The 144,179-nt window shown below is 49.2% G+C and overlaps 1 protein-coding gene across 4 annotated transcripts; it reads right to left on the bottom strand.

Annotated features, from left to right (window-relative positions):
* Nucleotides 1-89,653: 89,653 nt before the first annotated feature.
* LOC140403367 (volume-regulated anion channel subunit LRRC8D-like) lies at nt 89,654-143,758 on the bottom strand. 4 transcript variants are annotated; one of them, XM_072491278.1, is made up of 3 exons: nt 143,120-143,446; nt 139,344-139,432; nt 89,654-93,670 (listed from the first exon to the last, which is right to left on the bottom strand). In XM_072491278.1, exon 3 carries the CDS (start codon nt 93,666-93,668, stop codon nt 91,164-91,166), a length of 2,505 nt encoding a protein of 834 aa, XP_072347379.1. In that variant the 5' UTR covers nt 93,669-93,670; nt 139,344-139,432; nt 143,120-143,446; the 3' UTR covers nt 89,654-91,163. The 4 variants fall into 4 exon arrangements, with proteins under 4 accessions (XP_072347379.1, XP_072347377.1, XP_072347376.1 ...); XM_072491276.1 differs by lacking the exons at nt 139,344-139,432; nt 143,120-143,446 and adding an exon at nt 143,648-143,758; XM_072491275.1 differs by lacking the exon at nt 139,344-139,432 and having other exon boundaries at nt 143,120-143,445.
* Between the last annotated feature and the right edge of the window lie 421 nt (nt 143,759-144,179).

The raw sequence follows: 144,179 nt of genomic DNA, 5'->3' as shown, positions 1-144,179 counted from the left end.
CCACACTCCCTGGAGTATCACTCCCTATAGACTATATACCACACCCCCTGGAGTATCACTCCCTATAGACTATATACCACCACCCCTGGAGGATCACTCCCTATACAATATATACCACACACCCTGGAGTATCACTCCCTACAGACTATATACCACACCCCCTGGAGTATCACTCCCTATAGACTATGTACCACACCCCCTGGAGTATCACTCCCTATAGACTATATACCACACTCCCTGGAGTATCACTCCCTATAGACTATATACCACACCCTCTGGAGGATCACTCCCTATAGACTATATACCACACCCCCTGGAGTATCATTCCCGATAGAATATACACCATACCCTCTGGAGCATCATTCCCTATACAATATATACCACACCCCCGGGAGTATCATTCCAGATAGAACATATGCCACATCCCCTGGAGTATCACTCCCTATACACTATAAACCACACCCCCTGGAGTATCACTCCCTATCGACTATGTACCACACCCCCTGGAGTATCACTCCCTGTAGACTATATACCACCACCCTTGGAATATCACTCCCTATACAATATATACCACACCCCCTGGAGTATCACTCTCTATAGACTATATACCACACCCCCTGGAGTATCACTCCCTATAGACTATATACCACTCTCCCTGGAGTATCACTCCCTTTCGACTATATACCACACCCTCTGGAGGATCACTCCCTATAGTCTATATACCACACCCCCGGAGCATCATTCCCTATAGAATATGCACCACACTCCCTGGAGTATCATTCCCTATAGAATATACACCACGCCCCCTGGAATATAATTCCCTATAGAATGTATACCACCCACCCTGGAGTATCACGCCCTATAGACTATATACCACACTCCCTGGAGTATCACTCCCTATAGTTTATATACCACACCCCCTGGAGTATCATTCCATACAGAATATATACAACATTCCCTGGAGTACCATTCCAGATAGGATATATACCACACCCCTGGAGTATCACTCCCTATAGACTATATACCACACCCCCTGGAGTATCACTCCCTGTACACGATATACCACACCCTCTGGAAGATCACTCCCTGTACACTATATACCACATCCCCTGGAGTATCACTCCCTATGGACTATATACCACACCCGCTGGAGTATCACTCCCTATAGACTATATACCACACACCCCTGGAGTATCACTTCCTATAGACTATATACCACACCCCCTGGAGTATCATTCCCTTTAGAATATATACCACACCCCCTGGAGTACCATTCCCTATAGACTATATACCACCCCCCCTGGAGTATCACTCCATATACAATATATACCACACCCCCTGGAGTATCACTTCCTATAGACTATATACCACACCCCCTGGATTATCATTCCATACAGAATATATACCACACCCCCTGGAGTATCATTCCGTATAGACTATGTACCACACACCCTGGAGTATCACTCCCTATACAATATATACCACACACCCAGGAGTATCACTCCCTATACAATATATACCACACCCCCTGGAGTATCACTCCCTCTAGACTATATACCACACCCCCTGGAGTATCACTCCCTTTTGACTATATACCACACCCCGTGGAGTATCACTCCCTATAGACGATATACGTCACCGCCTGGAGTATCACTTCCTATGGACTAAATACCACACCCCCTGGAGTATCACTCCCTATCGACTATATACCACACCCCCTGGAGTACACTCCCTATAGACTATATACCACACCCCCTGGAGTATCACTCCCTATAGACTATATACCACACCCCCTGGAGTATCACTCCCTGTAGACTATATACCACACCCCCTCGAGAATTACTCCCTATAGACTATATACCACACCCCCTGGAGTATCACTCCCTATAGACTATATACCACACCCCCTGGAGTATCACTCCCTATAGACTATATACCACATCCCCTGGAGTATCACTCCCTATAGACTATATACCACGCCCCCTGGAGTATCACTCCCTATGGACTATATTCCACACTCCCTGGAGTATCACTCCCTATAGACTATATACCACACCCCCTGGAGTATCACTCCCTATACACGAAATACCATCACCCCTGGAGTATCACTCCCTATACAATTTATACCACACACCCTGGAGTATCACTCCCTATAGACTATATACCACACCCCCTGGAGTATCACTCCCTATAGACTATGTACCACACCCCCTGGAGTATCACTCCCTATAGACTATATACCACACTCCCTGGAGTATCACTCCCTATAGACTATATACCACGCCCTCTGGAGGATCACTCCCTATAGACTATATACCACACCCCCTGGAGTATCACTCCCTATAGAATATATACCACACCCCCTGGAGTATCATTCCCTATAGAATATACACCACACCCCCTGGAGTATCATTCCCTATACAATATATACCACACCCCCGGGAGTATCATTCCATATAGAACATATGCCACATCCCCTGGAGTATCACTCCCTATAGACTATAAACCACACACCCTGGAGTATCACTCCCTATCGACTATGTACCACACCCGCTGGAGTATCATTCCCTATAGACTATATACCACACCCCCTGGACTATCATTCCCGATAGAATATATACCACCCCTGGAGTATCATTCCCTATAGACTATATACCACCACCCCTGGAGTATCACTCCCTATACAATATATACCACACCCCCTGGAGTATCACTCTCTATAGACTATATACCAGCCCCCCTGGAGTATCACTCCCTATAGACTATATACCACTCTCCCTGGAGTATCACTCCCTATAGACTATATACCACACCCTCTGGAGGATCACCCCCTATAGTCTATATACCACACCCCCGGAGTATCATTCCCTATAGAATATACACCACACTCCCTGGAGTATCATGCCCTATAGAATATACACCACGCCCCCTGGAGTATAATTCTCTATAGAATATATACCACACAACCTGGAGTATCACTCCCTATAGACTATATACCACACTCCCTGGAGTATCACTCCCTATAGTTTATAAACCACACCCCCTGAAGTATCATTCCATACAGAATATATACTACATCCCCTGGAGTATCATTCCGTATAGACTATGTACCACACCCCTGCATTATCATTCTCTATAGACTATATACCACACCCCCTGGAGTATCACTCCCTATAGACTATATACCACACCCCCGGAGTATCACTCCCCATAGACTATATACCACACCCCCTGAAGTATCACTCCCTGTAGACTATATACCACACCCCCTCGAGTATCACTCCCTATAGAATATATACCACACCCCTGGAGTATCACTCCCTATAGACTATATACCACACACCCTGGAGTACCACTCCCTATAGACTGTACACCACACCCCCTGGAGTATCACTCCCCATGACTATATACCACACCCCCTGGAGTACCACTCCCTATAGTCTATATAACACCACCCCTGCAGTATCACTCCCTATACAATATATACCACACCCCCTGGAGTATCACTCCCTATAGACTATATACCACCCCCCTGGAGTATCGTTCCCTAAAGACTATATACCACACCACCTGGAGTATCATTCCCTGTAGACTATATACCACACCCCCTTGAGTATCACTCACTATAGACTACATAACACACCCTCTGGAGTTTCACTCCCTATTGACTATATACCACACCCCCTGGAGTATCACTCCCTATAGAACATATACCACACCCCCTGGAGTATCATTCCCTATAGAATATACACCACGCTCCCTGGAGTATCATTCCTATAGACTATATACCACACACCCTGGACTATCATTCCCGATAGAATATATACCACCCCTGGAGTATCATTCCCTATAGACTATATACCACCACCCCTGGAGTATCACTCCCTATCCAATATATACCACACCCCCTGGAGTATCACTTCCTATAGACTATATACCACACCCCCTGGAGTATCACTACCTATACAATATATACCACACCCTCTGGAGTATCACTCCCTATAGACTATATACCACACCCCTGGAGTATCACTCGCTATAGACTATATACCACTCTCCCTGGAATATCACTCGCTATAGACTATATACCACACCCTCTGTAGGATCACTCCCTTTAGACTATATACCACACCCCCTGGAGTATCACTCCCTATAGAATATCTACCACACCCCCGAAGTATCATTCCCGATAGAATATACGCCACACTCCCTGGAGTATCATTCCCTATAGAATATACACTACTCCCCCAGGAGTATAATTCCCTATAGAATATAGACCACACAGCCTGGAGTATGACTCCCTATACAATATATACCACACCCCCTGGAGTATCACTCCCTATAGACTATATACCACACCCCCTGGAGTATCACTCCCTATCGACTATATACCACACCCCCTGGAGTACCACTCCCTATAGACTATATACCACACCCCCTGGAGTATCACTCCCTATAGACTATATACCACACCCCCTGGAGTATCACTCCCTGTCGACTATATACCACACCCCCTGGAGTATCACTCCCTATAGACTATATACCACACCCCCTGGAGTATCACTCGTTATAGACTATATACCACAGCCCCTGGAGTATCTTTCCCTATAGACTATATACCACACCCCCTGGAGTATCACTCCCTATAGACTATATACCACACTCCCTGGAGTATCACTCCCTATAGACTATATACCACACCCCCTGGAGTATCACTCCCTATAGACTATATACCACCACCCCTGGAGTATCACTCCCTATACAATATAAACCACACCCCCTGGAGTATCACTCCCTATAGGATATATACCACCACCAGTGGAGTATCATCCCTATACAATATACACCACACCCCCTGGAGTATCACTCCCTATAGACTATATACCACCCCCTGGAGTATCGTTCCCTATACAATATATACCACCCCCCCCCCCGGAGTATCACTCCCTATAGACTATGTACTACACCCCTGGAGTATCACTCCCTATAGACTATATACCACACCCCCTGGTGCATCACTCCCTATAAACTATATACCACACCCTCTGTAGGATCACTCCCTATAGACTATATACCACACCCCCTGGAGTATCACTCCCTATAGAATATCTACCACCCCCCCGAAGTATCATTCCCGATAGAATATACGCCACATTCCCTGGAGTATCATTCCCTATAGAATATACACTACTCCCCCTGGAGTATAATTCCCTATAGAATATAGACCACACACCCTGGAGTATGACTCCCTATACAATATATACCACACCCCCTGGAGTATCACTCCCTATAGACTAATAACCACACCCCCTGGAGTATCACTCCCTATCGACTATATACCACACCCCCTGGAGTATCACTCCCTATAGACTATATACCACACCCCCTGGAGTATCACTCCCTATAGACTATATACCACACCCCCTGGAGTATCACTCCCTGTCGACTATATACCACACCCCCTCGAGTATCTCTCCCTATAGACTATATACCACACCCCCTGGAGTATCACTCATTATAGACTATATACCACAGCCACTGGAGTATCACTCCCTATAGACTATATACCACACCCCCTGGAGTATCACTCCCTATAGACTATATACCACACTCCCTGGAGTATCACTCCCTATAGACTATATACCACACCCCCTGGAGTATCACTCCCTATAGACTATATACCACCACCCCTGGAGTATCACTCCCTATACAATATATACCACACCCCCTGGAGTATCACTCCCTATAGGATATATACCACCACCAGTGGAGTATCATCCCTATACAATATACACCACACCCCCTGGAGTATCACTCCCTATAGACTATATACCACCCCCTGGAGTATCGTTCCCTATACAATATATACCACACCCCCCGGAGTATCACTCCCTATAGAATATATACCACATCCCCTGGAGTATCACTCCCGATAGTCTATATACCACGCCCACCGGAGTATCACTCCCTATAGACTATATACCACACCCCCTGGAGTATCACTCCCTGTAGACTATATACCACACCCGCTGGAGTATTACTCCCTGTAGACTATATACCACACCCCCTGGAGTAGCACTCCCTATAGACTATATACCACACCCCCTGGAGTATCACTCCCGATAGACTATATACCACACCCCCTGGAGTATCACTCCCTATGACTATATACCACACCCCCTGGAGTATCACTCCCTATAGTCTATATACCACCACCAGTGGAGTATCACTCCCTATACAATATACACCACACCCCCTGGAGTATCACTCCCTATAGACTATATACCACCCCCTGGAGTATCGTTCCCTATACAAAATATACCACCACCCCCCGGAGTATCACTCCCTATAGACTATATACCACACCCCTGGAGTATCACTCCCTATAGACTATATACCACACCCCCTGGAGCATCACTCCCTATAGACTATATACCACACCCCCTGGAGTATCACCCCCTATAGACTATATACCACACCCCCTGGAGTATCACTCCCTATACACTATATACCACACCCCCCGGAGTATCACTCCCTATAGACTATATACCACACCCCCTGGAGTAACATTCCCTATAGAATGTATTACCACGCCCCCTGGAGTATCACTCCCTAACGACTATATACCGCACCCCCTAGAGTATCACTCCCTGTAGGATATATACCACAACCCTGGAGTATCATTCCCTATACAATATATACCACACCCCCTGGAATATCACTCCCTATAGACTATATACCACACACTCCGGAGTATCATTCTCTATAGGATATATAACACGCCCCTGGAGTATCATTCCCTATACAATATATACCACACCCCCTGGAGTATCACTCCCTGGACACTATATACCACATCCCCTGGAGTATCACTCCCTGTACACTATATACCACACCCCCTGGAGTATCACTCCCTATAGACTATATACCACACCCCCTGGAGTATCATTCCCTCTAGAATATATACCACACCCCCTGGACTATCATTCCCGATAGAATATATACCACCCCTGGAGTATCATTCCCTATAGACTATATACCACCACCCCTGGAGTATCACTCCCGATACAATATATACCACACCCCCTGGAGTATCACTTCCTATAGACTATATACCACGCCCCCTGGAGTATCACTCCCAATAGACTATATACCACACCCCCTGGAGCATCACTCCCTATAGACTATATACCACACCCCCTGGAGTATCACCCCCTATAGACTATATACCACACCCCCTGGAGTATCACTCCCTATATACTATATACCACACCCCCCGGAGTATCAATCCCTAAAGACTATATACCACACCCCCTGGAGTATCATTCCCTATAGAATGTATACCACGCCCCCTGGAGTATCACTCCCTATCGACTATATACCGCACCCCCGAGAGTATCACTCCCTATAGGATATATACCACAACCCTGGAGTATCATTCCCTATACAATATATACCACACCCCCTGGAATATCACTCCCTATAGACTATATACCACACACCCCGGAGTATCATTCTCTATAGGATATATACCACGCCCCTGGAGTATCATTGCCTATACAATATATACCACACCCACTGGAGTATCACTCCCTGTACACTATATACCACATCCCCTGGAGTATCACTCCCTGTACACTATATACCACACCCCCTGGAGTATCACTCCCTGTACACTATATACCACACCCCCTGGAGTATCACTCCCTATAGACTATATACCAAACCCCCTGGAGTATCATTCCCTCTCGACTATATACCACACCCCCTGGACTATCATTCCCGAAAGAATATATACCACCCCTGGAGTATCATTCCCTATAGACTATATACCACCGCCCCTGGAGTATCACTCCCGATACAATATATACCACACCCCCTGGAGTATCTCTTCCTATAGACTATATACCACACCCCCTGGAGTATCACTACCTATACAATATATACCACACCCCCTGGAGTATCACTCCCTATAGACTATATACCACACCCCCTGGAGTATCACTCCCTATAGACTATATACCACTCTCCCTGGAATATCACTCCCTATAGACTATATACCACACCCTCTGGAGGATCACTCCCTATAGACTATATACCACACCCCCAGGAGTATCACTCCCTATAGAATATCTACCACACCCCCTGGAGTATAATTCCCTATAGAATATAGACCACACACCCTGGAGTATGACTCCCTATACAATATATACCACACCCCCTGGAGTATCACTCCCTATAGACTATATACCACACCCCCTGGAGTATCACTCCCTATCGACTATATACCACACCCCCTGGAGTATCACTCCCGAAAGACTATATACCACACCCCCTGGAGTATCACTCCCTATAGTCTATATACCACACCCCCTGGAGTATCACTCCCTGTCGACTATATACCACACCCCCTCGAGTATCACTCCCTGTAGACTATATACCACACCCCCTGGAGTATGACTCGTTATAGACTATATACCACAGCCCCTGGAGTATCACTCCCTATAGACTATATACCAGATCCCCTGGAGTATCACTCCCTATAGACTATATACCACACCCCCTGGAGTATCACTCCCTATAGACTATATACCACACCCCCTGGAGTATCGCCCCCTATAGACTATATACCACCCCCCCCCCCGGAGTATCACTCCCTATAGACTACATACCACACCCCTGGAGTACCACTCCCTATAGACTATATACCACACCCCCTGGAGCATCACTCCCTATAGACTATATACCACACCCCCTGGAGTATCACCCCCTATAGACTATATACCACACCCCCTGGAGTATCACTCCCTATACACTATATACCACCCCCCCCGGAGTATCACTCCCTATAGACTATATACCACACCCCCTGGAGTATCATTCCCTATAGAATGTATTACCACGCCCCCTGGAGTATCACTCCCTATCGACTATATACCGCACCCCCTAGAGTATCACTCCCTGTAGGATATATACCACAACCCTGGAGTATCATTCCCTATACAATATATACCACACCCCCTGGAATATCACTCCCTATAGACTATATACCACACACCCCGGAGTATCATTCTCTATAGGATATATACCACGCCCCTGGAGTATCATTCCCTATACAATATATACCACACCCCCTGGAGTATCACTCCCTGTACACTATATACCACATCCCCTGGAGCTTCACTCCCTGTACACTATATACCACACCCCCTGGAGTATCACTCCCTATAGACTATATACCACACCCCCTGGAGTATCATTCCCTATAGACTATATACCACACCCCCTGGACTATCATTCCCGATAGAATATATACCACCCCTGGAGTATCATTCCCTATAGACTATATACCACCACCCCTGGAGTATCACTCCCGAAACAATATATACCACACCCCCTGAAGTATCACTTCCTATAGACTATATACCACACCCCCTGGAGTATCACTCCCTATAGACTATATACCACACCCCCTGGAGCATCACTCCCTATAGACTATATACCACACCCCCTGGAGTATCACCCCCTATAGACTATATACCACACCCCCTGGAGTATCACACCCTATACACTATATACCACACCCCCGGAGTATCACTCCCTCTAGACTATATACCACACCCCCTGGAGTATCATTCCCTATAGAATGTATACCACGCCCCCTGGAGTATCACTCCCTATCGACTATATACCGCACCCCCTAGAGTATCACTCCCTATAGGATATATACCACAACCCTGGAGTATCATTCCCTATACAATATATACCACACCCCCTGGAATATCACTCCCTATAGACTATAAACCACACACCCCGGAGTATCATTCTCTATAGGATATATACCACGCCCCTGGAGTATCATTCCCTATACAATATATACCACACCCCCTGGAGTATCACTCCCTGTACACGATATACCACATCCCCTGGAGTATCACTCCCTGTACACTATATACCACACCCCCTGTAGTATCACTCCCTGTACACTATATACCACATCCCCTGGAGTATCACTCCCTGTACACTTTATACCACACCCCCTGGAGTATCACTCCCTATAGACTATATACCACACCCTCTGGAGTATCACTCCCTATAGAATATCTACCACACCCCCTGGAGTATAATTCCCTATAGAATATAGACCACACACCCTGGCGTATGACTCCCTATACAATATATACCACACCCCCTGGAGTATCACTCCCTATAGACTATATACCACACCCCCTGGAGTATCACTCCCTATCGACTATATACCACACCCCCTGGAGTATCACTCCCGAAAGACTATATACCACACCCCCTGGAGTATCACTCCCTATAGTCTATATACCACACCCCCTGGAGTATCACTCCCTGTCGACTATATACCACACCCCCTCGAGTATCACTCCCTGTAGACTATATACCACACCCCCTGGAGTATGACTCGTTATAGACTATATACCACAGCCCCTGGAGTATCACTCCCTATAGACTATATACCAGATCCCCTGGAGTATCACTCCCTATAGACTATATACCACACCCCCTGGAGTATCACTCCCTATAGACTATATACCACACCCCCTGGAGTATCGCCCCCTATAGACTATATACCACCCCCCCCCCCCCGGAGTATCACTCCCTATAGACTACATACCACACCCCTGGAGTACCACTCCCTATAGACTATATACCACACCCCCTGGAGCATCACTCCCTATAGACTATATACCACACCCCCTGGAGTATCACCCCCTATAGACTATATACCACACCCCCTGGAGTATCACTCCCTATACACTATATACCACCCCCCCGGAGTATCACTCCCTATAGACTATATACCACACCCCCTGGAGTATCATTCCCTATAGAATGTATTACCACGCCCCCTGGAGTATCACTCCCTATCGACTATATACCGCACCCCCTAGAGTATCACTCCCTGTAGGATATATACCACAACCCTGGAGTATCATTCCCTATACAATATATACCACACCCCCTGGAATATCACTCCCTATAGACTATATACCACACACCCCGGAGTATCATTCTCTATAGGATATATACCACGCCCCTGGAGTATCATTCCCTATACAATATATACCACACCCCCTGGAGTATCACTCCCTGTACACTATATACCACATCCCCTGGAGCTTCACTCCCTGTACACTATATACCACACCCCCTGGAGTATCACTCCCTATAGACTATATACCACACCCCCTGGAGTATCATTCCCTATAGACTATATACCACACCCCCTGGACTATCATTCCCGATAGAATATATACCACCCCTGGAGTATCATTCCCTATAGACTATATACCACCACCCCTGGAGTATCACTCCCGAAACAATATATACCACACCCCCTGAAGTATCACTTCCTATAGACTATATACCACACCCCCTGGAGTATCACTCCCTATAGACTATATACCACACCCCGTGGAGCATCACTCCCTATAGACTATATACCACACCCCCTGGAGTATCACCCCCTATAGACTATATACCACACCCCCTGGAGTATCACACCCTATACACTATATACCACACCCCCGGAGTATCACTCCCTCTAGACTATATACCACACCCCCTGGAGTATCATTCCCTATAGAATGTATACCACGCCCCCTGGAGTATCACTCCCTATCGACTATATACCGCACCCCCTAGAGTATCACTCCCTATAGGATATATACCACAACCCTGGAGTATCATTCCCTATACAATATATACCACACCCCCTGGAATATCACTCCCTATAGACTATAAACCACACACCCCGGAGTATCATTCTCTATAGGATATATACCACGCCCCTGGAGTATCATTCCCTATACAATATATACCACACCCCCTGGAGTATCACTCCCTGTACACGATATACCACATCCCCTGGAGTATCACTCCCTGTACACTATATACCACACCCCCTGTAGTATCACTCCCTGTACACTATATACCACATCCCCTGGAGTATCACTCCCTGTACACTTTATACCACACCCCCTGGAGTATCACTCCCTATAGACTATATACCACACCCCCTGGAGTATCATTCCCTATAGACTATATACCACACCCCCTGGACTATCATTCCCGATAGAATATATACCACCCCTGGAGTATCATTCCCTATAGACTATATACCACCACCCCTGGAGTATCACTCCCGATACAATATATACCACACCCCCTGGAGTATCACTTCCTATAGACTATATACCACACCCCCTGGAGTATCACTACCTATACAATATATACCACACCCCCTGGAGTATCACTCCCTATAGACTATATACCACACCACTGGAGTATCACTCCCTATAGACTATATACCACTCTCCCTGGAATATCACTCCCTATAGACTATATACCACACCCTCTGGAGGATCACTCCCTATAGACTATATACCACACCCCCTGGAGTATCACTCCCTATAGAATATCTACCACACCCCCGGAGTATCATTCCCGATAGAATATACGCCACACTCCCTGGAGTATCATTCCCTATAGAATATACACCACACCCCCTGGAGTATAATTCCCTATAGAATATAGACCACACACCCTGGAGTATGACTCCCTATACAATATATACCACACCCCCTGGAGTATCACTCCCTATAGACTATATACCACACCCCCTGGAGTATCACTCCCTATCGACTATATACCACACCCCCTGGAGTATCACTCCCTGTAGACTATATACCACACCCCCTGGAGTATCACTCCCTATAGTCTATATACCACACCCCCTGGAGTATCACTCCCTGTCGACTATATACCACACCCCCTCGAGTATCACTCCCTATAGACTATATACCACACCCCCTGGAGTATCACTCGTTATAGACTATATACCACAGCCCCTGGAGTATCACTCCCTATAGACTATATACCAGATCCCCTGGAGTATCACTCCCTATAGACTATATACCACACCCCCTGGAGTATCACTCCCTATAGACTATATACCACACTCCCTGGAGTATCACTCCCTATAGACTATATACCACACCCCCTGGAGTATCACTCCCTCTAGACTATATACCACCACCCCTGGAGTATCACTCCCTATACAATATATACCACACCCCCTGGAGTATCACTCCCTATAGACTATATACCACACCCCCTGGAATATCACTCCCTATAGACTATATACCACACCCCCTGGAGTATCACTCCCTATAGACTATATACCACACTCCCTGGAGTATCACTCCCTATAGACTATATACCGCACCCTCTGGAGGATCGATCCATATAGACTATATACCGCACCCCCTGGAGTATCACTCCCTATGGAATATATACCACACACCCTGGAGTATCATTCCCTATAGAATATACGCCACCCCCCGGAGTATCATTCCCTATACAATATATACCACACCCCCTGGAGTATCATTCCATATAGAATATATACCACATCCCCTGGTGTATCACTCCCGATAGTCTATATACCACGCCCCCGGGAGTATCACTCCCTATAGACTATATACCACACCCCCTGGAGTATCACTCCCTGTAGACTATATACCACAAACCCTGGAGTATCACTCCCTATAGACCATATACCACACCCCCTGGAGTATCACTCCCTGTAGACTATATACCACACCCCCTGGAGTAGCACTCCCGAGAGACTATATACCACACCCCCTGGAGTATCACTCCCTATAGACTATATACCACACCCCCTGGAGTATCATTCCCTATGACTATATACCACACCCCCTGGAGTATCACTCCCGAGAGTCTATATACCACCACCAGTGGAGTATCACTCCCTATACAATATACACCACACCCCCTGGAGTATCACTCCCTATAGACTATATACCACCCCCTGGAGTATCGTTCACTATACAATATATACCACACACCCCGGAGTATCACTCCCAATAGACTATATACCACACCCCTGGAGTATCACTCCCTATAGACTATATACCACACCCCCTGGAGCATCACTCCCTATAGACTATATACCACACCCCCTGGAGTATCACCCCCTATAGACTATATACCACACCCCCTGGAGTATCACTCCCTATACACTATATACCACACCCCCTGGAGTATCACTCCCTATAGACTATATACCACACCCCCTGGAGTATCATTCCCTATAGAATATACACCACACCCCCTGGAGTATCGTTCGCTATACAATATATACCACACCCCCCGGAGTATCACTCCCTATAGACTATATACCACACCCCCGGAGTATCACTCCCTATAGACTATATACCACACCCCCTGGAGTATGATTCCCTATAGAATGTATATCACGCCCCCTGGAGTATCACTCCCTATCGACTATATACCGCACCCCCGAGAGTATCACTCCCTATAGGATATATACCACACCCCTGGAGTATCATTCCCTTTAGAATATATACCACACCCCCTGGAATATCACTCCCTATAGACTATATACCACACACCCCAGAGTATCATTCTCTATAGGATATATACCACACCCCTGGAGTATCATTCCCTATACAATATATACCACACCCCCTGGAGTATCACTCCCTGTACACTATATACCACATCCCCTGGAGTATCACTCCCTGTACACTATATACCACATCCCCTGGAGTATCGCTCCCTATAGACAATACACCACACCCACTGGAGTATCACTCCCTATAGACTATATACCACCCCCCTGGAGTATCACTCCCGATAGACTATATACCACACCCCCTGGAGTATCACTCCCTATAAACTATATGCCAGGCCCCCTGGAGTATCACTCCCTATAGACTATATACCACACGCCCCTGGAGTATCATTCCCCATAGGATATATACCACACCCCTGGAGTATCATTCCCTATACAATATATACCACACCCCCTGGAGTATCACTCCCTATAGACTATATACCACACCCCCTGGAGTATCAATCCATATAGACTATATACCACACTCCCTGGAGTATCACTCCCTATAGACTATATACCACACCCTCTGGAGGATCACTCCCTATAGACTATTTACCACGCACCCCGGATTATCACTCCCTATACAATATATACCACACCCCCCTGGAGTATCATTCCCTATAGAATATACAGCACACCCCCTGGAGTATAATTCCCTATAGAATATACACCACACCCCCTGGAGTATCATTCTGTATACAATATATACCACAGCCCCTGGAGTATCATTCCCTATACAATATATACTACACCCCCGGGAGTATCATTCCATATAGAATATATACCACACCCCCTGGAGTATCACTCCCTATAGACTATATACCACATCCCCTGGAGTATCACTCCCTATAGACTATATACCACACCCCCTGGAGTATCACTCCCTATAGACTATATACCACACCCTCTGGAGTATCACTCCCTATAGACTATATACCACACCCCCTGGAGTATCACTCCCTATAGATTATATACCACACCCCCTGGAGTATCATTCCCTATAGGATATATACCACACCCCTGGAGTATCATTCCCTATACAATATATACCACACCCCCTGGAATATCACTCCATATTGACTATATACCACACACCCCGTAGTATCATTCTCTATAGGATATATACCACACCCCTGGAGTATCATTCCCTGTACAATATATACCACACCCCCTGGAGTATCACTCCCTGTACACTATATACCACATCCCCTGGAGTATCACTCCCTGTACACTATATACCACACCCTCTGGAGGATCACTCCCTATAGACTATATACCACGCACCCCGGAGTATCACTCCCTGTACACTATATATACCATATATACCACACCCCTGGAGTATCATATATACCACACCCCTGGAGTATCATTCCCTGTACAATATATACCACACCCCCTGGAGTATCACTCCCTGTACACTATATACCACATCCCCTGGAGTATCACTCCCTGTACACTATATACCACACCCTCTGGAGGATCACTTCCTATAGACTATATACCACGCACCCCGGAGTATCACAGTCGATTTCGGCGGCGTGAGAGCAGCTGGTGAGTCAGTTTCAGCGGGAGCATTGCGGAAGGAGGTTGCTGGGAGGTAAGTCAACCTTTAAAAGAACTTCTCTTTGCAGGGGCAGGCCAGTCGATTTCGGCGGCGTGAGAGCAGCTGGTGAGTCAGTTTCAGCGGGAGCATTGCGGAAGGAGGTTGCTGGGAGGTAAGTCAACCTTTAAAAGCACTTCTTTTTGCAGGGGCAGGCCAGTCGATTTCGGCGGCGTGAGAGCAGCTGGTGAGTCAGTTTCAGCGGGAGCATTGCGGAAGGAGGTTGCTGGGAGGTAAGTCAACCTTTAAAAGCACTTGTCTTTGCAGGGGCAGGCCAGTCGATTTCGGCGGCGTGAGAGCAGCTGGTGAGTCAATTTCAGCAGGAGCTGAGAATTTTTCTTTTTTTTTTAAATTAGTTTTTTAGGCGGGATCAGGAAGTCGACCCGCGGACGTCTGGGAAGACCCTCACCAATAAATTCTGGTGGAGAGGAAACCCGAGACACTACACGTGTAGTGTCTCCCACCCACCCTCCTCCTCTAACCTAATAATAAAACCCATTGGTCTGAGGTAAGTACCATATTTTATTATATTATTATTATTTTTTATAAAAATTTAATTTAGTTGTTAGCCAGATCTTGGTAGAAAGTTAGAGGAATGGCAGGGAAGGGAGTGCAATGTTCCTCCTGCAGGATGTTTGAGGTGAGGGATGCAGTTAGTGTCCCTGCTGATTTTACCTGCAGGAAGTGCTGCCATCTCCAGCTCCTCCAAGACCGAGTTAGGGAACTGGAGCTGGAGTTGGAAGAACTTCGGATCATTCGGGAGGCAGAAGGGGTCATAGATAGCAGCTTCAGGGAATTAGTTACACCAAAGATTGGAGATAGGTGGGTAACTGTAAGAGGGACTGGGAAAAAACAGTCAGTGCAGGGATCCCCTGCGGTCGTTCCCCTGAGAAACAAGTATACCGCTTTGGATACTTGTGGGGGGGGGGACTTACCAGGGGTAAGCCATGGGGTACGGGCCTCTGGCACGGAGTCTGTCCCTGTTGCTCAGAAGGGAAGTGGGGAGAGGAGCAGAGCATTAGTAATTGGGGACTCTATAGTCAGGGGCACAGATAGGAGATTTTGTGGGAGCGTGAGAGACTCACGTTTGGTATGTTGCCTCCCAGGTGCAAGGGTACGTGATGTCTCGGATCGTGTTTTCCGGGTCCTTAGGGGGGAGGGGGAGCAGCCCCAAGTCGTGGTCCACATTGGCACCAACGACATAGGTAGGAAAGGGGACAAGGATATCAGGCAGGCTTTCAGGGAGCTAGGATGGAAGCTCAGAACTAGAACAAACAGAGTTGTTATCTCTGGGTTGTTGCCCGTGCCACGTGATAGTGAGATGAGGAATAGGGAGAGAGAGCATTTAAACACGTGGCTACAGGGATGGTGCAGGCGGGAGGGTTTCAGATTTTTGGATAACTGGGGCTCTTTCTGGGGAAGGTGGGACCTCTACAGACAGGATGGTCTACATCTGAACCTGAGGGGCACAAATATCCTGGGGGGGAGATTTGTTAGTGCTCTTTGGGGGGGTTTAAACTAATGCAGCAGGGGCATGGGAACCTGGATTGTAGTTTTAGGGTAAGGGAGAATGAGAGTATAGAGGTCAGGAGCACAGATTTGACGTCGCAGGAGGGGGCCAGCGTTCAGGTAGGTGGTTTGAAGTGTGTCTACTTCAATGCCAGGAGTATACGAAACAAGGTAGGGGAACTGGCAGCGTGGGTTGGTACCTGGGACTTCGATGTTGTGGCCATTTCGGAGACATGGATAGAGCAGGGACAGGAATGGATGTTGCAGGTTCCGGGGTTTAGGTGTTTTAGTAAGCTAAGAGAAGGAGGCAAAAGAGGGGGAGGTGTGGCGCTGCTAGTCAAGAGCAGTATTACGGTGGCGGAGAGGATGCTAGATGGGGACTCTTCTTCCGAGGTAGTATTGGCTGAAGTTAGAAACAGGAAAGGAGAGGTCACCCTGTTGGGAGTTTTTTATAGGCCTCCTAATAGTTCTAGGGATGTAGAGGAAAGGATGGCGAAGATGATTCTGGATATGAGCGAAAGTAACAGGGTAGTTATTATGGGAGACTTTAACTTTCCAAATATTGACTGGAAAATATATAGTTCGAGTACAATAGATGGGTCGTTTTTTGTACAGTGTGTGCAGGAGGGTTTCCTGAAACAATATGTTGACAGGCCAACAAGAGGCGAGGCCACGTTGGATTTGGTTTTGGGTAATGAACCAGGCCAGGTGTTGGATTTGGAGGTAGGAGAGCACTTTGGGGACAGTGACCACAATTCGGTGACGTTTACGTTAATGATGGAAAGGGATAAGTATACACCGCAGGGCAAGAGTTATAGCTGGGGGAAGGGCAATTATGATGCCATTAGACGTGACTTGGGGGGGATAAGGTGGAGAAGTAGGCTGCAAGTGTTGGGCACACTGGATAAGTGGGGCTTGTTCAAGGATCAGCTACTGCGTGTTCTTGATAAGTATGTACCGGTCAGACAGGGAGGAAGGCGTCGAGCGAGGGAACCGTGGTTTACCAAGGAAGTGGAATCTCTTGTTAAGAGGAAGAAGGAGGCCTATGTGAAGATGAGGTGTGAAGTTTCAGTTGGGGCGATGGATAGTTACAAGGTAGCGAGGAAGGATCTAAAGAGAGAGCTAAGACGAGAAAGGAGGGGACATGAGAAGTATTTGGCAGGAAGGATCAAGGAAAACCCAAAAGCTTTCTATAGGTATGTCAGGAATAAGCGAATGACTAGGGAAAGAGTAGGACCAGTCAAGGACAGGGATGGGAAATTGTGTGTGGAGTCTGAAGAGATAGGCGAGATACTAAATGAATATTTTTCGTCAGTATTCACTCAGGAAAAAGATAATGTTGTGGAGGAGAATGCTGAGCCCCAGGCTAATAGAATAGATGGCATTGAGGTACGTAGGGAAGAGGTGTTGGCAATTCTGGACAGGCTGAAAATAGATAAGTCCCCGGGACCTGATGGGATTTATCCTAGGATTCTATGGGAGGCCAGGGAAGAGATTGCTGGACCTTTGGCTTTGATTTTTATGTCATCACTGGCTACAGGAATAGTGCCAGAGGACTGGAGGACAGCAAATGTGGTCCCTTTGTTCAAAAAGGGGAGCAGAGACAACCCCGGCAACTATAGACCGGTGAGCCTCACGTCTGTAGTGGGTAAAGTCTTGGAGGGGATTATAAGGGACAAGATTTATAATCATCTAGATAGGAATAATATGATCAGGGATAGTCAGCATGGCTTTGTGAAGGGTAGGTCATGCCTCACAAACCTTATTGAGTTCTTTGAGAAGGTGACTGAACAGGTAGACGAGGGTAGAGCAGTTGATGTGTATATGGATTTCAGCAAAGCGTTTGATAAGGTTCCCCACGGTAGGCTATTGCAAAAAATACGGAGGCTGGGGATTGAGGGTGATTTAGAGATGTGGATCAGAAATTGGCTAGCTGAAAGAAGACAGAGGGTGGTGGTTGATGGGAAATGTTCAGAATGGAGTACAGTCACAAGTGGAGTACCACAAGGATCTGTTCTGGGGCCGTTGCTGTTTGTTATTTTTATTAATGACCTAGAGGAAGGCGCAGAAGGGTGGGTGAGTAAATTTGCAGACGATACTAAAGTCGGTGGTGTTGTCGATAGTGTGGAAGGATGTAGCAGGTTACAGAGGGATATAGATAAGCTGCAGAGCTGGGCTGAGAGGTGGCAAATGGAGTTTAATGTAGAGAAGTGTGAGGTGATTCACTTTGGAAGGAATAACAGGAATGCGGAATATTTGGCTCATGGTAAAGTTCTGGAAAGTGTGGATGAGCAGAGGGATCTAGGTGTCCATGTACATAGATCCCTGAAAGTTGCCACCCAGGTTGATAGGGTTGTGAAGAAGGCCTATGGAGTGTTGGCCTTTATTGGTAGAGGGATTGAGTTCCGGAGTCGGGAGGTCATGTTGCAGCTGTACAGAACTCTGGTCCGGCCGCATTTGGAGTATTGCGTACAGTTCTGGTCACCGCATTATAGGAAGGACGTGGAGGCTTTGGAGCGGGTGCAGAGGAGATTTACCAGGGCCTGTACTGCGCTGTATTGTTCTATGTTCTATGTTCTATGTTCTATATACCACATCCCCTGGAGTATCACCCCCTATAGACTATATACCACACCCCCTGGAGTATCACTCCCTCTAAACTATATGCCAGGCCCCCTGGAGTATCACTCCCTATAGACTATATGCCACACCTCCTGGAGTATCACTCCCTATAGACTATATACCACACACCCCTGGAGTATCATTCCCTATAGGATATATACCACACCCCTGGAGTATCATTCCCTATACAATATATACCACACCCCCTGGAGTATCACTCCCTATAGACTATATACCACATCCCCTGGAGTATCAATCCCGATAGACTATATACCACACTCCCTGGAGTATCACTCCCTATAGACTATATACCTCAGCCCCTGGAGTATCACTCCCTGTAGACTATATACCACACCCCCTGGAGTATCACTCCCTATAGACTATATCCCACACCCCCTGGAGTATCACTCCCTATAGACTATATACCACACCCCCTGGAGTATCACTCCCTATAGACTATATACCACACCCCCTGGAGTATCACTCCCTATAGACTATATGCCACCACCCCTGGAGTATCACTCCCTATACAATACATACCACACCCCCTGGAGGATCACTCCCTATAGACTATATACCCCCTTGGAGTATCGTTCCCTATACAATATATTACACACCCGCTGGAGTATCACTCCCTATAGACTATATACCACACCCCCTGGAGTATCAATCCATATAGACTATATACCACACTGCCTGGAGTATCACTCCCTATAGACTATATACCACACCCTCTGGAGGATCACTCCCTATAGACTATCTACCACGCACCCTGGAGTATCACTCCCTATACAATATATACCACACCCCCTGGAGTATCATTCCCTATAGAATATACACCGCACCCCCTGGAGTATAATTCCCTATAGAATATACACCACACCCCCTGGAGTATGATTCTGTATACAATATATACCACACCCCCTGGAGTATCATTCCCTATACAATATATACTACACCCCCGGGAGTATCATTCCATATAGAATATATACCACACCCCCTGGAGTATCACTCCCTATAGACTATATACCACATCCCCTGGAGTATCACTCCCTATAGACTATATACCACACCCCCTGGAGTATCACTCCCTATAGACTATATACCACACCCCCTGGAGTATCACTCCCTATAGACTATATACCACACACCCCGTAGTATCATTCTCTATAGGATACATACCACACCCCCTGGAGTATCATTCCCTATACAATATATACTACACCCCCGGGAGTATCATTCCATATAGAATATATACCACACCCCCTGGAGTATCACTCCCTATAGACTATATACCACACCACTGGAGTATCACTCCCTATAGACTATATACCACTCTCCCTGGAATATCACTCCCTATAGACTATATACCACACCCTCTGGAGGATCACTCCCTATAGACTATATACCACACCCCCTGGAGTATCACTCCCTATAGAATATCTACCACACCCCCGGAGTATCATTCCCGATAGAATATACGCCACACTCCCTGGAGTATCATTCCCTATAGAATATACACCACACCCCCTGGAGTATAATTCCCTATAGAATATAGACCACACACCCTGGAGTATGACTCCCTATACAATATATACCACACCCCCTGGAGTATCACTCCCTATAGACTATATACCACACCCCCTGGAGTATCACTCCCTATCGACTATATACCACACCCCCTGGAGTATCACTCCCTGTAGACTATATACCACACCCCCTGGAGTATCACTCCCTATAGTCTATATACCACACCCCCTGGAGTATCACTCCCTGTCGACTATATACCACACCCCCTCGAGTATCACTCCCTATAGACTATATACCACACCCCCTGGAGTATCACTCGTTATAGACTATATACCACAGCCCCTGGAGTATCACTCCCTATAGACTATATACCACACCCCCTGGAGTATCACTCCCTATCGACTATATACCACACCCCCTGGAGTATCACTCCCTGTAGACTATATACCACACCCCCTGGAGTATCACTCCCTATAGTCTATATACCACACCCCCTGGAGTATCACTCCCTGTCGACTATATACCACACCCCCTCGAGTATCACTCCCTATAGACTATATACCACACCCCCTGGAGTATCACTCGTTATAGACTATATACCACAGCCCCTGGAGTATCACTCCCTATAGACTATATACCAGATCCCCTGGAGTATCACTCCCTATAGACTATATACCACACCCCCTGGAGTATCACTCCCTATAGACTATATTCCACACTCCATGGAGTATCACTCCCTATAGACTATATACCACACCCCCTGGAGTATCACTCCCTCTAGACTATATACCACCACCCCTGGAGTATCACTCCCTATACAATATATACCACACCCCCTGGAGTATCACTCCCTATAGACTATATACCACACCCCCTGGAATATCACTCCCTATAGACTATATACCACACCCCCTGGAGTATCACTCCCTATAGACTATATACCACACTCCCTGGAGTATCACTCCCTATAGACTATATACCGCACCCTCTGGAGGATCGATCCGTATAGACTATATACCGCACCCCCTGGAGTATCACTCCCTATGGAATATATACCACACACCCTGGAGTATCATTCCCTATAGAATATACGCCACCCCCCCGGAGTATCATTCCCTATACAATATATACCACACCCCCTGGAGTATCATTCCATATAGAATATATACCACATCCCCTGGTGTATCACTCCCGATAGTCTATATACCACGCCCCCGGGAGTATCACTCCCTATAGACTATATACCACACGCCCTGGAGTATCACTCCCTGTAGACTATATACCACAAACCCTGGAGTATCACTCCCTATAGACCATATACCACACCCCCTGGAGTATCACTCCCTGTAGACTATATACCACACCCCCTGGAGTAGCACTCCCGAGAGACTATATACCACACCCCCTGGAGTATCACTCCCTATAGACTATATACCACACCCCCTGGAGTATCATTCCCTATGACTATATACCACACCCCCTGGAGTATCACTCCCGAGAGTCTATATACCACCACCAGTGGAGTATCACTCCCTATACAATATACACCACACCCCCTGGAGTATCACTCCCTATAGACTATATACCACCCCCTGGAGTATCGTTCACTATACAATATATACCACACACCCCGGAGTATCACTCCCAATAGACTATATACCACACCCCTGGAGTATCACTCCCTATAGACTATATACCACACCCCCTGGAGCATCACTCCCTATAGACTATATACCACACCCCCTGGAGTATCACCCCCTATAGACTATATACCACACCCCCTGGAGTATCACTCCCTATACACTATATACCACACCCCCTGGAGTATCACTCCCTATAGACTATATACCACACCCCCTGGAGTATCATTCCCTATAGAATATACACCACTCCCCCTGGAGTATCGTTCGCTATACAATATATACCACACCCCCCGGAGTATCACTCCCTATAGACTATATACCACACCCCCGGAGTATCACTCCCTATAGACTATATACCACACCCCCTGGAGTATGATTCCCTATAGAATGTATATCACGCCCCCTGGAGTATCACTCCCTATCGACTATATACCGCACCCCCGAGAGTATCACTCCCTATAGGATATATACCACACCCCTGGAGTATCATTCCCTTTAGAATATATACCACACCCCCTGGAATATCACTCCCTATAGACTATATACCACACACCCCAGAGTATCATTCTCTATAGGATATATACCACACCCCTGGAGTATCATTCCCTATACAATATATACCACACCCCCTGGAGTATCACTCCCTGTACACTATATACCACATCCCCTGGAGTATCACTCCCTGTACACTATATACCACATCCCCTGGAGTATCGCTCCCTATAGACAATACACCACACCCACTGGAGTATCACTCCCTATAGACTATATACCACCCCCCTGGAGTATCACTCCCGATAGACTATATACCACACCCCCTGGAGTATCACTCCCTATAAACTATATGCCAGGCCCCCTGGAGTATCACTCCCTATAGACTATATGCCACACCCCCTGGAGTATCACTCCCTATAGACTATATACCACACGCCCCTGGAGTATCATTCCCCATAGGATATATACCACACCCCTGGAGTATCATTCCCTATACAATATATACCACACCCCCTGGAGTATCACTCCCTATAGACTATATACCACACCCCCTGGAGTATCAATCCATATAGACTATATACCACACTCCCTGGAGTATCACTCCCTATAGACTATATACCACACCCTCTGGAGGATCACTCCCTATAGACTATTTACCACGCACCCCGGATTATCACTCCCTATACAATATATACCACACCCCCCTGGAGTATCATTCCCTATAGAATATACAGCACACCCCCTGGAGTATAATTCCCTATAGAATATACACCACACCCCCTGGAGTATCATTCTGTATACAATATATACCACAGCCCCTGGAGTATCATTCCCTATACAATATATACTACACCCCCGGGAGTATCATTCCATATAGAATATATACCACACCCCCTGGAGTATCACTCCCTATAGACTATATACCACATCCCCTGGAGTATCACTCCCTATAGACTATATACCACACCCCCTGGAGTATCACTCCCTATAGACTATATACCACACCCTCTGGAGTATCACTCCCTATAGACTATATACCACACCCCCTGGAGTATCACTCCCTATAGATTATATACCACACCCCCTGGAGTATCATTCCCTATAGGATATATACCACACCCCTGGAGTATCATTCCCTATACAATATATACCACACCCCCTGGAATATCACTCCATATTGACTATATACCACACACCCCGTAGTATCATTCTCTATAGGATATATACCACACCCCTGGAGTATCATTCCCTGTACAATATATACCACACCCCCTGGAGTATCACTCCCTGTACACTATATACCACATCCCCTGGAGTATCACTCCCTGTACACTATATACCACACCCTCTGGAGGATCACTCCCTATAGACTATATACCACGCACCCCGGAGTATCACTCCCTGTACACTATATATACCATATATACCACACCCCTGGAGTATCATATATACCACACCCCTGGAGTATCATTCCCTGTACAATATATACCACACCCCCTGGAGTATCACTCCCTGTACACTATATACCACATCCCCTGGAGTATCACTCCCTGTACACTATATACCACACCCTCTGGAGGATCACTTCCTATAGACTATATACCACGCACCCCGGAGTATCACAGTCGATTTCGGCGGCGTGAGAGCAGCTGGTGAGTCAGTTTCAGCGGGAGCATTGCGGAAGGAGGTTGCTGGGAGGTAAGTCAACCTTTAAAAGAACTTCTCTTTGCAGGGGCAGGCCAGTCGATTTCGGCGGCGTGAGAGCAGCTGGTGAGTCAGTTTCAGCGGGAGCATTGCGGAAGGAGGTTGCTGGGAGGTAAGTCAACCTTTAAAAGCACTTCTTTTTGCAGGGGCAGGCCAGTCGATTTCGGCGGCGTGAGAGCAGCTGGTGAGTCAGTTTCAGCGGGAGCATTGCGGAAGGAGGTTGCTGGGAGGTAAGTCAACCTTTAAAAGCACTTGTCTTTGCAGGGGCAGGCCAGTCGATTTCGGCGGCGTGAGAGCAGCTGGTGAGTCAATTTCAGCAGGAGCTGAGAATTTTTCTTTTTTTTTTAAATTAGTTTTTTAGGCGGGATCAGGAAGTCGACCCGCGGACGTCTGGGAAGACCCTCACCAATAAATTCTGGTGGAGAGGAAACCCGAGACACTACACGTGTAGTGTCTCCCACCCACCCTCCTCCTCTAACCTAATAATAAAACCCATTGGTCTGAGGTAAGTACCATATTTTATTATATTATTATTATTTTTTATAAAAATTTAATTTAGTTGTTAGCCAGATCTTGGTAGAAAGTTAGAGGAATGGCAGGGAAGGGAGTGCAATGTTCCTCCTGCAGGATGTTTGAGGTGAGGGATGCAGTTAGTGTCCCTGCTGATTTTACCTGCAGGAAGTGCTGCCATCTCCAGCTCCTCCAAGACCGAGTTAGGGAACTGGAGCTGGAGTTGGAAGAACTTCGGATCATTCGGGAGGCAGAAGGGGTCATAGATAGCAGCTTCAGGGAATTAGTTACACCAAAGATTGGAGATAGGTGGGTAACTGTAAGAGGGACTGGGAAAAAACAGTCAGTGCAGGGATCCCCTGCGGTCGTTCCCCTGAGAAACAAGTATACCGCTTTGGATACTTGTGGGGGGGGGGACTTACCAGGGGTAAGCCATGGGGTACGGGCCTCTGGCACGGAGTCTGTCCCTGTTGCTCAGAAGGGAAGTGGGGAGAGGAGCAGAGCATTAGTAATTGGGGACTCTATAGTCAGGGGCACAGATAGGAGATTTTGTGGGAGCGTGAGAGACTCACGTTTGGTATGTTGCCTCCCAGGTGCAAGGGTACGTGATGTCTCGGATCGTGTTTTCCGGGTCCTTAGGGGGGAGGGGGAGCAGCCCCAAGTCGTGGTCCACATTGGCACCAACGACATAGGTAGGAAAGGGGACAAGGATATCAGGCAGGCTTTCAGGGAGCTAGGATGGAAGCTCAGAACTAGAACAAACAGAGTTGTTATCTCTGGGTTGTTGCCCGTGCCACGTGATAGTGAGATGAGGAATAGGGAGAGAGAGCATTTAAACACGTGGCTACAGGGATGGTGCAGGCGGGAGGGTTTCAGATTTTTGGATAACTGGGGCTCTTTCTGGGGAAGGTGGGACCTCTACAGACAGGATGGTCTACATCTGAACCTGAGGGGCACAAATATCCTGGGGGGGAGATTTGTTAGTGCTCTTTGGGGGGGTTTAAACTAATGCAGCAGGGGCATGGGAACCTGGATTGTAGTTTTAGGGTAAGGGAGAATGAGAGTATAGAGGTCAGGAGCACAGATTTGACGTCGCAGGAGGGGGCCAGCGTTCAGGTAGGTGGTTTGAAGTGTGTCTACTTCAATGCCAGGAGTATACGAAACAAGGTAGGGGAACTGGCAGCGTGGGTTGGTACCTGGGACTTCGATGTTGTGGCCATTTCGGAGACATGGATAGAGCAGGGACAGGAATGGATGTTGCAGGTTCCGGGGTTTAGGTGTTTTAGTAAGCTAAGAGAAGGAGGCAAAAGAGGGGGAGGTGTGGCGCTGCTAGTCAAGAGCAGTATTACGGTGGCGGAGAGGATGCTAGATGGGGACTCTTCTTCCGAGGTAGTATTGGCTGAAGTTAGAAACAGGAAAGGAGAGGTCACCCTGTTGGGAGTTTTTTATAGGCCTCCTAATAGTTCTAGGGATGTAGAGGAAAGGATGGCGAAGATGATTCTGGATATGAGCGAAAGTAACAGGGTAGTTATTATGGGAGACTTTAACTTTCCAAATATTGACTGGAAAATATATAGTTCGAGTACAATAGATGGGTCGTTTTTTGTACAGTGTGTGCAGGAGGGTTTCCTGAAACAATATGTTGACAGGCCAACAAGAGGCGAGGCCACGTTGGATTTGGTTTTGGGTAATGAACCAGGCCAGGTGTTGGATTTGGAGGTAGGAGAGCACTTTGGGGACAGTGACCACAATTCGGTGACGTTTACGTTAATGATGGAAAGGGATAAGTATACACCGCAGGGCAAGAGTTATAGCTGGGGGAAGGGCAATTATGATGCCATTAGACGTGACTTGGGGGGGATAAGGTGGAGAAGTAGGCTGCAAGTGTTGGGCACACTGGATAAGTGGGGCTTGTTCAAGGATCAGCTACTGCGTGTTCTTGATAAGTATGTACCGGTCAGACAGGGAGGAAGGCGTCGAGCGAGGGAACCGTGGTTTACCAAGGAAGTGGAATCTCTTGTTAAGAGGAAGAAGGAGGCCTATGTGAAGATGAGGTGTGAAGTTTCAGTTGGGGCGATGGATAGTTACAAGGTAGCGAGGAAGGATCTAAAGAGAGAGCTAAGACGAGAAAGGAGGGGACATGAGAAGTATTTGGCAGGAAGGATCAAGGAAAACCCAAAAGCTTTCTATAGGTATGTCAGGAATAAGCGAATGACTAGGGAAAGAGTAGGACCAGTCAAGGACAGGGATGGGAAATTGTGTGTGGAGTCTGAAGAGATAGGCGAGATACTAAATGAATATTTTTCGTCAGTATTCACTCAGGAAAAAGATAATGTTGTGGAGGAGAATGCTGAGCCCCAGGCTAATAGAATAGATGGCATTGAGGTACGTAGGGAAGAGGTGTTGGCAATTCTGGACAGGCTGAAAATAGATAAGTCCCCGGGACCTGATGGGATTTATCCTAGGATTCTATGGGAGGCCAGGGAAGAGATTGCTGGACCTTTGGCTTTGATTTTTATGTCATCATTGGCTACAGGAATAGTGCCAGAGGACTGGAGGACAGCAAATGTGGTCCCTTTGTTCAAAAAGGGGAGCAGAGACAACCCCGGCAACTATAGACCGGTGAGCCTCACGTCTGTAGTGGGTAAAGTCTTGGAGGGGATTATAAGGGACAAGATTTATAATCATCTAGATAGGAATAATATGATCAGGGATAGTCAGCATGGCTTTGTGAAGGGTAGGTCATGCCTCACAAACCTTATTGAGTTCTTTGAGAAGGTGACTGAACAGGTAGACGAGGGTAGAGCAGTTGATGTGTATATGGATTTCAGCAAAGCGTTTGATAAGGTTCCCCACGGTAGGCTATTGCAAAAAATACGGAGGCTGGGGATTGAGGGTGATTTAGAGATGTGGATCAGAAATTGGCTAGCTGAAAGAAGACAGAGGGTGGTGGTTGATGGGAAATGTTCAGAATGGAGTACAGTCACAAGTGGAGTACCACAAGGATCTGTTCTGGGGCCGTTGCTGTTTGTCATTTTTATTAATGACCTAGAGGAAGGCGCAGAAGGGTGGGTGAGTAAATTTGCAGACGATACTAAAGTCGGTGGTGTTGTCGATAGTGTGGAAGGATGTAGCAGGTTACAGAGGGATATAGATAAGCTGCAGAGCTGGGCTGAGAGGTGGCAAATGGAGTTTAATGTAGAGAAGTGTGAGGTGATTCACTTTGGAAGGAATAACAGGAATGCGGAATATTTGGCTCATGGTAAAGTTCTGGAAAGTGTGGATGAGCAGAGGGATCTAGGTGTCCATGTACATAGATCCCTGAAAGTTGCCACCCAGGTTGATAGGGTTGTGAAGAAGGCCTATGGAGTGTTGGCCTTTATTGGTAGAGGGATTGAGTTCCGGAGTCGGGAGGTCATGTTGCAGCTGTACAGAACTCTGGTCCGGCCGCATTTGGAGTATTGCGTACAGTTCTGGTCACCGCATTATAGGAAGGACGTGGAGGCTTTGGAGCGGGTGCAGAGGAGATTTACCAGGGCCTGTACTGCGCTGTATTGTTCTATGTTCTATGTTCTATGTTCTATATACCACATCCCCTGGAGTATCACCCCCTATAGACTATATACCACACCCCCTGGAGTATCACTCCCTCTAAACTATATGCCAGGCCCCCTGGAGTATCACTCCCTATAGACTATATGCCACACCTCCTGGAGTATCACTCCCTATAGACTATATACCACACACCCCTGGAGTATCATTCCCTATAGGATATATACCACACCCCTGGAGTATCATTCCCTATACAATATATACCACACCCCCTGGAGTATCACTCCCTATAGACTATATACCACACCCCCTGGAGTATCAATCCCGATAGACTATATACCACACTCCCTGGAGTATCACTCCCTATAGACTATATACCTCAGCCCCTGGAGTATCACTCCCTGTAGACTATATACCACACCCCCTGGAGTATCACTCCCTATAGACTATATCCCACACCCCCTGGAGTATCACTCCCTATAGACTATATACCACACCCCCTGGAGTATCACTCCCTATAGACTATATACCACACCCCCTGGAGTATCACTCCCTATAGACTATATGCCACCACCCCTGGAGTATCACTCCCTATACAATACATACCACACCCCCTGGAGGATCACTCCCTATAGACTATATACCCCCTTGGAGTATCGTTCCCTATACAATATATTACACACCCGCTGGAGTATCACTCCCTATAGACTATATACCACACCCCCTGGAGTATCAATCCATATAGACTATATACCACACTGCCTGGAGTATCACTCCCTATAGACTATATACCACACCCTCTGGAGGATCACTCCCTATAGACTATCTACCACGCACCCTGGAGTATCACTCCCTATACAATATATACCACACCCCCTGGAGTATCATTCCCTATAGAATATACACCGCACCCCCTGGAGTATAATTCCCTATAGAATATACACCACACCCCCTGGAGTATGATTCTGTATACAATATATACCACATCCCCTGGAGTATCATTCCCTATACAATATATACTACACCCCCGGGAGTATCATTCCATATAGAATATATACCACACCCCCTGGAGTATCACTCCCTATAGACTATATACCACATCCCCTGGAGTATCACTCCCTATAGACTATATACCACACCCCCTGGAGTATCACTCCCTATAGACTATATACCACACCCCCTGGAGTATCACTCCCTATAGACTATATACCACACACCCCGTAGTATCATTCTCTATAGGATACATACCACACCCCCTGGAGTATCATTCCCTATACAATATATACTACACCCCCGGGAGTATCATTCCATATAGAATATATACCACACCCCCTGGAGTATCACTCCCTATAGACTATATACCACATCCCCTGGAGTATCACTCCCTATAGACTATATACCACACCCCCTGGAGTATCACTCCCTATTGACTATATACCACACACCCCGTAGTATCATTCTCTATAGGATATATACCACACCCCTGGAGTATCATTCCCAATACAATATATACCACACCCCCTGGAGTATCACTCCCTGTACACTATATACCACATCCCCTGGAGTAGCACTCCCTGTACACTATATACCACATCCCCTGGAGTATCACCCCCTATAGACTATATACCACACCCCCTGGAGTATCACTCCCTATAAACTATATGCCAGGCCCCCTGGAGTATCACTCCCTATAGACTATATGCCACACCCCCTGGATTATCACTCCCTATAGACTATATACCACACACCCCTGGAGTATCATTCACTATAGGATATATACCACACCCCTGGAGTATCATTCCCTATAGAATATATACCACACCCCCTGGAGTATCACTCCCTATAGACTATATACCACACCCCTGGAGTATCAATCCCGATAGACTATATACCACACTCCCTCAAGTATCACTCCCTATAGACTATATACCTCACCCCCTGGAGTATCACTCCCTGTAGACTATATACCACACCCTCTGGAGTATCACTCCCTATAGATTATATCCCACACCCCCTGGAGTATCACTCCCTATAGACTATATATCACACCCCCTGGAGTATCACTCCCTGTACAATATATACCACACCCCCAGGAGTATCACTCCCTATAGACTATATACCACACTCCCTGGACTATCACTCCCAATAGACTATATAACACACCCCCTGGAGTTTCAATCCCTATTGACTATATACCACACCCCCTGGAGTATCACTCCCTATACAATATATACCACACCCCCTGGAGTATCATTCCCTATAGAATATACACCACGCCCCCTGGAGTAGCACTCCCTATCGACTACATACCGCACCCCCTAGAGTATCACTTCCTATAGGATATATACCACACCCCTGGAGTATCATTCCCTATACAATATATACCACACCCCCTGGAATATCACTCCCTATAGACTATATACCACACACCCCGGAGTATCATTCTCTATAGGATATATACCACACCCCTGGAGTATCATTACCTATACAATAGATACCACACCCCCTGGAGTATCACTCCCTGTACACTATATACCACATCCCCTGGAGTATCACTCCCTATAGACAATATACCACACCCCCTGGAGTATCACTCCCTATAGACTATATACCACACCCCCTGGAGTATCACTCCCTATAAACTATATGCCAGGCCCCCTGGAGTATCACTCCCTATAGACTATATGCCACACCCCCTGGAGTATCACTCCCTATAGACTATATACCACACGCCCCTGGAGTCTCATTCCCTATAGGATATATACCACACCCCTGGAGTATCATTCGCTATACAATATATACCACACCCCCTGGAGTATCACTCCCTATAGACTATATACCACACCCCCTGGAGTATCAATCCCTATAGACTATATACCACACTCCCTGGTGTATCACTCCCTATAGACTATATACCACACCCTCTGGAGGATCACTCCCTATAGACTATATACCACGCACCCTGGAGCATCACTCCCTATACAATATATACCACACCCCCTGGAGTATCATTCCCTATAGAATATACACCACACCCCCTGGAGTATCATTCCCTATAGAATATACACCGCACCCCCTGGTTTATAATTCCCTATGGAATATATACCACACCCCCTGGAGTATCATTCTGTATACAATATATACCACACCCCCTGGAGTATTATTCCCTATACAATATATACTACACCCCCGGGAGAATCATTCCATATAGAATATATACCACATCCCCTGGAGTATCAGTCCTTATAGACTATATACCACATCCCCTGGAGTATCACTCCCTATAGACTATATACCACCCCCCCTGGAGTATCATTCCCTATAGGATATATAGCACACCCCTGGAGTATCATTCCCTATACAATATATACCACACCCCCTGGAGTATCAATCCCTATAGACTATATACCACACTCCCTGGAGTATCACTCCCTATAGACTATACACCTCACCCCCTGGAGTATCACTCCCTGTAGACTATATACCACACCCCCTGGAGTATCACTCCCTATAGACTATATCCCACACCCCCTGGAGTATCACTCCCTATAGACTATATACCACACACCCTGGAGTATCACTCCCTGTAGACTATATACCACACCCCCTGGAGTATCACTCCCTATAGACTATATACCACACCCCCTGGAGTATCACTCCCTATAGACTATATACCACACCCCCTGGAGTATCACTCCCTAAAGACGATATACCACACCCCCTGGAGTATCACTCCCTATAGACTATATACCACACCCCCTTGAGTATCACTCCCTATAGACTATATACCACACCCCCTGGAGTGTCACTCCCTATACAATATATACCACACCCCCTGGAATATCACTACCTATGGACTATATATCACACCCCCTGGAGTATCACTCCCTATAGACTATATACCACACTCCCTGGAGTATCACTCCCAATAGACTATATAACACACCCCCTGGAGTTTCAATCCCTATTGACTATATACCACACCCCCTGGAGTATCACTCCGTTTACAATATATACCACACCCCCTGGAGTATCATTCCCTATAGAATATACACCACGCCCCCTGGAGTATCACTCCCTATCGACTATACACCTCACCCCCTGGAGTATCACTCCCTGTAGACTATATACCACACCCCCTGGAGTATCACTCCCTATAGACTATATCCCACACCCCCTGGAGTATCACTCCCTACAGACTATATAGCACACCCCCTGGAGTATCACTCCCTGTAGACTATATACCACACCCCCTGGAGTATCACTCCCTATAGACTATATACCACACCCCCTGGAGTATCACTCCCTATAGAATATATACCACACCCCCTGGAGTATCACTCCCTATAGACGATATACCACACCTCCTGGAGTATCACTCCCTATAGACTATATACCACATCCCCTTGAGTATCACTCCCTATAGACTATATACCACACCCCCTGGAGTATCACTCCCTATACAATATATACCACACCCCCTGGAATATCACTACCTATGGACTATATATCACACCGCCTGGAGTATCACTCCCTGTACAATATATACCACACCCCCTGGAGTATCACTCCCTATAGACTATATACCACACTCCCTGGAGTATCACTCCCAATAGACTATATAACACACCCCCTGGAGTTTCAATCCCTATTGACTATATACCACACCCCCTGGAGTATCACTCCGTATACAATATATACCACACCTTCTGGAGTATCATTCCCTATATAATATACACCACGCCCCCTGGAGTATCACTCCCTATCGACTATATACCGCACCCCCTAGAGTATCACTCCCTATAGGATATATACCACACCCCTGGAGTATCATTCCCTATACAATATACCCACACCCCCTGGAATATCACTCCCTATAGGCTATATACCACACACCCCGGAGTATCATTCTCTATAGGATATACACCACACCCCTGGAGTATCATTCCCTATACAATATATACCACACCCCTTGGAGTATCACTCCCTGTACACTATATACCACATCCCCTGGAGTATCACTCCCTGTACACTATATACCACATCCCCTGGAGTATCACTCCCTATAGACTATACACCACACCCACTGGAGTATCACTCCCTATAGACTATATACCGCACCCCCTGGAGTATCACTCCCTCTCGCCTATATACCACACCCCCTGGAGTATCACTCCCTATAAACTATGCCAGGCCCCCTGGAGTATCACTCCCTATAGACTATATGCCACCCCCCCGGAGTATCACTCCCTATAGACTATATACCACACGCCCCTGGAGTATCATTCCCTATAGGATATATACCACACCCCTGGAGTATCATTCCCTATACAATATATACCACACCCCCTGGAGTATCACTCCCTATAGACTATAAACCACACGCCCCTGGAGTATCATTCCCTATAGGATATATACCACACCCCTGGAGTATCATTCCCTATACAATATATACCACACCCCCTGGAGTATCACTCCCTATAGACTATATACCACACCCCTGGAGTATCACTCCCTATAGACTATATACCACACCCCCTGGAGTATCACTCCCGAAAGACTATATACCACACCCCCTTGAGTATAACTCCCTATAGACTATATACCACACCCCCTGGAGTATCACTCCCTATACAATATATACCACACCCCCTGGAATATCACTACCTATGGACTATATATCACACCCCCTGGAGTATCACTCCCTGTACAATATATACCACACCCCCTGGAGTATCACTCCATATAGACTATATACCACACTCCCTGGAGTATCACTCCCAATAGACTATATAACACACCCCCTGGAGTTTCAATCCCTATTGACTATATACCACACCCCCTGGAGTATCACTCCGTATACAATATATACCACACCCCCTGGAGTATCATTCCCTATAGAATATACACCACGCCCCCTGGAGTATCACTCCCTATCGACTATATACCGCACCCCCTAGAGTATCACTCCCGAGAGGATATATACCACACCCCTGGAGTATCATTCCCTATACAATACATACCACACCCCCTGGAACATCACTCCCTATAGGCTATATACCACACACCCCGGAGTATCATTCTCTATAGGATATACATCACACCCCTGGAGTATCATTCCCTATACAATATATACCACACCCCCTGGAGTATCACTCCCTGTACACTATATACCACATCCCCTGGAGTATCACTCCCTGTACACTATATACCACATCCCCTGGAGTATCACTCCCGATAGACTATACACCACACCCACTGGAGTATCACTCCCTATAGACTATATACCGCACCCCCTGGAGTATCACTCCCTATAGACTATATACCACACCCCCTGGAGTATCACTCCCTATAAACTATATGCCAGGCCCCCTGGAGTATCACTCCCTATAGACTATATGCCACCCCCCGGAGTATCACTCCCTATAGACTATATACCACACGCCCCGGAGTATCATTCCCTATAGGATATACACCACACCCCTGGAGTATCATTCCCTATACAATATATACCACACCCCCTGGAGTATCACTCCCTATAGACTATATACCACACCCCCTGGAGTATCAATCACTATAGACTATATACCACACTCCCTGGAGTATCACTCCCTATAGACTATATACCACACCCTCTGGAGGATCACTCCCTATAGACTATATACCACGCACCCTGGAGTATCACTCCCTATACAATATATACCACACCCCCTGGAGTATCATTCCCTCTAGAATATACACCACACCCCCTGGAGTATCATACCCTATAGAATATACACCACACCCCCTGGGGTATAATTCCCTATAGAATATATACCACCCCCCCTGGAGTATCATTGTGTATACAATATATACCACACCCTCTGGAGTATCATTCCCTATACAATATATACTACACCCCCGGGAGTATAATTCCATATAGAATATATACCACATCCCCTGGAGTATCACTCCCTATAGACTATATACCACATCCCCTGGAGTATCACTCCCTATAGACTATATACGACACCCCCTGGAGTATCACTCCCTATAGACTATATACCACGCCCCCTGGAGTATCACTCCGTATAGACTATATACCACACCCCCTGGAGTATCACTCCCTATAGACTATATACCACACCCCCTGGAGTATCATTCCCTATAGGATATAAACCACACCCCTGGAGCATCATTCCCTATACAATATATACCACACCCCCTGAAATATCACTCCCTATTGACTATATACCACACACCCCGTATTATAATTCTCTATAGGATATATACCACACCCCTGGAGTATCATTTCCTATACAATATATACCACACCCCCTGGAGTATCACTCCCTGTACACTATATACCACATCCCCTGGAGTACCACTCCCTGTACACTATATACCACATCCCCTGGAGTATCACTCCCTATAGACTATATACCACACCCCCTGGAGTATCACTCCCTATAAACTATATGCCAGGCCCCCTGGAGTATCACTCCCTATAGACTATATGCCACCCCCCCTGGAGTATCACTCCCTATAGACTATATACCACACACTCCTGGAGTATCATTCCCTATAGGATATATACCACACCCCTGGAGTATCATTCCATATAGACTATATCCCACACCCCCTGGAGTATCACTCCCTATACAATATACACCACACCCCCTGGAGTATCACTCCCTGTAGACTATATACCACACCCCCTGGAGTATCACTCCCTATAGACTATATACCACACTCCCTGGAGTATCACTCCCTATATACTATATACCTCACCCCCTGGAGTATCACTCCCTGTAGACTATATACCACACCCCCTGGAGTATCACTCCCTATAGACTATATCCCACACCCCCTGGAGTATCACTCCCTATACAATATACACCACACCCCCTGGAGTATCACTCCCTGTAGACTATATACCACACCCCCTGGAGTATCACTCCCTATAGACTATATACCACACTCCCTGGAGTATCACTCCCTGTACAATATATACCACACCCCCTGGAGTATCATTCCCTATACAATATATACCACACCCCCTGGTATATCACTCCCTATAGACTATATACCACGCACCCCGGAGTATCATTCTCTATAGGATATATACCACACCCCTGGAGTATCATTACCTATACAATATATACCACACCCCCTGGAGTATCACTCCCTGTACACTATATACCACATCCCCTGGAGTATCACTCCCTGTACACTATATACCACATCCCCTGGAGTATCACTCCCTATTGACTATACACCACACCCACTGGAGTATCACTCCCTATAGACAATATACCACACCCCCTGGAGTATCACTCCCTATTGACTATATACCACACCCCCTGGAGTATCACTCCCTATAAACTATATGCCAGGCCCCCTGGAGTATCACTCCCTATAGACTATATGCCACACCCCCTGGAGTATCACTCCCTATAGACTATATACCACACGACCCTGGAGTATCATTCCCTATAGGATATATACCACACCCCTGGAGTATCATTCGCTTTACAATATATACCACACCCCCTGGAGTATCACTCCCTATAGACTACATACCACACCCCCTGGAGTATCAATCCCTATAGACTATATACCACACCCTCTGGAGGATCACTCCCTATAGACTATATACCACGCACCCTGGAGCATCACTCCCTATACAATATATACCACACCCCCTGGAGTATCATTCCCTATAGAATATACACCACACCCCCTGGAGTATCATTCCCTATAGAATATACACCACACCCCCTGGAGTATAATTCCCTATAGAATATATACCACACCCCCTGGAGTATCATTCTGTATACAATATATACCACCCCCCCTGGAGTATCATTCCCCATACAATATATACTACACCCCCGGGAGTATCATTCCATATAGAATATATACCACATCCCCTGGAGTATCACTCCCTGTAGACTATATACCACATCCCCTGGAGTATCACTCCCTATAGACTATATACCACCCCCCCTGGAGTATCATTCCCTATAGGATATATACCACACCCCTGGAGTATCATTCCCTATACAATATATACCACACCCCCTGGAGTATCACTCCCTATAGACTATATACCACACGCCCTGGAGTATCAATCCCTAGAGACTATATACCACACTCCCTGCAGTATCACTCCCTATAGACTATACACCTCACCCCCTGGAGTATCACTCCCTGTAGACTATATACCACACCCCCTGGAGTATCACTCCCCATAGACTATATCCCACACCCCCTGGAGTATCACTCCCTATAGACTATATACCACACCCCCTGGAGTATCACTCCCTGTAGACTATATACCACACCCCCTGGAGTTTCACTCCCTATAGACTATATACCACACCCCCTGGAGTATCACACCCTATAGACTATATACCACACCCCCTGGAGTATCACTCCCTATAGACTATATACCACCACCCCTGGAGTATCACTCCCTATACAATACATACCACACCCCCTGGAGGATCACTCCCTATAGACGATATACCACACCCCCTGGAGTATCACTCCCTATAGACAATATACCACACCCCCTTGAGTATAACTCCCTATAGACTATATACCACACCCCCTGGAGTATCACTCCCTATACAATATATACCACACCCCCTGGAATATCACTACCTATAGACTATATATCATACCCCCTGGAGTATCACTCCCTGTGCGATATATACCACACCCCCTGGAGTATCACTCCCTATAGCCTATATACCACACTCCCTGGAGTATCACTCCGTATACAATATATACCACACCCCCTGGAGTATCACTCCCTATCGACTATATACCGCACCCACTAGAGTATCACTCCCTATAGGATATATACCACACCCCTGGAGTATCATTCCCTATACAATATATACCACACCCCCTGGAATATCACTCCCTATAGGCTATATACCACACACCCCGGAGTATCATTCTCTGAAGGATATATACCACACCCCTGGAGTATCATTCCCTGTACACTATATACCACATCCCCTGGAGTATCACTCCCTGTACACTATATACCACATCCCCTGGAGTATCACTCCCTATAGACTATACACCACACCCACTGGAGTATCACTCCCTATAGACTATATACCACACCCCCTGGAGTATCACTCCCTATAGACTATATACCACACCCCCTGGAGTATCACTCCCTATAAACTATATGCCAGGCCCCCTGGAGTATCACTCCCTATAGACTCTATGCCACACCCCATGGAGTATCACTCCCTATAGACTATATACCACACGCCCCTGGAGTATCATTCCCTATAGGATATATACCACACCCCTGGAGTATCATTCCCTATACAATATATACCACACCCCCTGGAGTATCACTCCCTATAGACTATATACCACACCCCCTGGAGTATCAATCCCTATAGACTATATACCACACTCCCTGGAGTATCACTCGCTATAGACTATATACCACACCCTCTGGAGGATCACTCCCTATAGACTATATACCACGCACCCTGGAGTATCACTCCCTATACAATATATACCACACACCCGGGAGTATCATTCCCTATAGAATATACACCACACCCCCTGGAGTATTATTCCCTATAGAATATACACCACATCCCCTGGAGTATAATTCCCTATAGAATATATACCACACCCCCTGGAGTATCACTCCCTGTACACTATATACCACATCCCCTGGAGTATCACTCCCTGTACACTATATACCACATCCCCTGGAGTATCACTCCCTATAGACTATATACCACACCCCCTGGAGTATCACTCCCTATAAACTATATGCCAGGCCCCCTGGAGTATCACTCCCTATAGACTATATGCCGCACCCCCTGGAGTATCACTCCCTATAGACTATATACCACACACTCCTGGAGTATCATTCCCTATAGGATATATACCACACCCCTGGAGTATCATTCCCTGTACAATATATACCACACCCCCTGGAGTATCACTCCCTACAGACTATATACCACACCCCCTGGAGTATCAATCCCTATAGACTATATACCACACTCCCTGGAGTATCACTCCCTATAGACTATATACCACACCCCCTGGAGTATCACTCCCTGTAGACTATGTACCACACCCCCTGGAGTATCACTCCCTATAGACTATATACCACACTCCTTGGAGTATCACTCCCTATAGACTATATACCACACCCTCTGGAGGATCACTCCCTATAGACTATATACCACGCACCCTGGAGTATCACTCCCTATACAATATATACCACACCCCCTGGAGTATCATTCCCTATAGAATATACACCACACCCCCTGGAGTATCATTCCCTATAGAATATACACCACATCCCCTGGAGTATAATTCCCTATAGAATATATACCACACCCCCTGGAGTATCATTCTGTATACAATATATACCACACCCCCTGGAGTATCATTCCCTATACAATATATACTACACCCCCGGGAGTATCATTCCATATAGAATATATACCACATCCCCTGGAGTATCACTCCTTATAGACTATATACCACATCCCCTGGAGTATCACTCCCTATAGACTATATACGACACCCCCTGGAGTATCACTCCCTATAGACTATATACCATGCCCCCTGGAGTATCACTCCCTATAGACTGTATACCACACCCCCTGGAGTATCACTCCCTATAGACTATATACCTCACCCCCTGGAGTATCATTCCCTATAGGATATAAACCACACCCCTGGAGTATCATTCCCTATACAATATATACCACACCCCCTGGAATATCACTCCCTATTGACTATATACCACACACCCGGTAGTATCATTCTCTGAAGGATATATACCACACCCCTGGAGTATCATTCCCTGTACACTATATACCACATCCCCTGGAGTATCACTCCCTGTACACTATATACCACATCCCCTGGAGTATCACTCCCTATAGACTATACACCACACCCACTGGAGTATCACTCCCTATAGACTATATACCACACCCCCTGGAGTATCACTCCCTATAGACTATATACCACACCCCCTGGAGTATCACTCCCTATAAACTATATGCCAGGCCCCCTGGAGTATCACTCCCTATAGACTCTATGCCACACCCCATGGAGTATCACTCCCTATAGACTATATACCACACGCCCCTGGAGTATCATTCCCTATAGGATATATACCACACCCCTGGAGTATCATTCCCTATACAATATATACCACACCCCCCGGAGTATCACTCCCTATAGACTATATACCACACCCCCTGGAGTATCAATCCCTATAGACTATATACCACACTCCCTGGAGTATCACTCGCTATAGACTATATACCACACCCTCTGGAGGATCACTCCCTATAGACGATATACCACGCACCCTGGAGTATCACTCCCTATACAATATATACCACACACCCGGGATTATCATTCCCTATAGAATATACACCACACCCCCTGGAGTATTATTCCCTATAGAATATACACCACATCCCCTGGAGTATAATTCCCTATAGAATATATACCACACCCCCTGGAGTATCACTCCCTGTACACTATATACCACATCCCCTGGAGTATCACTTCCTGTACACTATTTACCACACCCCCTGGAGTATCACTCCCTATAGACTATATACCATGCCCCCTGGAGTATCACTCCCTATAGACTGTATACCACACCCCCTGGAGTATCACTCCCTATAGACTATATACCTCACCCCCTGGAGTATCATTCCCTATAGGATATAAACCACACCCCTGGAGTATCATTCCCTATACAATATATACCACACCCCCTGGAATATCACTCCCTATTGACTATATACCACACACCCGGTAGTATCATTCTCTGAAGGATATATACCACACCCCTGGAGTATCATTCCCTGTACACTATATACCACATCCCCTGGAGTATCACTCCCTGTACACTATATACCACATCCCCTGGAGTATCACTCCCTATAGACTATACACCACACCCACTGGAGTATCACTCCCTATAGACTATATACCACACCCCCTGGAGTATCACTCCCTATAGACTATATACCACACCCCCTGGAGTATCACTCCCTATAAACTATATGCCAGGCCCCCTGGAGTATCACTCCCTATAGACTCTATGCCACACCCCATGGAGTATCACTCCCTATAGACTATATACCACACGCCCCTGGAGTATCATTCCCTATAGGATATATACCACACCCCTGGAGTATCATTCCCTATACAATATATACCACACCCCCTGGAGTATCACTCCCTATAGACTATATACCACACCCCCTGGAGTATCAATCCCTATAGACTATATACCACACTCCCTGGAGTATCACTCGCTATAGACTATATACCACACCCTCTGGAGGATCACTCCCTATAGACGATATACCACGCACCCTGGAGTATCACTCCCTATACAATATATACCACACACCCGGGATTATCATTCCCTATAGAATATACACCACACCCCCTGGAGTATTATTCCCTATAGAATATACACCACATCCCCTGGAGTATAATTCCCTATAGAATATATACCACACCCCCTGGAGTATCACTCCCTGTACACTATATACCACATCCCCTGGAGTATCACTTCCTGTACACTATTTACCACATCCCCTGGAGTATCACTCCCTATGGACTATATACCACACCCCCTGGAGTATCACTCCCTATAAACTATATGCCAGGCCCCCTGGAGTATCACTCCCTATAGACTATATGCCGCACCCCCTGGAGTATCACTCCCTATAGACTATATACCACACACTCCTGGAGTATCATTCCCTATAGGATATATACCACACCCCTGGAGTATCATTCCCTGTACAATATATACCACACCCCCTGGAGTATCACTCCCTACAGACTATATACCACACCCCCTGGAGTATCAATCCCTATAGACTATATACCACACTCCCTGGAGTATCACTCCCTATAGACTATATACCACACCCCCTGGAATATCACTACCTATAGACTATATATCATACCCCCTGGAGTATCACTCCCTGTACGATATATACCACACCCCCTGGAGTATCACTCCCTATAGCCTATATACCACACTCCCTGGAGTATCACTCCGTATACAATATATACCACACCCCCTGGAGTATCACTCCCTATCGACTATATACCGCACCCACTAGAGTATCACTCCCTATAGGATATATACCACACCCCTGGAGTATCATTCCCTATACGATATATACCACACCCCCTGGAATATCACTCCCTATAGGCTATATACCACACACCCCGGAGTATCATTCTCTGTAGGATATATACCACACACCTGGAGTATCATTCCCTGTACACTATATACCACATCCCCTGGAGTATCACTCCCTGTACACTATATACCACATCCCCTGGAGTATCACTCCCTATAGACTATACACCACACCCACTGGAGTATCACTCCCTATAGACTATATACCACACCCCCTGGAGTATCACTCCCTATAGACTATATACCACACCCCCTGGAGTATCACTCCCTATAAACTATATGCCAGGCCCCCTGGAGTATCACTCCCTATAGACTATATGCCACACCCCATGGAGTATCACTCCCTATAGACTATATACCACACGCCCCTGGAGTATCATTCCCTATAGGATATATACCACACCCCTGGAGTATCATTCCCTATACAATATATACCACACCCCCTGGAGTATCACTCCCTATAGACTATATACCACACTCCTTGGAGTATCACTCCCTATAGACTATATACCACACCCTCTGGAGGATCACTCCCTATAGACTATATACCACGCACCCTGGAGTATCACTCCCTATACAATATATACCACACACCCTGGAGTATCATTCCCCATAGAATATACACCACACCCCCTGGAGTATTATTCCCTATAGAATATACACCACATCCCCTGGAGTATAATTCCCTATAGAATATATACCACACCCCTGGAGTATCACTCCCTGTACACTATATACCACATCCCCTGGAGTATCACTCCCTGTACACTATATACCACATCCCCTGGAGTATCACTCCCTATAGACTATATACCACACCCCCTGGAGTATCACTCCCTATAAACTATATGCCAGGCCCCCTGGAGTATCACTCCCTATAGACTATATGCCGCACCCCCTGGAGTATCACTCCCTATAGACTATATACCACACACTCCTGGAGTATCATTCCCTATAGGATATATACCACACCCCTGGAGTATCATTCCCTGTACAATATATACCACACCCCCTGGAGTATCACTCCCTACAGACTATATACCACACCCCCTGGAGTATCAATCCCTATAGACTATATACCACACCCCCTGGAGTATCACTCCCTGTAGACTATGTACCACACCCCCTGGAGTATCACTCCCTATAGACTATATACCACACTCCTTGGAGTATCACTCCCTATAGACTATATACCACACCCTCTGGAGGATCACTCCCTATAGACTATATACCACGCACCCTGGAGTATCACTCCCTATACAATATATACCACACCCCCTGGAGTATCATTCCCTATAGAATATACACCACACCCCCTGGAGTATCATTCCCTATAGAATATACATCACATCCCCTGGAGTATAATTCCCTATAGAATATATACCACACCCCCTGGAGTATCATTCTGTATACAATATATACCACACCCCCTGGAGTATCATTCCCTATACAATATATACTACACCCCCGGGAGTATCATTCCATATAGAATATATACCACATCCCCTGGAGTATCACTCCTTATAGACTATATACCACATCCCCTGGAGTATCACTCCCTATAGACTATATACGACACCCCCTGGAGTATCACTCCCTATAGACTATATACCATGCCCCCTGGAGTATCACTCCCTATAGACTGTATACCACACCCCCTGGAGTATCACTCCCTATAGACTATATACCTCACCCCCTGGAGTATCATTCCCTATAGGATATAAACCACACCCCTGGAGTATCATTCCCTATACAAGATATACCACACCCCCTGGAATATCACTCCCTATTGACTATATACCACACACCCGGTAGTATCATTCTCTATAGGATATATACCACACCCCTGGAGTATAATTTCCTATACAATATATACCACACCCCCTGGAGTATCACTCCCTGTACACTATATACCACATCCCCTGGAGTATCACTCCCTGTACACTATATACCACATCCCCTGGAGTATCACTCCCTATCGACTATATACCACACCCCCTGGAGTATCACTCCCTATAGACTATATGCCGCACCCCCTGGAGTATCACTCCCTATAGACTATATACCACACACTCCTGGAGTATCATTCCCTAAAGGATATATACCACACCCCTGGAGTATCATTCCCTGTACAATATATACCACACCCCCTGGAGTATCACTCCCTACAGACTATATACCACACCCCCTGGAGTATCAATCCCTATAGACTATATACCACACTCCCTGGAGTATCACTCCCTATAGACTATATACCTCACCCCCTGGAGTATCACTCCCTGTAGACTATGTACCACACCCCCTGGAGTATCACTCCCTATAGACTATATCCCACACCCCCTGGAGTATCACTCCCTATACAATATACACCACTGCCCCTGGAGTATCACTCCCTGTAGACTATATACCACACCCCCTGGAGTATCACTCCCTATAGACTATATACCACACTCCCTGGAGTATCACTCCCTATAGACTATATACCACCACCCCTGGAGTATCACTCCCTATACAATACATACCACAACCCCTGGAGGATCACTCCCTATAGACTATATATCACACCCCCTGGAGTATCACTCCCTGTGCAATATATACCACACCCCCTGGAGTATCACTCCCTATAGACTATATACCACACTCCCTGGAGTATCACTCCCAATAGACTATATAACACACCCTCTGGAGTTTCAATCCCTATTGACTATATACCACACCCCCTGGAGTATCACTCCCTATAGAATATATACCACACACCCTGGAGTATCATTCCCTATAGAATATACACCACGCCCCCTGGAGTATCACTCCCTATAGACTGTATACCACACTCCCTGGAGTATCACTCCCTATAGACTATATACCATGCCCCCTGGAGTATCACTACCTATAGAATATATACCACACCCCCTGGAGTATCATTCCCTATAGAATATACACCACACCCCCTGGAGTATCATTCCCTATAGAATATACACCACTCACCCTGGAGTATAATTCCCTGTAGAATATATACCATACCCCCTGGAGTTTCATTCTGTATACAATATATACCACAACCCCTGGAGTATCATTCCCTATACAATATATACCACACCCCCGGGAGTATAATTCCATATAGAATATATATCACATCCCCTGGAGTATCACTCCCTATAAACTATATACCACACCCCCTGGAGTATCACTCCCTGTAGACTATATACCACACCGCCTGGGGTATCACTCCCTATAGACTATATACCACACCCCCTGGAGTATCACTCCCTATAGACTATATACCACGCCACCTGGCGTATCACTCCCTATACAATATATACCACACCCCCTGGAGTATCACTCCCTATAGACTATATACCACACCCCCTGGAGTATCACTCCCTATAGACGATATACCACACCCCCTGGAGTATCACTCCCTATAGACTATATACCACACCCCCTGGAGTATCACTCCCTATAGACTATATACCACACCCCCTGGAGTATCACTCCATATAGACTATATACCACGCCCCCTGGATTATCACTCCCTATAGACTATATGCCACACCCCCTGGAGTGTCACTCCCTATAGACTATATACCACCACCCCTGGAGTATCACTCCCTATACAATACGTACCACACCCCCTGGAGCATCACTCACTATAGACTATATACCCCCTTGGAGTATCGTTCCCTATACAATATATTACACACCCGCTGGAGTATCACTCCCTATCGACTATATACGACACCCCCTGGAGTATCACTCCCTATAGACTATATACCATGCCCCCTGGAGTATCACTCCCTATAGACTGTATACCACACCCCCTGGAGTATCACTCCCTATAGACTATATACCTCACCCCCTGGAGTATCATTCCCTATAGGATATAAACCACACCCCTGGAGTATCATTCCCTAGACAATATATACCACACCCCCTGGAATATCACTCCCTATTGACTATATACCACACACCCGGTAGTATCATTCTCTGAAGGATATATACCACACCCCTGGAGTATCATTCCCTGTACACTATATACCACATCCCCTGGAGTATCACCCCCTGTACACTATATACCACATCCCCTGGAGTATCACTCCCTATAGACTATACACCACACCCACTGGAGTATCACTCCCTATAGACTATATACCACACCCCCTGGAGTATCACTCCCTATAGACTATATACCACACCCCCTGGAGTATCACTCCCTATAAACTATATGCCAGGCCCCCTGGAGTATCACTCCCTATAGACTCTATGCCACACCCCATGGAGTATCACTCCCTATAGACTATATACCACACGCCCCTGGAGTATCATTCCCTATAGGATATATACCACACCCCTGGAGTATCATTCCCTATACAATATATACCACACCCCCTGGAGTATCACTCCCTATAGACTATATACCACACCCCCTGGAGTATCAATCCCTATAGACTATATACCACACTCCCTGGAGTATCACTCGCTATAGACTATATACCACACCCTCTGGAGGATCACTCCCTATAGACTATATACCACGCACCCTGGAGTATCACTCCCTATACAATATATACCACACACCCGGGAGTATCATTCCCTATAGAATATACACCACACCCCCTGGAGTATTATTCCCTATAGAATATACACCACATCCCCTGGAGTATAATTCCCTATAGAATATATACCACACCCCCTGGAGTATCACTCCCTGTACACTATATACCACATCCCCTGGAGTATCACTTCCTGTACACTATTTACCACATCCCCTGGAGTATCACTCCCTATGGACTATATACCACACCCCTGGAGTATCACTCCCTATAAACTATATGCCAGGCCCCCTGGAGTATCACTCCCTATAGACTATATGCCGCACCCCCTGGAGTATCACTCCCTATAGACTATATACCACACACTCCTGGAGTATCATTCCCTATAGGATATATACCACACCCCTGGAGTATCATTCCCTGTACAATATATACCACACCCCCTGGAGTATCACTCCCTACAGACTATATACCACACCCCCTGGAGTATCAATCCCTATAGACTATATACCACACTCCCTGGAGTATCACTCCCTATAGACTATATACCACACCCACTGGAATATCACTACCTATAGACTATATATCATACCCCCTGGAGTATCACTCCCTGTACGATATATACCACACCCCCTGGAGTATCACTCCCTATAGCCTATATACCACACTCCCTGGAGTATCACTCCGTATACAATATATACCACACCCCCTGGAGTATCACTCCCTATCGACTATATACCGCACCCACTAGAGTATCACTCCCTATAGGATATATACCACACCCCTGGAGTATCATTCCCTATACGATATATACCACACCCCCTGGAATATCACTCCCTATAGGCTATATACCACACACCCCGGAGTATCATTCTCTGTAGGATATATACCACACCCCTGGAGTATCATTCCCTGTGCACTATATACCACATCCCCTGGAGTATCACTCCCTGTACACTATATACCACATCCCCTGGAGTATCACTCCCTATAGACTATACACCACACCCACTGGAGTATCACTCCCTATAGACTATATACCACACCCCCTGGAGTATCACTCCCTATAGACTATATACCACACCCCCTGGAGTATCACTCCCTATAAACTATATGCCAGGCCCCCTGGAGTATCACTCCCTATAGACTATATGCCACACCCCATGGAGTATCACTCCCTATAGACTATATACCACACGCCCCTGGAGTATCATTCCCTATAGGATATATACCACACCCCTGGAGTATCATTCCCTATACAATATATACCACACCCCCTGGAGTATCACTCCCTATAGACTATATACCACACCCCCTGGAGTATCAATCCCTATAGACTATATACCACACTCCCTGGAGTATCACTCGCTATAGACTATATACCACGCCCCCTGGAGTATCACTCCCTATAGACTGTATACCACACTCCCTGGAGTATCACTCCCTATAGACTATATACCATGCCCCCTGGAGTATCACTCCCTATAGAATATATACCACACCCCCTGGAGTATCATTCCCTATAGAATATACACCACACCCCCTGGAGTATCATTCCCTATAGAATATACACCACTCACCCTGGAGTATAATTCCCTGTAGAATATATACCATACCCCCTGGAGTTTCATTCTGTATACAATATATACCACAACCCCTGGAGTATCATTCCCTATACAATATATACCACACCCCCGGGAGTATAATTCCATATAGAATATATATCACATCCCCTGGAGTATCACTCCCTATAGTCTATATACCACACACCCTGGAGTATCACTCCCTATAAACTATATACCACACCCCCTGGAGTATCACTCCCTGTAGACTATATACCACACCGCCTGGGGTATCACTCCCTATAGACTATATACCACACCCCCTGGAGTATCACTCCCTATAGACTATATACCACGCCACCTGGCGTATCACTCCCTATACAATATATACCACACCCCCTGGAGTATCACTCCCTATAGACTATATACCACACCCCCTGGAGTATCACTCCCTATAGACGATATACCACACCCCCTGGAGTATCACTCCCTATAGACTATATACCACACCCCCTGGAGTATCACTCCCTATAGACTATATACCACACCCCCTGGAGTATCACTCCATATAGACTATATACCACGCCCCCTGGATTATCACTCCCTATAGACTATATGCCACACCCCCTGGAGTGTCACTCCCTATAGACTATATACCACCACCCCTGGAGTATCACTCCCTATACAATACGTACCACACCCCCTGGAGCATCACTCACTATAGACTATATACCCCCTTGGAGTATCGTTCCCTATACAATATATTACACACCCGCTGGAGTATCACTCCCTATCGACTATATACGACACCCCCTGGAGTATCACTCCCTATAGACTATATACCATGCCCCCTGGAGTATCACTCCCTATAGACTGTATACCACACCCCCTGGAGTATCACTCCCTATAGACTATATACCTCACCCCCTGGAGTATCATTCCCTATAGGATATAAACCACACCCCTGGAGTATCATTCCCTAGACAATATATACCACACCCCCTGGAATATCACTCCCTATTGACTATATACCACACACCCGGTAGTATCATTCTCTGAAGGATATATACCACACCCCTGGAGTATCATTCCCTGTACACTATATACCACATCCCCTGGAGTATCACCCCCTGTACACTATATACCACATCCCCTGGAGTATCACTCCCTATAGACTATACACCACACCCACTGGAGTATCACTCCCTATAGACTATATACCACACCCCCTGGAGTATCACTCCCTATAGACTATATACCACACCCCCTGGAGTATCACTCCCTATAAACTATATGCCAGGCCCCCTGGAGTATCACTCCCTATAGACTCTATGCCACACCCCATGGAGTATCACTCCCTATAGACTATATACCACACGCCCCTGGAGTATCATTCCCTATAGGATATATACCACACCCCTGGAGTATCATTCCCTATACAATATATACCACACCCCCTGGAGTATCACTCCCTATAGACTATATACCACACCCCCTGGAGTATCAATCCCTATAGACTATATACCACACTCCCTGGAGTATCACTCGCTATAGACTATATACCACACCCTCTGGAGGATCACTCCCTATAGACTATATACCACGCACCCTGGAGTATCACTCCCTATACAATATATACCACACACCCGGGAGTATCATTCCCTATAGAATATACACCACACCCCCTGGAGTATTATTCCCTATAGAATATACACCACATCCCCTGGAGTATAATTCCCTATAGAATATATACCACACCCCCTGGAGTATCACTCCCTGTACACTATATACCACATCCCCTGGAGTATCACTTCCTGTACACTATTTACCACATCCCCTGGAGTATCACTCCCTATGGACTATATACCACACCCCCTGGAGTATCACTCCCTATAAACTATATGCCAGGCCCCCTGGAGTATCACTCCCTATAGACTATATGCCGCACCCCCTGGAGTATCACTCCCTATAGACTATATACCACACACTCCTGGAGTATCATTCCCTATAGGATATATACCACACCCCTGGAGTATCATTCCCTGTACAATATATACCACACCCCCTGGAGTATCACTCCCTACAGACTATATACCACACCCCCTGGAGTATCAATCCCTATAGACTATATACCACACTCCCTGGAGTATCACTCCCTATAGACTATATACCACACCCCCTGGAATATCACTACCTATAGACTATATATCATACCCCCTGGAGTATCACTCCCTGTACGATATATACCACACCCCCTGGAGTATCACTCCCTATAGCCTATATACCACACTCCCTGGAGTATCACTCCGTATACAATATATACCACACCCCCTGGAGTATCACTCCCTATCGACTATATACCGCACCCACTAGAGTATCACTCCCTATAGGATATATACCACACCCCTGGAGTATCATTCCCTATACGATATATACCACACCCCCTGGAATATCACTCCCTATAGGCTATATACCACACACCCCGGAGTATCATTCTCTGTAGGATATATACCACACCCCTGGAGTATCATTCCCTGTACACTATATACCACATCCCCTGGAGTATCACTCCCTGTACACTATATACCACATCCCCTGGAGTATCACTCCCTATAGACTATACACCACACCCACTGGAGTATCACTCCCTATAGACTATATACCACACCCCCTGGAGTATCACTCCCTATAGACTATATACCACACCCCCTGGAGTATCACTCCCTATAAACTATATGCCAGGCCCCCTGGAGTATCACTCCCTATAGACTATATGCCACACCCCATGGAGTATCACTCCCTATAGACTATATACCACACGCCCCTGGAGTATCATTCCCTATAGGATATATACCACACCCCTGGAGTATCATTCCCTATACAATATATACCACACCCCCTGGAGTATCACTCCCTATAGACTATATACCACACCCCCTGGAGTATCAATCCCTATAGACTATATACCACACTCCCTGCAGTTTCACTCGCTATAGACTATATACCACACCCTCTGGAGGATCACTCCCTATAGACTATATACCACGCACCCTGGAGTATCACTCCCTATACAATATATACCACACACCCTGGAGTATCATTCCCCATAGAATATACACCACACCCCCTGGAGTATTATTCCCTATAGAATATACACCACATCCCCTGGAGTATAATTCCCTATAGAATATATACCACACCCCTGGAGTATCACTCCCTGTACACTATATACCACATCCCCTGGAGTATCACTCCCTGTACACTATATACCACATCCCCTGGAGTATCACTCCCTATAGACTATATACCACACCCCCTGGAGTATCACTCCCTATAAACTATATGCCAGGCCCCCTGGAGTATCACCCCCTCGACTATATGCCGCACCCCCTGGAGTATCACTCCCTATAGACTATATACCACACACTCCTGGAGTATCATTCCCTATAGGATATATACCACACCCCTGGAGTATCATTCCCTGTACAATATATACCACACCCCCTGGAGTATCACTCCCTACAGACTATATACCACACCCCCTGGAGTATCAATCCCTATAGACTATATACCACACCCCCTGGAGTATCACTCCCTGTAGACTATGTACCACACCCCCTGGAGTATCACTCCCTATAGACTATATACCACACTCCTTGGAGTATCACTCCCTATAGACTATATACCACACCCTCTGTAGGATCACTCCCTATAGACTATATACCACGCACCCTGGAGTATCACTCCCTATACAATATATACCACACCCCCTGGAGTATCATTCCCTATAGAATATACACCACACCCCCTGGAGTATCATTCCCTATAGAATATACACCACATCCCCTGGAGTATAATTCCCTATAGAATATATACCACACCCCCTGGAGTATCATTCTGTATACAATATATACCACACCCCCTGGAGTATCATTCCCTATACAATATATACTACACCCCCGGGAGTATCATTCCATATAGAATATATACCACATCCCCTGGAGTATCACTCCTTATAGACTATATACCACATCCCCTGGAGTATCACTCCCTATAGACTATATACGACACCCCCTGGAGTATCACTCCCTATAGACTATATACCATGCCCCCTGGAGTATCACTCCCTATAGACTGTATACCACACCCCCTGGAGCATCACTCCCTATAGACTATATACCTCACCCCCTGGAGTATCATTCCCTATAGGATATAAACCACACCCCTGGAGTATCATTCCCTATACAATATATACCACACCCCCTGGAATATCACTCCCTATTGACTATATACCACACACCCGGTAGTATCATTCTCTATAGGATATATACCACACCCCTGGAGTATAATTTCCTATACAATATATACCACACCCCCTGGAGTATCACTCCCTGTACACTATATACCACATCCCCTGGAGTATCACTCCCTGTACACTATATACCACATCCCCTGGAGTATCACTCCCTATAGACTATATACCACACCCCCTGGAGTATCACTCCCTATAGACTATATGCCGCACCCCCTGGAGTATCACTCCCTATAGATTATATACCACACACTCCTGGAGTATCATTCCCTAAAGGATATATACCACACCCCTGGAGTATCATTCCCTGTACAATATATACCACACCCCCTGGAGTATCACTCCCTACAGACTATATACCACACCCCCTGGAGTATCAATCCCTATAGACTATATACCACACTCCCTGGAGTATCACTCCCTATAGACTATATACCTCACCCCCTGGAGTATCACTCCCTGTAGACTATGTACCACACCCCCTGGAGTATCACTCCCTATAGACTATATCCCACACCCCCTGGAGTATCACTCCCTATACAATATACACCACTGCCCCTGGAGTATCACTCCCTGTAGACTATATACCACACCCCCTGGAGTATCACTCCCTATAGACTATATACCACACTCCCTGGAGTATCACTCCCTATAGACTATATACCACCACCCCTGGAGTATCACTCCCTATACAATACATACCACAACCCCTGGAGGATCACTCCCTATAGACTATATATCACACACCCTGGAGTATCACTCCCTGTGCAATATATACCACACCCCCTGGAGTATCACTCCCTATAGACTATATACCACACTCCCTGGAGTATCACTCCCAATAGACTATATAACACACCCTCTGGAGTTTCAATCCCTATTGACTATATACCACACCCCCTGGAGTATCACTCCCTATAGAATATAAACCACACACCCTGGAGTATCATTCCCTATAGAATATACACCACGCCCCCTGGAGTATCACTCCCTATAGACTGTATACCACACTCCCTGGAGTATCACTCCCTATAGACTATATACCATGCCCCCTGGAGTATCACTCCCTATAGAATATATACCACACCCCCTGGAGTATCATTCCCTATAGAATATACACCACACCCCCTGGAGTATCATTCCCTATAGAATATACACCACTCACCCTGGAGTATAATTCCCTGTAGAATATATACCATACCCCCTGGAGTTTCATTCTGTATACAATATATACCACAACCCCTGGAGTATCATTCCCTATACAATATATACCACACCCCCGGGAGTATAATTCCATATAGAATATATATCACATCCCCTGGAGTATCACTCCCTATAGTCTATATACCACACACCCTGGAGTATCACTCCCTATAAACTATATACCACACCCCCTGGAGTATCACTCCCTGTAGACTATATACCACACCGCCTGGGGTATCACTCCCTATAGACTATATACCACACCCCCTGGAGTATCACTCCCTATAGACTATATACCACGCCACCTGGCGTATCACTCCCTATACAATATATACCACACCCCCTGGAGTATCACTCCCTATAGACTATATACCACACCCCCTGGAGTATCACTCCCTATAGACGATATACCACACCCCCTGGAGTATCACTCCCTATAGACTATATACCACACCCCCTGGAGTATCACTCCCTATAGACTATACACCACACCCCCTGGAGTATCACTCCATATAGACTATATACCACGCCCCCTGGATTATCACTCCCTATAGACTATATGCCACACCCCCTGGAGTGTCACTCCCTATAGACTATATACCACCACCCCTGGAGTATCACTCCCTATACAATACGTACCACACCCCCTGGAGCATCACTCACTATAGACTATATACCCCCTTGGAGTATCGTTCCCTATACAATATATTACACACCCGCTGGAGTATCACTCCCTATCGACTATATACCACACCCCCTGGAGTATCACTCTCTATAGACGATATACCACACCCCCTGGAGTATCACTCCCTATAGACTATATACCACACCCCCTTGAGTATCACTCCCTATAGACTATATACCACACCCCCAGGAGTATAACTCCCTATACAATATATACCACACCCCCTGGAATATCACTACCTATAGACTATATATCACACCCCCTGGAGTATCACTCCCTGTACAATATATACCACACCCCCTGGAGTATCACTCCCTATAGACTATATACCACACTCCCTGGAGTATCACTCCCTATAGACTATATACCACACCCTCTGGAGGATCACTCCCTATAGACTATATACCACACCCCCTGGAGTATCACTCCCTATAGAATATATACCACACCCCCTGGAGTATCATTCCTATGTAATATACACCACACCCCCTGGAGTATCATTCCCTATAGAATATACACCACTCACCCTGGAGTATAATTCCCTATAGAATATATACCATATCCTCTGGCGTTTCATTCTGTATACAATATATACCACAACCCCTGGAGTATCATTTCCTATACAATGTATACCACACCCCCTGGAGTATCACTCCCTATAGACTATATACCACTCCCCGTGGAGTATCACTCCCTATACAATATATACCACCCCCCTGGAATATCACTCCCTATAGACTATATACCACACCCCCTGGAGTATCACTCCCTATAGAGTATATACCACACTCCCTGGAGTATCACTCCCTATAGACTATAGAACACACCCTCTGGAGTTTCACTCCCTATAGAATATACACCACGCCCCCTGGAGTATCATTCCCTATAGACTATATACCACGCCCCCTGGAGCATCATTCCCGATAGAATATATACCATCCTGGAGTATCATTCGCTATAGAATATATACCACACCCCCGGGAGTATCATTTCATATAGAATAGATACCACAGCCCCTGGAGTATCACTCCCTATAGACTTTATACCACATCCCCTGGAGTATCACTCCCTATATACTATATACCACACCCCCTGGAGTATCACTCCCTGTAGACTATATACCACACCCCCTGGAGTATCACTCCCTATAGAGTATATACCACACTCCCTGGAGTATCACTCCCTATAGACTATATAACACACCCTCTGGAGTTTCACTCCCTATAGAATATACACCACGCCCCCTGGAGTATCATTCCCTATAGACTATATACCACGCCCCCTGGAGCATCATTCCCGATAGAATATATACCATCCTGGAGTATCATTCGCTATAGAATATATACCACACCCCCGGGAGTATCATTTCATATAGAATAGATACCACAGCCCCTGGAGTATCACTCCCTATAGACTTTATACCACATCCCCTGGAGTATCACTCCCTATATACTATATACCACACCCCCTGGAGTATCACTCCCTGTAGACTATATACCATACCCCCTGGAGTATCACTCCCTATAGACTATATCCCACACCACCTGGAGTATCACTCCCTATAGACTATATACCACACCCCCTGGAGTATCACTCCCTATAGACTATATACCACTCCCCCTGGAGTATCACTTCCTATACAATATATACCACACCCCCTGGAATATCACTCCCTATAGACTATATACCACACCCCCTGGAGTATCACTCCCTATACAATATATACCACACCCCTTGGAATATCATTCCCTCTAGAATATACACCACACCTCCTGGAGTTTCATTCTGTATACAATATATACCACACCCCCTGGAGAACCATTCCCTATACAATATATACCACACCCCCTGGAGTATTATTCCATATAGAATATATACCACACCCCCTGGAGCATCACTCCCTATGCAATATATACCACGACCCTGGAGTATCACTCCATTTAGAATATATACCACACCCCCTGGAGTATCATTCCATACAGAATATGTAGCACACCCCCTGGAGTATCATTCCCTATACAATATATACCACACCCCCTGGAGTATAATTCCCTATACACTATATACCACGCCCTCTGGAGTATTATTCCCCATACAATATATACCACACCCCCTGGAGTATCATTCCCTATAGAATATATACCACACCCCCTGGAGTATAATTCCCTATAGAATATATACCACAGCCTTGGAATATCATTCCCTATAAAATATATACCACACACCCTGTAGTATCCATTCCATATACAATATATACCCCCCGGAGTATCATTCCCTATACAATATATACCACATCCCCTGGAGTTTAACTCCCTATAGAATATATACCACGGCCCTTGGAATATCACTCCCGATACAATATGTACCACCCCCCTGGAGTATCATTCCCTATACAATATATACCACACCCCCTGAAGTAGCATTACCTATAGAATATGTATCACACCCCCTGGAGTATAATTCACTATAGAATATATACCACACCCCCTGGAGTATCATTCCCTATACAATATATACCACACCTCCTGGAGTATCATCCCCTATAGAATATATACCACACCCCTGGAGTAGCATCCCCCATAGAATACATGCCACATCCCCGGTGTATAATCCCCTGTAGAATATATACCACAACCCCTGGAGTATCACACACACCCTATAGAATATATAACACATCCCTGGAGTATATCACACACGCCCTAAACAATATATATCACACCCTGGAGTATCATCAGCTTTGGTATCTATACCCCCCTGAAGTATCACTCCCTGTAGAATATATACCACACACCCTAGAGTATCATATCCTATATAATATATGCCACGCTCCCTGGAGTATCACACACATGCACTCCCTATACAATATATACCACATCCCATGGTGTATCACACACACCCTATAGAATATGCACCACACCCATAGAGTGTCACACACACCCTATACAATATATACCACCCCCCCGGTGTAGCGTCCGCTATAGAATATATGCCACACGCCCTGGCATATCACCACCCCATCGAATACACACCACACCCCCTGGAGTATCGCAAACCCTATAGAATACATGCCACATCCGCTGGAGTATCACCCCCCCATGGAATATATACCGCACCCCTGGTGTATCATCCCCTATAGAATATATTCCAAAAACCCTGGAGTAGCATCCCCTATAGAATATATACCACATTGCCCTGGAGTATCACACACACACCCCATTGAATATATACCATACCCCCTGGAGTATCACCCCTATAGAATATACACTACACAGCCTGGAGCATCATCCGCTATAGAATATATACCACATGCCCTGGAGTTTCATCCCCTATAGAATATATAACACCCCCCCTGGAGTATCATCCCCTATAGAATATATACCACACCCCTGGAGTAGCACCCCCCATAGAATACATGCCACATCCCCGGAGTATAATCCCCTGTAGAATATATACCACAACCCCTGGAGTATCACACACACCCTATAGAATATATAACACATCCCTGGAGTATATCACACAAGCCCTAAACAATATATATCACACCCTGGAGTATCTTCAGGTTTGGTATCTATACCCCCCTGAAGTATCACTCCCTGTAGAATATACACCACACACCCTAGAGTATCATATCCTATATAATATATGCCACACTCCCTGGAGTATCACACACATGCACACCCTATACAATATATACCACATCCCATGGTGTATCTTTTTAGCTGTAATGTTACGTACTGGAATGGCCTCTAGAAACCTAGTAGACACACCCATTATAGTAAAAAGATATATATTTTTTTTTTATAAATGTTTTATTGAAATTTTTTTCCCAAACAACAATTTGTCCCCTCTTACAAAGCAAACGCAACAATAACAATACAGAAATTTTAAACAATACACAAGTAACAAAACCCCTTTATCTTTGACCTAAACTAAACCCCCCCTCCCCCCCCCCCTCCCCCTGGGTTGCTGCTGCTGGTCATCTGTCTTCCCTCTAACGTTCCCCTAGGTAGTCGAGAAATGGCTGCCACCGCCTGGTGAACCCTTGAGCCGATCCTCTCAGGGCAAACTTTATCTGCTCCAGTTTAATGAACCCCGCCATATCATTTACCCAGGCCTCCAGTCCGGGGGGTTTCGCCTCCTTCCACATGAGTAGGATCCTGCGCCGGGCTACTAGGGACGCAAAGGCCACAACGTCGGCCTCTTTCGCCTCCTGCACTCCCGGCTCTTCCGCAACTCCAAATAGAGCTAACCACCAGCCTGGTTTGACCCGGGCCTTCACCACCCGCGAAATCACTCCCGTCACTCCCTTCCAATACCCTTCCAGTGCCGGGCACGCCCAAAACATATGTGCGTGGTTTGCCGGGCTCCCGCCACACCTCCCACATTTGTCCTCCACTCCAAAGAACCTGCTCAATCTTGCTCCCGTTATGTGTGCTCTATGTAGCACCTTAAATTGAATCAGGCTAAGCCTGGCGCATGAGGAAGAGGAATTTACCCTGCTTAGGGCATCAGCCAACATACCCTCCTCTATCTCCTCCCCTAGTTCTTCTTCCCACTTTCCTTTTAGTTCGCCCACCGACTCCTCCCCCTCTTCCCTCAACTCTCGGTAAATCTCTGACACCTTGCCCTCTCCGACCCACACCCCTGACAGCATCCTGTCCTGTATCCCCTGTGTCGGGAGCAACGGAAATTCCCTCACCTGTTGTCTAGTAAATGCCCTCACCTGCATATATCTCAAGAAATTTCCCCGGGGCAACTTATACTTTTCCTCCAATGCTCCCAAGCTCGCAAAAGTCCCATCTATAAATAAATCTCCCACCCTCCTAATTCCCAACTGGAACCAGCTCTGAAATCCTCCATCCATTCTTCCTGGGGCGAACCTATGGTTGTTCCTGATTGGGGACCCCACCAGGGCTCCCCGCACCCCTCTCTGTCGCCTCCACTGTCCCCAGATATTCAATGTTGCCGCCACCACCGGGTTCGTGGTAAACTTTTTAGGTGAGATCGGTAGCGGCGCCGTCACCAGCGCCTCTAAACTCGTCCCTTTACAGGACTTTCTCTCCAGTCTTTCCCACGCCGCTCCCTCACCCTCCATCATCCATCTACGTATCATTGCCACATTGGCGGCCCAATAGTAATCACCCAAGTTCGGTAGTGCCAATCCTCCTCTGTCCCTACTACGCTGAAGGAACCCCCTCCTTACTCTCGGAACTTTCCCTGCCCACACGAAGCTCGTGATGCTCCTGTCTATTTTATTAAAAAAGGTCTTAGTGATTAGTATGGGGAGACATTGAAATACAAATAAGAACCTCGGGAGGACCATCATCTTAATTGCTTGCACCCTGCCCGCCAGCGATAGAGGCTGCATGTCCCACCTCTTGAAGTCCTCCTCCATTTGTTCTACCAACCGTGTCAGATTAAGTCTGTGCAAGGTTCCCCAGCTCCTAGCGATCTGAATCCCCAGGTATCGGAAGTTTCTTTCCACTTTCCTTAGAGGCAAGCCTTCTATCTCTCTACTCTGGTCCCCTGGATGTATCACAAATAATTCACTCTTCCCCATGTTTAGCCTATACCCCGAGAAATCCCCGAACCCCCTCAAAATTCGCATAACCTCTATCATTCCCCCCGCTGGGTCCGACACGTATAACAATAGGTCATCCGCATAGAACGAGACTCGGTGTTCTTCTCCCCCTCTAATCACCCCTCTCCATTTCCTGGAGTCTCTCAACGCCATGGCCAGAGGTTCAATTGCCAACGCGAACAACAATGGAGACAGCGGGCATCCCTGTCTTGTTCCCCTATATAGTCGGAAATACTCCGATCTATGTCGACCTGTAACTACGCTTGCCGTTGGAGCCCCATAAAGAAGTCTAACCCAGCTAATAAACCCGTTCCCAAACCCAAACCTCCTTAACACTTCCCATAAATACTCCCACTCCACCCTATCAAATGCCTTCTCTGCGTCCATTGCCGCCATTATCTCTGCCTCCCCCTCCACTGGGGGCATCATTATCACCCCTAATAGTCGTCGCACGTTAACATTCAGTTGTCTCCCTTTTACGAACCCTGTCTGGTCTTCGTGCACCACCCCCGGGACACAGTCCTCTATCCTCGATGCCAGTACCTTTGCCAACAATTTGGCGTCCACGTTCAACAATGAAATGGGTCTATAGGACCCGCACTGCAACGGATCTTTATCCCTCTTCAAAATTAACGATATCGTCGCCTCCGACATCGTCGGGGGTAGAGTCCCCCCTTTCCTGGCCTCATTGAACGTCCTCACCATCAACGGGGCCAACAAGTCCATATATTTTCTGTAATACTCCACCGGGAACCCGTCTGGTCCTGGGGCCTTCCCTGCTTGCATGCTTCCCAGTCCCTTAATAACCTCGTCCACCCCAATCAGTGCCCCCAGGCCTACCACTCCCCGCTCCTCCACTTTCGGGAACCTCAATTGGTCCAGGAACTGCCGCATCCCCTCCTCTCCCTCTGGGGGTTGAGACCTATACAGTTCCTCATAGAAGGTCTTGAACACCTCATTTATCTTTCCTGCCCTTCGCACCGTGTCTCCCCTTTCGTCTCTAATTCCTCCTATCTCCCTCGCTGCTGCCCTCTTTCGCAATTGATGAGCCAACAGGCGACTCGCCTTTTCCCCATATTCATACCTCCTCCCCTGTGCCTTCCTCCACAGTACCTCTGCCTTTCTGGTGGTCAGAAGGTCAAATTCCGTCTGGAGTCGTCTCCTCTCCCTGTACAATTCCTCCTCCGGGGTCTCTGCAAATTCCCTATCCACCCTTAAAATCTCCCCCAGTAATCTTTCCCTTTCCTTGGCCTCTGTTTTCCTTTTGTGGGCCCCAATGGAGATCAGCTCTCCTCTGACCACCGCTTTTAGTGCTTCCCATACCACTCCCACAGGGACCTCGCCGTCGTCATTAACCTCCAGATATCTCTCAATACACCCCCGCACTCTTGCACACACTCCCTCATCCGCCATCAGTCCCACATCTAATCGCCAGAGTGTTCTCTGCTCCCTTTCCTCTCCTAATTCCAGGTCCACCCAATGTGGGGCATGATCCGAAACCGCTATGGCGGAGTACTCAGCTTCTTCCACCCTAGAGATCAACGACCTTCCCAAAACAAAAAAATCTATCCGGGAGTACACTTTATGGACATGGGAGAAGAAGGAAAACTCCCTAGCCCTAGGTCTAAGAAATCGCCATGGATCCACTCCCCCCATTTGGTCCATAAACCCCTTAAGTACCTTGGCCGCTGCCGGCCTTCTTCCGGTCCTTGAGCTGGATCTATCTAGCCCCGGGTCCAGCACCGTATTAAAGTCCCCTCCTAAAATCAAGTTTCCTACCTCCAGGTCCGGTATACGCCCCAGCATCCGTCTCATAAATCCCGCATCGTCCCAGTTTGGGGCATACACGTTAACCAACACGACCTCCATTCCCTCCAGCCTGCCACTCACCATTACATATCTACCTCCGCTATCTGCTACGATGTTCTTTGCTTCAAATGCGACCTGTTTCCCCACCAAAATGGCCACCCCTCTATTCTTTGCGTCCAGTCCTGAGTGGAACACCTGTCCCACCCATCCTTTCCTTAGCCTAACTTGGTCCGCCACCTTTAGGTGCGTCTCTTGGAGCATTACCACGTCTGCCCTTAGTCCTTTCAAATGCGCGAGCACTCTGGCCCTTTTTATCGGTCCGTTCAGGCCTCTCACGTTCCACGTGATCAGCCTCACTAGGGGGCTACCTGCCCCCCTCCCGTGTCGACTAGCCATTACCTTCTCTAGGCCAGTCCCATATCCCGCCTCCGCGCTCCCGCTCGCTCCCCCAGCGTCGCACACCATCCCCGCCCACCCACGCTTTAGCCATTTCCTTTTGGATTTCCGCAGCAGCAACCCAGTTGTCCCCCCCACCCCACCCCCCTCCCCCTCCCTCCCCCCCAGATCTCTTTCTAGCATGATTGCTCCCCCCATATTACTTCCGTAAGTCAGCTGACTTCAACTGACCCCGGCTACTCCTGCTCACTCCTCGACCCCCCCCATGTGGGGAACTCCCATCCGCCTTGCGCCTGTCTTCCCGCCTTATTCTTTCTGGTGCGGGAACATCCCTTTACCTGACCCGCCTCTTATGGCGCAGCTCCCTTTCCCCTCCCCCTCCCCTTCCCCATTCTCCAACTATGTCCCGTCTTTCCCCCCTCACCGGCGCCCACATTTCCCCAATGTCTCCCCCCTTCCCTGTTTACTTCTCAATTAACTTCCACCGTAACATTAACAATAACATTTCCTGCAGCATCAGTCCCTCAGTTCCAATCCAATTTCTCTTCTTTGATGAAGGTCCATGCTTCCTCCGCCGTCTCGAAATAATGGTGTCTCTCCTGATACGTGACCCATAGTCTTGCCGGCTGCAGCATCCCGAACTTCACCTTCCTTTTATGCAACACCTCTTTGGCTCGGTTGAAGCTCGCCCTCCTTCTCGCCACCTCCGCACTCCAATCCTGGTATACCCGTACCACTGCATTCTCCCATCTGCTACTCCGCACCTTTTTAGCCCATCTCAGGACCTCTTCTCTATCCTTAAGGCGGTAAAATCGCACGATTATCGCCCTGGGTGGTTCTCCCGCTTTTGGTCTTCTCGCCGGAATCCGATTTGCCCACTCCACCTCCAAGGGGCCCGTAGGGGCCTCAGCACCCATCAGTGAGCTCAGCATCTTACTCGCGTACGCTCCACAGTCCACTCCTTCCACACCCTCAGGGAGACCCAGTATCCGAAGGTTCTTCCTTCGCGCTCCATTTTCTAGGGCTTCGATCCTTTCAGTACACTTTTTATGAAGTGCCTCGTGCGTCTGTGTCTTAACCGCCAGGCCCAGGATCTCGTCCTCAATATCTGTCACCTTCTGCTCCACCACACGGAGCTCTGTCTCCTGGGTCTTTAATGTCTCCTTGAGCCCCTCAATTGCCTGTAGCAACGGGGTCAGCAACTCCCTCTTCAGCAGCTCCACGCACCGTCTCACAATTTCATGCTCAGGCCCCCATGTCGCCTGCGCTTTCTCCGCCGCCATCTTGTACTTCTCTCTTTCTGACCCTTTGGTCGACGATTCCTCGCGCTGCAGCCGCCGCTGCCGGTTTTTTCCTCCTTCGTTTGGGGGGGACTCCCTTCTCACACGCCCCACACCGGGTTGCGTCGTCGAAAAATTCCCCGTTGGGGCTCTTAAAAGAGCCCGAAGGTCCGTCGGAGCTGGAGCCGCCGAAGCGTGCGGCTAGCTAGGCATCACCACAACCGGAAGTCCCTTCAGTGGCCTTGATGAGGTCTTTTCACAGTTGTTCCCTCTGCTGCTAGAATTCACTTTTGATACAGGCCCTCAGGTCAGCTTGCAGCTTTAAGCTTGCCCTTCCCCCGCCTGCATGCTGGAAGAGGCCCTGTTTATCCTGCAGTTGCAGCCAAATCTTTTACTGTTTCTGCGTGTGTCTGGCAACCAAGAGACATACCCTTCCTGGGGGACACTGTCAGGGGAATGCTGCAGTCTTCTTCCCACACCGGGAAATGTCAAACAAATGCCGTGGGGGCCCTGTAAAAGAGCCCAAAAGTCCGTTCCAAGCAGGAGCTGCCGAATATGCGACCTAGCTCTGCATAGCCGCACCCGGAAGTCCATAGTAAAAAGATATTGATTCCCACTTTTCGTTTTAAGAAGCGGCCCTACGCAATCAATTAAAGACCCTTGTAAACGTTTCCTCAAATTCTGGAAAGGGGATTAAAGGTGCTGGTTTCATCACTGCTTGAAGTTTCCCTATGAAAGAAAACTGCTATTTCTGACAGGTAAAAGGATCATTGATTTCGCCATTTTGTAAGAAATACTAAAGCCCAGTTCAAAAATCATTTTAAAATGGATCCCATCAAAAGACTGCAAATATAATCAAACATATCCTCGGATAGCAAAAACACATAGCTTGCAAAAATAAAAGCATAGAATTTGAAACATTTGCAGTGGAACTAGGAGTAAATGCAACAATTCTACTGAAGGTCAAATTGACATTTATAGTTCATATGAACTCTCCATTGTTCAAATGAACAGAATCGCAGAGTTCAGCACATACCAGTTCAATGATAAGAGCAGAGTTTGCATTCCAATACACATTTAAGAATTCCACATGGAACATTTATATTAACGTTAAAGTTCAACGAGATAATGTTGCATATTGAAGACTGACAGCTTAACCATTGAATCAAATGTATTGGAAACTCACCCAAACCAATCAGCATGTTACAGGGGTAGGGACAGAGTGACTCAGATTGATAACAAATTCCTTAAAAAACAGAGGTCCGAGCAGTCATTTTCATTTTAGAATCACTCTATACTATTTGCCTAGCTGTCTACTATCTTTATTTCGTATTTTCATATTTCCATTCTAACTCTAAGTCTGCGCAAGCTGTTTTGCTTTGAGCAAGAAACCATTACTGTATTTTTGAAGTTCAATTCGTTTGTAAGCTACTAAGTTTAATTATATCTCCTAAAGCCATCTGCAGGGGCTTTCTTGAGAACATTTGATTTGTAACCACAAGAAGATTTTAAACTCTCAATTATAATCAATAGACACCCAATAAAGATTACATTTCACATCCGAGACATGTAGCGCAAATTTCGACTGAGTTAAAGTGTATACGAGACTATACTTAATCAAAGGTAGATTTCAACTATCTATCACTTGACATGTGTGACATGATCGACAAAATTTAACTATATCTTTCTGTAGTCCCGGCCAATAAAAATGTTTTTGGATTTTAGCTTGAGTTTGCCTTATTCCCAAATGACCTCCCACTGGTACCTCATGTGCAACTCGCAACACCTCCTTTCTATACCCCACCGGCAATACCACTTGATGAACATCTGCCCACTTTTCATCTGCCTGCATATGTAAAGGTCTCCATTTTCTCATCAAGACATCATTTTACAGTAATAACACTCTGGTATACTCTCAGATTCCTCTTCCGTGTATGCTTTCTGATACATCCGTTTTATTTCTACATCTTTCTGTTGTAACTCCGCCAATTTTCCTGAACTAAAAATATCCCCCTCATCCTCCACCTGTTCTTGTTCTTTTTCAACCATCTGATCAAAAATTGTTTCTGATAATTGCACTTCAACGTCATCTTCACTCTTTGATTTCTACTCTTGTCTTAACCTGTGACTTTGCGACCTTGTTACTACACAATCCGGAAAAATCCCAGGATATTCGTGCTTCAACACTTCAGTTGTCTGATTTTCCATTGGCTTATCAACCACAGTAGGCATCACTCCCATCTGCGATCCCGCTATATCATTATCCAAGATTAACTGTATTCCTGGACAAGATAGTTTCTCTATCACTCCTACTGCCACTTCACCACTCTTCACTGGACTTTCCAAACTTATCTTATATAATGGTCTTCTCACCCTGAATTCCACATGTTACCACCTTTTCTGGCAATATTCTTCCCAAACTTCATAACTCCTCATCTCTTACCATTAAAGGTTGACTAGCTCCCCTAGCTTCACTTGGGCTTTCATTTACATAAGAACTAGGAGCAGGAGGAGGCCATCTGGCCCCTCGAGCCTGCTCCACCATTCAATGAGATCATGGCTGATCTTTTGTGGACTTAGCTCCACTTTCCAGCCTGAACACCACAACCCTTAATCCCTTTATTCTTCAAAAAACTATCTATCTTTATCTTAAAAACATTTAATGAAGGAGCCTCAACTGCTTCACTGGGCAAGGAATTCCATAGATTCACAACCCTTTGGGTGAAGAAGTTTCTCCTAAACTCAGTCCTAAATGGCAGGAGATCCCAGACCCGTGTTATGCTCCTCGTGCTCAATGTGGGAGTTCAGGGACGCGTTCGATGCCCCTGACTCCTTCATGTGCAGGAAGTGTGTCCAGCTGCAGCTCCTGTTAGACCGCATGACGGCTCTGGAGCTGCGGATGGACTCACTTTGGAGCATCCGCGATGCTGAGGAGGTCGTGGATAGCACTTTGGATTTCGGCGGGAGCGGTGCGCAGGGGCCTTCTTGGAGGTGAGTAGCGACTTTAAAACCACTTACCTTTACAGGAGCAGCCCTTTGGATTTCGGCAGCAGCGGTGCGCAGGGGCCTTCTGGGAGGTGAGTAGTGAATTTAAAACCACTTACCTTTACAGGAGCAGCCCTTTGGATTTCGGCGGCAGCGGTGCGCAGGGGCCTTCTGGGAGGTGAGTAGTTAGTTTAAAAACCTTACCTTTACAGGAGCAGCCCTTTGGATTTCGGCGGCAGCGGTGCGCAGGGGCCTTCTTGGAGGTGAGTAGTGAATTTAAAAAGCCTTGCCTGGTCCCGTGTCTGTTCTTCTTTTCTGTTTTATTTGTTTTTATATAAGGCGGGAACCGGAAGTTCTACCTCTGGCAAGTGCCCCCCCCCCCCCCCCCCCCCCCCCCAACCAATAAATTCTGGTGGAGAGGAAACCCGAGACACTACACGTGTAGTGTCTCCCACCCGCCCTCCTCCTCTAACCTAATAATAAGACCCATTGGTGTGAGGTAAGTGCCATATTATATTATTAGTATATTATATTATTAGCATTGTGCAGGTCAAGGATCGGAGGTGGAGGAGCAGTCTCTGTCAGCGAGAGAACCTGAGAACATCTCAGACACTCAGAAGGCAAGTAAGTGATTTTTACTTTTATACCTTTTTTCAAATTGTGTGTGTCGGGGGGAAACTGAAGCGACATCACAGAAAAGCTGTGACCTGAGTGGCTGGTTGGGATTCTAACCTAAATTTAAAAAAAAAATTTGAGTATTTGGGAACTAATTAAACATAATAACTTAATTATAATTTAGAGGATATCTAAGCCAGAGATCGGAGAGTATTATAGTTAGCTATTGCATTTCTACTAGAAATCTAGTGCGAGGAAACAGATAGTTGACAGTAACTTTGCAATTTAAAAAAAAAAAGTATTTAAAAAAAAAAAGACAAATTTTAATTTTAATTAATTGACGCAATGTCAGTTAGAGGGGTGCTGTGCTCTGACTGTGAGATGTGGCAGGTCCGGGAGGCTTCCAGCGTCCCGGATGGCTTCATCTGCAGAAAGTGCACCCAACTGCAGCTCCTCACAGACCGCATGGTTCGGTTGGAGCAGCAATTGGATGCACTTAGGAGCATGCAGGTGGCGGAAAGCGTCATAGATCGCAGTTATGTAAATGTGGTCACACCCAAGGTGCAGGCAGAGAAATGGGTGACCACCAGAAAGGGCAGGCAGTCAGTGCAGGAATCCCCTGTGGTTGTCCCCCTCTCGAACAGATATACCCCTTTGGATACTGTCGGGCGGGATAGCCTATCAGGGGAAAACAGCAGCAGCCAGAGCAGTGGCACCACGGCTGGCTCTGATGTTCAGAAGGGAGGGTCAAAGCGCAGAAGAGTAATAGTAATAGGGGACTCTATAGTCAGGGGCACAGATAGGCGCTTCTGTGGACGTGAAAGAGACTCCAGGATGGTATGTTGCCTCCCTGGTGCCAGGGTCCAGGATGTCTCCGAACGGGTAGAGGGAATCCTGAAGGGGGAGGGCAAACAGGCAGAGGTCGTTGTACATATTGGTACTAACGACATAGGCAGGAAGGGGCATGAGGTCCTGCAGCAGGAGTTCAGAGAGCTAGGCAGAAAGTTAAAAGACAGGACCTCGAGGGTTGTAATCTCGGGATTACTCCCTGTGCCACGTGCCAGTGAGGCTAGAAATAGGAAGATAGAGCAGACAAACACGTGGCTAAACAGCTGGTGTAGGAGGGAGGGTTTCCGTTTTCTGGACCACTGGGAGCTCTTCTGGGGCAGGTGTGACCTGTATAAGATGGACGGGTTGCATCTAAACCGGAGAGGCATAAATATCCTGGCCGCGAGGTTTGCTAGTGTCACACGGGAGGGTTTAAACTAGTATGGCAGGGGGGTGGGTACGGGAGCAATAGGTCAGAAGGTGAGAGCATTGAGGGAGAACTAGGGAATAGGGACAGTGTGGCTCTGAGGCAGAGCAGACGGGGAAAAGTTGCTGAACACAGCGGGTCTGGTGGCCTGAAGTGCATATGTTTTAATGCAAGGAGCATTACGGGTAAGGCAGATGAACTTAGAGCTTGGATTACTACTTGGAACTATGATGTTATTGCCATTACAGAGACCTGGTTGAGGGAAGGGCAGGATTGGCAGCTAAACGTTCCAGGATTTAGATGTTTCAGGCGGGATAGAGGGGGATGTAAAAGGGGAGGCGGAGTTGCGCTACTTGTTCGGGAGAATATCACAGCTATACTGCGAGAGGACACCTCAGAGGGCAGTGAGGCTATATGGGTAGAGATCAGGAATAAGAAGGGTGCAGTCACAATGTTGGGGGTATACTACAGGCCTCCCAACAGCCAGCGGGAGATAGAGGAGCAGATAGGTAGACAGATTTTGGAAAAGAGTAAAAACAACAGGGTTGTGGTGATGGGAGACTTCAACTTCCCCAATATTGACTGGGACTCACTTAGTGCCAGGGGCTTAGACGGGGCGGAGTTTGTAAGGAGCATCCAGGAGGGCTTCTTAAATCAATATGTAAACAGTCCAACTAGGGAAGGGGCAGTACTGGACCTGGTATTGGGGAATGAGCCCGGCCAGGTGGTAGATGTTTCAGTAGGGGAGCATTTCGGTAACAGTGACCACAATTCAGTAAGTTTTAAAGTACTGGTGGACAAGGATAAGAGTGGTCCGAGGATGAATGTGCTAAATTGGGGGAAGGCTAATTATAACAATATTAGGCGGGAACTGAAGAACATAGATTGGGGGCGGATGTTTGAGGGCAAATCAACATCTGACATGTGGGAGGCTTTCAAGTGTCAGTTGAAAGGAATACAGGACAGGCATGTTCCTGTGAGGAAGAAAGATAAATACGGCAATTTTCGGGAACCTTGGATGACGAGTGATATTGTAGGCCTCGTCAAAAAGAAAAAGGAGGCATTTGTCAGGGCTAAAAGGCTGGGAACAGACGAAGCCTGTGTGGGCATATAAGGAAAGTAGGAAGGAACTTAAGCAAGGAGTCAGGAGGGCTAGAAGGGGTCATGAAAAGTCATTGGCAAATAGGGTTAAGGAAAATCCCAAGGCTTTTTACACGTACATAAAAAGCAAGAGGGTAGCCAGGGAAAGGGCTGGCCCACTGAAGGATAGGCAAGGGAATCTATGCGTGGAGCCAGAGGAAATGGGCGAGGTACTAAATGAATACTTTGCATCAGTATTCACCAAAGAGAAGGAATTGGTAGATGTTGAGTCTGGAGAAGGGGGTGTAGATAGCCTGGGTCACATTGTCATCCAAAAAGACGAGGTGTTGGGTGTCTTAAAAAATATTAAGGTAGATAAGTCCCCAGGGCCTGATGGGATCTACCCCAGAATACTGAAGGAGGCGGGAGAGGAAATTGCTGAGGCCTTGACAGAAATCTTTGGATCCTCGCTGTCTTCAGGGGATGTCCCGGAGGACTGGAGAATAGCCAATGTTGTTCCTCTGTTTAAGAAGGGTAACAAGGATAATCCAGGGAACTACAGGCCGGTGAGCCTTACTTCAGTGGTAGGGAAATTACTGGAGAGAATTCTTCGAGACAGGATCTACTCCCATTTGGAAGCAAATGAACGTATTAGTGAGAGGCAGCACGGTTTTGTGAAGGGAAGGTCGTGTCTCACTAACTTGATAGAGTTTTTCGAGGAGGTCACTAAGATGATTGATGCAGGTAGGGCAGTGGATGTTGTCTATATGGACTTCAGTAAAGCCTTTGACAAGGTCCCTCATGGTAGACTAGTACAAAAGGTGAAGTCACAAGGGATCAGGGGTGAGCTGGCAAGGTGGATACAGAACTGGCTAGGCCATAGAAGGCAGAGAGTAGCAATGGAAGGATGCTTTTCTAATTGGAGGACTGTGACCAGTGGTGTTCCACAGGGATCAGTGCTGGGACCTTTGCTCTTTGTAGTATATATAAATGATTTGGAGGAAACTGTAACTGGTCTGATTAGTAAGTTTGCAGACGACACAAAGGTTGGCGGATAGCGATGAGGACTGTCGGAGGATACAGCAGGATTTAGATTGTTTGGAGACTTGGGCGGAGAGATGGCAAATGGAGTTTAATCCGGACAAATGTGAGGTAATGCATTTTGGAAGGTCTAATGCAGGTAGGGAATATACAGTGAATAACATATGGTAGAACCCTCAAGAGTATTGAAAGTCAAAGAGATCTAGGAGTACAGGTCCACAGGTCATTGAAAGGGACAACACAGGTGGAGAAGGTAGTCAAGAAGGCATACGGCATGCTTGCCTTCATTGCCCGCGGCATTGAGTATAAGAATTGGCAAGTCATGTTGCAGCTGTATAGAACCTTAGTTTGGCCACACTTGGAGTATAGTGTTCAATTCTGGTCGCCACACTACCAGAAGGATGTGGAGGCTTTAGAGAGGGTGCAGAAGAGATTTACCAGAATGTTGCCTGGTATGGAGGGCATTAGCTATGAGGAGCGGTTGAATAAACTCGGTTTGTTCTCACTGGAACGAAGGAGGTTGAGGGGAGACCTGATAGAGGTCTACAAAATTATGAGGGGCATAGACAGAGTGGATAGTCAGAGGCTTTTCCCCAGGGTAGAAGGGTCAATTACTAGGGGGCATAGGTTTAAGGTGAGAGGGGCAAGGTTTAGAGTAGATGTACGAGGCAAGTTTTTTACGCAGAGGGTAGTGGGTGCCTGGAACTCGCTACCGGAGGAGGTGGTGGAAGCAGGGACGATAGGGACATTTAAGGGGCATCTTGACAAATATATGAATAGGATGGGAATAGAGGGATACGGACCCAGGAAGTATAGAAGATTGTAGTTTAGTCGGGCAGCATGGTCGGCACGGGCTTGGAGGGCCGAAGGGCCTGTTCCTGTGCTGTACTTTTCTTTGTTCTTTGTTCTTTGTTGAAACTGATGTCGGAACCAAGCTTTCATTTATGAACTAATTCATAATCATCTGCCATTTCCGCTGCTATCTCACAGTTTTAACCCTCTGTTCCTCCACATGAGTTCTCACTACATCAGGAATTGAATTTTTAAACTCCTCCAAAAGTATAATTTCTCTGAGAGCTTCATACGTTTGGTCTATTTTCAAAGCCCTTATCCACCTATCAAAATTACTCTGTTTGAGCCTTTCAAACTCCATGTATGTTTGACCAAATTCTTTCCTTAAATTTCTAAACCTTTGTAGGCTTCAGGCACTAGTTCATATGCACCTAATATGGATTTTTTCACCTCCTCATTCGTCCAGTTACCTCCTCTGGTAGTGATGCAAACACTTCACCATCCCTACCTACCAGCAACCATCAGCATAATAAAACACCAGCCATCTGCATACGAATGAGCAATCCCCGGGAATAATGAGCAACATTTAGACACATGAAGCCAAACCAGACTCCCCGGCGCCAGCAGAAGCCTACACAATGGGAGGTGAACGACCACCTCAGGACCGCCTATCGATCAGGGAACCGCTCCAGCATTGGAGAAAATCGAACCAAGTGATTGGGACAAAGTCCAATCACTTGGAACCAGGTACAGGGTCCGCCCCGAAAGGCGGGAAGCCCCTGGGGACAGCCCAAGTTCAAGGCGCTCTCTTCAGCTCTTCAACCTCCTCCAGCTCGCTTAACTCTTCAACAGCCGCTCAAAAACTGTAAGTCTTACTTCAACGCTCGCTACGAGATAGGCGCTCCTAGCTACCAATCTGTACCAACTTCGAATCCTGCAGGCTCAGAACCTGAATGAAAGGCCGTTCGATTCCCTGACCTGGTGGGCCAGTTCCAAGTTAAGTATTGGCCTGTTAGCTGTAGAAGTAGCTTAGACGTAGAATTTGTACATGAGTAGTGATTACTGTGTATAATAAATGTGCTTTGATTTAAATCTTACTAATCGGAGGGGTCCCTTGGAGGGTCCTGCACCCAAGGGAACGGGAGTATTCGTTTTTCTCAGCGGTCCATAAGGTATACTCGCGGATCGACTTTTTTGTGGTGGGGAAGGCTTTGCTGGCTGGAATCAAGGGGTCGGAATACTCTGCAATTGCAGTGTCAGATCACGCTCCACATTGGGTGGATATGGTGCTGGAGAAGGGGGCAGTGCAGAGACCGGGGTGGAAACTGGATGTGGGGCTTTTGGGGAACCAAGTATTCTGTGAGAAAATTGAAAAGGTAATTAAGGAATATGTAGGCTTCAATTGTACGGGTGAGGTGTCGAAGGCAGTCGTCTGGGAGGCTCTAAAGGCGGTGGTGAGAGGTGAGGTAATTTTGTTTAAGGCCAGGGTGGATAAGGAGGAGAGGTTGGAGCGGCAGAGGGTAATAGATGAGATGTTGGAGGTAGATAGGAGGTATGCAGAGGATGGGGACCCGGCGAAGCTGGAAAAGAGGAAGGAACTACAGGCGAGCTTCGACCGACTGTCCACCAGGAAGGCGGTGCGCCAACTGAGACGAGCAAGGGGTGCAGTAGAGGATGTGTGTGAGCGTTGCGGGGGGGGGGGGGGCCCGCGAATCACGTTCATATGTTTTGGTCCTGTCCAAAGCTAGGGGAGTACTGGAAGGAGGTGTTTAGGGTAATTTCCAAGGTGGTGCGTGTGAAACTGGACCCGGGTCCCCAGGAGGCCATATTCGGGGTGTCGGACCAGCCAGGGTTGGAAACGGGAGCGGAGGCAGATATCATAGTCTTCTCCTCGTTGATCGCCCGAAGGCGGATCCTGCTGGGATGGAGAGCAGCCTCTCCACCCTGTGCCCTGGCGTGGCGGGGGGACCTGTTGGAATACTTGACCCTTGAGAAGGTTAAGTTCGATCTGAGGGGAAGCTCGGAGGGGTTCTACAAGTCATGGGCACTATTTATTATGCATTTTCAAGAACTGGATAACATCGAACATTAGTTGGGGGGGGGGGGGTGGGGTGGGGGGGAGGGGGGCTGTGTAGATTAAGGGTGACTATGGGTAATCCCTGATTCCTTTTTGTCATTTGTTTGTGTAAACATGTGGGCTGAGGTTTGGGGGTTGGTGGGCGGATGGGATCGTTGTTATTATGGGGACTGACATATCTTGCTGATTATTGTTTATTGTTGATGGGTGTGAATGTGGGAGAAAATGTGAAAAAGGAGGAGAATTTAAAAAAAAAAATTTTTTTTTAAAAACAAACATGATAATGACGCCATCGGAGGAGGGAGAGGCGGAGATAGTGGCAGCTATGGACGCGGAGAAGGCCTTTGACCGAGTGGGAGTACCTCTGGGAGGTGCTGCGTACGTTTGGGTTCGGGGGAGGGTTTATCAATTGGGTTAAGTTCCTTTACAGAGCCCCGTGGGCGAGTGTAGTGACGAACCGGCGGAGGTCGGAGTACTTTCGACTGTACCGAGGGACGAGGCAGGGGTGCCCCCTGTCCCCCCTGTTGTTCGCATTGGCGATCGAACCATTGGCCATGTCATTGAGGGAGTCTAGGAAATGGAGGGGGGGTGGTCCGAGGGGGAGAAGAGCATCGGGTGTCGCTTTATGCGGATGACCTGTTGCTGTACGTGGCGGATCCAATGGAGGGGATGGTGGAGGTCATGCAGACTCTAAGGGAGTTTGGGGAGTTTTCGGGCTATAAGCTCAATGTAGGGAAGAGCGAGCTTTTTGTACTACAGGCAGGGGACCAAGAAAGGGGGATATGGGACCTACCGCTGAGGAGGGCGGAGAGGAGCTTTCGGTACCTGGGGACCCAGATAGCCAGGAGTTGGGGGGCCCCACATAAACTGAATCTGAGGAGGTTGTTGGAGCAAATGGAGGAGGATTTAAAAAGATGGGACATGTTACCGCTCTCGCTGGCGGGTAGAGTGCAGTCGGTCAAAATGGTGGTCCTTCCGAGGTTTCTGTTTGTGTTTCAGTGCCTTCCCATCGTGATCACTAAGGCCTTTTTTAAGAGAGTAGGCAGGAGTATTGTGGGGTTTGTGTGGGCGAATAGGACCCCGAGGGTAAGGAGAGGGTTTCTGGAACGCAGTAGGGACCGAGGAGGGTTGGCGCTGCCAAACCTAGGGAGCTACTACTGGGCAGCAAATGTGGCGAAGATCCGCAAGTGGGTGATGGAGGGAGAGGGGGCGGCATGGAAGAGGGTGGAGATGGAGTCCTGTAAAGGAACGAGCCTGGGGGCATTGGTGACGGCACCGCTGCCGCTCTCGCCGTCAAAGTATACCACGAGCCTGGTGGTGGCAGCAACGCTAAGGATCTGGGGCCAGTGGAGACGGCACCGGGGTGCAATGGGAGCCTCGGTGTGGTCCCTGATCAGGGGTAACCACCGGTTTGTCCCGGGGAGGATGGACGGGGGGTTTCAGAGCTGGCATCGGGCGGGGATTGGAAGAATGGGGGACCTGTTCATTGACGGGACATTTGCGAGCCTAGGGGCACTGGAGGAGAAGTTTGAGATACCCTCGGGAAATGCTTTTCGATATATGCAGGTGAGGGCGTTTGTGAGGCGACAGGTGAGGGAATTCCCGTTGCTCCTGACACAGGAAATTCAAGACAGGGTGATCTCGGGTGTATGGGTCGGGGAGGGCAAGGTGTCGGAAATACACCAGGAGTTGAAAGAAGAGGGGGAAGCGCTGGTAGAAGAGTTGAAGGGTAAATGGGAGGAGGAGCTGAGGGAGGAGATCGAGGAAGGTCTGTGGGCTGATGCCCTGGGTAGGGTTAATTCCTCCTCCTCGTGTGCCAGGCTCAGCCTGATACAATTTAAGGTGGTCCACAGAGCGCACTTGACGGGGGCGAGGTTGAGTAGGTTCTTTGGGGTGGAGGACAGATGTGGAAGGTGCTCAGGGAGTCCGGCGAACCATGTCTATATGTTTTGGTCATGCCCGGCTCTGGAGGGGTTCTGGAGAGGAGTGGCGGGAGCAATATCTCAGGTGGTGAAAGTCCGGGGCAAGCCAAGCTGGGGGCTAGCAATATTTGGAGTAGTGGACGAACCGTGAGTGCAGGAGGCGAAAGAGGCCGGCATTCTGGCCTTTGCGTCCCTAGTAGCCCGGCGAAGGATCTTGCTAATGTGGAAGGAGGCGAAGCCCCCCAGCGTGGAGGCCTGGATAAATGATATGGCAGGATTTATCAAGCTGGAGAGGATAAAGTTTGCCTTGAGAGGGTCTGCGCAGGGGTTCTACAGGCGGTGGCAACCGTTCCTAGACTATCTCGCGGAGCGTTAGAGGAGGGTCGGTCAGCGGCAGCAGCAACCCGGGGGGGGGGGGGGGGGGGGCGTCCTGTGAGGAGTGGGGGGGGGAACGATTTGTGAGGGAGGGAGGGGGGAGGTGGGGGGGGAATGGGGGCTTGACTGGGGGTGGTTGAGCAAGAGAAAACATGAAGGGTTGGGGAAACTGGCATGTGCGGGAGAGAGCCAGTGTACAAAGCTGTGTAACATATCGCTTTACCATGTATATATCTTGCTCTGTGCGATTTCTTGTTATTTTGTTACGAGGGGGGGGGGGGGGGTTATTGTTTGTAAGGGTGAAAAATTGTGTTAAAAAACTTTAATAAATATATTTATTTAAAAAAAGGTATGTGTGGGTTCCGGTGGGTTTGTGTGGGTTCTGGGGGGTATGACTGGGTTCTGGGGGGTATGACTGGGTTCTGGGGGGTATGGCTGGGTTCTGGGGGGTATGGCTGGGTTCTGGGGGGTATGGCTGGGTTCCGGTGGGTATGGCTGGGTTCTGGGGGGTATGGCTGGGTTCTGGGGGGTATGACTGGGTTCTGGGGGGTATGGCTGGGTTCCGGTGGGTATGGCTGGGTTCTGGTGGGTATGGCTGGGTATTGGGGGGTATGGCTGGGTTCTGGTGGGTATGGCTGGGTTCTGGGGGGTATGGCTGGGTTCTGGGGGGTATGGCTGGGTTCCGGTGGGTATGGCTGGGTTCTGGGGGGTATGGCTGGGTTCTGGTGGGTATGGCTGGGTTCCGGTGGGTATGGCTGGGTTCTGGGGGGTATGGCTGGGTTCTGGGGGGTATGGCTGGGTTCTGGGGGGTATGGCTGGGTTCTGGTGGGTATGGCTGGGTTCCGGTGGGTATGGCTGGGTTCCGGTGGGTATGGCTGGGTTCTGGTGGGTATGGCTGGGTTCCGGTGGGTATGGCTGGGTTCTGGGGGGTATGGCTGGGTTCCAGTGGGTATGGCTGGGTTCCGGTGGGTATGGCTGGGTTCCGGTGGGTATGGCTGGGTTCCGGTGGGTATGGCTGGGTTCCGGTGGGTATGGCTGGGTTCCGGTGGGTATGGCTGGGTTCTGGGGGGTATGGCTGGGTTCCAGTGGGTATGGCTGGGTTCCGGTGGGTATGGCTGGGTTCTGGTGGGTATGGCTGGGTTCTGGGGGGTATGGCTGGGTTCTGGGGGGTATGGCTGGGTTCCGGTGGGTATGGCTGGGTTCCGGTGGGTATGGCTGGGTTCCGGTGGGTATGGCTGGGTTCTGGGGGGTATGGCTGGGTTCCAGTGGGTATGGCTGGGTTCCGGTGGGTATGGCTGGGTTCCAGTGGGTATGGCTGGGTTCCGGTGGGTATGGCTGGGTTCCGGTGGGTATGGCTGGGTTCCGGTGGGTATGGCTGGGTTCTGGGGGGTATGGCTGGGTTCTGGGGGGTATGGCTGGGTTCTGGGGGGTATGGCTGGGTTCTGGGGGGTATGGCTGGGTTCTGGGGGGTATGGCTGGGTTCCGGTGGGTATGGCTGGGTTCTGGGGGGTATGGCTGGGTTCTGGGGGGTATGGCTGGGTTCTGGGGGGTATGGCTGGGTTCTGGGGGGTATGGCTGGGTTCTGGGGGGTATGGCTGGGTTCCGGTGGGTATGGCTGGGTTCCGGTGGGTTTGGCTGGGTTCCGGTGGGTATGGCTGGGTTCCGGTGGGTATGGCTGGGTTCCGGTGGGTATGGCTGGGTTCTGGGGGGTATGGCTGGGTTCTGGGGGGTATGGCTGGGTTCCGGTGGGTATGGCTGGGTTCTGGGGGGTATGGCTGGGTTCTGGTGGGTATGGCTGGGTTCTGGGGGGTATGGCTGGGTTCTGGGGGGTATGGCTGGGTTCCGGTGGGTATGGCTGGGTTCCGGTGGGTATGATCCCAGTGCACTGGGATCTTGCAGCCAGCCCTGGACTCGCACAACTGCTGCCCATCTGTGGACTCCTTGACCAGGAGAGGCTGAGGCCCTGGGGCCTTGGGCTGGGACCCAGGAACACTGAGGAAATGGCCGATATTGTCACAAATCATCATCGTCTGCAGAGGAATTGAACGCAGGATGTGGGGTTTAAATGGACACTCACTTGTGTCCATTGGTATAGTCAAAGAGGCTCTCTCTGTGAGGCCCCTCCCTCTATTCTGGAGTGTGTTGCATCCTGCAGACCCCATGCTTTCAGTCTCTTCATGTACTCCCCGGTCACCAGTAATGTTTGTGACCTGGAGGACGTTGTTATATTTTATTCACGGGATTTGGGAGTCGCTGGCTAGGCCCGGCATTTATTACCCATCCCTAGCTGCCCTTCAGTAGGTGGTGGTGAGCTGCTGCCTTCCTGAACCGCTGCAGTCCATGTGGTGTAGGTACACCCACTGTGCTGCTAGGGAGGGAGTTCCAGGATGTTACCCCAGCGACAGTGAAGGAACGGCCGATATATTTCCGTGTCAGGATGGTGTGTTTCATATTGACTGTAAAAATTACAACTCCTGCTCCATTATCTAAAGGGACTGCTTCTCAATCTCTGTCTGCACTTCATGCTTCAGATCTGTGACCACCTTTCCAGGGGCAGGGGCGAGGGGGGTGATGCTGGAATGCATCATCAACCCATGGAATGACATTTTAATATTGGTTCAGTTGCCTTCTATGTTTCAGCTTGTTTGTGTGGTAATGCCCATTAGATGGTACAAAACAGATATAAATAGACAAAAGACTGAAACTAGTCATTGTGTTAGGAGGTATGTGCTTGTGATGTGTAATTCTGCAAATAAATATATGTGTGTAAAGATTAACTCCAGTTATATCCTTCGCCAATTGCCTTCATAAATTGTATCGCGGAGCCATAGAACATAGAACTGTACAGCACAGCACTGGCCCTTCGGCCCACGATGTTGTGCCGAACTAGTCTGAAACTAAGATCAAATCAACCTACTCCCAATCATTCTAGTGCACTCCATATGCCGATCCAATAACCGCTTGAAAGTTCCGAAAGTGTCCGACGCCACCACCATAGCTGGGAGTGCGTTCCACACCATAACCACTCTCTGAGTAAAGAACCTACCTCTGACATCCCTCCTATATCTTCCACCCCGAACCTTATAGTTATGCCCCCTTGTACCAGCTGCATCCACCCGAGGAAAAAGCCGCTGAACGTCCACTCTATCTATCCCCCTCATCATCTTATACACCTCAATTAAGTCACCTCTCATCCTCCTTCGCTCCAATGAGAAAAGCCCTAGCTCCCTCAACCTTTCCTCATAAGACCTACCCTCCAATCCAGGCAGCATCCTGGTAAATCTCCTTTGCACCCTTTCCAATGCTTCCACATCCTTCCTATAATGAGGTGACCAGAACTGCACACAATACTCCAAATGTGGTCTAACCAAGGTCTTGTACAGTTGCAGCATAACCTCACGGCTCTTAAACTCAATCCCCCTGTTAATAAATGCTAACACACTTTCTTCACGGCTCTATCCAATTGGGTGGCAACTTTCAGAGATCTATGGACATGAACTCCGAGATCTCTCTGTCCCTCCACATTCTTCAGAACCCTGCCGTTGACCCTGTAATCCAAATTCATATTTGTCCGACCAAAATGAATCACCTCGCACTTATCTGGGTTAAACTCCATCTGCCATTTTTCGGCCCAGCTCTGCATCCTATCAATGTCTCTTTGCAGCCTACAACAGCCCTCCACCTCATCCACTACTCCACCAATCTTGGTGTCATCAGCAAATTTACTGACCCACCCTTCAGCCCCCTCCTCCAAGTCATTGATAAAAATCACAAATAGCAGAGGACCCAGCACTGATCCCTGTGGTACACCGCTGGTAACTGTCTCCAGTCTGAACATTTACCATCTACCACCACCCTCTGTCTTCTATGTGATAGCCAGTTCCTGATCCAATCGCCAAATTTCCCTCTATGCCACACCGCCTTACTTTCTGCAGGAGCCGACCATGGGGCACCTTATCAAATGCCTTACTAAAATTCTTGTGTACGACATCAACTGCTCGACCTTCATCTAGGTCAGAAACAGGAAAGGAGAGGTCACCCTGCTGGGAGTTTTCTATAGGCCTCTGAAAAGTTCCAGAGATGTAGAGGAAAGGATTGCAAAGATGATTCTGGATAGGAGTGAAAGTAACAGGGTAGTTGTTATGGGGGACTTTAACTTTCCAAATATTGACTGGAAACGTTATAGTTCAAGCACGTTAGATGGGTCCTTTTTTGTCCAATGTGTGCAGGAGGGTTTCCTGGCACAGTATGTGGCAACGAGAGGCGAGGCCATATTGGATTTGGTACTGGGTAATGAACCAGGACAGGTGTTAGATTTGGAGGTAGGTGAGCACTTTGGTGATAGTGACCACAATTCGATTATGTTTACTTTAGCGATGGAAAAGGATAGGTATATACCGCAGGGCAAGAGTTATATCTGGGGCAAAGGCAATTATGATGCAATAAGGCAAGACTTAGGATGCATCGGATGGAGAGGGAACCTGCAGGGGATGGGCACAATGGAAATGTGGAGCTTGTTCAAGGAACAGCTACTGCGTGTCCTTGATAAGTATGTACCTGTCAGGCAGGGAGGAAGTGGTCGAGCAAGGGAACCGTGGTTTACTAAAGCAGTCGAAACACTTGTCAAGAGGAAGAAGGAGGCATATGTAAAGATGAGATATGAAGGTTCAGTTAGGGCACTCGAGAGTTACAAGTTAGCTAGGAAGGACCTAAAGAGAGAGCTAAGAAGAGCCAGGAGGGGACATGAGAAGTCTTTGGCAGGTAGGATCAAGGATAACCCTAAAGCTTTCGATAGATATGTCAGGAATAAAAGAATGACTAGGGTAAGAGTGGGGCCAGTCAAGGACAGTAGTGGGAAGTTGTGCATGGAGTCCGAGGAGATAGGGGAGGTGCTAAATGAATATTTTTCGTCAGTATTCACACAGGAAAAAGACAATGTTGTCGAGGAGACTACTGAGATACAGGCTACTAGACTAGAAGGGCTTGAGGTTCTTAAGGAGGAGGTGTTAGCAATTCTGGAAAGTGTGAAAATAGCTAAGTCCCCTGGGCCGGGTGGGGTTTATCCTTGGATTCTATGGGAAGCTAGGGAGGAGATTGCTGAGCCTTTGGCATTGATCTTTATGTCATCATTGTCTACAGGAATAGTGCCAGAAGACTGGAGGATAGCAAATGTTGTCCCCTTGTTCAAGAAGGGGAGTAGAGACAACCCTGTTAACTATAGACTAGTGAGCCTTACTTCTGTTGTGGGAAAAGTCTTGGAAAGGTTGATAAGAGATAGGATGTACAATCATCTGGAAAGGAATAATTGAATTAGAAATAGTCAACACGGTTTTGTGAAGGGTAGGTCGTGCCTCACAAACCTTATTGAGTTCTTTGAGAAGGTGACCAAACAGGTGGATGAGGGTAAAGCAGTTGATGTGGTGTATACGGATTTCAGTAAAGCGGTTGATATGGTTCCCCACGGTAGGCTATTGCAGAAAATACAAAGGCATGGGATTCAGGGTGATTTAGCAGTTTGGATCAGAAATTGGCTAGCTGGAAGAAGATGGGAAATGTTCAGCCTGAGTCCAGTTACTAGTGGTATACCACAAGGATCTGTTTTGGGGCCACTGCTGTTTGTCATTTTTATAAATGACCTGGAGGATGGCGTAGAAGGATGGGTGAGTAAATTTGCTGATGACACTAAAGTCGGTGGAGTTGTGGTCAATGCGGAAGGATGTTACAAGTTACAGAGGGACGTACATAAGCTGCAGAGCTGGGCTGAGAGGTGGAGTTTAATGCAGAAAAATGTGAGGTAATTCATTTTGGAAGGAATAACAGGAAGACAGAGTACTGGGCAAATGGTAAGATTCTTGGTAGTGTGGATGAGCAGAGAGATCTCGGTGTCCATGTACATAGATCCCTGAAAGTTGCCACTCAGGTTGAGAGGGTTGTTAAGAAGGCGTACGGTGTGTTAGCTTTTATTGGTAGAGGGATTGAGTTTCGGAGCCATGAGGTCATGTTGCAGCTGTACAAAACTCTGGTGCGGCCGCATTTGGAGTATTGCGTGCAGTTCTGGTCGCTGCATTATAGGAAGGATGTGGAAGCATTGGAAAGGGTGCAGAGGAGATTTACCAGAATGTTGCCTGGTCTGGAGGGAAGACCTTATGAGGAAAGGCTGAGGGACTTGAGGCTGTTTTCGTTAGAGAGCAGAAGGTTAAAAGGTGACTTAATTGAGGCATACAAGATGATCAGAGGATTGGATAGGGTGGACATGAGAGCCTTTTTCCTCGGATGGTGATGTCGAGCACGAGGGGACATAGCTTTAAATTGAGGGGAGATAGATATAAGACAGATGTCAGAGGTAGGTTCTTTACTCAGAGAGTAATAAGGGTGTGGAATGCCCTGCCTGCAACAGTAGTGGACTCGCCAACACTAAGGGCATTTCAATGGTCATTGGATAAACATAAGGGAATAGTGTAGATGGGCTTTAGAGTGGTTTCACAGGTCGGCGCAACATCGAGGGCCGAAGGACCTGTACTGCGCTGTAATGTTCTATGTTCTCTGTACTTAGTTACCTCCTCAAAGAATACAATCAAACTTGTGAGGCAAGACTTATCCCTCACAAATCTGTGCTGACTATCAGTTAAGCTGTATCTTTCCAAATGATCATAAATCCTATCCCTCAGGATCGTTTCCAATAATTTACCGAATTTACCAGGCCGAAGTGAGACTAACCGGCCTATAATTCTATAGGTGTTCTCCTACATCTGATATCTGTTGCTCGTGTACTTCCAGGTGGTAGAGATCAGGAATTTGGCAGGTTCTGTTGAAGGAAACATGGTGAGTTGCTACAGTGCATCTTGTAGATGGTAAACATGGACTCAACTGTGCGTTGGAGGGAGTGAATGTTTAAGATGGTGGATGGAGCGGCAATAATAATAATAATAATAATAGCTTATCGTCACAAGTAGGCTTCAATGAAGTTACTGTGAAAAGCCCCTAGTCGCCAGATTCCGGCGCCTGTTCGGGGAGGCCAGTACGGGAATTGAACCCGCGCTGCTGGCCTTGTTCTGCATTACAAGCCAGCTGTTTAGCCCACTGTGCTAAACCAGCCCCAATCAAGCGGCTGCTTTGTCCTGGATGGTGTTGAGCTTCCCGAGTGTTGTTGGAGCTGCACTCATCCAGGCAAGTGGAGAGTGTTCCATCACACTCCTGACTTGTGCCTTGTAGATGGTGGACAGGCTTTAGGGGGTCAGGAGGTGAGTTACAGGTCGTAGGAGTCCTAGCCTTTGACCTGCCCTGGTAGCCACAGTATTAATGTGGCTGGGTCCAGTTCAGGTTCTGATCAATGGTAACCCCCAGGATGTTGATTGTTGTGGATTCAGCGATGGTAATAGAACATACAGTGCAGAAGGAGGCCATTCGGCCCATCGAGTCTGCACCGGCCCACTTAAGCCCTCACTTCCACCCTATCCCCGGAACCCAATCATCCTTCCTAACCTTTTTGGACACTCAGGGCAATTTAGCAAGGCCAATCCACCTAACCTGCACGTCTTTGGGCTGTGGGAGGAAACCGGAGCCCCCGCACTGCACCTGCCAGCTCCCCCCCTCCCCTCCACCCCAGCTCAATACTACGCTTGTGCCCCAGCACAGCCTGGCACCTGCAGGATCTCCATCTGAGGTGCCGGTCCAACCAGGGTGGTCACCCCCTCCCTGCCTTCCCTGAGAACACCTTGGAGGAGAGTCCCGAGGATGCCACCATTGAGCTGTCATCTCCACCCTTCGCCAGCTCAGAGACACACACCTCGGTGGGCGAAAGTGGTGGACAGGCTTCTGGGGGACAATCTGCTGAGCACCAGTTACTGATGCACATGCAACTTGGGTAGGGTGTTCTTTCCAAGAGCCGGTGCAGACTCGATGGGCCGAATGGCCTCCTTCTGCACTGTAAATTCTATGATCTATGATCACATCAGATGGTGATGCCATTGAATGCCAAGGGGGGAGGGTTAGATTCTCTCTTGCAGGAGATGGTCATTGTGTGGCACGAATGTAACTTGAACTTGTCAACCCCAAGCCTGGATATTGTCTAGGTCTTGCTGCAATTGGACATGGACTGATTCAGTAGCCGACTCCAGCAGTGATGTCCTGGAGCTCCAACTCCCACAGGGTAAAGGATGGAATAGAACAGGGCAGAGGAGAGGGAAGCAATGATGGTGTTGCCTCACCAACTCACCCACCAGCCCAGACTCTGGCTGTGCGCTGACCACGGGAAATAATGATCTTTCAGGAACCTCGGGCCAAATCTGTACTTTCAGTTTATTTCCGTGTAAAATCACCATGTGTGACAACCAGTGCAAAAAACTCAAACCGTCCGATATGCCTGGCCACGAGTGGTTAGCTGGTTAGTGTCCCCAGGTTACGGGCGATTCACTAGTTAATCAGTTCCTTTGTTTGTTTTGTAAATGGCTGAAGATTAATCATTTAAACCTTCAGCCTAAGTGTTAAAAGCACCAAGGTTTGAAAATCACAACATCCACATTAATTAGATTTTTCTTCCGCGCTGAAACAGATTTGGTCTTCTTTGTGTCATCTCTTCCTGGTAACCTTGTCTTTTGTCATTTGCTCTTTATCCAGGCGACATCCATTTAAAGGATTTGATAATAAACAATGGAAGCTCGCCAAATAGCCTCCATAGCTGGCCTATGGGACTCAGACACATCATTCACGGTTCATTACTCAGCCTAACGTTCAAGGTCAGCATCTCAACTGACCGTCTGTTCATTGGCTGTTCAGGAGGCCCGAGGTTCGGACGAGCGTATCTCCAATCCACTGTCATAACTCACATCATTCAGCATCCAAGCCCTCCACCCAGCAGTGACTCCTCCCAACCCCCACCCCACGCCTGCCCACAAATCTCCCCCCGGAGTGATGCACCCCTCACCACACCCGCCTGCAGTGACACACACTCCCCCCCCCCCCCCCCCCCCCCCCCCCCCCCCCCCCAACATCAGCCCCTCCCTTCCACACCTGAGGAAGGAGCAGCGCTCCGAAAGCTAGTGACATCGAAACAAACCTGTTGGACTTTAACCTGGTGTTGTAAGACTTCGTACTGTGCTCCCTTCCACAAACACAGAGCTCAATGGGAGATTCTGAAGGTTAGGGAGTCGATTGCAAATGGAAACATTGCCAGTTCAGACTGTGCGTTACTCTCTTCGCACTTGCTCAATTTCTTCATGTTTGTTACCGTTATCACCCCCCTCGCCCCCCCCAACCCCTCCCCCCACCAAATTGTTCACTTGTTCATTCTCGTGCTGGGACCTTCCAACCAGTTCCTAATCTTAATGTTTTAACTTTGATGTGGTGTTTCCACAAGTTTAAGAGAGAGAATGCAGCAGGCTCGGAGAGGGGGACAGACAGAGGGAGGGCAGAGTGAGGGAGGGCAGAGTGAGGGAGGGCAGAGTGAGGGAGGGCAGAGTGAGGGAGGGCAGAGTGAGGGAGGGAGCAGAGTGAGGGAGGGCAGAGTGAGGGAGGGCAGAGTGAGGGAGGGCAGAGTGAGGGAGGGCAGAGTGAGGGAGGGCAGAGTAAGGGAGGGCAGAGTGAGGGAGGGAGCAGAGTGAGGGAGGGAGCAGAGTGAGGGAGGGCGCAGAGTGAGGGAGGGCGCAGAGTGAGGGAGGGCAGAGTGAGGGAGGGAGCAGAGTGAGGGAGGGAGCAGAGTGAGGGAGGGCAGAGTGAGGGAGGGCAGAGTGAGGGAGGGTAGAGTGAGGGAGGGAGCAGAGTGAGGGAGGGAGCAGAGTGAGGGAGGGCGCAGAGTGAGGGAGGGCAGAGTGAGGGAGGGCAGAGTGAGGGAGGGCAGAGTGAGGGAGGGAGCAGAGTGAGGGAGGGAGCAGAGTGAGGGAGGGCAGAGTGAGGGAGGGAGCAGAGTGAGGGAGGGAGCAGAGTGAGGGAGGGCAGAGTGAGGGAGGGCAGAGTGAGGGAGGGAGCAGAGTGAGGGAGGGAGCAGAGTGAGGGAGGGCAGAGTGAGGGAGGGCAGATTGAGGGAGGGCAGAGTGAGGGAGGGAGCAGAGTGAGGGAGGGCAGAGTGAGGAAGGGAGCAGAGTGAGGGAGGGCAGAGTGAGGGAGGGAGCAGAGTGAGGGAGGGAGCAGAGTGAGGGAGGGAGCAAAGTGAGGGAGGGCAGAGTGAGGGAGGGCAGAGTGAGGGAGGGCAGAGTGAGGGAGGGAGCAGAGTGAGGGAGGGAGCAGAGTGAGGGAGGGCAGAGTGAGGGAGGGAGCAGAGTGAGGGAGGGAGCAGAGTGAGGGAGGGCAGAGTGAGGAAGGGCAGAGTGAGGGAGGGCAGAGTGAGGGAGGGAGCAGAGTGAGGGAGGGAGCAGAGTGAGGGAGGGAGCAGAGTGAGGGAGGGCAGAGTGAGGGAGGGAGCAGAGTGAGGGAGGGAGCAGGGTGAGGGAGGGAGCAGAGTGAGGGAGGGCAGAGTGAGGGAGGGCAGAGTGAGGGAGGGCAGAGTGAGGGAGGGAGCAGAGAGAGGGAGGGCAGAGTGATGGGGGAGCAGAGTGAGGGAGGGCAGAGTGAGGGAGGGCAGAGTGAGGGAGGGCAGAGTGAGGGAGGGCAGAGTGAGGGAGGGCAGAGTGAGGGGGGGCAGAGTGAGGGAGGGAGCAGAGTGAGGGAGGGAGCAGAGTGAGGGAGGGAGCAGAGTGAGGGAGGGAGCAGAGTGAGGGAGGGAGCAGAGTGAGGGAGGGAGCAGAGTGAGGGAGGGGGCAGAGTGAGGGAGGGCAGAGTGAGGGAGGGCAGAGTGAGGGAGGGCAGAGTGAGGGAGGGCAGAGTGAGGGAGGGAGCAGAGTGAGCGAGGGAGCAGAGTGAGCGAGGGAGCAGAGTGAGGGAGGGAGGGAGCAGGGTGAGGGAGGGAGGGCAGAGTGAGGGAGGGAGGGCAGAGTGAGGGAGGGAGGGCAGAGTGAGGGAGGGAGCAGACTGAGCGAGGGAGCAGGGTGAGGGAGGGAGCAGAGTGAGGGAGGGAGCAGAGTGAGGGAGGGCAGAGTGAGGGAGGGAGCAGAGTGAGGGAGGGAGCAGAGTGAGGGAGGGAGCAGAGTGAGCGAGGGAGCAGAGTGAGCGAGGGAGCAGAGTGAGGGAGGGAGCAGAGTGAGGGAGGGAGGGCAGAGTGAGGGAGGGAGCAGAGTGAGGGAGGGAGCAGAGTGAGGGAGGGCAGAGTGAGGGAGGGAGCAGAGTGAGGGAGGGAGCAGAGTGAGGGAGGGAGCAGAGTGAGGGAGGGAGCAGAGTGAGCGAGGGAGCAGAGTGAGGGAGGGAGCAGAGTGAGGGAGGGCAGAGTGAGGGAGGGAGCAGAGTGAGGGAGGGCAGAGTGAGGGAGGGAGCAGAGTGAGGGAGGGCAGAGTGAGGGAGGGAGCAGGGTGAGGGAGGGAGCAGAGTGAGGGAGGGCAGAGTGAGGGAGGGAGCAGAGTGAGGGAGGGAGGACAGAGTGAGGGAGGGCAGAGTGAGGGAGGGAGCAGGGTGAGGGAGGGAGCAGAGTGAGGGAGGGAGCAGAGTGAGGGAGGGAGCAGAGTGAGGGAGGGAGCAGAGTGAGGGAGGGAGGGCGGAGTGAGGGAGGGAGCAGAGTGAGGGAGGGAGCAGAGTGAGGGAGGGAGCAGAGTGAGGGGGGGAGCAGAGTGAGCGAGGGAGCAGAGTGAGCGAGGGAGCAGAGTGAGGGAGGGAGGGCAGAGTGAGGGAGGGAGCAGAGTGAGGGAGGGAGCAGAGTGAGGGAGGGAGCAGAGTGAGCGAGGGAGCAGAGTGAGGGAGGGAGCAGAGTGAGCGAGGGAGCAGAGTGAGCGAGGGAGCAGAGTGAGGGAGGGAGCAGTGTGAGGGAGGGCAGAGTGAGGGAGGGAGCAGAGTGAGGGAGGGAGCAGGGTGAGGGAGGGAGCAGTGTGAGGGAGGGCAGAGTGAGGGAGGGAGGGCAGAGTGAGGGAGGGAGCCGAGTGAGGGAGGGAGCAGAGTGAGGGAGGGAGCAGAGTGAGGGAGGGAGCAGAGTGAGGGAGGGAGCAGAGTGAGGGAGGGAGCAGGGTGAGGGAGGGAGCAGTGTGAGGGAGGGCAGAGTGAGGGAGGGACGGCAGAGTGAGGGAGGGAGCAGAGTGAGGGAGGGAGCAGAGTGAGGGAGGGAGCAGAGTGAGGGAGGGAGCAGAGTGAGGGAGGGGGTGTAATCCCGTAGGGTTGTGAGGGAAGAGCGAGTTTAAGAGACGAGCTGTATTGTTCTCCGGAGAGTCTCTCTCTCTCGCAGGGTCAGACTTAAAACTTCCCTCAGAGTGAGGATTGGCTGTTGCACTAATACACAGAGGCCGATACGAGAAATCGACCTCTGAATAACACCTCTGTGTACACGTTGGGTGATAACACCCAGAGTCTAGCTCCACCTGACCCAATGAGAGAGAGTATACTGTCCAACTCTGGGTGAACATCCCAATGAGAGAGAGTATACTGTCCAACTCTAGGTGTACACCCCAATGAGAGAGAGTATACTGTCCAACTCTCGGTGTACACCCCAATGAGAGAGAGTATACTGTCCAACTCTGGGTGTACATCCCAATGAGAGAGAGTATACTGTCCAACTCTGGGTCTACATCCCAATGAGAGAGAGTATACTGTCCAACTCTGGGTGTACATCCCAATGAGAGAGAATATACTCTCCAACTCTGGGTGTACATCTCAATGAGAGAGAGTATACTGTCCAACTCTGGGTCTACATCCCAATGAGAGAGAGTATACTCTCCAACTCTGGGTGTACATCCCACTGAGAGAGAGTATACTGTCCAACTCTGGGTGTACATCCCAATGAGAGAGAGTATACTGTCCAACTCTAGGTGTACATCCCAATGAGAGCGAGTATACTGTCCAACTCTGGGTGTACATCCCAATGAGAGAGAATATACTCTCCAACTCTGGGTGTACATCCCAATGAGAGAGAGTATACTGTCCAACTCTGGGTCTACATCCCAATGAGAGAGAGTATACTCTCCAACTCTGGGTGTACATCCCACTGAGAGAGAGTATACTGTCCAACTCTGGGTGTACATCCCAATGAGAGAGAGTATACTGTCCAACTCTAGGTGTACATCCCAATGAGAGCGAGTATACTGTCCAACTCTGGGTGTACATCCCAATGAGAGAGAGTATACTGTCCAACCCTGGGTAAACATCCCAATGAGAGAGAGTATACTGTCCAACTCTGGGTCTACATCCCAATGAGAGAGAGTATACTGTCCAACTCTGGGTCTACATCCCAATGAGAGACAGTATACTGTCCAACTCTGGGTATACATCCCAATGAGAGACAATATACTGTCCAACACTGGGTCTACATCCCAATGAAAGAGAGTATACTGTCCAACTCTGGGTATACATCCCTCTGAGAGAGAGTATACTGTCCAACTCTGGGTGTACATCCCAATGAGAGAGAGTATACTGTCCAACTCTGGGTCTACATCCCAATGAGAGAGAGTATACTGTCCAACTCTGGGTGTGCATCCCAATGAGAGAGAGTATACTGTCCAAATCTGGGTGTACATCCCAATGAGAGAGAGTATACTGTCCAACTCTGGGTATACATCCCAATGAGAGAGAGTACTGTCCAACTCTAGGTCTACATCCCAATGAGAGAGAGTATACTGTCCAACTCTGGGTGTACATCCCAATGAGAGAGAGTATACTGTCCAACTCTGGGTGTACATCCCAATGAGAGAGAGTATACTGTCCAACTCTGGGTGTACATCCCAATGAGAGAGAGTATACTATCCAGTGATGACTCTAGATACAAACTAAACAATAGAATTAAAGTCTTGTTCTGTGAGATTATCTTTGACGTCAGTTGGAAGGTGATCAAAGAGAAGGTCTTCAATGATGAGATTGTTCCTCTTCAGTAAGACACAATTGCCAATTTCAGGCGGAATTCTCTCTAAATGATTTCCTTTCAGCTCGAGGTAAGTGAGTTGCGTCAGCTGTCCGATTTCAGGGGGCATGTGACTGATGCAGTTCTGCCCCAGGTGTAAAGTCTTCAATTTGACACAGTGGAACATCTGCAGGCACAAAGCCTCCACCTTGTTCTTGGTGATGGAGAAGTGCTGGAGGTTCTCGAGCAGGTGGATCTCTGGCGGGACGGCAGTGAGCAGGTTGTGGCTGAGGTCGAGGTGCCGCAGCTTCCTCAGGGTGAAGAGGGCGGAGGGCAAGGACTCCAGCTTGTTGCTGGAGAGGTAAAGCTGCTCGAGGTTCTTGATGAGGCTGATGGTGGTGGGGATGGAAACGATGGAGTTGTGCCAGAGTCGGAGACAGGACAACCTCTTGAGGTGCTGGAAGCTGATGATCTCCTCGATGGTCTGAATGTTGTTGGATTTCAAGTCTAGTTTCTGCAGGCTGGCCAGGCTGAAGACGGCGTGGGGAATCCTCTCCAGCTCACAGTTCTGCAGCTCCAGCTCAGAGAGGTTGATCAGCTTCTTTAGGTTGTTAAGGACCAGCAATTTGGTGCCGTCATTCTGAATGACCAGCTTGGACAAGTGTGCGGCGAGCTCCATAACGTTCGAAGGGATCTTGGAGAGGTTGCTCTTCATGATGAGAATCTTGAGATGCCTCAACTCCTTCAGGGATTCCAGGCCAATGGCCTTGTTGGACTCCGAGTTCAGGTTGCCCGAGAGGTGCAGCTCTGCCAGGTTTTTCAGGGAATACGCCCAGAGTGGGATCTCCCCAATGTCGGTGAACTTGATGTGCAGGATGTGGAGGTGGTCCCGCAGGAAGTTGAAGGCGATCTGGTCAACCTTGGCCGGGCAGTGGTAAAGGTAGAGCTCCCTCAGAGCCAACATCTGGGAGATCTTGGCCGGCAGTCGCACATCGGGGATTAGCTCCAGTTTCAGCACCTCCAGGTCGCTCATGTCAAAGACGGCTTTGGGAATGCCGGAGAGCATGAAGAGCTGCAGCTCTAGCTTACCCTGCATGTTCTTTGAGACGTGCTGCCTCAGCTTCTCATAGGTCCACTCGTGGTTGAGGTTCATCTGCAGCAGTTTGCTTTCGCACCCTTCGGACAGGAAGATGGCGAACCTCTTTGAGTAGAGCTGATCGTATTGGTCCACCATGTGGAGGAGGAAGGCAAAGTCGTTCTTCACGTCGGGGATGTCACTGAAATTACTCTCCTCGCGTACCTTCTCAAAGGAGTATTCCTTCAACGAGCCCCGGAAGAGCCAGAACAAGGTGTAGAGGCACACCATTCCATACAGAGCGATCAGAATAATGTAGCTAATCAGGAGCTTCTTCAGCATGTAGGCCATGCTGTGTGTACAGAAGAAGACGGAGTAGCCAGTGACGTTTTTGATCTTGGGCTCACAGATGTGTTCAAACGTAATCGAGTTGACAAAGGTGAAGGTGTAGCACAGGATGACGAGGAACTTGAGCGCCTTTACCACTGTCTGACCCACGTAGAACTTGTAGATCAGGTCCCCGTCCTCGGTGTGGGCCCGGAACCGGCGCACCTTCTCGAAGAGAGCCTTGGCCTGCTCGCCGTCCTGCTTGTCCAGGATGTTCATCGATGGCGAGCCGCTGACCGGGGGTTCAAAGGTCACCTCGGGGCAGGAGGTCAGCGAAGAGCTGGTGTCGGAGTTCTCACTGGGCTCCAGCGTCACTGACTGGAACATTTTGGTCCGGTTCTGGCTGTTCTCCGAGTCCTCGTTGGCAGTCTCCGACACCGCTTTGGTAGTCCAGGGAGACTCGAAACACTTGCCCAGTATGGAGACAAAGTGCTCCACTTTGGAGGAGGTCTTGGGGAACTTAAACCAGAAGTTGCCACTGACCAGAAGGATGATGGTGTGGACGAGGGCTATGTAAGGGAAGTACTTTGAGTACCAGGGCAGGGCCTTCTGGTAACACACTTGGCTGATGTAGACATACTGCTGATAATCCAGGTTTGTCTTGTAACCTCTGACCTTTGGCAACCTGGTTGGAGGTGACGATTTGGTTTCCGTGGGGCCTGAGGGTTTTCTCCCTGTCCCCAAAGACCTTGCTCTCGCTCCATTCTCAGGGCTTAGAGCAGGAGGTCTGGCCTGGTGAGACCGAGGTACAGTCACAGGCGGTACAGGCGGCGAGCTTCTGTTCAGGCCTTGCACGTGGTCGCAGGGCAGACACACGACCTTATCCTTCGTGATGAGCAGAGTTGCGGACAGGAGCGACACCATCAACATGATGACCACCAGATAGTCCATCAGAACATCCCACCAGGGTTTGAGGAGGCGGTGAGTGGGCTGACTATCTGAGAGAGTTGCGAGTTCCGTCAGAGTGATCATATCTGCGGGAAAGAACGGGAATGTTAACAGTAAGAATTTTTAAAAACTCTTCGCCACCTCTCCCCACATCCCGAGGAACACTCACTATCTCCTCTCCACCGCGCTTAACCCTGTGAAACACTCACCATTACACCTCCCTCTTCCCTGGGAGGGTCCTTACCAATCCCCCCCCACCACCACGCCAGTGCCCTGTGGGTCTCGCTCCACTCCCTGGAGCACTCTAACACTGGGTCACCTACCAACTACCCCATGGGACTGGGCCACACCTTCTGGTGCACAATTTGTTATGGGCCAGGGTTCAGAGAGCCCCAAAGTGTAGCGTGGAGTTCACCTGACCCACAACGTTTACTAGATTGTGGTCTGGGAGCACACGGCCCACTCTACAGGTGTGGGACAGCAGAAATGGAAAAGTATTTTTTAAAGCAAAACAATGTTTATTCTATGAACTCAAGTTAACCTTTTTAAAACATACAGTGAACACCTTAGCAACCATTAATTCAAATACAACCCCCAAAGAATACAACACTAAGTAATCCTTAATAACTTCCCAAACAACATCCAGAAGACAAAAGAAACACCTTTTAACAGAAGCACATCAGGTTCACATTCACTACTGAGAACATTTATAATTCTGAATTCACCAAATGAGACAAGTCTTTTCATGGCAGAGATATCAACAGTACACCTGCTTTGTCTGGCTTCAGCTCCAACACTGAAAATGAAACCAAGAAAACACAAACACACCCAAGCTTTCTCAAAGTGAAACTAAAAAGCAGAGCCAGAGCTCAGCTCCACCCACACTCTGACATCACTGCAGTAACATGAGCAGTCACTCATTTCTAAAAGTGCCATTCTCATAACAAATAGGACTGGACACCCTCTCCTCCCGCCCTTTAATGTGGGCCTGGGCCCTCACCCCACCCCCTGTCCCCCCTCCCCTGGTGCCCTGTGGACTGGGACCTCTCCCCACCACCCACCCACCCCCCTCGGTGCCCTGTGGACTGGGCCCTCTCCCTCCCCCCCCCCCCCCCAGGTGCCCTGTGGAATGGGCCCTCTCACCACTCCCTGGTGCCCTATGGACTGGGCCTTCACCCCACCCCCTCCCCCGGTGCCCTGTGGACTGGGCCCACGCCCCTGCTGCCCTGTGGACTGGGCCCCCTCCCCAACCCTTGCCCCCCCCTCCCCTGCTGCCCTGTGGACTGGACCCTCTTCCCACCCCCTGCCCCCCCTCCCCTGGTGCCCTGTGGACTGGACCCTCTTCCCACCTCCTGCCCCCCCTCCCCTGCTGCCCTGTGGACTGGACCCTCTTCCCACCCCCTGCCCCCCCTCTCCCGGTGCCCCGTGGACTGGGCCCTCTCCCCACCCCCTGCCCCCCTCCCTGGTGCCCTGTGGACTGGACCCTCTTCCCACCCCCTGCCCCCCTCCCTGGTGCCCTGTGGACTGGACCCTCTTCCCACCCCCTGCCCCCCTCCCTGGTGCCCTGTGGACTGGGCCCTCTCCCCACCCCTTGCCCCCCCCCTACGCCGGTGCCCTGTGGACTGGGCTTTCTCCCCACCCCCTGCCCCCCCTCTCCCGGTGCCCTGTGGACTGGACCCTCTTCCCACCCCCTGCCCCCCCTCTCCCGGTGCCCTGTGGACTGGACCCTCTTCCCACCCCCTGCCCCCCTCCCTGGTGCCCTGTGGACTGGGCCCTCTTCCCACCCCCTGCCCCCCCTCTCCCGGTGCCCTGTGGACTGGACCCTCTTCCCACCCCCTGCCCCCCTCCCTGGTGCCCTGTGGACTGGGCCCTCTTCCCACCCCCTGCCCCCCCTCTCCCGGTGCCCTGTGGACTGGGCCCTCTCCCCAACCCCTGCCCCCCTCCCTGGTGCCCTGTGGACTGGGCCCTCTTCCCACCCCCTGCCCCCCCTCTCCCGGTGCCCTGTGGACTGGACCCTCTTCCCACCCCCTGCCCCCCCTCTCCTGGTGCCCTGTGGACTGGGCCCTCTTCCCACCCCCTGCCCCCCCTCTCCCGATGCCCTGTGGACTGGACCCTCTTCCCACCCCCTGCCCCCCTCCCTGGAGCCCTGTGGACTGGGCCCTCTCCCCACCCCCTACCCCCCTCCCTGGTGCCCTGTGGACTGGACCCTCTTCCCACCCCCTGCCCCCCTCCCTGGTGCCCTGTGGACTGGACCCTCTTCCCACCCCCTGCCCCCCTCCCTGGAGCCCTGTGGACTGGATCCTCTTCCCACCCCCTGCCCCCCTCTCCCGGTGCCCTGTGGACTGGGCCCTCTCCCCACCCCCTACCCCCCTCCCTGGTGCCCTGTGGACTGGACCCTCTTCCCACCCCCTGCCCCCCTCCCTGGTGCCCTGTGGACTGGACCCTCTTCCCACCCCCTGCCCCCCTCCCTGGAGCCCTGTGGACTGGATCCTCTCCCCACCCCCTGCCCCCCTCTCCCGGTGCCCTGTGGACTGGACCCTCTTCCCACCCCCTGCCCCCCTCCCTGGTGCCCTGTGGACTGGACCCTCTTCCCACCCCCTGCCCCCCTCCCTGGAGCCCTGTGGACTGGGCCCTCTCCCCACCCCCTGCCCCCCCTCTCCCGGTGCCCTGTGGACTGGACCCTCTCCCCACCCCCTGCCCCCCCTCTCCCGGTGCCCTGTGGACTGGGCCCTCTCCCCAACCCCTGCCCCCCTCCCTGGTACTGATATTAATCACAATGCCATGCGAGGCCTGTGAGACACTGGTCCGGCCCAATATAGTCCAAAGCGTTGGCCACCTAATTTTACCACGGAGACAGCCTCTAAATCATTCTAATTTATAACAAATCAAACAAAATGACATGTATTTTGTTTAAAGGCAGTTTCCCGGAATTGTGGTCCCTGTGTGAAAGCCAGGGGCATTTACTACAGCAGCACTGTGTGAGGAAACCGGAGCACCCGGAGGAAACCCACGCAGACACGGGGAGAACGTGCAGACTCCGCACAGACAGTGACCCAAGCCGGGAATCGAAACTGGGAGCCTGGAACTGTGAAGCCACAGTGCTAACCACTGTGCCAGCGTGCTGCCTATGGGCCAGGTGCTGGAAAAAGGGATTAGAACAGTTTGGGGGTTGTTTTTGACTAGCGCAGACGCGATGGGCCGAGAGGCCTTGTCTTTGCTATAGATCTCTGTGACTATACAAATGTGCGGCCTGTCCTCATCAATAAGCCTCAAGTGAATCCGTGCCTGAACCTACTTTGATAACGATATATCCTTCCTGAGGTCAGATGCTCAGGACGGAATGAATTTCCCAGATATTGTAGGTTGTTTTCGCTGGAGGAGAGAAGACTGAGGGGCGACCTGATCGAGGTGGACAAGATTCTGAGGGGCATGGACAGGGTGGAGAGGGAGCAGCTCTTCCCCTGAGTTGAAGGGTCGGTTCCGAGGGGGACACAAGCTCAAGGTGAGGGACGGGAGGTTTAGGGGGGATTTGAGGGAAAAGCTTTTTCCCCAGAGGGTGGTGAGGGTCTGGAACGCACGGCCTGGGAGGGGGGGAGAGGCGGGTCGCCTCACATCCTTTAAAAAGTACCTGGATCAGCAGTTAACGCGTCCCAACATTCCAGGCCCGGGGCCAAGTGCTGGGAATGGGAATGGGTCGGCAGGTCGGGCGTTTCTCGTGTCGGTGCAGACTCGATGGGCCGAAGGGCCCTCTGTGCTGCATTAGAAACATAGAGAATAGGAGCAACAGTAGGCCATTCGGCCCCTCGAGCCTGCTCCACCATTCAATATGATCATGGCAAATTCCGTATCCCACTCCCGCTCTCCCATCCCCCTCGATCCCTTTATCCACAAGGGCCGGGTCCACAAGGAACACGTCCACAAGGGCCATGTCCAGCTCCCTCTTGAATATATCCAACAAACTGGTCCCAGCAGCTTTCTGTGGGAGAGAATCCCACACGGTCACAACTCTGAGAGAAGAAGCTCTTCCTCATCTCAGTCCTGAATGGCTGACCCCTTATTCTCATCGTGTGACCCCTAGTTCTGGACGTCCCCAACATTGGGAACATTCTTCCCGCATCCAGCCTGTCCAGTCCCATCAGGAATTTAGATGTTTCTATGAGATCCCCTCTCATTCTTCTAAACTCCAGTGAGTACAAGCCCAGTCCATCCAGTCTTTCTTCACCGGTCAGTCCTGCCATCCCGGGAATTAGTCTGGTGAACCTTCGCTGGACACCCTCAACAGCAAGAATGTCCTTCCTCAAACTAGGAGACCAAAACTGCACACAATACTCAGTACTGACCCTCTGACAGTGCGGCATTCCCTCAGTACTGACCCTCTGACAGTGCGGCATTCCCTCAGTACTGACCCTCTGACAGTGCAGCACTCCCTCAGTACTGACCCTCTGACAGTGCGGCATTCCCTCAGTACTGACCCTCTGACAGTGCAGCACTCCCTCAGTACTGACCCTCTGACAGTGCGGCATTCCCTCAGTACTGACCCTCTGACAGTGCGGCGCTCCCTCAGTACTGACCCTCTGACAGTGCAGCACTCCCTCAGTACTGACCCTCTGACAGTGCGGCATTCCCTCAGTACTGACCCTCTGACAGTGCAGCATTCCCTCAGTACTGACTCTCTGACAGTGCGGCACTCCCTCAGTACTGACCCTCTGACCATGCAGCACTCCCTCAGTACTGACCCTCTGACAGTGCTGCACTCCCTTAGTACTGACCCTCTGACAGTGCAGCACTCCCTCAGTACTGACCCTCTGACAGTGCGGCACTCCCTCAGTACTGACCCGCTGACAGTGCAGCACTCCCTCAGTACTGACCCTCTGACAGTGCGGCGCTCCCTCAGTACTGACCCGCTGACAGTGCGGCACTCCCTCAGTACTGACCCTCTGACAGTGCGGCATTCCCTTAGTACTGACCCTCTGACAGTGCGGCACTCCCTCAGTACTGACCCTCTGACAGTGCAGCACTCCCTCAGTACTGACCCGCTGACAGTGCGGCACTCCCTCAGTACTGACCCTCCGACAGTGCGGCACTCCCTCAGTACTGACCCTCTGACAGTGCAGCACTCCCTCAGTACTGACCCTCTGACAGTGCGGCACTCCCTCAGTACTGACCCGCTGACAGTGCGGCACTCCCTCAGTACCGACCCTCTGACAGTGCGGCATTCCCTTAGTACTGACCCTCTGACAGTGCGGCACTCCCTCAGTACTGACCCTCTGACAGTGCAGCACTCCCTCAGTACTGACCCGCTGACAGTGCGGCACTCCCTCAGTACTGACCCTCCGACAGTGCGGCTCCCTCAGTACTGACCCTCCGACAGTGCGGCACTCCCTCAGTACTGACCCTCTGACAGTGCGGCACTCCCTCAGTACTGACCCTCTGACAGTGCGGCACTCCCTCAGTACTGACCCTCTGACAGTGCAGCACTCCCTCAGTACTGATCCTCTGACAGTGCGGCACTCCCTCAGTACTGACCCTCCGACAGTGCGGCACTCCCTCAGTACTGACCCTCTGACTGTGCGGCACTCCCACAGTACTGACCCTCTGTCAGTGCGGCACTCCCTCAGTACTGATCCTCTGACAGTGCGGCACTCCCTCAGTACTGACCCTCCGACAGTGCGGCACTCCCTCAGTACTGACCCTCTGACTGTGCAGCACTCCCTCAGTATGACCCTCTGACTGTGCGGCGCTCCCTCTGCACTGACCCTTTCTGAACATGTCCATTTCTGAAAGAGGGGTGATGCGGTAGATTAAGTGGCTGCTGACTTGAGTCACAAGCAAAACAATCTGTGTTTCCAGGCGCCTCCTTCACACAGTGTGTGACTGGGACAGTGCGGTCTGTCAGTGTGTGTGGGCACAGCTCCATTTGGCTGCACGCTGCCCCTCAGAGAGGGCACTGTGCCTACCACCAACATTCACCACTGGCTCTGCTGCTATACCTGTTCCTGGCCTGTCCTCCGCCTTGCACCTTGGGAGATCAGGAAACCATTGTTCAAAGTGACAGGAGGCAAACCCTTGTGGTACTGGCTTTATATTAAGCCCTGCACATGCTCAGCCACGGAGAGGGGAGTGGCCATGGGAGGGGGACATGGTGATCTAGGAGATAGCCAGATGATGGGGGTGGGGGGAAGAGGGACAAACATCCTGGTTCAATGGAAGGCCATTGCAGTTTGCCGTAAACACTTCAAAGTCATGCATGGGGGCCACACGAGGGCTGCTGACCTGCGTGAGTGAGGAGATTCTCCAGTTACAGGATTCAGACACACATCAAACAAACAGATCCAATATCGAGAGTGACGGCTTTGGGAGCAGTGCAGGGTCCTCACCCATCCCAGTGGAAACACAGACCCTGCACCATCCTGTCCAATAGAAACACAGGACCCTGCACCTTCCTGTCCAATAGAAACACAGGACCCTGCACCTTCCTGTCCAATAGAAACACAGGACCCTGCACCTTCCTGTCCAATAGAAACACAGGACCCTGCACCTTCCTGTCTAATAGAAACACAGGACCCTGCACCTTCCTGTCCAATAGAAACACAGGACCCTGCACCATTCTGTCCAATAGAAACACAGGACCCTGCACCTTCCTGTCCAATAGAAACACAGGACCCTGCACCATCCTGTCCAATAGAAACACAGGACCCTGCACCTTCCTGTCCAATAGAAACACAGGACCCTGCACCTTCCTGTCCAATAGAAACACAGGACCCTGCACCTTCCTGTCCAATAGAAACACAGGACCCTGCAACTTCCTGTCCAATAGAAACACAGGACCCTGCACCATCCTGTCCAATAGAAACACAGGACCCTGCACCTTCCTGTCCAATAGAAACACAGGACCCTGCACCTTCCTGTCCAATAGAAACACAGGACCCTGCACCATTCTGTCCAATAGAAACACAGGACCCTGCACCTTCCTGTCCAATAGAAACACAGGACCCTGCACCTTCCTGTCCAATAGAAACACAGGACCCTGCACCTTCCTGTCCAATAGAAACACAGGACCCTGCAACTTCCTGTCCAATAGAAACACAGGACCCTGCACCATCCTGTCCAATAGAAACACAGGACCCTGCACCATCATGTCCAATAGAAACACAGACCCTGCTCCATACTGCCCAATAGAAACACAGGACCCTGCACCATTCTGTCCAATAGAAACACAGGACCCTGCACCTTCCTGTCCAATAGAAACACAGGACCCTGCACCTTCCTGTCCAATAGAAACACAGGACCCTGCACCTTCCTGTCCAATAGAAACACAGACCCTGCACCTTCCTGTCCAATAGAAACACAGGACCCTGCACCATCATGTCCAATAGAAACACAGGACCCTGCACCATCCTGTCCAATAGAAACACAGGACCCTGCACCTTCCTGTCCAATAGAAACACAGGACCCTGCACCTTCCTGTCCAATAGAAACACAGACCCTGCACCTTCCTGTCCAATAGAAACACAGGACCCTGCACCATCATGTCCAATAGAAACACAGGACCCTGCACCTTCCTGTCCAACAGGAACACAGGACCCTGCACCATCCTGTCCAATAGAAACACAGGACCCTGCACCTTCCTGTCCAATAGAAACACAGGACCCTGCTCCATCCTGTCTAATAGAAACACAGGACCCTGCACCTTCCTGTCCAATAGAAACACAGGACCCTGCACCATCCTGTCCAACAGGAACACAGGACCCTGCACCATCCTGTCCAACAGGAACACAGGACCCTGCACCTTCCTGTCCAATAGAAACACAGGACCCTGCACCATCCTGTCCAATAGAGGACCCTGCACCTTCCTGTCCAATAGAAACACAGGACCCTGCACCATTCTGTCCAATAGAAACACAGGACCCTGCACCTTCCTGTCCAATAGAAACACAGGACCCTGCACCATCCTGTCCAATAGAAACACAGGACCCTGCACCTTCCTGTCCAATAGAAACACAGGACCCTGCACCTTCCTGTCCAATAGAAACACAGGACCCTGCACCTTCCTGGCCAATAGAAACACAGGACCCTGCAACTTCCTGTCCAATAGAAACACAGGACCCTGCACCATCCTGTCCAATAGAAACACAGGACCCTGCACCTTCCTGTCCAATAGAAACACAGGACCCTGCACCTTCCTGTCCAATAGAAACACAGGACCCTGCACCATTCTGTCCAATAGAAACACAGGACCCTGCACCTTCCTGTCCAATAGAAACACAGGACCCTGCACCTTCCTGTCCAATAGAAACACAGGACCCTGCACCTTCCTGTCCAATAGAAACACAGGACCCTGCAACTTCCTGTCCAATAGAAACACAGGACCCTGCACCATCCTGTCCAATAGAAACACAGGACCCTGCACCATCATGTCCAATAGAAACACAGACCCTGCTCCATACTGCCCAATAGAAACACAGGACCCTGCACCATTCTGTCCAATAGAAACACAGGACCCTGCACCTTCCTGTCCAATAGAAACACAGGACCCTGCACCTTCCTGTCCAATAGAAACACAGGACCCTGCACCTTCCTGTCCAATAGAAACACAGACCCTGCACCTTCCTGTCCAATAGAAACACAGGACCCTGCACCATCATGTCCAATAGAAACACAGGACCCTGCACCATCCTGTCCAATAGAAACACAGGACCCTGCACCTTCCTGTCCAATAGAAACACAGGACCCTGCACCTTCCTGTCCAATAGAAACACAGACCCTGCACCTTCCTGTCCAATAGAAACACAGGACCCTGCACCATCATGTCCAATAGAAACACAGGACCCTGCACCTTCCTGTCCAACAGGAACACAGGACCCTGCACCATCCTGTCCAATAGAAACACAGGACCCTGCACCTTCCTGTCCAATAGAAACACAGGACCCTGCACCATCCTGTCCAACAGGAACACAGGACCCTGCACCATCCTGTCCAATAGAAACACAGGACCCTGCACCTTCCTGTCCAATAGAAACACAGGACCCTGCACCATCCTGTCTAATAGAAACACAGGACCCTGCACCTTCCTGTCCAATAGAGGACCCTGCACCTTCCTGTCCAATAGAAACACAGGACCCTGCACCATCATGTCCAATAGAAACACAGACCCTGCTCCATACTGCCCAATAGAAACACCGACCCTACACAATCCTGTCCAATAGAAACACAGGACCCTGCACCTTCCTGTCCAATAGAAACACAGGACCCTGCACCTTCCTGTCCAATAGAAACACAGGACCCTGCACCATCCTGTCTAATAGAAACACAGGACCCTGCACCTTCCTGTCCAATAGAAACACAGGACCCTGCACCATCCTGTCCAACAGGAACACAGGACCCTGCACCATCCTGTCCAATAGAAACACAGGACCCTGCACCTTCCTGTCCAATAGAAACACAGGACCCTGCACCATCCTGTCTAATAGAAACACAGACCCTGCACCTTCCTGTCCAATAGAAACACAGGACCCTGCACCTTCCTGTCCAATAGAGGACCCTGCACCATCCTGTCCAATAGAGGACCCTGCACCATCCTGTCCAATAGAAACACAGACCCTGCTCCATACTGCCCAATAGAAACACCGACCCTACACAATCCTGTCCAATAGAAACACAGGACCCTGCACCTTCCTGTCCAATAGAAACACAGGACCCTGCACCTTCCTGTCCAATAGAAACACAGGACCCTGCACCTTCCTGTCCAATAGAAACACAGGACCCTGCACCATTCTGTCCAACAGGAACACAGGACCCTGCACCTTCCTGTCCAACAGGAACACAGGACCCTGCACCTTCCTGTCCAATAGAAACACAGGACCCTGCACCTTCCTGTCCAATAGAAACACAGGACCCTGCACCTTCCTGTCCAATAGAAACACAGGACCCTGTACCTTCCTGTCCAATAGAAACACAGGACCCTGCACCTTCCTGTCCAATAGAAACACAGGACCCTGCACCATCCTGTCTAATAGAAACACAGGACCCTGCACCTTCCTGTCCAATAGAAACACAGGACCCTGCACCTTCCTGTCCAATAGAAACACAGGACCCTGCACCTTCCTGTCCAATAGAAACACAGGACCCTGCACCATCCTGTCTAATAGAAACACAGGACCCTGCACCTTCCTGTCCAATAGAAACACAGGACCCTGCACCATCCTGTCCAACAGGAACACAGGACCCTGCACCATCCTGTCCAACAGGAACACAGGACCCTGCACCTTCCTGTCCAATAGAAACACAGGACCCTGCACCATCCTGTCTAATAGAAACACAGGACCCTGCACCTTCCTGTCCAATAGAGGACCCTGCACCATCCTGTCCAATAGAAACACAGACCCTGCTCCATACTGCCCAATAGAAACACCGACCCTACACAATCCTGTCCAATAGAAACACAGGACCCTGCACCTTCCTGTCCAATAGAAACACAGACCCTGCTCCATACTGCCCAATAGAAACACCGACCCTACACAATCCTGTCCAATAGAAACACAGGACCCTGCACATTCCTGTCCAATAGAAACACAGGACCCTGCACCTTCCTGTCCAATAGAAACACAGGACCCTGCACCTTCCTGTCCAATAGAAACACAGGACCCTGCACCATTCTGTCCAACAGGAACACAGGACCCTGCACCTTCCTGTCCAATAGAAACACAGACCCTGCTCCATACTGCCCAATAGAAACACCGACCCTACACAATCCTGTCCAATAGAAACACAGGACCATGCAACATCATGTCCAATAGAAACACAGACCCTGCACCTTCCTGTCCAATAGAAACACAGACCCTGCTCCATACTGCCCAATAGAAACACCGACCCTACACAATCCTGTCCAATAGAAACACAGGACCATGCAACATCATGTCCAATAGAAACACAGACCCTGCACCTTCCTGTCCAATAGAAACACAGGACCCTGCACCATCCTGTCCAATAGAAACACAGAACCCTGCACCGTTCTGTCCGCACACATGAGTGCGGCCTCAACCGGGACCTGGGATTCATGTTGCATTACATTCATCCCCCACCATCTGGCCTGCGAAATCCTACCAACTGTCCTGGCTTGGTACAATTCACACCTCTTTAACCTGGGGTTACCCCATCTCTGGATCTGTAAAGATTTAATCACCTGCTAATGCTCGTATTCCAAGCATTGTCTGGCATCTTTGAATCAGTCTATATATATGTTTCTGGAACCTCTTCATTCACCTGAGGAAGGAGCAGCGCTCCGAAAGCTAGTGACATCGAAACAAACCTGTTGGACTTTAACCTGGTGTTGTAAAACTTCTTATTGTATAATAGAAACACAGGACCCTGCACAAACTTGTCCTGCGTGTTAACTGCGTTGAATGTGTTTTATTCTTCACTCGTGGGATATTAGTAAAATTGTCAGATGGTGACATATTGAAGAATGATATTCATTATTATTTGTCACAACAACTTGCAGTTATTTAGCCTATTTGACATCAAACATCCCAAACTGCTTCACTGGAGTTTATCAACATTTGGTAGCTAGACACGTTCGTAGATGCTTGGGATGGGCGACTCCACCTCTCGGTCAGAGGTGGGTTCTAAGCTGCGTCATAGTGAAGGGAGGTGGGTTCTAAGGTGCGTCATAGTGAAGGGAGGTGGTATCTAACGTGCGTCATAGTGAAGGGAGGTGGGTTCTAAGGTGCGTCATAGTGAAGGGAGATGGGTTCTAACGTGCGTCATAGTGAAGGGAGGTGGGTTCTAAGCTGCGTCATAGTGAAGGGAGGTGGGTTCTAAGCTGCATCATAGTGAAGGGAGGTGGGTTCTAAGGTGCGTCATAGTGAAGGGAGGTGGTTTCTAACGTGCGTCATAGTGAAGGGAGGTGGGTTCTAACGTGCGTCATAGTGAAGGGAGGTGGTTTCTAACGTGCGTCATAGTGAAGGGAGATGGGTTCTAAGGTGCGTCATAGTGAAGGGAGGTGGGTTCTAACGTGCGTCATAGTGAAGGGAGGTGGGTTCTAAGCTGCGTCATAGTGAAGGGAGGTGGTTTCTAAGCTGCGTCATAGTGAAGGGAGGTGGGTTCTAAGGTGCGTCATAGTGAAGGGAGGTGGGTTCTAAGGTGCGTCATAGTGAAGGGAGGTGGTTTCTAAGCTGCGTCATAGTGAAGGGAGATGGGTTCTAACGTGCGTCATAGTGAAGGGAGGTGGGTTCTAAGGTGCGTCATAGTGAAGGGAGGTGGTTTCTAACGTGCGTCATAGTGAAGGGAGGTGGGTTCTAAGCTGCGTCATAGTGAAGGGAGGTGGGTTCTAAGCTGCATCATAGTGAAGGGAGGTGGGTTCTAAGGTGCGTCATAGTGAAGGGAGGTGGTTTCTAACGTGCGTCATAGTGAAGGGAGGTGGGTTCTAACGTGCGTCATAGTGAAGGGAGGTGGTTTCTAACGTGCGTCATAGTGAAGGGAGATGGGTTCTAAGGTGCGTCATAGTGAAGGGAGGTGGGTTCTAACGTGCGTCATAGTGAAGGGAGGTGGGTTCTAAGCTGCGTCATAGTGAAGGGAGGTGGTTTCTAAGCTGCGTCATAGTGAAGGGAGGTGGGTTCTAAGGTGCGTCATAGTGAAGGGAGGTGGGTTCTAAGCTGCGTCATAGTGAAGGGAGGTGGGTTCTAAGCTGCGTCATAGTGAAGGGAGGTGGGTTCTAACGTGCGTCATAGTGAAGGGAGATGGGTTCTTAGGTGCGTCATAGTGAAGGGAGGTGGGTTCTAAGCTGCGTCATAGTGAAGGGAGATGGGTTCTAAGGTGCGTCATAGTGAAGGGAGGTGGGTTCTAACGTGCGTCATACTGAAGGGAGATGGGTTCTAAGGTGCGGCATAGTGAAGGGAGGTGGGTTCTAACGTGCGTCATAGTGAAGGGAGATGGGTTCTAACGTGCGTCATAGTGAAGGGAGGTGGGTTCTAAGCTGCGTCATAGTGAAGGGAGGTGGGTTCTAACGTGCGTCATAGTGAAGGGAGGTGGGTTCTAACGTGCGTCATACTGAAGGGAGATGGGTTCTAAGCTGCGTCATAGTGAAGGGAGGTGGGTTCTAACGTGCGTCATAGTGAAGGGAGATGGGTTCTAACGTGCGTCATAGTGAAGGGAGGTGGGTTCTAAGCTGCGTCATAGTGAAGGGAGGTGGGTTCTAACGTGCGTCATAGTGAAGGGAGATGGGTTCTAACGTGCGTCATAGTGAAGGGAGGTGGTTTCTAAGCTGCGTCATAGTGAAGGGAGGTGGGTTCTAACGTGCGTCATAGTGAAGGGAGATGGGTTCTAACGTGCGTCATAGTGAAGGGAGGTGGTTTCTAAGCTGCGTCATAGTGAAAGGAGGTGGGTTCTAACGTGCGTCATAGTGAAGGGAGGTGGGTTCTAACGTGCGTCATAGTGAAGGGAGGTGGGTTCTAAGGTGCGTCATAGTGAAGGGAGGTGGGTTCTAAGCTGCATCATAGTGAAGGGAGGTGGGTTCTAACGTGCGTCATAGTGAAGGGAGGTGGGTTCTAAGCTGCATCATAGTGAAGGGAGGTGGGTTCTAACGTGCGTCATAGTGAAGGGAGATGGGTTCTAACGTGCGTCATAGTGAAGGGAGGTGGGTTCTAAGCTGCGTCATAGTGAAGGGAGGTGGGTTCTAAGCTGCATCATAGTGAAGGGAGGTGGGTTCTAACGTGCGTCATAGTGAAGGGAGGTGGGTTCTAAGGTGCGTCATAGTGAAGGGAGGTGGGTTCTAAGCTGCGTCATAGTGAAGGGAGGTGGGTTCTAAGCTGCATCATAGTGAAGGGAGATGGGTTCTAACGTGCGTCATAGTGAAGGGAGGTGGGTTCTAAGGTGCGTCATAGTGAAGGGAGGTGGGTTCTAAGCTGCGTCATAGTGAAGGGAGGTGGGTTCTAAGCTGCATCATAGTGAAGGGAGATGGGTTCTAACGTGCGTCATAGTGAAGGGAGATGGGTTCTAACGTGCGTCATAGTGAAGGGAGATGGGTTCTAACGTGCGTCATAGTGAAGGGAGGTGGGTTCTAAGCTGCGTCATAGTGAAGGGAGATGGGTTCTAACGTGCGTCATAGTGAAGGGAGGTGGGTTCTAAGCTGCGTCATAGTGAAGGGAGATGGGTTCTAACGTGCGTCATAGTGAAGGGAGATGGGTTCTAACGTGCGTCATAGTGAAGGAAGATGGGTTCTAACGTGCGTCATAGTGAAGGGAGGTGGGTTCTAAGCTGCGTCATAGTGAAGGGAGATGGGTTCTAACGTGCGTCATAGTGAAGGGAGGTGGGTTCTAAGGTGCGTCATAGTGAAGGGAGGTGGGTTCTAAGCTGCGACATAGTGAAGGGAGATGGGTTCTAACGTGCGTCATAGTGAAGGGAGGTGGGTTCTAACGTGCGTCATAGTGAAGGGAGGTGGGTTCTAACGTGCGTCATAGTGAAGGGAGGTGGTTTCTAAGCTGCGTCATAGTGAAGGGAGGTGGTTTCTAAGCTGCGTCATAGTGAAGGGAGGTGGGTTCTAACGTGCGTCATAGTGAAGGGAGGTGGTTTCTAAGCTGCGTCATAGTGAAGGGAGGTGGGTTCTAACGTGCGTCATAGTGAAGGGAGGTGGTTTCTAAGCTGCGTCATAGTGAAGGGAGGTGGGTTCTAACGTGCGTCATAGTGAAGGGAGGTGGGTTCTAAGGTGCGTCATAGTGAAGGGAGGTGGTTTCTAAGCTGCGTCATAGTGAAGGGAGGTGGGTTCTAACGTGCGTCATAGTGAAGGGAGGTGGGTTCTAACGTGCGTCATAGTGAAGGGAGGTGGGTTCTAAGGTGCGTCATAGTGAAGGGAGGTGGGTTCTAAGCTGCGTCATAGTGAAGGGAGGTGGGTTCTAACGTGCGTCATAGTGAAGGGAGGTGGGTTCTAAGGTGCGTCATAGTGAAGGGAGGTGGGTTCTAACGTGCGTCATAGTGAAGGGAGGTGGGTTCTAACGTGCGTCATAGTGAAGGGAGGTGGGTTCTAAGGTGCGTCATAGTGAAGGGAGATGATTTCTAAGCTGCGTCATAGTGAAGGGAGGTGGGTTCTAAGGTGCGTCATAGTGAAGGGAGGTGGGTTCTAACGTGCGTCATAATGAAGGGAGGTGGGTTCTAACGTGCGTCATAGTGAAGGGAGATGGGTTCTAACGTGCGTCATAGTGAAGGGAGGTGGGTTCTAACGTGCGTCATAGTGAAGGGAGGTGGGTTCTAAGGTGCGTCATAGTGAAGGGAGGTGGGTTCTAACGTGCGTCATAGTGAAGGGAGATGGGTTCTAACGTGCGTCATAGTGAAGGGAGGTGGGTTCTAACGTGCGTCATAGTGAAGGGAGGTGGGTTCTAAGGTGCGTCATAGTGAAGGGAGGTGGGTTCTAACGTGCGTCATAGTGAAGGGAGGTGAGTTCTAACGTGCGTCATAGTGAAGGGGGATGGGTTCTAACGTGCGTCATAGTGAAGGGAGGTGAGTTCTAACGTGCGTCATAGTGAAGGGAGATGGGTTCTAACGTGCGTCATAGTGAAGGGAGGTGAGTTCTAAGGTGCGTCATAGTGAAGGGAGGTGGGTTCTAAGGTGCGTCATAGTGAAGGGAGGTGGGTTCTAACGTGCGTCATAGTGAAGGGAGATGGGTTCTAACGTGCGTCATAGTGAAGGGAGGTGGGTTCTAAGCTGCGTCATAGTGAAGGGAGGTGGGTTCTAAGCTGCGTCATAGTGAAGGGAGGTAGGTTCTAAGGTACGTCATAGTGAAGGGAGATAGGTTCTAACGTGCGTCATAGTGAAGGGAGGTGGGTTCTAACGTGCGTCATAGTGAAGGGAGGTGGTTTCTAAGCCGCGTCATAGTGAAGGGAGGTGGGTTCTAAGCTGCGTCATAGTGAAGGGAGGTGGGTTCTAAGGTGCGTCATAGTGAAGGGAGGTGGGTTCTAAGGAGCGTCATAGTGAAGGGAGGTGGGTTCTAAGCTGCGTCATAGTGAAGGGAGATGGGTTCTAAGGTACGTCATAGTGAAGGGAGGTGGGTTCTAAGCTGCGTCATAGTGAAGGGAGGTGGGTTCTAAGGTGCGTCATAGTGAAGGGAGGTGGGTTCTAAGGAGCGTCAGAGTGAAGGGAGGTGGGTTCTAAGGTGCGTCATAGTGAAGGGAGGTGGGTTCTAAGCTGCGTCATAGTGAAGGGAGATGGGTTCTAACGTGCGTCATAGTGAAGGGAGGTGGGTTCTAAGGTACGTCATAGTGAAGGGAGGTGGGTTCTAACGTGCGTCATAGTGAAGGGAGGTGGGTTCTAACGTGCGTCATAGTGAAGGGAGATGGGTTCTAACGTGCGTCATAGTGAAGGGAGATGGGTTCTAAGGTACGTCATAGTGAAGGGAGGTGGGTTCTAACGTGCGTCATAGTGAAGGGAGGTGGGTTCTAACGTGCGTCATAGTGAAGGGAGGTGGGTTCTAAGCTGCGTCATAGTGAAGGGAGGTGGGTTCTAACGTGCGTCATAGTGAAGGGAGGTGGGTTCTAAGGTACGTCATAGTGAAGGGAGGTGGGTTCTAAGCTGCGTCATAGTGAAGGGAGGTGGGTTCTAATCTGCATCATAGTGAAGGGAGGTGGGTTCTAAGGTGCGTCATAGTGAAGGGAGGTGGGTTCTAAGGTGCGTCATAGTGAAGGGAGGTGGGTTCTAAAGAGCGTCATAGTGAAGGGAGGTGGGTTCTAAGGTGCGTCATAGTGAAGGGAGGTGGTTTCTAAGGAGCGTCAGAGTGAAGGGAGGTGAGTTCTAACGTGCGTCATAGTGAAGGGAGGTGTGTTCTAACGTGCGTCATAGTGAAGGGAGGTGGGTTCTAAGGAGCGTCATAGTGAAGGGAGGTGGGTTCTAACGTGCGTCATAGTGAAGGGAGGTGGGTTCTAACGTGCGTCATAGTGAAGGGAGATGGGTTCTAAAGAGCGTCATAGTGAAGGGAGGTGGGTTCTAACGTGCGTCATAGTGAAGGGAGGTGGGTTCTAACGTGCGTCATAGTGAAGGGAGGTGGGTTCTAACGTGCGTCATAGTGAAGGGAGGTGGGTTCTAACGTGCGTCATAGTGAAGGGAGGTGAGTTCTAACGTGCGTCATAGTGAAGGGAGGTGGGTTCTAAGGTGCGTCATAGTGAAGGGAGGTGGGTTCTAAAGAGCGTCATAGTGAAGGGAGGTGGGTTCTAAAGAGCGTCATAGTGAAGGGAGGTGGGTTCTAAGCTGCATCATAGTGAAGGGAGGTGGGTTCTAAGGTGCGTCATAGTGAAGGGAGGTGGGTTCTAAGGTGCGTCATAGTGAAGGGAGGTGGGTTCTAAAGAGCGTCATAGTGAAGGGAGGTGGGTTCTAAGGTGCGTCATAGTGAAGGGAGGTGAGTTCTAACGTGCGTCATAGTGAAGGGAGGTGTGTTCTAACGTGCGTCATAGTGAAGGGAGGTGGGTTCTAAGGAGCGTCATAGTGAAGGGAGGTGGGTTCTAAGGTGCGTCATAGTGAAGGGAGGTGGGTTCTAAAGAGCGTCATAGTGAAGGGAGGTGGGTTCTAACGTGCGTCATAGTGAAGGGAGGTGTGTTCTAAGGAGCGTCATAGTGAAGGGAGGTGAGTTCTAACGTGCGTCATAGTGAAGGGAGGTGGGTTCTAAGGAGCGTCATAGTGAAAGGAGGTGGGTTCTAACTTGCGTCATAGTGAAGGGAGGTGGGTTCTAACGTGCGTCATAGTGAAGGGAGGTGGGTTCTAAGGTGCGTCATAGTGAAGGGAGGTGGGTTCTAAGCTGCATCATAGTGAAGGGAGGTGGGTTCTAACGTGCGTCATAGTGAAGGGAGGTGGGTTCTAAGCTGCATCATAGTGAAGGGAGGTGGGTTCTAACGTGCGTCATAGTGAAGGGAGATGGGTTCTAACGTGCGTCATAGTGAAGGGAGGTGGGTTCTAAGCTGCGTCATAGTGAAGGGAGGTGGGTTCTAAGCTGCATCATAGTGAAGGGAGGTGGGTTCTAACGTGCGTCATAGTGAAGGGAGGTGGGTTCTAAGGTGCGTCATAGTGAAGGGAGGTGGGTTCTAAGCTGCGTCATAGTGAAGGGAGGTGGGTTCTAAGCTGCATCATAGTGAAGGGAGATGGGTTCTAACGTGCGTCATAGTGAAGGGAGGTGGGTTCGAAGGTGCGTCATAGTGAAGGGAGGTGGGTTCTAAGCTGCGTCATAGTGAAGGGAGGTGGGTTCTAAGCTGCATCATAGTGAAGGGAGATGGGTTCTAACGTGCGTCATAGTGAAGGGAGATGGGTTCTAACGTGCGTCATAGTGAAGGGAGATGGGTTCTAACGTGCGTCATAGTGAAGGGAGGTGGGTTCTAAGCTGCGTCATAGTGAAGGGAGATGGGTTCTAACGTGCGTCATAGTGAAGGGAGGTGGGTTCTAAGCTGCGTCATAGTGAAGGGAGATGGGTTCTAACGTGCGTCATAGTGAAGGGAGATGGGTTCTAACGTGCGTCATAGTGAAGGAAGATGGGTTCTAACGTGCGTCATAGTGAAGGGAGGTGGGTTCTAAGCTGCGTCATAGTGAAGGGAGATGGGTTCTAACGTGCGTCATAGTGAAGGGAGGTGGGTTCTAAGGTGCGTCATAGTGAAGGGAGGTGGGTTCTAAGCTGCGACATAGTGAAGGGAGATGGGTTCTAACGTGCGTCATAGTGAAGGGAGGTGGGTTCTAACGTGCGTCATAGTGAAGGGAGGTGGGTTCTAACGTGCGTCATAGTGAAGGGAGGTGGTTTCTAAGCTGCGTCATAGTGAAGGGAGGTGGTTTCTAAGCTGCGTCATAGTGAAGGGAGGTGGGTTCTAACGTGCGTCATAGTGAAGGGAGGTGGTTTCTAAGCTGCGTCATAGTGAAGGGAGGTGGGTTCTAACGTGCGTCATAGTGAAGGGAGGTGGTTTCTAAGCTGCGTCATAGTGAAGGGAGGTGGGTTCTAACGTGCGTCATAGTGAAGGGAGGTGGGTTCTAAGGTGCGTCATAGTGAAGGGAGGTGGTTTCTAAGCTGCGTCATAGTGAAGGGAGGTGGGTTCTAACGTGCGTCATAGTGAAGGGAGGTGGGTTCTAACGTGCGTCATAGTGAAGGGAGGTGGGTTCTAAGGTGCGTCATAGTGAAGGGAGGTGGGTTCTAAGCTGCGTCATAGTGAAGGGAGGTGGGTTCTAACGTGCGTCATAGTGAAGGGAGGTGGGTTCTAAGGTGCGTCATAGTGAAGGGAGGTGGGTTCTAACGTGCGTCATAGTGAAGGGAGGTGGGTTCTAACGTGCGTCATAGTGAAGGGAGGTGGGTTCTAAGGTGCGTCATAGTGAAGGGAGATGATTTCTAAGCTGCGTCATAGTGAAGGGAGGTGGGTTCTAAGGTGCGTCATAGTGAAGGGAGGTGGGTTCTAACGTGCGTCATAGTGAAGGGAGGTGGGTTCTAACGTGCGTCATAGTGAAGGGAGATGGGTTCTAACGTGCGTCATAGTGAAGGGAGGTGGGTTCTAACGTGCGTCATAGTGAAGGGAGGTGGGTTCTAAGGTGCGTCATAGTGAAGGGAGGTGGGTTCTAACGTGCGTCATAGTGAAGGGAGATGGGTTCTAACGTGCGTCATAGTGAAGGGAGGTGGGTTCTAACGTGCGTCATAGTGAAGGGAGGTGGGTTCTAAGGTGCGTCATAGTGAAGGGAGGTGGGTTCTAACGTGCGTCATAGTGAAGGGAGGTGAGTTCTAACGTGCGTCATAGTGAAGGGGGATGGGTTCTAACGTGCGTCATAGTGAAGGGAGGTGAGTTCTAACGTGCGTCATAGTGAAGGGAGATGGGTTCTAACGTGCGTCATAGTGAAGGGAGGTGAGTTCTAAGGTGCGTCATAGTGAAGGGAGGTGGGTTCTAAGGTGCGTCATAGTGAAGGGAGGTGGGTTCTAACGTGCGTCATAGTGAAGGGAGATGGGTTCTAACGTGCGTCATAGTGAAGGGAGGTGGGTTCTAAGCTGCGTCATAGTGAAGGGAGGTGGGTTCTAAGCTGCGTCATAGTGAAGGGAGGTGGGTTCTAAGGTACGTCATAGTGAAGGGAGATGGGTTCTAACGTGCGTCATAGTGAAGGGAGGTGGGTTCTAACGTGCGTCATAGTGAAGGGAGGTGGTTTCTAAGCCGCGTCATAGTGAAGGGAGGTGGGTTCTAAGCTGCGTCATAGTGAAGGGAGGTGGGTTCTAAGGTGCGTCATAGTGAAGGGAGGTGGGTTCTAAGGAGCGTCATAGTGAAGGGAGGTGGGTTCTAAGCTGCGTCATAGTGAAGGGAGATGGGTTCTAAGGTACGTCATAGTGAAGGGAGGTGGGTTCTAAGCTGCGTCATAGTGAAGGGAGGTGGGTTCTAAGGTGCGTCATAGTGAAGGGAGGTGGGTTCTAAGGAGCGTCAGAGTGAAGGGAGGTGGGTTCTAAGGTGCGTCATAGTGAAGGGAGGTGGGTTCTAAGCTGCGTCATAGTGAAGGGAGATGGGTTCTAACGTGCGTCATAGTGAAGGGAGGTGGGTTCTAAGGTACGTCATAGTGAAGGGAGGTGGGTTCTAACGTGCGTCATAGTGAAGGGAGGTGGGTTCTAACGTGCGTCATAGTGAAGGGAGATGGGTTCTAACGTGCGTCATAGTGAAGGGAGATGGGTTCTAAGGTACGTCATAGTGAAGGGAGGTGGGTTCTAACGTGCGTCATAGTTAAGGGAGGTGGGTTCTAACGTGCGTCATAGTGAAGGGAGGTGGGTTCTAAGCTGCGTCATAGTGAAGGGAGGTGGGTTCTAACGTGCGTCATAGTGAAGGGAGGTGGGTTCTAAGGTACGTCATAGTGAAGGGAGGTGGGTTCTAAGCTGCGTCATAGTGAAGGGAGGTGGTTTCTAAGCTGCATCATAGTGAAGGGAGGTGGGTTCTAAGGTGCGTCATAGTGAAGGGAGGTGGGTTCTAAGGTGCGTCATAGTGAAGGGAGGTGGGTTCTAAAGAGCGTCATAGTGAAGGGAGGTGGGTTCTAAGGTGCGTCATAGTGAAGGGAGGTGGTTTCTAAGGAGCGTCATAGTGAAGGGAGGTGAGTTCTAACGTGCGTCATAGTGAAGGGAGGTGTGTTCTAACGTGCGTCATAGTGAAGGGAGGTGGGTTCTAAGGAGCGTCATAGTGAAGGGAGGTGGGTTCTAACGTGCGTCATAGTGAAGGGAGGTGGGTTCTAACGTGCGTCATAGTGAAGGGAGATGGGTTCTAAAGAGCGTCATAGTGAAGGGAGGTGGGTTCTAACGTGCGTCATAGTGAAGGGAGGTGGGTTCTAACGTGCGTCATAGTGAAGGGAGGTGGGTTCTAACGTGCGTCATAGTGAAGGGAGGTGGGTTCTAACGTGCGTCATAGTGAAGGGAGGTGAGTTCTAACGTGCGTCATAGTGAAGGGAGGTGGGTTCTAAGGTGCGTCATAGTGAAGGGAGGTGGGTTCTAAAGAGCGTCATAGTGAAGGGAGGTGGGTTCTAAAGAGCGTCATAGTGAAGGGAGGTGGGTTCTAAGCTGCATCATAGTGAAGGGAGGTGGGTTCTAAGGTGCGTCATAGTGAAGGGAGGTGGGTTCTAAGGTGCGTCATAGTGAAGGGAGGTGGGTTCTAAAGAGCGTCATAGTGAAGGGAGGTGGGTTCTAAGGTGCGTCATAGTGAAGGGAGGTGAGTTCTAACGTGCGTCATAGTGAAGGGAGGTGTGTTCTAACGTGCGTCATAGTGAAGGGAGGTGGGTTCTAAGGAGCGTCATAGTGAAGGGAGGTGGGTTCTAAGGTGCGTCATAGTGAAGGGAGGTGGGTTCTAAAGAGCGTCATAGTGAAGGGAGGTGGGTTCTAACGTGCGTCATAGTGAAGGGAGGTGTGTTCTAAGGAGCGTCATAGTGAAGGGAGGTGAGTTCTAACGTGCGTCATAGTGAAGGGAGGTGGGTTCTAAGGAGCGTCATAGTGAAGGGAGGTGAGTTCTAAGGTGCGTCATAGTGAAGGGAGGTGGGTTCTAAAGAGCGTCATAGTGAAGGGAGGTGCGTTCTAACGTGCGTCATAGTGAAGGGAGGTGGGTTCTAAAGAGCGTCATAGTGAAGGGAGGTGGGTTCTAAGGTGCGTCATAGTGAAGGGAGGTGAGTTCTAACGTGCGTCATAGTGAAGGGAGGTGTGTTCTAACGTGCGTCATAGTGAAGGGAGGTGGGTTCTAAGGAGCGTCATAGTGAAGGGAGGTGGGTTCTAAGGTGCGTCATAGTGAAGGGAGGTGGGTTCTAAGGAGCGTCATAGTGAAGGGAGGTGGGTTCTAAGCTGCGTCATAGTGAAGGGAGGTGGGTTCTAACGTGCGTCATAGTGAAGGGAGGTGGGTTCTAAGGTGCGTCATAGTGAAGGGAGGTGGGTTCTAACGTGCGTCATAGTGAAGGGAGGTGAGTTCTAACGTGCGTCATAGTGAAGGGAGGTGTGTTCTAACGTGCGTCATAGTGAAGGGAGGTGTGTTCTAAGGTGCGTCATAGTGAAGGGAGATGGGTTCTAACGTGCGTCATAGTGAAGGGAGGTGGGTTCTAAGGTGCGTCATAGTGAAGGGAGATGGGTTCTAACGTGCGTCATAGTGAAGGGAGGTGGGTTCTAACGTGCGTCATAGTGAAGGGAGGTGAGTTCTAACGTGCGTCATAGTGAAGGGAGGTGGGTTCTAACGTGCGTCATAGTGAAGGGAGGTGGGTTCTAAGGAGCGTCATAGTGAAGGGAGGTGGGTTCTAAGGTACGTCATAGTGAAGGGAGGTGGGTTCTAACGTGCGTCATAGTGAAGGGAGGTGGTTTCTAAGCTGCGTCATAGTGAAGGGAGATGGGTTCTAAGGTGCGTCATAGTGAAGGGAGGTGGGTTCTAAGGTACGTCATAGTGAAGGGAGGTGGGTTCTAAGCTGCATCATAGTGAAGGGAGGTGGGTTCTAAGCTGCGTCATAGTGAAGGGAGGTGGGTTCTAAGCTGCGTCATAGTGAAGGGAGGTGGGTTCTAAGGTGCGTCATAGTGAAGGGAGGTGGGTTCTAAGCTGCGTCATAGTGAAGGGAGGTGGGTTCTAAGCTGCGTCATAGTGAAGGGAGGTGGGTTCTAAGGTGCGTCATAGTGAAGGGAGGTGGGTTCTAACGTGCGTCATAGTGAAGGGAGGTGAGTTCTAACGTGCGTCATAGTGAAGGGAGGTGTGTTCTAACGTGCGTCATAGTGAAGGGAGGTGTGTTCTAAGGTGCGTCATAGTGAAGGGAGATGGGTTCTAACGTGCGTCATAGTGAAGGGAGGTGGGTTCTAAGGTGCGTCATAGTGAAGGAAGATGGGTTCTAACGTGCGTCATAGTGAAGGGAGGTGGGTTCTAACGTGCGTCATAGTGAAGGGAGGTGAGTTCTAACGTGCGTCATAGTGAAGGGAGGTGGGTTCTAACGTGCGTCATAGTGAAGGGAGGTGGGTTCTAAGGAGCGTCATAGTGAAGGGAGGTGGGTTCTAAGGTACGTCATAGTGAAGGGAGGTGGGTTCTAACGTGCGTCATAGTGAAGGGAGGTGGTTTCTAAGCTGCGTCATAGTGAAGGGAGATGGGTTCTAAGGTGCGTCATAGTGAAGGGAGGTGGGTTCTAACGTGCGTCATAGTGAAGGGAGGTGGTTTCTAAGCTGCGTCATAGTGAAGGGAGGTGGTTTCTAAGCTGCGTCATAGTGAAGGGAGATGGGTTCTAAGGTGCGTCATAGTGAAGGGAGGTGGGTTCTAAGGTGCGTCATAGTGAAGGGAGGTGGGTTCTAAGGAGCGTCATAGTGAAGGGAGGTGGGTTCTAACGTGCGTCATAGTGAAGGGAGATGGGTTCTAACGTGCGTCATAGTGAAGGGAGGTGGGTTCTTAGGTGCGTCATAGTGAAGGGAGGTGGGTTCTAAGGTGCGTCATAGTGAAGGGAGATGGGTTCTAACGTGCGTCATAGTGAAGGGAGGTGGGTTCTAACGTGCGTCATAGTGAAGGGAGGTGGTTTCTAAGCTGCGTCATAGTGAAGGGAGATGGGTTCTACGGTGCGTCATAGTGAAGGGAGGTGGGTTCTAAGGTGCGTCATAGTGAAGGGAGGTGGGTTCTAAGGAGCGTCATAGTGAAGGGAGGTGGGTTCTAACGTGCGTCATAGTGAAGGGAGGTGGGTTCTAACGTGCGTCATAGTGAAGGGAGGTGGGTTCTTAGGTGCGTCATAGTGAAGGGAGGTGGGTTCTAAGGTGCGTCATAGTGAAGGGAGATGGGTTCTAACGTGCGTCATAGTGAAGGGAGGTGGGTTCTAACGTGCGTCATAGTGAAGGGAGGTGGGTTCTAAGGTGCGTCATAGTGAAGGGAGGTGGGTTCTTAGGTGCGTCATAGTGAAGGGAGGTGTGTTCTAAGGTGCGTCATAGTGAAGGGAGATGGGTTCTAACGTGCGTCATAGTGAAGGGAGGTGGGTTCTTAGGTGCGTCATAGTGAAGGGAGGTGGGTTCTAACGTGCGTCATAGTGAAGGGAGGTGGGTTCTTAGGTGCGACATAGTGAAGGGAGATGGGTTCTAACGTGCGTCATAGTGAAGGGAGGTGGGTTCTTAGGTGCGTCATAGTGAAGGGAGATGGGTTCTAACGTGCGTCATAGTGAAGGGAGATGGGTTCTAACGTGCGTCATAGTGAAGAGAGATGGGTTCTAACGTGCGTCATAGTGAAGGGAGGTGGGTTCTAACGTGCGTCATAGTGAAGGGAGGTGGGTTCTAACGTGCGTCATAGTGAAGGGAGATGGGTTCTTAGGTGCGTCATAGTGAAGGGAGATGGGTTCTAAGGTGCGTCATAGTGAAGGGAGGTGGGTTCTAAGCTGCGTCATAGTGAAGGGAGGTGGGTTCTAACGTGCGTCATAGTGAAGGGAGGTGGGTTCTAACGTGCGTCATAGTGAAGGGAGGTGGGTTCTAACGTGCGTCATAGTGAAGGGAGGTGGGTTCTTAGGTGCGTCATAGTGAAGGGAGATGGGTTCTAACGTGCGTCATAGTGAAGGGAGATGGGTTCTTAGGTGCGTCATAGTGAAGGGAGGTGGGTTCTAAGGTGCGTCATAGTGAAGGGAGATGGGTTCTAACGTGCGTCATAGTGAAGGGAGGTGGGTTCTTAGGTGCGTCATAGTGAAGGGAGGTGGGTTCTAAGCTGCGTCATAGTGAAGGGAGGTGGGTTCTAAGGTACGTCATAGTGAAGGGAGATGGGTTCTAACGTGCGTCATAGTGAAGGGAGGTGGGTTCTAACGTGCGTCATAGTGAAGGGAGGTGGGTTCTAACGTGCGTCATAGTGAAGGGAGATGGGTTCTTAGGTGCGTCATAGTGAAGGGAGATGGGTTCTAAGGTGCGTCATAGTGAAGGGAGATGGGTTCTAAGGTGCGTCATAGTGAAGGGAGATGGGTTCTTAGGTGCGTCATAGTGAAGGGAGGTGGGTTCTAAGGTGCGTCATAGTGAAGGGAGGTGGGTTCTAAGCTGCGTCTTAGTGAAGGGAGATGGGTTCTAAGGTGCGTCATAGTGAAGGGAGATGGGTTCTAAGGTGCGTCATAGTGAAGGGAGATGGGTTCTAAGGTGCGTCATAGTGAAGGGAGGTGGGTTCTAAGGTGCGTCATAGTGAAGGGAGGTGGGTTCTAAGCTGCGTCATAGTGAAGGGAGATGGGTTCTAAGGTGCGTCATAGTGAAGGGAGATGGGTTCTAAGGTGCGTCATAGTGAAGGGAGATGGGTTCTAAGCTGCGTCATAGTGAAGGGAGATGGGTTCTAAGGTGCGTCATAGTGAAGGGAGATGGGTTCTAAGCTGCGTCATAGTGAAGGTTGGTTGGTTCTAAGGTGCGTCATAGTGAAGGGAGGTGGGTTCTAAGGTACGTCATAGTGAAGGGAGATGGGTTCTAACGTGCGTCATAGTGAAGGGAGGTGGGTTCTAACGTGCGTCATAGTGAAGGGAGGTGGTTTCTAAGCCGCGTCATAGTGAAGGGAGGTGGGTTCTAAGCTGCGTCATAGTGAAGGGAGGTGGGTTCTAAGGTGCGTCATAGTGAAGGGAGGTGGGTTCTAAGGAGCGTCATAGTGAAGGGAGGTGGGTTCTAAGCTGCGTCATAGTGAAGGGAGATGGGTTCTAAGGTACGTCATAGTGAAGGGAGGTGGGTTCTAAGCTGCGTCATAGTGAAGGGAGGTGGGTTCTAAGGTGCGTCATAGTGAAGGGAGGTGGGTTCTAAGGAGCGTCAGAGTGAAGGGAGGTGGGTTCTAAGGTGCGTCATAGTGAAGGGAGGTGGGTTCTAAGCTGCGTCATAGTGAAGGGAGATGGGTTCTAACGTGCGTCATAGTGAAGGGAGGTGGGTTCTAAGGTACGTCATAGTGAAGGGAGGTGGGTTCTAACGTGCGTCATAGTGAAGGGAGGTGGGTTCTAACGTGCGTCATAGTGAAGGGAGATGGGTTCTAACGTGCGTCATAGTGAAGGGAGATGGGTTCTAAGGTACGTCATAGTGAAGGGAGGTGGGTTCTAACGTGCGTCATAGTTAAGGGAGGTGGGTTCTAACGTGCGTCATAGTGAAGGGAGGTGGGTTCTAAGCTGCGTCATAGTGAAGGGAGGTGGGTTCTAACGTGCGTCATAGTGAAGGGAGGTGGGTTCTAAGGTACGTCATAGTGAAGGGAGGTGGGTTCTAAGCTGCGTCATAGTGAAGGGAGGTGGTTTCTAAGCTGCATCATAGTGAAGGGAGGTGGGTTCTAAGGTGCGTCATAGTGAAGGGAGGTGGGTTCTAAGGTGCGTCATAGTGAAGGGAGGTGGGTTCTAAAGAGCGTCATAGTGAAGGGAGGTGGGTTCTAAGGTGCGTCATAGTGAAGGGAGGTGGTTTCTAAGGAGCGTCATAGTGAAGGGAGGTGAGTTCTAACGTGCGTCATAGTGAAGGGAGGTGTGTTCTAACGTGCGTCATAGTGAAGGGAGGTGGGTTCTAAGGAGCGTCATAGTGAAGGGAGGTGGGTTCTAACGTGCGTCATAGTGAAGGGAGGTGGGTTCTAACGTGCGTCATAGTGAAGGGAGATGGGTTCTAAAGAGCGTCATAGTGAAGGGAGGTGGGTTCTAACGTGCGTCATAGTGAAGGGAGGTGGGTTCTAACGTGCGTCATAGTGAAGGGAGGTGGGTTCTAACGTGCGTCATAGTGAAGGGAGGTGGGTTCTAACGTGCGTCATAGTGAAGGGAGGTGAGTTCTAACGTGCGTCATAGTGAAGGGAGGTGGGTTCTAAGGTGCGTCATAGTGAAGGGAGGTGGGTTCTAAAGAGCGTCATAGTGAAGGGAGGTGGGTTCTAAAGAGCGTCATAGTGAAGGGAGGTGGGTTCTAAGCTGCATCATAGTGAAGGGAGGTGGGTTCTAAGGTGCGTCATAGTGAAGGGAGGTGGGTTCTAAGGTGCGTCATAGTGAAGGGAGGTGGGTTCTAAAGAGCGTCATAGTGAAGGGAGGTGGGTTCTAAGGTGCGTCATAGTGAAGGGAGGTGAGTTCTAACGTGCGTCATAGTGAAGGGAGGTGTGTTCTAACGTGCGTCATAGTGAAGGGAGGTGGGTTCTAAGGAGCGTCATAGTGAAGGGAGGTGGGTTCTAAGGTGCGTCATAGTGAAGGGAGGTGGGTTCTAAAGAGCGTCATAGTGAAGGGAGGTGGGTTCTAACGTGCGTCATAGTGAAGGGAGGTGTGTTCTAAGGAGCGTCATAGTGAAGGGAGGTGAGTTCTAACGTGCGTCATAGTGAAGGGAGGTGGGTTCTAAGGAGCGTCATAGTGAAGGGAGGTGAGTTCTAAGGTGCGTCATAGTGAAGGGAGGTGGGTTCTAAAGAGCGTCATAGTGAAGGGAGGTGCGTTCTAACGTGCGTCATAGTGAAGGGAGGTGGGTTCTAAAGAGCGTCATAGTGAAGGGAGGTGGGTTCTAAGGTGCGTCATAGTGAAGGGAGGTGAGTTCTAACGTGCGTCATAGTGAAGGGAGGTGTGTTCTAACGTGCGTCATAGTGAAGGGAGGTGGGTTCTAAGGAGCGTCATAGTGAAGGGAGGTGGGTTCTAAGGTGCGTCATAGTGAAGGGAGGTGGGTTCTAAGGAGCGTCATAGTGAAGGGAGGTGGGTTCTAAGCTGCGTCATAGTGAAGGGAGGTGGGTTCTAACGTGCGTCATAGTGAAGGGAGGTGGGTTCTAAGGTGCGTCATAGTGAAGGGAGGTGGGTTCTAACGTGCGTCATAGTGAAGGGAGGTGAGTTCTAACGTGCGTCATAGTGAAGGGAGGTGTGTTCTAACGTGCGTCATAGTGAAGGGAGGTGTGTTCTAAGGTGCGTCATAGTGAAGGGAGATGGGTTCTAACGTGCGTCATAGTGAAGGGAGGTGGGTTCTAAGGTGCGTCATAGTGAAGGGAGATGGGTTCTAACGTGCGTCATAGTGAAGGGAGGTGGGTTCTAACGTGCGTCATAGTGAAGGGAGGTGAGTTCTAACGTGCGTCATAGTGAAGGGAGGTGGGTTCTAACGTGCGTCATAGTGAAGGGAGGTGGGTTCTAAGGAGCGTCATAGTGAAGGGAGGTGGGTTCTAAGGTACGTCATAGTGAAGGGAGGTGGGTTCTAACGTGCGTCATAGTGAAGGGAGGTGGTTTCTAAGCTGCGTCATAGTGAAGGGAGATGGGTTCTAAGGTGCGTCATAGTGAAGGGAGGTGGGTTCTAAGGTACGTCATAGTGAAGGGAGGTGGGTTCTAAGCTGCATCATAGTGAAGGGAGGTGGGTTCTAAGCTGCGTCATAGTGAAGGGAGGTGGGTTCTAAGCTGCGTCATAGTGAAGGGAGGTGGGTTCTAAGGTGCGTCATAGTGAAGGGAGGTGGGTTCTAAGCTGCGTCATAGTGAAGGGAGGTGGGTTCTAAGCTGCGTCATAGTGAAGGGAGGTGGGTTCTAAGGTGCGTCATAGTGAAGGGAGGTGGGTTCTAACGTGCGTCATAGTGAAGGGAGGTGAGTTCTAACGTGCGTCATAGTGAAGGGAGGTGTGTTCTAACGTGCGTCATAGTGAAGGGAGGTGTGTTCTAAGGTGCGTCATAGTGAAGGGAGATGGGTTCTAACGTGCGTCATAGTGAAGGGAGGTGGGTTCTAAGGTGCGTCATAGTGAAGGAAGATGGGTTCTAACGTGCGTCATAGTGAAGGGAGGTGGGTTCTAACGTGCGTCATAGTGAAGGGAGGTGAGTTCTAACGTGCGTCATAGTGAAGGGAGGTGGGTTCTAACGTGCGTCATAGTGAAGGGAGGTGGGTTCTAAGGAGCGTCATAGTGAAGGGAGGTGGGTTCTAAGGTACGTCATAGTGAAGGGAGGTGGGTTCTAACGTGCGTCATAGTGAAGGGAGGTGGTTTCTAAGCTGCGTCATAGTGAAGGGAGATGGGTTCTAAGGTGCGTCATAGTGAAGGGAGGTGGGTTCTAACGTGCGTCATAGTGAAGGGAGGTGGTTTCTAAGCTGCGTCATAGTGAAGGGAGGTGGTTTCTAAGCTGCGTCATAGTGAAGGGAGATGGGTTCTAAGGTGCGTCATAGTGAAGGGAGGTGGGTTCTAAGGTGCGTCATAGTGAAGGGAGGTGGGTTCTAAGGAGCGTCATAGTGAAGGGAGGTGGGTTCTAACGTGCGTCATAGTGAAGGGAGATGGGTTCTAACGTGCGTCATAGTGAAGGGAGGTGGGTTCTTAGGTGCGTCATAGTGAAGGGAGGTGGGTTCTAAGGTGCGTCATAGTGAAGGGAGATGGGTTCTAACGTGCGTCATAGTGAAGGGAGGTGGGTTCTAACGTGCGTCATAGTGAAGGGAGGTGGTTTCTAAGCTGCGTCATAGTGAAGGGAGATGGGTTCTACGGTGCGTCATAGTGAAGGGAGGTGGGTTCTAAGGTGCGTCATAGTGAAGGGAGGTGGGTTCTAAGGAGCGTCATAGTGAAGGGAGGTGGGTTCTAACGTGCGTCATAGTGAAGGGAGGTGGGTTCTAACGTGCGTCATAGTGAAGGGAGGTGGGTTCTTAGGTGCGTCATAGTGAAGGGAGGTGGGTTCTAAGGTGCGTCATAGTGAAGGGAGATGGGTTCTAACGTGCGTCATAGTGAAGGGAGGTGGGTTCTAACGTGCGTCATAGTGAAGGGAGGTGGGTTCTAAGGTGCGTCATAGTGAAGGGAGGTGGGTTCTTAGGTGCGTCATAGTGAAGGGAGGTGTGTTCTAAGGTGCGTCATAGTGAAGGGAGATGGGTTCTAACGTGCGTCATAGTGAAGGGAGGTGGGTTCTTAGGTGCGTCATAGTGAAGGGAGGTGGGTTCTAACGTGCGTCATAGTGAAGGGAGGTGGGTTCTTAGGTGCGACATAGTGAAGGGAGATGGGTTCTAACGTGCGTCATAGTGAAGGGAGGTGGGTTCTTAGGTGCGTCATAGTGAAGGGAGATGGGTTCTAACGTGCGTCATAGTGAAGGGAGATGGGTTCTAACGTGCGTCATAGTGAAGAGAGATGGGTTCTAACGTGCGTCATAGTGAAGGGAGGTGGGTTCTAACGTGCGTCATAGTGAAGGGAGGTGGGTTCTAACGTGCGTCATAGTGAAGGGAGATGGGTTCTTAGGTGCGTCATAGTGAAGGGAGATGGGTTCTAAGGTGCGTCATAGTGAAGGGAGGTGGGTTCTAAGCTGCGTCATAGTGAAGGGAGGTGGGTTCTAACGTGCGTCATAGTGAAGGGAGGTGGGTTCTAACGTGCGTCATAGTGAAGGGAGGTGGGTTCTAACGTGCGTCATAGTGAAGGGAGGTGGGTTCTTAGGTGCGTCATAGTGAAGGGAGATGGGTTCTAACGTGCGTCATAGTGAAGGGAGATGGGTTCTTAGGTGCGTCATAGTGAAGGGAGGTGGGTTCTAAGGTGCGTCATAGTGAAGGGAGATGGGTTCTAACGTGCGTCATAGTGAAGGGAGGTGGGTTCTTAGGTGCGTCATAGTGAAGGGAGGTGGGTTCTAAGCTGCGTCATAGTGAAGGGAGGTGGGTTCTAAGGTACGTCATAGTGAAGGGAGATGGGTTCTAACGTGCGTCATAGTGAAGGGAGGTGGGTTCTAACGTGCGTCATAGTGAAGGGAGGTGGGTTCTAACGTGCGTCATAGTGAAGGGAGATGGGTTCTTAGGTGCGTCATAGTGAAGGGAGATGGGTTCTAAGGTGCGTCATAGTGAAGGGAGATGGGTTCTAAGGTGCGTCATAGTGAAGGGAGATGGGTTCTTAGGTGCGTCATAGTGAAGGGAGGTGGGTTCTAAGGTGCGTCATAGTGAAGGGAGGTGGGTTCTAAGCTGCGTCTTAGTGAAGGGAGATGGGTTCTAAGGTGCGTCATAGTGAAGGGAGATGGGTTCTAAGGTGCGTCATAGTGAAGGGAGATGGGTTCTAAGGTGCGTCATAGTGAAGGGAGGTGGGTTCTAAGGTGCGTCATAGTGAAGGGAGGTGGGTTCTAAGCTGCGTCATAGTGAAGGGAGATGGGTTCTAAGGTGCGTCATAGTGAAGGGAGATGGGTTCTAAGGTGCGTCATAGTGAAGGGAGATGGGTTCTAAGCTGCGTCATAGTGAAGGGAGATGGGTTCTAAGGTGCGTCATAGTGAAGGGAGATGGGTTCTAAGCTGCGTCATAGTGAAGGTTGGTTGGTTCTAAGGTGCGTCATAGTGAAGGGAGATGGGTTCTAAGCTGCGTCATAGTGAAGGTTGGTTGGTTCTAAGGTGCGTCATAGTGAAGGGAGATGGGTTCTAAGGTGCGTCATAGTGAAGGGAGGTGGGTTCTAACGTGCGTCATAGTGAAGGGAGGTGAGTTCTAAGGTGCGTCATAGTGAAGGGAGGTGGGTTCTAACGTGCGTCATAGTGAAGGGAGGTGGGTTCTAAGGTGCGTCATAGTGAAGGGAAGTGGGTTCTAAGGTGCGTCATAGTGAAGGGAGGTGGGTTCTAAGGTGCGTCATAGTGAAGGGAGGTGGGTTCTAACGTGCGTCATAGTGAAGGGAGGTGGGTTCTAAGGTGCGTCATAGTGAAGGGAGGTGGGTTCTAAGGTGCGTCATAGTGAAGGGAGATGGGTTCTAACGTGCGTCATAGTGAAGGGAGGTGGGTTCTAAGGTGCGTCATAGTGAAGGGAGGTGGGTTCTAAGGTGCGTCATAGTGAAGGGAGCTGGGTTCTAAGGTGCGTCATAGTGAAGGGAGATGGGTTCTAACGTGCGTCATAGTGAAGGGAGGTGGGTTCTAAGGTGCGTCATAGTGAAGGGAGGTGGGTTCTAAGGTGCGTCATAGTGAAGGGAGATGGGTTCTAACGTGCGTCATAGTGAAGGGAGGTGGGTTCTAAGGTGCGTCATAGTGAAGGGAGGTGGGTTCTAAGGTGCGTCATAGTGAAGGGAGGTGGGTTCTAAGGTGCGTCATAGTGAAGGTTGGTGGGTTCTAAGGTGCGTCATAGTGAAGGGAGATGGGTTCTAAGGTGCGTCATAGTGAAGGGAGGTGGGTTCTAACGTGCGTCATAGTGAATGGAGATGGGTTCTAACGTGCGTCATAGTGAAGGGAGGTGGGTTCTAAGGTACGTCATAGTGAAGGGAGGTGGGTTCTAACGTGCGTCATAGTGAAGGGAGGTGGGTTCTAAGGTGCGTCATAGTGAAGGGAGATGGGTTCTAACGTGCGTCATAGTGAAGGGAGATGGGTTCTAACGTGCGTCATAGTGAAGGGAGGTAGGTTCTAAGCTGCGTCATAGTGAAGGGAGGTGGGTTCTAACGTGCGTCATAGTGAAGGGAGATGGGTTCTAAGGTGCGTCATAGTGAAGGGACGTGGGTTCTAAGCTGCGTCATAGTGAAGGGAGGTGGGTTCTAAGCTGCGTCATAGTGAAGGGAGATGGGTTCTAAGGTGCGTCATAGTGAAGGGAGGTGGGTTCTAAGGTGCGTCATAGTGAAGGGACGTGGGTTCTAAGCTGCGTCATAGTGAAGGTTGGTTGGTTCTAAGGTGCGTCATAGTGAAGGTTGGTTGGTTCTAAGGTGCGTCATAGTGAAGGTTGGTTGGTTCTAAGGTGCGTCATAGTGAAGGGAGGTGGGTTCTAAGGTGCGTCATAGTGAAGGGAGGTAGGTTCTAAGGTGCGTCATAGTGAAGGGAGATGGGTTCTAACGTGCGTCATAGTGAAGGGAGATGGGTTCTAACGTGCGTCATAGTGAAGGGACGTGGGTTCTAACGTGCGTCATAGTGAAGGGAGGTGGTTTCTAACGTGCGTCATAGTGAAGGGAGGTGGGTTCTAAGGTGCGTCATAGTGAAGGGAGGTGGGTTCTAAGAACAAAGAACAAAGAACAGTACAGCACAGGAACAGGCCCTTCAGCCCTCCAAGCCCGTGCCGACCATGCTGCCCGACTAAACAACAAACTTCTACACTTCCTGGGTCCGTATCCCTCTATTCCCATCCTATTCATGTATTTGTCAAGATGCCCCTTAAATGTCACTATCGTCCCTGCTTCCACCACCTCCTCCGGTAGCGAGTTCCAGGCACCCACTACCCTCTGCTTAAAAATCTTGCCTCGTACATCTACTCTAAACCTTGCCCCTCTCACCTTAAACCTATGCCCCCTAGTAATTGACCCCTCTACCCTGGGGAAAAGCCTCTGACAATCCACTCTGTCTCTGCCCCTCATAATTTTGTAGACCTCTATCAGGTCTCCCCTCAACCTCCTTCGTTCCAGTGAGAACAAACCGAGTTTATTCAACCGCTCCTCATAGCTAATGCCCTCCATACCAGACAACATTCTGGTAAATCTCTTCTGCACCCTCTCTAAAGCCTCCACATCCTTCTGGTAGTGTGGCGACCAGAATTGAACACTATACTCCAAGTGTGGCCTAACTAAGGTTCTATACAGCTGCAACATGACTTGCCAATTCCTATGCTCAATGCCCCGGCCAATGAAGGCAAGCATGCGGGAGCATTGCGGAAGGAGGTTGCTGGGAGGTAAGTCAACCTTTAAAAGCACTTGTCTTTGCAGGGGCAGGCCAGTCGATTTTGGCGGGAGTGGAGCTGGCTGGTTAGTCAATTTCAGCAGGAGCTGAGAATTTTTTTTTTTAAATTAGTTTTTTAGGCGGGAACAGGAAGTCGACCCGCGGACGTCTGGGAAGACCCTCACCAATAAATTCTGGTGGAGAGGAAACCCGAGACACTACACGTGTAGTGTCTCCCACCCGCCCTCCTCCTCTAACCTAATAATAAAACCCATTGGTCTGAGGTAAGTACCATATTTTATTATATTATTATTATTTTTTATAAAAATTTAATTTAGTTGTTAGCCAGATCTTGGTTGAAAGTTAGAGGAATGGCAGGGAAGGGAGTGCAATGTTCCTCCTGCAGGATGTTTGAGGTGAGGGATGCAGTTAGTGTCCCTGCTGATTTTACCTGCAGGAAGTGCTGCCATCTCCAGCTCCTCCAAGACCGAGTTAGGGAACTGGAGCTGGAGTTGGAAGAACTTCGGATCATTCGGGAGGCAGAAGGGGTCATAGATAGCAGCTTCAGGGAATTAGTTACACCAAAGGTTGGAGATAGGTGGGTAACTGTAAGAGGGACTGGGAAAAAACAGTCAGTGCAGGGATCCCCTGCGGTCGTTCCCCTGAGAAACAAGTTTACTGCTTTGGATACTTGTGGGGGGGGGGACTTACCAGGGGAAAGCCATGGGGTACGGGCCTCTGGCACGGAGTCTGTCCCTGTTGCTCAGAAGGGAAGGGGGGAGAGGAGCAGAGCATTAGTAATTGGGGACTCTATAGTCAGGGGCACAGATAGGAGATTTTGTGGGAGCGTGAGAGACTCACGTTTGGTATGTTGCCTCCCAGGTGCAAGGGTACGTGACGTCTCGGATCGTGTTTTCCGGGTCCTTAGGGGGAGGGGGAGCAGCCCCAAGTCGTGGTCCACATTGGCACCAACGACATAGGTAGGAAAGGGGACAAGGATGTCAGGCAGGCTTTCAGGGAGCTAGGATGGAAGCTCAGAACTAGAACAAACAGAGTTGTTATCTCTGGGTTGTTGCCCGTGCCACGTGATAGTGAGATGAGGAATAGGGAGAGAGAGCATTTAAACACGTGGCTACAGGGATGGTGCAGGCGGGAGGGATTCAGATTTTTGGATAACTGGGGCTCTTTCTGGGGAAGGTGGGACCTCTACAGACAGGATGGTCTACATCTGAACCTGAGGGGCACAAATATCCTGGGGGGGAGATTTGTTAGTGCTCTTTGGGGGGGTTTAAACTAATGCAGCAGGGGCATGGGAACCTGGATTGTAGTTTTAGGGTAAGGGAGAATGAGAGTATAGAGGTCAGGAGCACAGATTTGACGTCGCAGGAGGGGGCCAGTGTTCAGGTAGGTGGTTTGAAGTGTGTCTACTTCAATGCCAGGAGTATACGAAACAAGGTAGGGGAACTGGCAGCGTGGGTTGGTACCTGGGACTTCGATGTTGTGGCCATTTCGGAGACATGGATAGAGCAGGGACAGGAATGGATGTTGCAGGTTCCGGGGTTTAGGTGTTTTAGTAAGCTCAGAGAAGGAGGCAAAAGAGGGGGAGGTGTGGCGCTGCTAGTCAAGAGCAGTATTACGGTGGCGGAGAGGATGCTAGATGGGGACTCTTCTTCCGAGGTAGTATGGGCTGAAGTTAGAAACAGGAAAGGAGAGGTCACCCTGTTGGGAGTTTTTTATAGGCCTCCTAATAGTTCTAGGGATGTAGAGGAAAGGATGGCGAAGATGATTCTGGATATACAAAGAACAAACAAAGAACAAAGAAATGTACAGCACAGGAACAGGCCCTTCGGCCCTCCAAGCCCGTGCCGACCATACTGCCCGACTAAACTACAATCTTCTACACTTCCTGGGTCCGTATCCTTCTATTCCCATCCTATTCATATATTTGTCAAGATGCCCCTTAAATGTCCCTATCGTCCCTGCTTCCACTACCTCCTCCGGTAGCGAGTTCCAGGCACCCACTACCCTCTGCGTAAAAAACTTGCCTCGTACATCTACTCTAAACCTTGCCCCTCTCACCTTAAACCTATGCCCCCTAGTAATTGACCCCTCTACCCTGGGGAAAAGCCTCTGACTATCCACTCTGTCTATGCCCCTCATAATTTTGTATACCTCTATCAGGTCGCCCCTCAACCTCCTTCGTTCCAGTGAGAACAAACCGAGTTTATTCAATCGCTCCTCATAGCTTATGCCCTCCATACCAGGCAACATTCTGGTAAATCTCTTCTGCACCCTCTCTAAAGCCTCCACATCCTTCTGGTAGTGTGGCGACCAGAATTGAACACTATACTCCAAGTGTGGCCTAACTAAGGTTCTATACAGCTGCAACATGACTTGCCAATTCTTATACTCAATGCCCCGGCCAATGAAGGCAAGCATGCCGTATGCCTTCTTGACTACCTTCTCCACCTGTGTAGCCCCTTTCAGTGATCTGTGGACCTGTACTCCTAGATCTCTTTGACTTTCAATACTCTTGAGGGTTCTACCATTCACTGTATATTCCCTACCTGCATTAGCCCTTCCAAAATGCATTACCTCACATTTGTCCAGGTTAAACTCCATCTGCCATCTCTCCGCCCAAGTCTCCAGACAATCTAAATCCTGCTGTATCCTCAGACAGTCCTCATCGCTATCCGCAATTCCACCAACCTTTGTGTCGTCTGCAAACTTACTAATCAGACCAGTTACATTTTCCTCCAAATCATTTATATATACTACAAAGAGCAAAGGTCCCAGCACTGATCCCTGTGGAACACCACTGGTCACAGCCCTCCAATTAGAAAAGCATCCCTCCATTGCTACCCTCTGCCTTCTATGGCCTAGCCAGTTCTGTATCCACCTTGCCAGTTCACCCCTGATCCCGTGTGACTTCACCTTTTGTACTAGTCTACCATGAGGGACCTTGTCAAAGGCCTTACTGAAGTCCATATAGACAACATCTACTGCCCTACCTGCATCAATCATCTTAGTGACCTCCTCGAAAAACTCTATCAAGTTAGTGAGACACGACCTCCCCTTCACAAAACCGTGCTGCCTCTCACTAATACGTCCATTTGCTTCCAAATGGGAGTAGATCCTGTCTCGAAGAATTCTCTCCAGTAATTTCCCTACCACTGAAGTAAGGCTCACCGGCCTGTAGTTCCCGGGATTATCCCTGCCACCCTTCTTAAACAGAGGAACAACATTGGCTATTCTCCAGTCCTCCGGGACATCCCCTGAAGACAGCGAGGATCCAAAGATTTCTGTCAAGGCCTCAGCAATTTCCTCTCCAGCCTCCTTCAGTATTCTGGGGTAGATCCCATCCGGCCCTGGGGACTTATCTACCTTAATATTTTTTAAGACACCCAACACCTCGTCTTTTTGGATCACAATGTGACCCAGGCTATCTACACCCCCTTCTCCAGACTCAACATCTACCAATTCCTTCTCTTTGGTGAATACTGATGCAAAGTATTCATTTAGTACCTCGCCCATTTCCTCTGGCTCCACACATAGATTCCCTTGCCTATCCTTCAGTGGGCCAACCCTTTCCCTGGCTACCCTCTTGCTTTTTATGTAAGTGTAAAAAGCCTTGGGATTTTCCTTAACCCTATTTGCCAATGACTTTTCATGACCCCTTCTAGCCCTCCTGACTCCCTGCTTAAGTTCCTTCCTACTTTCCTTATATGCCACACAGGCTTCGTCTGTTCCCAGCCTTTTAGCCCTGACAAATGCCTCCTTTTTCTTTTTGACGAGGCCTACAATATCATTCGTCATCCAAGGTTCCCGAAAATTGCCGTATTTATCTTTCTTCCTCACAGGAACATGCCTGTCCTGTATTCCTATCAACTGACACTTGAAAGCCTCCCACATGTCAGATGTTGATTTGCCCTCAAACATCCGCCCCCAATCTATGTTCTTCAGTTCCCGCCTAATATTGTTATAATTAGCCTTCCCCCAATTTAGCACATTCATCCTCGGAATATGAGCGAAAGTAACAGGGTAGTTATTATGGGAGACTTTAACTTTCCAAATATTGACTGGAAAAGATATAGTTCGAGTACAATAGATGGGTCGTTTTTTGTACAGTGTGTGCAGGAGGGTTTCCTGAAACAATATGTTGACAGGCCAACAAGAGGCGAGGCCACGTTGGATTTGGTTTTGGGTAATGAACCAGGCCAGGTGTTGGATTTGGAGGTAGGAGAGCACTTTGGGGACAGTGACCACAATTCGGTGACGTTTACGTTAATGATGGAAAGGGATAAGTATACACCGCAGGGCAAGAGTTATAGCTGGGGGAAGGGCAATTATGATGCCATTAGACGTGACTTGGGGGGGATAAGGTGGAGAAGTAGGCTGCAAGTGTTGGGCACACTGGATAAGTGGGGCTTGTTCAAGGATCAGCTACCGCGTGTTCTTGATAAGTATGTACCGGTCAGGCAGGGAGGAAGGCGTAGAGCGAGGGAACCGTGGTTTACCAAAGAAGTGGAATCTCTTGTTAAGAGGAAGAAGGAGGCCTATGTGAAGATGAGGTGTGAAGTTTCAGTTGGGGCGATGGATAGTTACAAGGTAGCGAGGAAGGATCTAAAGAGAGAGCTAAGACGAGCAAGGAGGGGACATGAGAAGTATTTGGCAGGTAGGATCAAGGAAAACCCAAAAGCTTTCTATCGGTATGTCAGGAATAAGCGAATGACTAGGGTAAGAGTAGGACCAGTCAAGGACAGGGATGGGAAGTTGTGTGTGGAGTCTGAAGAGATAGGCGAGATACTAAATGAATATTTTTCGTCAGTATTCACTCAGGAAAAAGAGAATGTTGTGGAGGAGAATGCTGAGCCCCAGGCTAATAGAATAGATGGCATTGAGGTACGTAGGGAAAAGCGGTGTTGGCAATTCTGGACAGGCTGAAAATAGATAAGTCCCCGGGACCTGATGGGATTTATCCTAGGATTCTCTGGGAGGCCAGGGAAGAGATTGCTGGACCTTTGGCTTTGATTTTTATGTCATCATTGGCTACAGGAATAGTGCCAGAGGACTGGAGGACAGCAAATGTGGTCCCTTTGTTCAAAAAGGGGAGCAGAGACAACCCCGGCAACTATAGACCGGTGAGCCTCACGTCTGTAGTGGGTAAAGCCTTGGAGGGGATTATAAGAGACAAGATTTATAATCATCTAGATAGGAATAATATGATCAGGGATAGTCAGCATGGCTTTGTGAAGGGTAGGTCATGCCTCACAAACCTTATTGAGTTCTTTGAGAAGGTGACTGAACAGGTAGACGAGGGTAGAGCAGTTGATGTGGTGTATATGGATTTCAGCAAAGCGTTTGATAAGGTTCCCCACGGTAGGCTATTGCAAAAAATACGGAGGCTGGGGATTGAGGGTGATTTAGAGATGTGGATCAGAAATTGGCTAGCTGAAAGAAGACAGAGGGTGGTGGTTGATGGGAAATGTTCAGAATGGAGTACAGTCACAAGTGGAGTACCACAAGGATCTGTTCTGGGGCCATTGCTGTTTGTCATTTTTATCAATGACCTAGAGGAAGGCGCAGAAGGGTGGGTGAGTAAATTTGCAGACGATACTAAAGTCGGTGGTGTTGTCGATAGTGTGGAAGGATGTAGCAGGTTACAGAGGGATATAGATAAGCTGCAGAGCTGGGCTGAGAGGTGGCAAATGGAGTTTCATGTACAGAAGTGTGAGGTGATTCACTTTGGAAGGAATAACAGGAATGCGGAATATTTGGCTAATGGTAAAGTTCTTGGAAGTGTGGATGAGCAGAGGGATCTAGGTGTCCATGTACATAGATCCCTGAAAGTTGCCACCCAGGTTGATAGGGTTGTGAAGAAGGCCTATGGAGTGTTGGCCTTTATTGGTAGAGGGATTGAGTTCCGGAGTCGGGAGGTCATGTTGCAGCTGTACAGAACTCTGGTCCGGCCGCATTTGGAGTATTGCGTACAGTTCTGGTCACCGCATTATAGGAAGGACGTGGAGGCTTTGGAGCGGGTGCAGAGGAGATTTACCAGGATGTTGCCTGGTATGGAGGGAAAATCTTATGAGGAAAGGCTGATGGACTTGAGGTTGTTTTCGTTGGAGAGAAGAAGGTTAAGAGGAGACTTAATAGAGACATACAAAATGATCAGGGGGTTGGATAGGGTGAACAGTGAGAGCCTTCTCCCGCGGATGGATATGGCTGGCACGAGGGGACATAACTTTAAACTGAGGGGTAATAGATATAGGACAGAGGTCAGAGGTAGGTTCTTTACGCAAAGAGTAGTGAGGCCGTGGAATGCCCTACCTGCTACAGTAGTGAACTCGCCAACATTGAGGGCATTTAAAAGTTTATTGGATAAACATATGGATGATAATGGCATAGTGTAGGTTAGATGGCTTTTGTTTCGGTGCAACATAGTGGGCCGAAGGGCCTGTACTGCGCTGTATTGTTCTATGTTCTATGTTCTATGTCGTATGCCTTCTTGACTACCTTCTCCACCTGTGTTGCCCCTTTCAATGACCTGTGGACCTGTACTCCTCGATCTCTTTGACTTTCAATACTCTTGAGGGTTCTACCATTCACTGTATATTCCCTACCTGCATTAGACCTTCCAAAATGCATTACCTCACATTTGTCCGGATTAAACTCCATCTGCCATCTCTCCGCCCAAGTCTCCAAACAATCTTAATCCTGCTGTATCCTCCGACAGTCCTCATCGCTATCCGCAATTCCACCAACCTTTGTGTCGTCTGCAAACTTACTAATCAGACCAGTTACATTTTCCTCCAAATCATTTATATATACTACAAAGAGCAAAGGTCTGTATCCACCTTGCCAGCTCACCCCTGATCCCGTGTGACTTCACCTTTTGTACTAGTCTACCATGAGGGATCTTGTCAAAGGCCTTACATATAGACAACAGAGACAACATCCACTGCCCTACCTGCATCAATCATCTTAGTGACCTCCTCGAAAAAGTCTATCAAGTTAGTGAGACACGACCTTCCCTTCACAAAACCGTGCTGCCTCTCACTAATACGTCCATTTGCTTCCAAATGGGAGTAGATCCTGTCTCGAAGAATTCTCTCCAGTAATTTCCCTACCACTGAAGTAAGGCTCACCGGCCTGTAGTTCCCTGGATTATCCTTGCTACCCTTCTTAAACAGAGGAACAACATTGGCTATTCTCCAGTCCTCCGGGACATCCCCTGAAGACAGCGAGGATCCAAAGATTTCTGTCAAGGCCTCAGCAATTTCCTCTCCAGCCTCCTTCAGTATTCTGGGGTAGATCCCATCAGGCCCTGGGAACTTATCTACCTTAATATTTTTTGAGACACCCAACACCTCGTCTTTTTGGATCTCAATGTGACCCAGGCTATCTACACACCCTTCTCCAGGCTCAACATCTACCAATTTCTTCTCTTTGGTGAATACTGATGCAAAGTATTCATTTAGTACCTCGCCCATTTCCTCTGGCTCCACACATAGATTCCCTTGCCTATCCTTCAGTGGGCCAACCCTTTCCCTGGCTACCCTCTTGCTTTTTATGTACGTGTAAAAAGCCTTGGGATTTTCCTTAACCCTATTTGCCAATGACTTTTCGTGACCCCTTCTAGCCCTCCTGACTCCTTGCTTAAGTTCCTTCCTACTTTCCTTATATTCCACGCAGGCTTCGTCTGTTCCCAGCCTTTTAGCCCTAACAAATGCCTCCTTTTACTTTTTGACGAGGCCGACAATATCTCTCGTCATCCAAGGTTCCCGAAAATTGCCGTATTTATCCTTCTTCCTCACAGGAACATGCCGGTCCTGAATTCCTTTGAACTGCCACTTGAAAGCCTCCCACATGTCAGATGTTGATTTGCCCTCAAACATCCGCCCCCAATCTATGTTCTTCAGTTCCCGCCTAATATTGTTATAATTAGCCTTCCCCCAATTTAGCACATTCAGCCTAGGACCACTCTTATCCTTGTCCACCAGTACTTTAAAACTTACTGAATTGTGGTCACTGTTACCGAAATGCTCCCCTACTGAAACATCTACCACCTGGCCGGGCTCATTCCCCAATATCAGGTCCAGTACCGCCCCTTCCCTAGTTGGACTGTCTACATATTGTTTTAAGAAGCCCTCCTGGATGCTCCTTACAAACTCCGTCCCGTCTAGGCCCCTGGCACTAAGTGAGTCCCAGTCAATATTGGGGAAGTTGAAGTCTCCCATCACCACAACCCTGTTGTTTTTACTCTTTTCCAAAATCTATCTACCTATCTGCTCCTCTATCTCCCGCTGGCTGTTGGGAGGCCTGTAGTAAACCCCCAACATTGTGACTGCACCCTTCTTATTCCTGATCTCTACCCATATAGCCTCACTGCCCTCTGAGGTGTCCTCCCGCAGTACAGCTGTGATATTCTCCCGAACCAGTAGCGCAACTCCGCCTCCCCTTTTACATCCCCCTCTATCCCACCTGAAACATCTAAATCCTGGAACGTTTAGCTGCCAATCCTGCCCTTCCCTCAACCAGGTCTCTGTAATGGCAACAACATCATAGTTCCAAGTACTAATCCAAGCTCTAAGTTCATCTGCCTTACCCGTAATACTTCTTGCATTAAAAAATATGCACTTCAGGCCACCAGACCCGCTGTGTTCAGCAACTTCTCCCTGTCGGCTCTGCCTCAGAGCCACACTGTCCCTATTCCCTAGTTCTCCCTCAATGCTCTCACCTTCTGACCTATTGCTCCCGTGCCCACTCCCCTGCCTTACTAGTTTAAACCCTCCCGTGTGACACTAGCAAACCTCGCGGCCAGGATATTGATGCCTCTCCAGTTTAGATGCAACCCGTCCTTCTTATATAGGTCACACCTGCCCCGGAAGAGCTCCCAGTGGTCCAGATAATGGAAATCCTCCCTCCTACACCAGCTGTTTAGCCACGTGTTTAGGTGCTCTATCTAAGGTGCGTCATAGTGAAGGGAGGTGGGTTCTAAGGTGCGTCATAGTGAAGGGAGGTGGGTTCTAAGCTGCGTCATAGTGAAGGGAGGTGGGTTCTAAGGAGCATCATAGTGAAGGGAAGCAAGAATCTCGGGGAGAGGGATGTGGGAGGCTGTTCCACAGAGCTGGGGCCTAGGCAACTGGAGTCACAGCAACTAATATTGGAGCAATTCAACCTGGGGTGGTGGGGGGAAGTTCAAGAGGCCTGAATGAAGGGGTAGTCCTGCTGGAGGAAATTACGGAGTGAGGGCGAGAATCAAGTGTCTTTCGGGTGCTGATAACAAGCCATGGGAATTTAAAAATCCACACAGTATGTAGATAGGCCAACGAGAGGCGAGGCCATATTGGATTTGGTACTGGGTAATGAACCAGGACAGGTGTTAGATTTGGAGGTAGGTGAGCACTTTGGTGATCGTGACCACAATTCCATTGCGTTTACTTTAGTGATGGAAAGGGATAGGTATATACCGCAGGGCAAGAGTTATATCTGGGGGAAAGGCAATTATGATGCGATGAGGCAAGACTTAGGACACATCGGATGGAGAGGAAAACTGCAGGGGATGTGCACAATGGAAATGTGGAGCTGGTTCAAGGAACAGCTACTGCGTGTCCTTGATAAGTATGTACCTGTCAGGCAGGGAGGAAGTGGTCGAGCAAGGGAACCGTGGTTTACTAAAGCAGTCGAAACACTTGTCAATAGGAAGAAGGAGGCTTATGTAAAGATGAGACATGAAGGTTCAGTAAGGGCGCTCGAGAGTTACAAGTTAGCTAGGAAAGGCCTAAAGAGAGAGCCAAGAAGAGCCAGGCGGGGACATGAGAAGTCTTTGACAGGTAGGATCAAGGATAACCCTAAAGCTTTCTATAGATATGTCAGGAATAAAAGAATGACTAGGGTAAGAGTCGGGCCAGTCAAGGACAGTAGTGGGAAGTTGTGCTTGGAGTCCGAGGAGATAGGAGAGGTGCTAAATGAATATTTTTCGTCAGTATTCACACAGGAAAAAGACAATGTTGTCGAGGAGAATACTGAGATTCGGGCTACTAGACTAGAAGGGCTTGAGGTTCATAAGGAGGAAGTGTTAACAATTCTGGAAAGGGTGAAAATAGATAAGTCCCCTGGGCCGGATGGGATTTATCCTAGGATTCTCTGGGAAGCTCGGGAGGAGATTGCTGAGCCTTTGGCTTTGATCTTTAAGTCATCTTTGTCTACAGGAATATTGCGAGAAGACTGGAGAATAGCAAACGTTGTCCCCTTGTTCAAGAAGGGGAGTAGAGACAACCCCGGTAACTATAGACCAGTGAGCCTGACTTCTGTTGTGGGCAAAATCTTGGAAAGGTTTATAAGAGATAGGGTGTATAAAACATAGAAAAATACAGCACAGAACAGGCCCTTCGGCCCACGATGTTGTGCCGAACCTTTGTCCTAGATTAATCATAGATTATCATTGAATTTACAGTGCAGAAGGAGGCCATTCGGCCCATTGAGTCTGCACCGGCTCTTGGAAAGAGCACCCTACCCAAACTCAACACCTCCACCCAATACCAAGGGCAATTTTGGACACTACGGGCAATTTATCATGGCCAATCCACCTATCCTGCACATCTTTGGACTGTGGGAGGAAACCGGAGCACCCGGAGGAAACCCACGCAGACACGGGGAGGACGTGCAAACTCCACACAGACAGTGACCCAAGCCGGAATCGAACCTGGGACCCTGGAGCTGTGAAGCAATTGTGCTATCCACAATGCTACCGTGCTGCCCTTAAGAACAAATAAATCTACACTATATAATTTTACCGTAATCCATGTACCTATCCAATAGCTGCTTGAAGGTCCCTAATGTTTCCGACTCAACTACTTCCACAGGCAGTGCATTCCATGCCCCCACTACTCTCTGGGTAAAGAACCTATCTCTGACATCCCCCCTATATCTTCCACCATTCACCTTAAATTTATGTCCCCTTGTAATAGTTTGTTCCACCCGGGGAAAAAGTCTCTGACTGTCTACTCTATCTATTCCCCTGATCATCTTATAAACCTCTATCAAGTCGCCCCTCATCCTTCTCCATTCTAATGAGAAAAGGCCTCGCACCCTCAACCTTTCCTCATAAGACCTACTCTCCATTCCAGGCAACATCCTGGTAAATCTCCTTTGCACCTTTTCCAAAGCTTCCACATCCTTCCTAAAATGAGGCGACCAGAACTGTACACAGTACTCCAAATGTGGCCTTACCAAAGTTTTGTACAGCTGCATCATCACCTCACGGCTCTTAAATTCAATCCCTCTGTTAAGAACGCGAGCACACCATAGGCCTTCTTCACAGCTCTATCCACTTGAGTGGCAACTTTCAAAGATGTATGAACATAGATCCCAAGATCTCTCTGCTCCTCCACATTGCCAAGAACTCTACCGTTAACCCTGTATTCCACATTCATATTTGTCCTTCCAAAATAGACAACCTCACACTTTTCAGGGTTAAACTCCATCTGCCACTTCTCAGCCCAGCTCTGCATCCTATCTATGTCTCTTTGCAGCCGACAACAGCCCTCCTCACTATCCACAACTCCACCAATCTTCGTATCATCTTCAAATTTACTGACCCACCCTTCAACTCCCTCATCCAAGTCATTAATGAAAATCACAAACAGCAGAGGACCCAGAACTGATCCCTGCGGTATGCCACTGGTAACGGGGATCCAGGCTGAATATTTGCCATCCACCACCACTCTCTGACTTCTATCGGTTAGCCAGTTCGTTATCCAACTGGCCAAATTTCCCACTATCCCATGCCTCCTTACTTTCTGCAGAAGTCTACCATGGGGAACCTTATCAAATGCCTTACTGAAATCCATGTACACTACATCCACTGCTTTACCTTCATCCACATGCTTGGTCACCTCCTCAAAGAATTCAATACGACTTGTAAGGCAAGACCTACCCCTCACAAATCCGTGCTGTAATCATCTGGAAAGGAATAATTTGATTAGACATAGTCAACACGGTTTTGTGAAGGGTAGGTCATGCCTCACAAACCTTATTGAGTTCTTTGAGAAGGTGACCAAACAGGTGGATGAGGGTAAAGCAGTTGATGTGGTGCAGAGGAGGTTTACCAGGATGTTGCCTGGTATGGAGGGAAAATCTTATGAGGAAAGGCTGATGGACTTGAGGTTGTTTTCGTTGGAGAGATGAAGGTTAAGAGGAGACTTAATAGAGGCATACAAAATGATCAGAGGGATAGATAGGGTGGACAGTGAGAGCCTTCTCCCGCGGATGGAAATGGCTGGCACGGGGGGACATAGCTTTAAACTGAGGGGTAATAGATATAGGACAGAGGTCAGAGGTAGGTTCTTTACGCAAAGAGTAGTGAGGCCGTGGAATGCCCTACCTGCTACAGTAGTGAACTCGCCAACATTGAGGGCATTTAAAAGTTTATTGGATAAACATATGGATGATAATGGCATAGTGTAGGTTAGATGGCTTTTGTTTTGGTGCAACATCGTGGGCCGAAGGGCCTGTACTGCGCTGTATCGTTCTATGTTCTATATGGATTTCAGTAAAGCGTTTGATAAGGTTCCCCATGATAGGCTAATGCAGAAAATACGGAAGCATGGGATTCAGGGAGATTTAGCAGTTTGGATCAGAAATTGGCTAGCTGGAAGAAGACAAAGGGTGTTGGTTGATGGGAAGTGTTCAGACTGGAGTCCAGTTACTAGTGGTGTACTACAAGGATCTGTTTTGGGGCCACTGCTGTTTGTCATTTTTATAAATGACCTGGAGGAGGGTGTAGAAGGATGGGTGAGTAACTTTGCAGATGACACTAAAGTTGGTGGAGTTGTGGACAGTGCGGAAGGATGTTACAAGTTACAGAGGGACATAGATAAGCTGCAGCACTGGGCTGAGAGGTGGCAAATGGAGTTTAATGCAGAAAAGTGTGATGTGATTCATTTTGGAAGGAATAACAGGAAGACAGAGTACTGGGCTAATGGTAAGATTCTTGGCAGTGTGGATGAGCAGAGAGATCTTGGTGTCCATATACATAGATCCCTGAAAGTTGCCACCCAGGTTGAGAGGGTTGTTAAGAAGGTGTACGGTGTGTTAGCTTTTATTGGTAGAGGGATTGAGTTTCGGAACCATGAGGTCATGTTGCAGCTATACAACACTCTGGTGCGGCCGCATTTGGAGTATTGCGTGCAATTCTGGCCCCAGCGTTATAGGAAGGATGTGGAAGCATTGAATCATAGAATCATAGAAGTTTACAGCATGGAAACAGGCCCTTCGGCCCAACCAGTCCATGCCGCCCAGTTTTTACCATTAAGCTAGTCCCAGTTTCCCGCACTTGGCCCATAACCCTCTATACCCATCTTACCCATGTAATTGGAAAGGGTGCAGAGGAGATTTACCAGAATGTTGCCTGGTATGGAGGGAAGATCTTATGAGGAAAGGCTGAGGGACTTGAGGCTGTTTTCGTTCGAGAGAAGAATGTTCGGAGGTGATTTAATTGAGGCATACAAGATGATCAGTGGATTGGATAGGGTGAGTGTATATAAGTGTTGTGTGTGTGTATATGTGTGTGTGAGTGTATATAAGAGTTGTGTGTGTATATAAGTGTTGTGTGTGTGTATGTGAGTGTATATAAGAGTTGTGTGTGTATGTAAGTGTTGTGTGTGTGTATGTGTGTGTGAGTGTATATAAGAGTTGTGTGTGTATGTAAGTGTTGTGTGTGTGTGAGTGTATATCAGAGTTGTGTGTGTATATAAGTGTTGTGTGTGTGTATATGTGTGTGTGAGTGTATATAAGAGTTGTGTGTGTATGTGTGTGTGAGTGTATATAAGAGTTGTGTGTGTATATAAGAGTTGTGTGTGTGTATATGTGTGTGTGAGTGTATATAAGAGTTGTGTGTGTATGTGTGTGTGAGTGTATATAAGAGTTGTGTGTACATGTGTTTGTGTGTATGTGTGTGTGAGTGTATATAAGAGTTGTGTGTGTGTATATGTGTGTGTGAGTGTATATAAGAGTTGTATGTATATGTGTGTGTGAGTGTGTATGTGAGTGTATATAAGAGTTGTGTGTGTATGTAAGTGTTGTGTGTGTGTATGTGTGTGTGAGTGTATATAAGAGTTGTGTGTGTATGTAAGTGTTGTGTGTGTGTATGTGAGTGTATATAAGAGTTGTGTGTGTATGTAAGTGTTGTGTGTGTGTATGTGTGTGTGAGTGTATATAAGAGTTGTGTGTGTATGTAAGTGTTGTGTGTGTGTGTGAGTGTATATCAGAGTTGTGTGTGTATATAAGTGTTGTGTGTGTGTATATGTGTGTGTGAGTGTATATAAGAGTTGTGTGTGTATGTGTGTGTGAGTGTATATAAGAGTTGTGTGTGTATATAAGAGTTGTGTGTGTGTATATGTGTGTGAGTGTATATAAGAGTTGTGTGTGTATGTGTGTGTGAGTGTATATAAGAGTTGTGTGTACATGTATTTGTGTGTATGTGTGTGTGAGTGTATATAAGAGTTGTGTGTGTATATAAGTGTTGTGTGTGTGTATATGTGTGTGTGAGTGTATATAAGAGTTGTGTGTGTATGTGTGTGTGAGTGTATATAAGAGTTGTGTGTGTATATAAGAGTTGTGTGTGTGTATATGTGTGTGTGAGTGTATATAAGAGTTGTGTGTGTATGTGTGTGTGAGTGTATATAAGAGTTGTGTGTACATGTGTTTGTGTGTATGTGTGTGTGAGTGTATATAAGAGTTGTGTGTGTGTATATGTGTGTGTGAGTGTATATAAGAGTTGTGTGTATATGTGTGTGTGAGTGTATATAAGAGTTGTGTGTGTGTATATAAGTGTTGTGTGTGTGTATATGTGTGTGTGAGTGTATATAAGAGTTGTGTGTATATGTGTGTGTGAGTGTATATAAGAGTTGTGTGTGTGTATATAAGTGTTGTGTGTGTGTATATGTGTGTGTGAGTGTATATAAGAGTTGTGTGTGTGTATATGTGTGTGAGTGTATATAAGAGTTGTGTGTGTGAGTGTATATAAGAGTTGTATGTGTGTGAGTGTATATAAGAGTTGTGTGTGTGTGTCTGTGCATATCTGATCTGCCTCAATAAGTACATAACCCTGTGTAAGTGCCTCAAAGAGAGAGTAGAAACATTGTTAAACCCTCACTACCCCACCTCCACCAGGATTAGAAACAGGGAATGAGGGAGTCACCACAGGTTAATGAGGGAGTCTCTCCCCTCAGGTTAATGAGGGAGTCTCTCCCCCCCCCCCCCTCGGGTTAATGAGGAGACTCCCCCCCCTCTCCCCGGGGTTGGAGAGGGGGAGGGGATCACCGGGGTTGGAGAGGGGGAGGGGGAGCTCGCCCCTGTCCCTGGGGTTGTGGAGGGGGAGCACAGGGGTTGGAGAGGGGGAGGGGGAGCTCACCCCTGTCCCTGGGGTTGGGGAGGGGAAGCACAGGGGTTGGAGAGGGGGAGGGGGAACTTGCCCCTCTCCCTGGGGGTAGGGGCAGCTGGGTGAGGGTAGGGACAGGGGCTGTGTTTAGAGGGTAGTGTAGGGCCCCCTCCTCTCTCTGGGGTGAGGGTTTGCAGAGGGACGGAGGGTCTGGGCAGCTGTCAGTGAATTGCAGCTTGCTGAGTGTGAGAATGGAAAGGTTTACTTACTGTGAGCACAGCGTCAGCAGCAGGAAGTGTGAGCGTGAGCTGGGCTGCTCTCACTGCCACTCACAACATTGCCTGGGCCGCCCTCAATTTGCTCTTTGATCTCTCCCGTCACCTTCCCTCACTCTCCCTGCTACTGTCGTGCCCTCCGCAGCAGCCTCTGCTCGCTCTCTTTCTTTTCCTCCCCCTTTCTGACGTTCTTTGTATTTCTTTCTTCTGTCTGTCTGACCCTCTCCCTCTACCCCCCTGCACTCCTTCCCGCTCTCTCTCTCCCTCCCGCTCTCTCCCTCCCTCCCTCCCTCTCACTCTCCCTCCCTCCCTCTCTCTCTACCTCCCTCTCTCTCTACCTCCCTCCCTCTCTATCTCCCCCCGCTCCCTCCCTCTCTCCCTCCCTATCTCTCTCCCCCCTCCCTCCCTATCCCTCTCCCCCCCCTCCCTATCCCTCTCCCCCCCCCTCCCTATCCCTCTCCCCCCCCCCCCCCCCCCCCCCCCCCCCCCCGTCCTCGTCCCCCCTCCCCCGCCTCTCCTTGCCTCGAAGTTAGCCGCTGAACTCCATTTTTGTGCTTTGAGCTGCCTGTCAGCGTTTCCCCGGCTCTGTCCTCTCAAACCCTCACGTGATCCGACTTTTCTGTGGCAAGTTGCTATAGCGACTCGAGCTTGCCTTGAGCTAGTTTGACAATACTCAGGGGGGGAAAAAACGTTTATTACTTGGTGTAATCTGGTTCCTGCCGATTAGAGGATGTTGGTAAGGGAGGGGAGGCAGGAGAGGGGGAGGGGAGAGGAGTGAGGGAAAGGGGTGGAGGAGGGAGAGGGGGAGGCGAGGGAGGAAGGGAGGAGGAGAGGAGGGGAGGGGAGGAGGTGGGAGAGGGGGAGGCGAAGGAGGAAGTGAGGAGAAGAGGAGGAGGGAGAGGTTGAAGAAAGGGGGAAGGGGGAGAGGAGAGAGGGAGGGAGAATGAGAAAAACAGGGGGAGGGGAGGAGAGAGGGAGGGGAAGAGGAAAGGGGCTGGGAGAAGAGAGGGGGAATGAGGGGGGAAGAAAAGAGGAGAGTGTAGAGGAGGGAGAA

The sequence above is a fragment of the Scyliorhinus torazame genome, chromosome 27, assembly GCF_047496885.1.
Source record: "Scyliorhinus torazame isolate Kashiwa2021f chromosome 27, sScyTor2.1, whole genome shotgun sequence".
Lineage (NCBI taxonomy): Eukaryota > Metazoa > Chordata > Chondrichthyes > Carcharhiniformes > Scyliorhinidae > Scyliorhinus > Scyliorhinus torazame.
Note: the sequence above shows the minus strand (reverse complement) of the source record. Positions and strands in the feature narration are given on the sequence as shown.

Coding starts and splice junctions, on each gene's coding strand:
- LOC140403367 (XM_072491276.1), bottom strand. CDS start 93,668: ATGATCACTCTGACGGAACTCGCAACTCTCTCAGATAGTCAGCCCACT.